This window comes from Oncorhynchus mykiss, chromosome 5 (assembly GCF_013265735.2).
Source record: "Oncorhynchus mykiss isolate Arlee chromosome 5, USDA_OmykA_1.1, whole genome shotgun sequence".
Lineage (NCBI taxonomy): Eukaryota > Metazoa > Chordata > Actinopteri > Salmoniformes > Salmonidae > Oncorhynchus > Oncorhynchus mykiss.
Window position 1 is genome coordinate 1,708,199 of NC_048569.1, and position 144,179 is coordinate 1,852,377.

General features: G+C 42.6%; 1 protein-coding gene across 8 annotated transcripts; it reads left to right on the plus strand.

The window, feature by feature from the left end:
• The first annotated feature begins 1,344 nt into the window (after window positions 1–1,344).
• Window positions 1,345–120,745, plus strand: LOC110523072 (low-density lipoprotein receptor-related protein 2-like). Of its 8 annotated transcripts, none has more exons than XM_036976594.1 (47): window positions 1,346–1,449; window positions 1,628–1,747; window positions 1,926–2,156; window positions 2,927–3,040; window positions 3,956–4,075; window positions 4,273–4,398; window positions 4,477–4,680; window positions 10,763–10,931; window positions 11,020–11,188; window positions 11,289–11,511; window positions 15,910–16,029; window positions 16,135–16,353; window positions 22,211–22,519; window positions 22,933–23,148; window positions 25,487–25,636; window positions 25,743–25,994; window positions 33,664–33,870; window positions 33,977–34,228; window positions 41,911–42,117; window positions 42,224–42,475; window positions 50,158–50,364; window positions 50,471–50,722; window positions 58,405–58,611; window positions 58,718–58,984; window positions 59,142–59,357; window positions 59,446–59,622; window positions 59,729–59,995; window positions 60,153–60,368; window positions 60,457–60,633; window positions 60,740–61,006; window positions 61,164–61,379; window positions 61,555–61,784; window positions 62,018–62,147; window positions 62,256–62,449; window positions 75,340–75,526; window positions 83,112–83,321; window positions 83,414–83,597; window positions 85,597–85,798; window positions 85,935–86,099; window positions 100,625–100,858; window positions 100,999–101,548; window positions 101,750–101,872; window positions 106,516–106,620; window positions 107,026–107,268; window positions 116,177–116,510; window positions 120,380–120,497; window positions 120,657–120,745. In XM_036976594.1, exons 1-47 carry the CDS (start codon window positions 1,392–1,394, stop codon window positions 120,696–120,698), a joined length of 9,438 nt encoding a protein of 3,145 aa, XP_036832489.1. In that variant the 5' UTR covers window positions 1,346–1,391; the 3' UTR covers window positions 120,699–120,745. The 8 variants fall into 8 exon arrangements, with proteins under 8 accessions (XP_036832495.1, XP_036832496.1, XP_036832489.1 ...); XM_036976599.1 differs by having other exon boundaries at window positions 58,459–58,611; XM_036976597.1 differs by having other exon boundaries at window positions 50,212–50,364.
• The last annotated feature ends 23,434 nt before the right edge of the window (window positions 120,746–144,179 follow it).

Here is a 144,179-nt window from a genome sequence, read left to right on the forward strand (position 1 = left end):
TTGCCTGGAGGGTTGTTAACACAGTGTCCAAAGAAGGGCCGGAAGTATACAGAATGGTGTCGTCTGCGTAGAGGTGGATCAGAGACTCACCAGCAGCAAGAGCGACCTCATTGATGTATACAGAGAAGAGAGTCGGTCCAAGAATTGAACCCTGTGGCACCCCCATAGAGACTGCCAGAGGTCCGGACAACAGACCCTCCGATTTGACACACTGAACTCTGTCAGAGAAGTAGTTGGTGAACCAGGCGAGGGAATCATTTGAGAAACCAAGGCTGTTGAGTCTGCCGATGAGGATGTGGTGATTGACAGAGTCGAAAGCCTTGGCCAGATCAATGAATACGGCTGCACAGTAATGTTTCTTATCGATGGCGGTTAAGATATCGTTTAGGACCTTGAGCGTGGCTGAGGTGCACCCATGACCAGCTCTGAAACCAGATTGCGTAGCAGAGAAGGTATGGTGAGATTCAAAATGGTCGGTAATCTGTTTGTTGACTTGGCTTTCGAAGACCTTAGAAAGGCATGGTAGGATAGATATAGGTCTGTAGCAGTTTGGGTCAAGAGTGTCCCCCCCTTTGAAGAGGGGGATGACCGCAGCTGCTTTCCAATCTATGGGAATCTCAGACGACACGAAAGAGAGGTTGAACAGGCTAGTAATAGGGGTGGCAACAATTTCGGCAGATCATTTTAGAAAGAAAGGGTCCAGATTGTCTAGCCCGGCTGATTTGTAGGGGTCCAGATTTTGCAGCTCTTTCAGAACATCAGCTGAATGGATTTGGGAGAAGGAGAAATGGGGAAGGCTTGGGCGAGTTGCTGTTGGGGGTGCAGTGCTGTTGACAGGGGTAGGAGTAGCCAGGTGGAAAGCATGGCCAGCAGTAGAAAAATGCTTATTGAAATGTTCAATTATGGTGGATTTATCAGTGGTGACAGTGTTTCCTATCTTCAGTGCATTGGGCAGCTGGGAGGAGGTGTTCTTATTCTCCATGGACTTTACAGTGTCCCAGAACTTTTTTGAGTTAGTGTTGCAAGAAGCAAATTTCTGCTTGAAAAAGCTAGCCTTGGCTTTTCTAACTGCCTGTGTATAATGGTTTCTAGCTTCCCTGAACAGCTGCATATCACGGGGGGGGGTCAGCGATGTTAGGATTTTGAAAGTTGTGTAGTGTACGCCAGGCATAAAGATGCTTTAAAGAAACCAGCCCCATGTCTTTATCCTATGGCTCTATCTTCCCTTCCCCCTACAATCAACATGCAGCTGGTGATCCCAGTGACCCTCCAATGAGAACAGAGTGTAGTTAATTAGACCAATCAGAACCATGTGTAGTTGATTGTTACTCAATAAAGACTATCCCTGTAAGGCTTGTACTGTTTGGTCCTAACAAGCTTCATGGTCGGTCATGGAACTGCTGCAGTTCACATGCCTGCTTTTACTTATCAGCTTGAAATGTTTGACAGGTAAAATGGTTCTGAATGAGCTGCAGTATTAAGTTTATTCATTTTTGTCTTGTAAACATTGATTGATATCATGTAGCCTTACAGTAGTAAACACCTGCCAGTTATTTGTGTGGAATGTTTTGTGCCTTGTAGGTTTGGGCACTAACCTGTGTGGGCCCTAACCTGTGTTGTCTTGCAGGTTTTGGCCAGCAGTGTGGGGGTAACCAGTGGCAGTGTGATGATGGAGCTTGTCTGCGTCTTTCCTGGCACTGCGATGGAAATGGCGACTGTATGGACGGCTCTGATGAAATGGCCTGCCGTAAGTTATGCTATGTTTCACTGTTTCTGCCCTCTTCCAGGAGAACATATTTGTTGATGTGGTAATGTTCTAAATGTAACATTAACCCTGTATTTACTGTTGACCTATATCACTTAGGTCTGTTAAATGTATTTACTGTAGTCTGTTCACAATAGGTCTGTTTGTCCTTGTTCCCCAGCCTGTCCTAGGGGCCAGGTTGCCTGCATGGCCGGGGCTCCTGGTTGTGTAAGTACCTCTGCAGTATGTGATGGGCAGCGCCAGTGTTCTGATGGGTCTGATGAGTTTAACTGCCCAGAGAACCAGGGCTGTCTGCAGGGGGACTGGAGGTGTAGGAATAAGATCTGCATCCCCAAGGACCTATACTGTAACGGTGCTAACGACTGTGTGGACAACTCTGATGAGGCCTGTGGTGAGATATTATGGAAACAACGAGGGCATGTATGTGATACTATGGAATTTAGGAACTATTCAGTTACCATGTAATGGGAGCTATTATGGAAACGAGAAGAGCAAGTCTTTTGGCCTGTGTACAGTAGTATGTAGTCACAAAACATGATAAGACCTTCAATTGTGTAGGCAATGCCATGCACATTTAAACAGTAAGAAAAAAAACTATGTTCCAAATTACATTTGAACTAACTTTACCAATTGTCTGTGGTGTTGGGACCTTCAGCCGGTCAACATTTTACAAAATATCCACAGGAAAGTATAACTAAACAGACATGGTAATAAAAAATATGTTTGCTCATGACTGAAAGCATGGGCACAGGAAGTACAGTGCATGCACGCGAACCATGCATACTAACTGAAGTCTTGCAGGTGTTGACATGGTCTTGCCTATGTGCCAGGTGATAGAAATTCAATCTTCATAACCGGTGTTCTAAAACCTTGGTTTAACAATGCATTCCTACGGTTATTTTGTCAAAAATGTTGAGCAGCTGAAGGGCCAACAGGACAGACCACTGAGTATGTTTACATGTTATTTCATTCAACATTCTGGCTTCCATGTTTTTGCAGTGCTTTGTTTCAGACAATATATCAATAAATTAGACTGACAAAAAATAATCAGGCGAAGTAGTATGTAACCTACAGGTCTGGGTATGTGTGTTTGTTCCTCTTGCAGGAAGGCATGTAGTGTGGTGTAGTTTTGATGCGTTTTTAAAGCTTTTACTCTTCCAGGCCGGTGTGGGCCAATGGCTGTGCGTTGTCCTGGAGGGGAGTGTCTGACTGAAGATGAGAGATGTGATGGAAAATTGCACTGCTCTGATGGCAGTGATGAACCCTCTACCTGTGGTAGGAAATTATAACCTTTGACCGCTAACACTAACCTTCAGTCTAACCCTTTACCGGTGGTAGGAACCTCTAACCCAGAGGTTTCAAACATACGGCTCACTGGCCAGAACCGGCCCCTTGGCCAATTCAATCATGTGGATTTAAGGAAAAGCTTTTCAGGGGAAAACGATCTGTACACAGATCACTAAAACCAAATTGTGGACCTACATTTATTGACTTTTCAATCTGTCCCGCTTGCTAATAATCATCCAAACAAAAGCAAGAACACAATTCTTTGCAAATTTTGACCGCAATGAAATAAAAAACATTTAGTCTTGTCTCATCGCTGCAACTTCCTTACGGACTCGGGATAGGCGAAGGTCGAGAGCCGTGCGTCCTCCGAAACCCAACAGAGCCACACCATTTCTTGACACAATGCCCACTTAACCTGGAAGCCAGCCGCACTAATGTATCGGAGGAAAAACCGTACACCTCGCGTCCGTGTCAGCGTGCACTGTCCAGCCCTCCACAGGAGTCGCTAGAGCAAGATGGGAAAAGGACATCCCTGCCGGCCAAGCCCTCCCCTAAGCCAGACGATGCCGGGCAAATTGTGCGACGCCCCATGGGTCTCTCGGTCGCGGCCGGCTGCGACAGAGCCTGGACTCGAACCCAGAGTGTCTAGTGGCATAGCTAGCACTGATGCAGTGCCTTAGACTATTGTGCCACTTGGGAGGCCCCTATATAATACATTTTAAGTGGGTCCCACCAGACCTCGGTGAAGACCACATGCTGACCACGGGTCAATTAGCTTGACACCCCTGCTCTAACATCTAACCCCTCACCACTACCTATATGAACCTCTTATTCATAACTGACTGTTATGGCATCTGAAACATGTCGAAGGACAGGCTGATCTGACTCATCTCTACCTTCCAGGGAGGACCTGTTCAGAAGAGAACGGTGGCTGCAGTCACTCCTGTGTGGATCAGCCCTGGGGAGCCCTCTGCTCCTGTCCTAAAGGCCATAGGCTGTCTGCTAACGGAGCCTCCTGTCTGGGTGAGGATGTCTGTGATCCTGTTGAGTTATTGTCATGACTGGTTTCATGATCTATTCCTTTAATGTAAGCCTAAATACTATAAACCCCTCTGTAGATGTGAATGAAAGCGCTCTGCCTTAGTTGGGTTCGGGTCCTCTGTAGCTCAGTTGGTGAGGGTTAACTCAAATACTGAACCTGTTTGCTCTCCCCTCTTTAGATGTGGATGAATGCGCTCTGGCTTATGGTCCATGCATGCACTTCTGTGTCAACACACCCGGGTCCTTCTACTGCCACTGCCGAGATGGCTTCCAGCTTCAAGGAACCACCTACTGCTATGCTAAAGGTGACTTTTCATAGTAACATTAGTTTGATTAACTTCTGACTGGTTATCTAAACCTGATCAACATCCAATGCTTTTCAGAAAATTATACAAAGTTTCTGACTGCAAAGAACGGAACTATCGGATTTCTGAATCTGAAGACTCTGAGATTCGAGTCCATTCAGAGTACTGGCTATGACCCTCTGGCCCTGGCCTTTGACCTCTCCAGGAGCTCATTCTACTGGGCTGATAACCAGGGGAACATCTACAAGGCTAAGGAAAAGCAGCGCAGGATCCTTTATCATGGTGGGTGTCTTCTGATTCTCTATCATGATTGGTTTCTGCTGATGTAGCAGGATCTAGAGGTCTTTATGGCTCCACATGTACCTGAATACCTGATTAGGGACCTGAGCAGGTCCGGATCCAGAACTCTAACTCTCACAGGTCTGGTTCAGATCTGATATGATTATCATGGTTCTCACACCGAACCCAAACCGGCTGCGCGCGTGCTCCTTCGAGCATGAATTTATTTTGTCCCCCTACACCAAACACGATCACGACACGCAGGTTGAAATATCAAAACAAACTCTGAACCAATGACATTAATTTGGGGACAGGTCGAAAAGCATTAAACATTCATGGCAATATAGCTAGTTAGTAGCATGCACTTGCTAGCTAATTTGTCCTTTTTAGCTAGCTTGCTGTTGCTAGCTAATTTATCCTGGGATATTAAAATTAGGTTATTTTACCTGAAATGCACAAGGGCCTCTACTCCGACAATTAATCCACACATAAAAATGGTCAACTGAATCGTTTCTAGTAATCTCTCCTCCTTCAAGGCTTTTCATTGTTTAGCTTATATGATTGGCATCTAAAATATTACCACGACAACCAGCAACAGTTTGTCTTTCAATCCACCCATATGGGTATAACCAATGAGATGGCACGTGGGTACCTGCTTCTATAAACCGAGGAGATGGGAGAGGCAACACTTGCAGCCTGATCTGCGTCAGGAATAGAAAGGACTTCTATTTTAGCCCTTGGCAACGCAGACGCTCATTGACGTGCGCAAGCAGTGTGGGTGCAATAATTGAATAACATAGATGTATTTATTTTGCGACGTGAGCGGTGTGTAGCCTATCAGGGTGTGTCATTTTAATTGACTTGTCCGGAAGGACCCATACAGATCTGATGGCGACTGCTGCAGTAGAGAGAAATTGTAATTTATGCTGCTGCTCTTGGTTGTCACGAGTGGTGCATGTAACTAGTTGGTCAATCAGTCAAAGCAGCAAAAGACTACAGTCAAAGCCTCTGGCAAAAGTTACGAGATCATCTATGAAATTTTCAATATTAGAGAAGGATAGGGAAGGGATAAAACATTAGAAGGATAGGCTACAATGACCAAAAGCCAACAGGTAGGCTGCTACTTAACATTCTGATTGGAGTTATTTTTAACTGTGTGGTACGAGAGTACATGCAGCCTCAATTAGCCAAGCTAGCTTAACTAGTTTCTCCTGGTTTGATAGTCAACAGGTACTACGTAATCATATTGGATGACAACCAATCTGGATCCTGACGGTTGGTTCGTTCTGATAGGATCCTGTGATGGTTGGTTTGTTTGATGTAGCAGAATCCTCTGATGGTTGGTTTGTTCTGATGTAGCAGATTTTTATTTTTTATTAATTTAACCTTTAACTAGGCAAGTCAGTTAAGAACATTGTTATTACAATGACGGCCTACCAAAAGGGGGCTGGGATTAAATATGTAATATTTTTAACAAATATATGGCAGCAGGGCAGCGGCAGGGCAGCAGGGCAGGGCAGCAGCGCAGCAGGGCAGCAGCGCAGCAGGGCAGGGCAGCAGCGCAGCAGGGCAGGGCAGCAGCGCGGCAGGGCAGGGCAGCAGCGCAGCAGGGCAGGGCAGCAGCGCGGCAGGGCAGGGCAGCAGCGCGGCAGGGCAGCAGCGCGGCAGGGCAGCAGCGCGGCAGCGCGGCAGAGGCGGGGCAGAGGCGGGGCAGAGGCGGGGCAGAGGCGGGGCAGAGGCGGGGCAGAGGCGGGGCAGAGGCGGGGCAGAGGCGGCGGCGCAGCAGGGCAGCAGCACAAAACAGGGTATAAATATTATTGGGAATAGACAACAGCACAAAGGCCAAGACAATAGACAGCAATACATCACGCAAAGCAGCCACAACTGTCAGTGTCCATGAGTGAGTCTTTGAATGAAGATATTGAGATAAAACTGTCTAGTTTTAGTGTTTGTTGCAGCTCGTTTCAGTCGCTAGCTGCAGAGAACTGAAGACTTGTGACTCAGGGATGTGTGCTTTGGGGACCTTACAAAATGTGACTGGCAGAATGGGTGTTATATGTGGAGGATCAGGGCTGCAGTAGATATCTCTGATAGGTGGAAGTGATGCCTAAGAGGGTTTTATAAATAAGCGCACCAGCCAGTGAGTCTCGTGACGGGTATACAGAGATGACCAGTTTACAGAAGAGTATAGAGTAGTGGTGTGTCCTATAAGGAGTATTGGTGGCAAATCTGATGGCGAATGGTAAAGAATTTATAGCCGCTCGAGAGTACCCTTACCTGCCGATCTATAAATTATGTCTCCATAATCTAGCATGGGTAGGATGGTCATCTGTATAAGAGTTAGTTTGGCAGCTGGGGTGAAAGGAGTGATTAAGATAGAGGAAACCAAGTCTAGACTTAACTTTAGCCTGCAGCTTTGATATTTGCTGAGAAGGACAGTGTACCCTCTAGCCATACTCCCAAGTACTTGTATGAGGTGACTACCTAAAGCTCTAAAACCACAGAGGTAGTAATCACACCTGTGGAGAGAGGGACATTCTTCTTAACAAACCACATGACCTTTGTTTTGGAGATATTCCGAACAAGGTTAAGGACAGAGAAAGCTTGTTGGACACTAAGAAAGCTTTGTAGAGTATTTAACACAAAATCCAGGGAGGAGCCAGCTGAGTAGAAGACTGTATCGGCATATACATGGATGAGAGCTTAGACAGTATGAAGCTATGTTGATGTAAATTGAGAAGAGTGTGGGGCCTAGGATCGAGCCTTGAGCTACACCCTTGGTGACAGGCAGTGGCTGAGAGAGCAGATTTTCTGACTTTATACACTGCACTCTTTGAGGGGTACTTAGCAAACCAGGCCAAAGACCCCTCAGACAACTCCTTAGCCGGCCCACAAATGGTCTACTGTGTCAAAAGAATCGGCCAAGTCAATAAAAATAGCAGCACAACATTGCTTAGAATCAAGGGCAATGGTGATATCATTGAGGACCTGTGAGGTTGCAGTGACACATCCATAACTTGAGCGGGAACCAGATTGCATACCAGAGAGAATACTATAGACATCAGAAAGCCAGTCAGTTGATTATTGACAAGTTTTTCCAACGCTTTTGATACAGGGTGAAATAGGCCTATAACAGTTAGGATCAGCTTGATCTCCCCCTATAAGTAAAGGACTAATGATGGCCCTTGAGTGTTTTGGTACCTACTGGAAAGCTTTGTTCACACCTTTCTAAGCTTTAGCCCCACTCATCTCTTTAAGAATTCACATGTGAGACTATGTACTAAACATCCAAAGCTTTTCAATACTAAAGGTTGGCTTATACTTACTGGACTGTTCATACATTTAATCGCGTGCCAGAGTGTGCTTTGGGCGTTCGTAAACTCAGAGCTTTGTCAGATTGTCCGTTCATAAAATCAAAGCGTTTCGCTCTTTGAGCATTCTGAGCACACACTGGATGCTCTGGCCGAAAAGTAGTGTTTATCCGAGCGTTGATCTGACCTTAAAACAGTCAAGCACCCAGGCTAACCATTGGCTAGCTTGCTAAATACTTCGAAACAAATGAGAGAATGAGAGTACTTTTAAGGGCCTACAGGGCTGCTGTGTTCTGAGCCAACTGCAATTTGTCTAAGTCCCTCTTTGTGGCACCTAACCACACTACTGAACAGTAGTCTGGGTGACAAAACTAGGGCCTGTAGAACTTGCCTTGTTGAGTGTTACGAAGGCAGATCAGTTCTTTTATTATGGACAGACTTCTCCCATCTTAGCTAATGTTGTATCAATATGTTTTGACCATGACAGTTTACAATCCAGGGTTACTGCAAGCAGTTTAGTCACATCAGCGAGCTCAAATTTCACATTATTCATTACGAGATGTAGTTTAGCTTTGGGGATTAGTGAATGATTTGTCCCCAATACAATGCTTTAAGTTTTGGAAATATTTGACTAAATCATTGCTACCATTCCGAAACTAACTGCAGCTTTAAAGTGTTGCAGTCATTTCAGTTGCTGTAGTAGCTGACATGTATCCTGTTGAGCTTTACACAAAGCCGGTGGCATGTCATTAGTAAAGACTGAAAAAAGGTGGCCTAAACAGCTACCCTGGGGAATTTCTGATTCTACTGGGATTATGTTGGAGAGGCTTCCATTAAAGAACACCCTTTGTGTTCTGTTAGACAAGTAACTCCTCATCCACATTATAGCAGGGGGTGTAATGCCATAACACAAGTTTTTCCAGCAGCAGACTATGATCGATAACATTAAAAGCTGCATTGAAGTCTAACAAGACAGCCCCACAATCAATTTATCATCAATTTCTGTCAGCCAATCATCAGTCATTTATGTAAGTGCTGTGCATGAGTGTCCTTCCCTATAAGTGTGCTGAAAGTCTGTTGTCAATTTGTTTACCGTGAAATAGCATTGGATCTGGTCAAACACCATTTTTTTTACACAAGTTTACTAAGGGTTGGTAACGGGCTGATTGGTAAGCTATTTGAGCCAGTCGAGGGGTTTTTAGTAGCGGAATGACTTCAGCTTCCCTCCAGGCCTGAGAGCACACACTTTCTAGTAAGCTTAAATTGAAGGTGTGGCAATATTGTCCATTATCCTGAGTAATTTTCCATCCAGATTGTCAGACCCAGGTGGCTTATCATTGTTAATAGACAACAATTATTTCCTCTTCCACACTGACTTTACGGAATTCAAAAGTAAATTCTTGTCTTTCATAATTTGGTCAGATATACTTGGATGTGTAGTGTTAGCATGGGCTTAAGGTGAGGCAAATGAACCTGTAGCCTTATTACTTCAACAGTATTCAACATGAGATCGTCTAAGCTTTACAGGAATGTGGTTCTGAATATAGACGAACATCGCCCACTTTGGCGTTTGTCTATTCGGTCGATGTTATAGCCGTGTATTGCTACTACTGTATCATCAAAGGTATTATCTAAGGGAGCTTCAGAGTCAGAATATGAATGTAATCTCTGACACGCAAGTTATTGACTTCATGGAACCTTGTTTCTCAGGATGCATATGTTAATATGGGACATTTAACACTTCTGGGTTGCTTGATGGTTAATGCTTTACTGGGAAGCTTACATGGTCCAAGCACACAAAGACAGTCGTGAAGATGGCACAACAAAACATATTCCCCCTCAGGAGACTGAAAATATTTGGCATGGGTCCTCAGATCCTCAAAAGGTTCTACAGCTGCATCATTGAGAGCATGTTGCATCACTGGTTGCATCACCGCCTGGTGCAGACGGTAGTGCGTACGGCCCAGAACATCACTGGGGCCAAGCTTCCTGCCATCCAGAACCTATATACTATGCACGGTCAGAGGAAGGCTCTAAAAATTGCACGGCAACTGCACGGCTACCGCACTGCAAGCAGTTATTTTGCTTATAGCCCTATACAGCTCGATTGCAGACTTAGTGCCAACATCGGTTTGTGGTGGTAAGTAGACTGCGAGAAAAAGTTGAATAAACTATCTTGGTAAATAGTATGGTTTACAGCATGTGTCAAACTCATTCCATGGAGTGTTTGTTCCTTCCCTGTACTTGATTGATGAGTTAAGGTCACTAATTTGTAAGGAATGCGCCTCACCTGGTTGTCTTGGTCTTATTTGAAAGGGGAAAACCAGCTGACACTAGGCCCTCCATGGAAAGTTTGAACCCCCCCGAGCTTACCCAACGCAGTATAGAGTAGAAAAAACAGCTGGATGTGTATTTTCCATTCCATTCATATTTTCCGTTCTTGTTCAGCCACTAGTTGGAGAAAAATATTACATTGATAGTGTAGAGTGCAGCTCATCCAGTTTATTCTCCAGTGATTGAATGTTATAATGGAGGTTCGAGGTGGTTTATCCACTCGTCAGGTCTCGTCAGGTATCCTGCACACCGGCCCCTAAATTTGCCTCTTCCCCCAAATGTCGGATTTGGGCCTGGTCCGTTTCTGAATGGCACCTTGTGTATTCTACTATTCAAACTTTCAACATTAAGTTGAGACCCTGACTGAGTTTGATTATGCCTGGAGCCTGCCCTGGACACTAGGTATGTAGAGTTGTGATGTGGTTCCCCTCTGCTCTCAGGACAATATGGGGTTAGAAGTCTAGTCTGTGATTGGCTGACAGGCCAGCTGTACTGGACCAACCAGAAGACCCGGTCTATTCATGTTGGGGCAGCTGATGGGAGTGGATTTGCAACGGTCTTGGCCAAGAACATAGACCCGTTGGAGCTGGTCCTTCTTCCCATTGAAAGGTTGGATCATGTTAATATTTGTGGTACTTTTGATCAGTGGTTGGGGCATTTATCGCAACAATTTGTCATTTCCTCCTTTACTTTGCAGCTTGTTGTTTTGGATCAACAAAGGTCCAGGTGATAAAATTACTCTGGAGAGATCTGGGATGGATGGGATAAAGCAGGAATCTCTGGTGGTCCTCACTGCACAGGCTCCACGGAGTCTGACCCTGGACGTTACAGCTAGGAGGCTGTACTGGATGAGTCATTTTAAAAAGGTTCATGATATAGTCCAGCTATAAGCAATAGTACTGCTTGTCTGTCCACAGCAATTAACATATTGCCAAGGTAAAACCAATTGTTTTTATTCTTTCTCAGTCCATAGAGACTGTGCGAGTGGATGGGAGTGGTCGCTACAGCTTTCTGGAGTTCTTCAAGAGGAGACCAGCTCAGAGCCTGGCGGTGATTGAGAGGTGGTTCTACTGGACAGATCAGAAGGGTCTGTGGCGCTCCCCTCAGGACCGACCTAATCAGAAGACCTTTATTCAGAGGACAACACTCCCTGTCCTAGAGGCATACCATGAACAACAGCAGCCGAAAGGTATGGGGTATATCATGCTAACTCTAAAGGCAAATAACATTTTTGAGTGGCAGGTAGGCTAGTGGTTAGTATTGGGCCAGTAACCGAAAGGTTGCTAGATTGAATCCCCGAGCTGACAAGGTAAAAATGTTATTCTGCCCCTGAACAAGGCAGTTAACCCACTCTTCCTAGGCCGCCATTGTAACTAAGAATTTGTTCTTAACTGACTTGCCTAGTTAAATAAAATGTAAAAATATAAAAAATTACAAGCCCGCAGTCCAGCCTACAAGCCCTCAGTCCAGCCTCGACCTATTGCGGACAGTCTGAGCACTGATGGAAGGATCAAATTGTATTTGTCACATACACATGGTTAGCAGATGTTAATGCGTGTGTAGCGAAATGCTTGTGCTTCAGGTTCTGACCATGCAGTAATATCTAACCTAACAGTTTCACAACAACTACCTTAAAAACACAAGTGTAAAGGAATGAGTAAGAATACGTGCGTTCCTGGTATAACTCTGGCAGTTATTGTTGCCATCCTGTACCCGTCCCGTAGGTGTGATGTTCGGATGTACCGATCCTGTGCAGGTGTTGCACGTGGTCTGCCACTGCGAGGACGATCTGTCCATCCTATCTCCCTGTAACGCTTTCTTAGGTGTCTCTCAGTAAAAACATGACAATGTATTGCCCTGGCCACATCTGCAGTCCTCATGCCTCCTTGCAGCATGCCTAAGGCACATTCACACAGATGAGTAGGGACCCTGGGCATCTTTCTTTTGGTGTTTTTCAGAGTCAATAGAAAGGCTTCTTTAGTGTCCTAAGAACACAGGAGTGATCATTGCGGATAATGGGCCTCTGTACGCCTATGTAGATACTCCATTAAAAATCAGCCGTTTCCAGCTACAATAGTAATTTACAACATTAACAATGTCTACACTGTATTTCTGATAAATTTGATGTTATTTTAATTGACAATGTGCTTTTCTATCAAACAAGGACATTTCAAAGTGACCCCAAACTTTTGTATTTGGATGTGTAGTGTCAGTGCTTGTTGCTGGTATGTCATGTCCAAGTTCGCAAATCTTGTCAATGAAAAAATCATTGAAGATTTGGCATATCAGTCGGTTTTGATGATTGAACTATCTGATTCAATGTATGATGGAGCTGAGTTTGCCTTTAATTTGTCACAATGCGCCAAATACAACAGACCTTACCGTGAAATGCTTACTTACAAGACCTTAACCAACAATACAGTTAAAGAAATATAATTAAATGTAAATAGTCCGGGTGGCCATTTGATTATTTCTTCAGTAGTCTTATGGCTTGGGGGTAGAAGCTGTTAAGGAGCCTTTTGGACCTAGACTTGGTGGCGGCGCTCCGGTACTGCTGTAGTAGAGAGAACAATCTGACTTGGGTGACTGGAGTAAATTACATTTAATTTTTTTTGCCTTCCTCTGACACCGGCTTGTATATAGGTCCTGGATGGCAGGAAGTTTGGCCCCAGTGATTTACTGGGCTGTAAGCATTACCCTCTGTAGCTCCTTATAAGGCAGTTGCCATACCAGGTGGTGATGCAACTGGTCAGGAGGCTCTCAATGGTGCAGGTGGATTGCTTTTTGAGGATCTTGGGGGGGAAATGGCATTGTTGTGACTTCACAACTGTCTTGGTGTTTTTGGACCATGATAGTTTAATGATGGACACCAAGGAATTGGAACTCTCGACCCGCTCCACTACAACCCTGTCTGTGAATGGTGTCATGTTCGGCCTTCCTTTCATTGTAGTCCACGATCCGCTCCTTTGTCTTGCTCACGTTGAGGGAGAGGTTGTATTCCTGGCATCACACTGCTCGGTCTGACGACCTCCCTATCAGCCTTCTCATTGTCGCTGATCAGGCCTACCACTTGTGAAGTCGGCATACTTATTGCTGGTGTTGGAGTCGTGCGTTGTCATGCGGTTGTGGTTGAACAGTGAGTACAGGAGGGGACTGAGCATGAACCCCTGAGGGGCACCAGTGTTGAGGATCAGCATGGCAGATGTGGTGTTGCCTACACTTACCACCTGGGGGCGGCCCGTCAGGAAGTCCAGGATCCAGTTGCAGGGGGAGGTGTTTAGTACCAGGGTCCTTAGCTTAGTGAGGAGTTTTGAGGGCACAAAGGTGAACGCTGAGCTGTAGTCAACGAATAACATTCAAACATAGGTGTTCCTTTTGTCCAGGTGACGAAGGGCAGTGTGGAGTGCGATTGAGATTGCGTCATCTGTGGCGGTTTGGAGTGGGTCTAAGGTTTCCGGGATAATCGTGTTGTGAGTCATGACCAGCCTGTCAAAGCACTTCATGGGTACCGATGTGAGTGTTACGGGTCGAAAGTCATTTAGGCAGGCTACCTTCACTTTCTTGGACACACTGACTTGTGACTGACTTGTGGTCTGCATGAAACGTAAGTATTAGACTTGGTCAGGGAGTGGTTGTTACAGATTGTGTGATCATGCTCTCTGTAGCAGATGTGAGAAAGACCTTTACTTCTTGACGCTACCTATCCCTTTAGCGTGATAATTGTCATCAACTGCTGAATAGCATAGCGCCACATTCATATAATATTTAAAAAAAAAATTATATTCATGAAATCACAAGTGAAAAATTGCAAAACACAATTTAGCCTTTTGTCAATCCACCTGTCTCAGATTTTGAAATGATGCTTTACAGCGAAAGCGATCCCAAGCGTTTGTAAGTTTATCGATCGCATGACAAAACATTAAGTACACTTAGCATCAGGTAGCTTGGTCACAAATCAGAAAAGCAATCAAATTAATTGTTTACCTTTTATCTCCCGGTGTTTTCACTCACAAGACTCCCAGTTACACAACAAATGTTCCTTTTGTTCCATAAAGATCATTTTTATATCCAAAATACCTCCGTTTGTCGTTATGTTCAGAAATCCACAGGAAAGAGCGGTCACGACAACGCAGACGGAAAATCCAAATAGTCTCCATAATGTCCACAGAAACATGTCAAACGTTTCTTATAATCATTCCTCAGGTAGTTTTTAAAATATATATTCGATAATATATCAACCGAGTGTAGGTTTTTCAATAACAGCGGGAGGAACAATGGCGGCTTTACTCAGTTGCGCAAAAACTCTGAGAGCCCCCACCTATCCACTTACGCAATGTGATCTTTCACTCATTTTTCAAAATAAAAGCCTGAAACTGTCTAAAGACTTGACACCTTATGGAAGCCATAGAAAAGGGAATCTGGTTGATCTCCCTTTAAATGGAGGATAGGCATGCATAGGAAGAGAAGGGTTTCAAAATAAGAGGCACTTCCTGATTGGATTTTCCTCAGGGTTTCGCCTGCAATATCAGTTCTGTTATACTCAAAATATTTTCACAGTTTTGGAAACTTTAGCGTTTTCTATCCTAATCTGTCAATTATATGCATATTCTAGACCTAAGAAATAGGCTGTTTACTCTGGGAACTTTTTTTTTCCAAAGATAAAAATAGTGCCCCCTAGCTTCAAGAGGTTAACCTTTTGCGACGAGCAAACCCGTATCCGGGAGCGTAATCATAGCCTCAAATGCATTAGCATAACGCAACGGACATAAATACCCCTATAAACTTTTCCTATTCATGAAAATCGCAAATGAAATGAAAAAAATATATTCAAACACAAGCTTAGCCTTTTGTTAACAACACTCATCTCAGATTTTCAAAATATGCGTTACAGCCAATGCTAGACAAGCATTTGGGTAAGTTTATCATGGCATAATGCTATGCTAAGCTCTGCTGGCAGCAGGCAACATTTTCACGAAAATAAGAAAAGCAACCAAATTAAATCATTTACCTTTGAACTTCAGATGCTTTCACTCAGGAGACTCCCAGTTAGATAGCAAATGTTCCTTTTTCCAAAAATAATATTTTTGTAGGCGAAATAGCTCCCGTTCATCATGCTTGGCTGAGAAATCGACCCTAAAATGCTACAACTATAACTTGCTCCATAATATCGACAAACACGGCAAACGTTGTTTAGGATCCATCCTCAAGGTGTTTTTAACAAATATATTCGATAATATATCCGTCGAGGCAGTTGGTTTCTCATAAGAAGCGATTGGAAAAATGGCTACCTCAGTATTTTACGCAAGGTTTTCTGCAGGAGACACCATGTGACCACATGCCATATGGTCCCTTACAGCCATTCTTCAAGGGAAATGCCTAAAAAGACATCACAACGCTGTAGACACCTTGGGGAAAACGTAAGCTCATTCGTAGCTCATTCACAGCCATTAAGGAGTCATTGGCATGAGGCGGTTTCAAGAAATGCGGCACTTACTGGTTGGATTTTTATCTGGGTTTATCATGCGAAGGCTAACATCTCCTTTGTTGTAGGAGAACTCCATGTTTTTATTTTTATTTTTTTTTGAAGCTCCATCAGCCTGTGTAAAGTCTGGCTGCCAGCTCTGCATGCTGACTCTGGACCTGCCTGCTGGGTTCACCTGTACCTGTCCTGATGACAAACTGCTCATGGCAGATGGCTCATGTGAATGTATGATTACCATGTATTACACAATTCTAACCCTGTTACTTTCTCTGCTAGTTCTGGCACTTTGGAGCATCTGTTGAGCAATGTACTTGTTATTCTATCACACAGATCCCAGGTTTGCTTATGCAACATCCACAACACTGAACCTGTTTGAGTTGAAAGGGAAGGAGCTGATCAAGACCAAACTGCTGACTACGGATGACGTCATGGAGTCTTTTGACATCGACTGGAGGGGGGACTGGGTCTACTGGGCGAACAGCACTGGTCATGTGATGCGCTGGAGCCTCAATACCGGCCAAACAGAGACTGTCCCTACGCTGAAACCAGGTACATATAATGGAGCCATATTGTGCAGGTTTAGTGTTTGTGTGCATATATGCATGTACACTGAACAAATATATAAACGCAACATGTAAAGTCTGTCCTATATGTCGTGGCTATGCCGGATTAAGTGATATGACATGCTATTCTATAAAATAATTTATCTGTAATTAATATCTGATTAAAGTAACAAAGCTATCCTATCGTAAATACTTTCATTATGCATTCTAAAAAACTGCCCATTTCAAAAAGGAGATTGCAATAAATATTTACTCTGATCTGCGCTTCGGTAGATTGGTTGTAGATGGAAGGCCGGTTTCTCCTTTATGATCTCTGGTCCTCTGAATGTCTAGTGGAGAACTGGAGCGTGGTAGAATGGATACTGTATTCTGGTTGGTAGTCGAAATTCATCCTTCCGGTGTGTAGGTCATCACCTTCACATTGAAATTCAATGCTATATTCGTTAGGTTCTTGCTGAGGTTGGCTTAGTTCTGTAGGTGGTTTTTGTCCTTTCAATGTGGGGACCTCAAGTCCACACGTCCTTGGAACAGCTTATTATCTGAGCCTTTTTAACAGGACGGTCGCCCTAACGTCCTCGGAACAGAAAGTTATATTTTCATCAAGGGCTTTATATAGGAGGGGAGAGAAGGGTGTGTTTCAGTTTTTAACCAATGTTTGGTGGGTGGAGTGTGTGTGGGGTTGTGGAGTGTGTGTGGGGTTGTGGAGTGTGTGTGGGGGTTGTGGAGTGGGGGGTGTGGAGTGTGTGTGGGGGGTGTGGAGTGTGGAGTGTGGGGGTTGTGGAGTGTGGAGTGTGGGGGGTGTGGAGTGTGTGTGTGTGGGGGTTGTGGAGTGTGTGTGTGGGGGTTGTGGAGTGTGTGTGTGGGGGTTGTGGAGTGTGTGTGTGGGGGTTGTGGAGTGTGTGTGTGTGTGGGGGTTGTGGAGTGTGTGTGTGTGGGGGTTGTGGAGTGTGTGTGTGTGGGGGTTGTGGAGTGTGTGTGTGTGGGGGTTGTGGAGTGTGTGTGTGTGGGGGTTGTGGAGTGTGTGTGTGTGGGGGTTGTGGAGTGTGTGTGTGTGGGGGTTGTGGAGTGTGTGTGTGTGGGGGTTGTGGAGTGTGTGTGTGGGGGTTGTGGAGTGTGTGTGTGTGGGGGTTGTGGAGTGTGTGTGTGGGGGTTGTGGAGTGTGTGTGTGGGGGTTGTGGAGTGTGTGTGTGGGGGTTGTGGAGTGTGGAGTGTGTAGTGTGGAGTGTGTGGAGTGTGTAGTGTGGGGGTTGTGGAGTGTGTAGTGTGGGGGTTGTGGAGTGTGTGTGTGGGGGTTGTGGAGTGTGTGTGTGGGGCGGTGGGTCGAGTGTGGGGTGGAGTGTGTGTGTGTGGGGTGGAGTGTGTGTGTGGGGGGCGGTGGGTGGAGTGTGTGTGTGGGGGGCGGTGGGTGTGTGGGGCGGTGGGTGGTGTGTGTGGGGCGGTGGGCGGTGGGTGAAGTGGGTGGGTGGAGTGGCAGTACTACTCACTAAAAGTGGCAGCAATAAAGCCTTTTTTGAAAAAGCCTTTCTTGAAAAAGCCAAACCTTGACCCGGAAAATATAAAAAACTATCGGCCTATATCGAATCTTCCATTCCTCTCATAAATTTTAGAAAAGGCTGTTGCGCAGCAACTCACTGCCTTCCTGAAGACAAACAATGTATACGAAATGCTTCAGTCTGGTTTTAGACCCCATCATAGCACTGAGACGGCACTTGTGAAGGTGGTAAATTACATTTTAATGGCATCGGACCGAGGCTCTGCATCTGTCCTCGTGCTCCTAGACCTTAGTGCTGCTTTTGATACCATCGATCACCACATTCTTTTGGAGAGATTGGAAACACAAATTGGTCTACACGGACAAGTTCTGGGCTGGTTTAGATCTTATCTGTCGGAAAGATATCAGTTTGTCTATGTGAATGGATTGTCCTCACAAATCAACTGTAAATTTCGGTGTTCCTCAAGGTTCTGTTTTAGGACCACTATTGTTTTCACTCTATTTTACCTCTTGGGGATGTTATTCGAAAACATAATGTTAACTTTCACTGCTATGCGGATGACACACAGCTGTACATTTCAATGAAACATGGTGAAGCCCCAAAATTGCCCTTGCTAGAAGCATGTGTTTCAGATATAAGGAAGTGGATGGCTGCAAACTTTCTACTTTTAAACTCAGACAAAACAGAGATGCTTGTTCTAGGTCCCAAGAAACAGATCTTCTGTTGAATCTGACAATTCATCTTAATGGTTGTACAGTCGTCTCAAATAAAACTGAAGGACCTCGGCGTTACTCTGGACCCTGATCTCTCTTTTGAAGAACATATCAAGACCATTTCAAGGACAGCTTTTTTCCATCTACGTAACATTGCAAAAATCAGAAACTTTCTGTCCAAAAATGATGCAGAAAAATTGGTCCATGCTTTTCTCACTTCTAGGTTGGACTACTGCAATGCTCTACTTTCCGGCTACCCGGATAAAGCACTAAATAAACTTCAGTTAGTGCTAAATACGGCTGCTAGAATCCTGACTAGAACCAAAAAATTTGATCATATTACTCCAGTGCTAGCCTCTCTACACTGGCTTCCTGTCAAAGCAAGGGCTGATTTCAAGGTTTTATTGCTAACCTACAAAGCATTACATGGGCTTGCTCCTACCCATCTCTCTAATTTGGTCCTGCTGTACATACCTACACGTACGCTACGGTCACAAGACGCAGGCCTCCTAATTGTCCCTAGAATTTCTAAGCAAACAGCTGGAGGCAGGGCTTTCTCCTATAGAGCTCCATTTTTATGGAACGGTCTGCCTACCCATGTCAGAGACGCCAACTCGGTCTCAACCTTTAAGTCTTTACTGAAGACTCATCTCTTTAGTGGGTCATATGATTGAGTGTAGTCTGGCCCAGGAGTGGGAGGGTGAACGGAAAGGCTCTGGAGCAACAAACCGCCCTTGCTGTCTCTGCCTGGCCGGTTCCCCTCTTTCCACTGGGATTCTCTGCCTCTAACCCTATTACAGGGGCTGAGTCACTGGCTTACTGGGGCTCTCTCGTCGTCCCTGGAGTGGGTGCGTCACCTGAGTGGGTTGATTCACTGATGTGGTCATCCTGTCTGGGTTGGCGCCCCCCCCCTTCGGTTGTGCCGTGGCGGAGGTCTTTGTGGGCTATACTCAGCCTTGTCTCAGGATGGACCTGAGCCCCAGGACTACCTGACATGATGACTCCTTGCTGTCCCCAGTCCACCTGGCCGTGCTGCTGCTCCAGTTTCAACTGTTCTGCCTTATTATTATTTACAATTATAGTCAATGAACTAATCACTGATCATAATCTTGATGTGATTGGCCTGACTGAAACATGGCTTAAGTCTGACAAATTTACTGTGTTAAATGAGGCCTCACCACCTGGCTACACTAGTGACCATATCCCCCGTGCATCCCGCAAAGGCGGAGGTGTTGCTAACATTTACGATAGCAAATTTCAATTTACAAAAAAAAAAAAATACGTTTTCGTCTTTTGAGCTTCTAGTCATGAAATCTATGCAGCCTACTCAATCACTTTTTATAGCTACTGTTTACAGGCCTCCTGGGCCATATACAGCGTTCCTCACTGAGTTCCCCGAATTCCTATTGGACCTTGTAGTCATAGCGGATAATATTCTAATCTTTGGTGACTTTAATATTCACATGGAAAAGTCCACAGACCCACTCCAAAAGGCTTTCGGAGCCATCATCGGCTCAGTGGGTTTTGTCCAACATGTCTCTGGACCCACTCACTGTCACAGTCATACGCTGGACCTAGTTTTGTCCCATGGAATAAATGTTGTGGATCTTAATGTTTTTCCTCATAATCCTGGACTATCGGACCACCATTTTATTACGTTTGCAATTGCAACAAATAATCTGCTCAGACCCCAACCAAGGATCATCAAAAGTCGTGCTATAAATTCACAGACAACACAAAGATTCCTTGATGTCCTTCCAGATTCCCTGTGTCTACCCAAGGACGCCAGAGGACAAAAATCAGTTCACCACCTGAGGAACTCAATGTAACCTTGCGCAATACCCTAGATGCAGTTGCACCCCTAAAAACTAAAAACATTTCTCATAAGAAACTAGCTCCCTGGTACACAGAAAATACCTGAGCTCTGAAGCAAGCTTCCAGAAAATTGGAACGGAAATGGCGCCACACCAAACTGGAAGTCTTCCGACTAGCTTGGAAAGACAGTACTGTGCAGTACCGAAGAGCCCTTACTGCTGCTCGATCATCCTATTTTTCTAACTTAATTGAGGAAAATAAGAACAATCCGAAATTCCTTTTTGATACTGTCGCAAAGCTAACTAAAAAGCAGCATTCCCCAAGAGAGGATGACTTTCACTTCAGCAGTGATAAATTCATGAACTTCTTTGAGGAAAAGATTATGATTATTAGAAAGCAAATTACGGACTCTTCCTTAAATCTGCGTATTCCTTCAAAGCTCAGTTGTCCTGAGTCTGCACAACTCTGCCAGGATCTAGGATCAAGAGAGACGATCAAGTGTTTTAGTACTATATCTCTTGACACGATGAAAATAATCATGGCCTCTAAACCTTCAAGCTGCATACTGGACCCTATTCCAACTAAACTACTGAAAGAGCTGCTTCCTGTGCTTGGCCCTCCTATGTTGAACATAATAAACGGCTCTCTATCCACCGGATGTGTACCAAACTCACTAAAAGTGGCAGTAATAAAGCCTCTCTTGAAAAAGCCAAACCTTGACCCGGAAAATATAAAAAACTATCGGCCTATATCGAATCTTCCATTCCTGTCAAAATTTTTAGAAAAGGCTGTTGCGCAACAACTCACTGCCTTCCTGAAGACAAACAATGTATACGAAATGCTTCAGTCTGGTTTTAGACCCCATCATAGCACTGAGACGGCACTTGTGAAGGTGGTAAATTACATTTTAATGGCATCGGACCGAGGCTCTGCATCTGTCCTCGTGCTCCTAGACCTTAGTGCTGCTTTTGATACCATCGATCACCACATTCTTTTGGAGAGATTGGAAACCCAAATTGGTCTACACGGACAAGTTCTGGCCTGGTTTAGATCTTATCTGTCGGAAAGATATCAGTTTGTCTCTGAATAGTTTGTCCCAGGACTACCTGACATGATGACTCCTTGCTGTCCCCAGTCCACCTGGCTGTGCTGCTGCTCCAGTTTCAACTGTTCCGCCTTAATATTATTCGACCATGCTGGTCATTTATGAACATTTGAACATCTTGGCCATGTTCTGTTATAATCTCCACCCGGCACAGCCAGAAGAGGACTGGCCACCCCACATAGCCTGGTTCCTCTCTAGGTTTCTTCCTAGGTTTTGGCCTTTCTAGGGAGTTTTTCCTAGCCACCGTGCTTCTACACCTGCATTGCTTGCTGTTTGGGGTTTTAGGCTGGGTTTCTGTACAGCACTTTGAGATATCAGCTGATGTACGAAGGGCTATATAGATACATTTGATTTGGTGGGGGGGGGGGTGTGTGTGTGGAGTGTGTTGGGTACTGAGGAGCTGAATGTGTTTTGGGATAAACTCATTGATTGGCTGGGCCTATTCCCTCCCAGGCCCACCAATGGCTGCATCCCTGCACAGCCATATGAAATCCATAGATTAGGCAATAATACATTTTTCAATTGACTGATTTCCTTATGAACTGTAACACGGTAAAATCTTACATTTTTGCTTGTTGTATTTTTTGTTTCTCTGCCAATCATATATCTATATCAAACATTAGGAACACCGTCCGAATATTGAGATATGTTGGTCCATTCCCTCTCCTAGCCTGTTCTGGTCCAGTATATTCATGTTGTGCTGTCCTTGCCTCCTAGCCTGCGTGGTGTCAGTAGACCAGAAGATGAGAAATCTGTACTGGCTGTCATGTGATGAAGCCTGTGTTGGCGTCACTAACATGGATCAGGGTTACCCACGGAGACTGTACCAGTCAGGCAGTGAGGTAAGAGATGTTTATCTGGACTGGCAGCGGGGGAGGCTGTACTTGCTGGAGGCTGGTTGGATCCTATCCATGAGACTGCCAGGAGGAAACCCTAGGAAAGTCCTGAGAGTGGAGGGACACGTCGCTGGGCGCATTGTTTTGGACCTACAATCTAACACACTGCTCTGGAAAACAGAGGGGGACGGTCAGTATCAATTACTGCAATATTATCTTTAACAGTGATTCTGTCTCCTATAATGTTTTTTCTTGTGCTCCTCGGTGTTGAGCTGGTCATCTGGTTAGGAATGATCATGTCGTGTGGGGCTGGTGCAAACGCAACCATGTTCAAATTATTGTAACATTTGAGCATCTCGCCAATTTATTTGAGAACCTATGTATTTTCAGTTTGTGTGCGATATGGGTGTTGGAGAAGTGTTTATTTTGACATAAATAAACTTTTCTAAACATTAAGAACCAGGTTGATCTGAACTTTGCTATTGGAAGGCTACATCGGTGTTCGGCTGTCGCCACGGACTTTGCACATGGACTTTAATTAACAGTCGGTTGCTTTCGCCTTACCACTCAAACAAGTTCTTTGTGCTCCTTGACCCTGTGTAGATCTGAAGATCATGAGTCTGTTGAAGTCCCAGACTCACCTGGTAGGCAGAGAGTGGAATGTCCCTGGTTCCATCATGGCCGCTCACTCTCCGCTCCTGGTGTCGCTGTTTAATGATGTCATCACTGTGTGGGACCGGCGGGACAGGAGGCGTGTCCACGATGTCCCTGTCGGACCAGGCATTGTCAGGGTGATCGTGGCTCTGGATGTAAAGGAAGGTTAGTACAATAGTGTAATGTATAGTGAACAAAAATATAAATGCAACATTGAACAATTTCAAAGATTTTACAGAGTTGCTTCATTGAAGAAAATCAGTCAATTGAAATAAATTAATTAGGCGCTAATCTTCAGATTTAAAATGACTGAGTGAAGGCACAGACCCACCCACTTGGCAGCCAGGCCCACACACTGGGGAGGTCATAGGCTCAGCCAATCAATAGGTTTTCCCCAGCAGGGTTTTATTAGACTGAAATAAAAGCATCTCAACCTTGCTTTGACGGAACTAAAGGACTTCCCACATTTAGTCCTAATTTCACATTTCCTTGTGAAAGATGAATGTGAAGATCATCCAAGCATCACATGGAACACAGCCAAATTCATTCCATAAACCAGTCACATGTTGCGCTGACTAAAAACAAATAAATTGCCCACCTAACAGCTAGACTTGTTTACAATGCATCACATATCTGGTGAGCATGAGACTAAATTAATGTTAATAAAAAATGCTTTTGACCTAAATTCTTTGATGGCAGACATGTTTGTTTGCATTTGGGAAGCAAACTCCCTAATGCCATTCACTATAAGACAAAAATAAACCAAGTAAAAGATGGATTTACATTTGTTTTACTTAACGAGGCAAGTCCGTTAAGAACAAATTCTTATTTACAATGACGACCTACCGGGGAATAGTGGTTTAACTTCCTTGTTCAGAATGACAGATTTTTAGTTTGTCAGCTCAGGGATTTGGTCCAGCAACCTTTTGGTTACTGGCCCGACGCTCGAACAACTAGACTACCTGCCGCCCGTGCGCCCATTGGCTGAAATATCAACTTAGTTTGGCCACTTTTCAGCATTTTACAAATCTTCAATGTACTACTTAGTGTATGTAGGATAAAAGTAATTTGGTATGACAAATCACAAAGCAAATCACCTCACATTTCACCCTAAATACAAACCTAACTGTAGCGTGAAAGCTAAACAGGGTTGCCAGATATTGGTAAACAATTATTTAGGGTGTTTGTAGTGGGGATAATTTAATTTGGAGGGGAGTAGTTTCAAGGTCATTGTGGGTTAAAATGGGGTAAAGTATCATGGTGCAGGAAATATTATGAGGGGGATTTATCGACTAAAACCCCTGGAAAAGGGGGTCTGAGCTGGCAATTAAAAATTAGCCTGGGGAATTGTGTTTTGAACTGTAATCCAATTCGGGAACATGGGCTTCTTTCTAGAGCGCTGACTTTCTGACCTGAATATCACGGACGTCATGATTTGACCTCGTATATTTCCGGAGTTCCCAGTTGTCTTGAAAGCACCATAAGTCAGTGGCGTGAACCATCCCTAAAATTCGTTTAGTATACCTGTCTGGGAACGGTTTCCGCTAGAGGAACCCCTTGCCAACAGCCAATGAAATTGGAGTGCGCCAAATACAAATCAACAAATCTCATAAATCAAAATTCTCAAACATACATGTATTAGGGACTATTTTAAAGATAAAGTGATCGTTAATCCAGCCACAGTGATTGCAAAGATGCTTTACAGCGAACGCTCCACAAACGATTTAGGTCATCACCAAGTCACAGAAAAACCCAGCCATTTTTCCAGCCAAAGAGTCACAAATCACAAATGGAGATAAAATGTATCACTAACCTTTGATCTTCATCAGATGACACTCATAGGACTTCATGTTATACAATACATGTATGTTTTGTTCGATAAAGTGCATATTTATATCCAAAAATGTAATTTTACATTGGCGTGAAACATGCAGTGATTTTGCAGAGGCACACCGATTTACAGAAAAAATCATTATAATTGCTGATGAAAATACAAGTGTTATGCATGGAACTTTAGATACACTTCTCCTTAATGCAACTGCTGTGTCAGATTTTTTTTAAACGTTAAGAAGAAAGCATACCATGCAAAAATCTGAGTACGGAGTTCAGAGCCCAAACCAGCCCCCAAATAATTCTGCCATGTTGCGCAGTCAACATTAGTCAGAAATAGCATTATACATATTCACTTACCTTTGATCTTCATCAGAATGTACTCCCAGGAATCCCAGTTCCACAATAAATGTTCGATTTGTTCGATAAAGTTAATTTAAGTCTATATACCTCCTTTTGTAATGAGCAAATGTCTGATCTGTGGAGACACTGGAGAAGTGCTTGGGCTCTTGTCAAAGAAAAGTTTGACTGGCTCAGTGATGCCTCAAACATACACTCCAACAGTGAAATGGGCTACTTTTTACATGTAAGAATTCAAACTGTTTTTAATAACATATGAAAAAGCAATTCATCCGAAAATGAATTTAAATGGATGCACATGTTTCCAACTCAGTGCCTCCTGCTCAGCCAGTCTGTATCAGTCCATCAGTGAGGTGTCGGGGCTCAACTTTGTGCATCTCCCAAACTCAGCTGTGTGACACATTGAGAGACTGCCCTGATGGTTTTGATGAGGAGTCCTGCATTACTAAATGTCCAAACCGAGGTAGATATATTAATGTGTTCTGATATTTGATACTGCTTTGCCACCCAGAAAACCCCTTTAACCCTCTTAACCTTTCTTCATGGTCCCTCTTATGTGTGTCTCCCAGGTGAGTTCCGGTGTAAGGACAGGAGGAAATGTATTGAGAGGAGTCTGGTTTGTGATGGACGCGCTCATTGCCATGATGGCTCAGATGAGATTGGCTGTCCAACGATCGCTGCTCCAACATCCCAAACTGCGCCCCTGAAGTGCCGTATGGGTTCTAGACTGTGCAAGGATGGGAGAGAGTGTGTCCTGCACAGCCATGTTTGTGATGGAGAGGTGGACTGTACGGATGGATCAGATGAACAGGACTGTGGAGGTGAGTCTGATTTCTGACTGGTCAGTCGGGACGTTTTCTAAATCGACTAAGTGTCTGACGGTGTTTATAAAATGGCATGACGTCCCAAAAATGGGGAACCGGACAGAACTGCCACTTGCAGTACACGGTCAACAATGTGACAAAGGTTATCTAATGTTTTTGTAGGGCTGTCAGAGTTAATCAGTTAACGTAAGTTCATCTTTTTGAAATTTTAGTGCGCATTTTCTTTATCGCGAATAAGCGCATTGTCTGAAAGCGTGTAACATTAGGTCAAAAGACATCTCAAATCTACAATGCCATGTAATGCATATTAACATTGCAGTTAAAGAAAGTGTGCGTTGTCAATTTACCTAATTTTGTTAACCGTTACCTTAGACAAAGTCAAGACATCAATATTCTTGTAATGTTTTTTGTATGAATCTTAAATGATGGCTCACTGAATAGGCAGGGGGGTTTCTCAAAATAATTAAGGCACGGCACGCTTTTGGACTCATTCAGCAGTTTTTACTGATTAAGTACAATACCATTCCAAATGAATGTTGAAAGTTTAAATTATATTCCTAAAACGTTAGTAAAAAATGATGCCATGGCTGCCGCCTGTTGACTACACATATAGATAAATATCCTAACTAATATGCAGAAAAGGTTATTAATAGTACATTAAACTGTACATCTGCAACAATCATATATATTTTTAAACGAGTACCTTATAAACTGCACACACACCAAAAACCCTCATTCAAGGGTTTTTCTTTTTACCATTTTCTACATTGTAGAATAATTGTGAAGACATCAAAACTATGAATTAGCACATATGGAATCATGTAGTAACCAAAGTGTTAAAATCAAAATATATTTTATACATTTGAAATTCTTCAAAAAAGCCACCCTTTGCCTTGACAGCTTTGCACACTCTTGGCATTCTCTCAACCAGCTTCATGAGGTAGTCACTTGGAATGCGTTTTCAAATAGCAGGTGTGCCGCCTTAAAGTATTTGTGAAATGTGTTTGAGCCAATCCGTTGTGACAATGTAAGGAAGGGTATACAGAAGAGAGCCCTATTTGGTAATTGACCAAGTCCATATGTCAAGAACAGCTCAAATAGCAATGAGAAATGACTGTCCGTTTAAGACATGAAGTTCAAGTGCAGTCGCAAAAACCAAGCACCATAATGTAACTGGCTCTAATGAGGACCGCCACAGGAATGGACGACCCAGAGTTACCCCTGATGCAAAGGATAAGTTCATTAGATTTACCAGCCTCAGAAATTGCAGCCCAAATAAATGCTTCACATAGTTCAAGTAAGACGCATCTCAACATCAACTGGTCAGAGGAGACTGCGAATCCAGCCACCATGATCGAATTGCTGCAAAGAAACCACTACTAAAGGACACCAATAAGAAAGACTTGCTTGAGCCAAGAAACACAAGCAATGGACATTAGACCGGTGGAAATTTGTCCTTTTGGTCCGAGTCCAAATTGGATATTTTTGGTTCCAACCGCTATGTCTTTGCGAGAACGGATCTCCGCATGTGTTTTTTCCCACCATAAAGCATGAAGGAGGTGGTGTTACGGTGTGGGGCTGCTTTGCTGGTGACACGGTCACAGCATTCTGCAGCCATACGCCATACCATCTGGTTTGGGCTTAGTGGGACTGTCATTTTGTTTTAACAGGACAATGACCCAACACAACTCCAGGCTGTTTAAGGGCTATTTTAACAATACGGAGAGTGATTGAGTACTGCATCAGATGACCTGGCTTCCACAATCCTCAACCAAATTGAGATGGTTTGGGATGAGTTGGACCGCAGAGTGAAGGGAAAGCAGCCAACAAGTGCTCACCATATGTGGGAACTCAAGACTTGGAAAAGCCTTCCAGGTGAAGCTGGTTGAGCGAATGCCAAGTGTGCAAAGCTGTCAAAGCAAAGGATGGCTATTTGAAATATATATTTAGATTTTAACACTTTGGTTGCTACATGATTCCATATGTTGCATAGTTTTGTCTTCGCTATTCTGCAACATAGGAAAAATAAGGAACCGTTTGCTTGAGTAGGTGTTCTAACACTTTTGACCGGTAGGGTTTATCCGCTCTAGGTTTATCCTCTCAGAAATGCTTGTTGTAAAAATTCAGAAAACAAAACATATTTTACATAGGTTTAAAGATGAACTTCTTGTTAATCCAACCACGGTGTCAGATTTATAAAATACTTTTCGGCGAAAGCATACCTAGCCCAGAACATAGCCTAGTTGAAAAATTATTACAAATAGTAACCAGCCAAGCAGAAGCGTTAAAGAACTCAGAATTGGAGAGAAAATGAATCCCTTACCTTTGATCTTCATATGGTGGCACTCAGAAGACATTCATTTACTCAAATGTTCCTTTTGTTCGATAGTCTCTTTATATCCAAAAACCTCTTTTTGTTCAGATTTTCTTCAGTAATCCACAGGCTCAAACGCAGTCAAAACAGGCAGACAATCAAAATTGTATCCGTAAAGTTCATAGAAACATGTCAAATGATGTTTATATTCAATCCTCAGGTTGTTTTTAGCCCAAATGATCTATAATATTTCAACCGGACAATGACGTCGTCAATAAAAGGTACACAAGAAATGCACTCTCTCGGGATTGCGCATGAAAAAGCTCTGACACGTAAGGTTCCACTCATTCAGACTGGTCTTACTCCCTCATTTATAAGAATACAAGCCTGAAACAATTTCTAAACACTGTTGACATCTAGTGGAAGGCATAGGAACTGCAAATTGCGTCCTAAGTCGATGGATACAGTAATGGCATTGAATAGAAAACTACAAAACCAAAACACACAATACTTCCTGAATGGATTTTTCTCAGGTTTTCGCCTGCCAAATCAGTTCTGTTATACTCTGAGACAATATTTTAACAGTTTTGGAAACTAGAGTTTTCTATCCAAATCTACCAGTTACATGCATATCATATCTTCTGGGCCCGAGTAGCAGGCTTCTTAATTTGGGCATGCTTTTCATCCGAATGCTGCCCCCTACCCTAGAGAGGATTTATATATGTCACTTATTAGAGGATAACCTTTGGAAATGTCCACTATTTTGTGATGTTTTGATAGGGGATCACAAAAACAGGAAGAGGAACAATTTAGAAAAATATTTATTTAGATTTTTTTAAAGCCACATGGAAACTTGGATTAACCTATACATGGTTGGTTAGATGAGAATTTATAGAAGGCTTCCATTTATATTTTGGAATGGCAGATTTTGATTTTGGTGGTCTGCATCAAGGAAAAAGGAATAAACCACCAAGGTCAATGAATCACGACCTGCCATAGAATATCTGCAGTGAGTGATAAATAAATTAAATTATTACAATTTAGCAGATTAACACTGGAGTGATATATGAGCAGATGGTGTGTGAGAGTAGTGATACTGGTGTGCAAAAGTGCAGCAAAGTAAATAAAAACAATATGGGATGAGGTAGGTAGATCGGGTGGGCTATTTACAGATGGACTATGTACAGCTGCAGCGATCGGTTAGCTGCTCAGATAGCTGATGTTTAAAGTTAGTGAGGGAAATGTAAGACTCAGCTTCAGAGATTTTTGCAATTAGTTCCAGTCACTGGCAGCAGAGAACTGGAAGGAAAGGCGGCCAAAGAAGCTGTTGGCTTTAAGGATGACCAGTAAGATATATCTGCTGGAACGCGTGCTATGGGTGGGTGTTATCGTGAGCTGTGAAGGCAGAGCTTTACCTAGCATAGAGTGATAGATGACCTGGAGCCAGTGGGTCTGGCGACTAATATGTTACCGGGGCCATACAGGTCACAGTGGTGGGTGGTATAACGCGCTTTGGTAACAAAACGGATGGCTCTGTGATAGACTACATCCAATTTGCTGAGTAGAGTATTGGAGGCTATTTTGTAGATGACATCGCCGAAGTCGAGGATCGGTAGGACAGTCAGTTTTACTAGGCTAAGTTTGGCGGCGTGAGTGGAGGCTATTTTTGACTTTCAAATCCTTGTATTGATGTGTAGCCAGTGACTTGGAGACCGCCCAGAATTATCTGCACCATTTGAGGAAAATTCAAACTGCATTCTAAGTTCTGTGACCTCCTCCCCACCCCCACACACTCCTATGACAAAATCAAATATATTGCTGTTTTAAGCAATTGGTCTTGTCGTCATGTTGACTAAACTTTTATACTAACATCACCAAACTGAGGTCAAACGGAAGTGTAATTTGTGTGTAATGTGGTTTAAAATGTTGCCTTGTGTAATGTAGTAACACATACTATCCACATATTGGAAAGTAGCGTAATATACATTTTTTAGAAATGGATAAATCATTATAATTTGGGATGATAGTAAATGATACAAACTCACATTTGTTTCAATCACATATTTCTAGACCACATTTAACCATTCCAGCCCAGGACCTCAACATCCAGTTTCACCTGCAGGATCATCTGAGACCAGCCTTTCAGACAGCTGATAAAACTGTGGGTTTACAAAACTGAAGAAAGTCTGCTCAAACTGTCTCAGGGAAGCGCTTCTGCGTGCTTGTCATCCTCACCATGGTCTTGACCTGACTGTAGTCGTAACTGACTTCAGGGGGCAAATGCTCACCTTCAATGGCCACTGGCACTCTGGCGAAGTGTGCTTCATGGATTAAATCCTGGTTTCAACTGTACCAAGCAGATGTTGGATAGCATAAGGCATCGTGTGGGTGAGAGGTTTCATGTCAACGTTGTGAAGAATGCCCCATGGTGGGTTTATGGTATGGGCAAACATAAGCTATGAACACAATTGCATTTTATCGATGGCAATTTGAATGCACGGAGATGCCATGAGATCCTGAGGCCCATTCTCTGCCGCCATCACCTCATGTTTCAGCATGATAATGCATGACGCCATGTCTCAAGGATCTGTACACAATTCCTGGAAGCAGAAGTATGGCCTGCATACTCACCAGACATGTCACCCGTTGAGCATGTTTGGAAGACTGTGTACGACAGCATTTTCCAGTTCCTGCCAATATCTAGTAACTTCTCACAGCCATTGAAGAGGAGTGGGACAATATTCCACAGGCTGCCATCAACAGCCTGATCAACTCTACATGAAAATGGCAAATGGCGGTCACACCAGATACTGACTGGTTTTCTGATCCACGCCTCTACCTTTTAAGGTACCTGTGACCAGCTGATGCAAATCTGTATTCCCAGTTGTGAAATCCAGAGATTAAGGCCTAGTGATTGTATTTCAATTGACTGATTTCCTTATCAGATCGATTTATAAAGACGGTACACCAGCAGAGTGCTATAAAGTGCTATACAGAAAACGAGCCTAAAACCCGAACAGCAAGCAATGCAGACGTAGAAGCAAGGTGGCATTGAACTACCTAGAATGGCAGGAACCTAGGAAGAAACTTATAGGAACCAGGCACTGAGGGGTGGCCAGTCCTATTCTGGCTGTGCTGTGTGGAGGGTATATATGGCCATTTAAGGCCAGATTGTTCAAAAGTTGATAATGACCAGCAGGGTCAAAACAATAATCATTGGTTGTAGAGGGTGCAACATGTACTCCTCAGGAGTAAATGTCAATGGCTCTTCATAGCTGAGCAGTGAGGTTGTTGTGGGGGGGGGGGTTCGAGGGAGCTCAGTAAAATCTTTGTTGCGTTTTATATTTTTAAGTGTACATTGACATATTGACTGCGCGGGCTGGCAAAACCCTGGATAATTTTTATTCTAACTTCTGCGACGCATACAAAGCCCTCCCCTGCCCTCCTTTCGGAAAATCTGACCGACTCCATTTTGTTGCTCCCAGCCTATAGACCGAAACTTAAACAGGAAGCCTGTGCTCAGTTCTGTTCAACGCTGGTCCGACCAATCGGATTCCACGCTTGAAGATTGCTTCGATCACTTGGACTGGGATATGTTCGGCATAGCGTCGGACATTAACATGGATGAATATGCTGATTCGGTGAGCGAGTTTATTAGCAAGTGCATCGGTGATGTTGTACCCACAGCGTCTAAAACATTTTCCAACCAGAAACTGTGGATTGATGGCAGCATTTGCAAAACTGAAAGCACGAACCACTGCTTTTAATCAGGGCAAGGTGACCGGAAACATGACCGAATACACAGTGTAGCTATTCCCTCCAAGGCAATCAAACAAGCTAAGCACCAGTATAGAGACAAAGTAGTCGCAATTCAATGCCAGACTGCATCCCCAGCCGCGTCCTCAGAGCATGCGCAGACCAGCTGGCTGGTGTGTTTACGGGCATATTCAATCAATCCTTATCCCAGTCTGCTGTTCCCATATGCTTCAAGAGGGCCACCATTGTTCCTGTTCCCAAGAAAGCTAAGGCAACTGAGCTAAATGACTATCCGCTTCGTAACTCACTTCCGTGCTTTGAGAGACTAATCAAGGACCATATCACCTCCACCCTACCTGACACCCTAGACCTACTCCAATTTGCTTACCGCCCCAATAGGTCCACAGACAACGCAATCACACTGCCCTTACCCATCTGGACAAGAGGAATACCTATGTAAGAATGCTGTTCATCGACTACAGCTCAGCATTTAACATCATAGTACCCCCAACTCGTCATTAAGCTCTAGACCCTGGGTCTCGACCCCGCCCTGTGAAACTGGGTCCTGGAATTCCTGACGGGCCGCCCCCAGGTGGTGAGGGTAGGTAACATCTCCACCCCCCTGATCCTCCACACTGGGGCCCCACAAGGGTGCGTTCTCAGCCCTCTCCTGTTCACCCATGACTGCGTGGCCATGCCCGCCTCCAACCCAATCATCAAGTTTGCAGACGACACTACAGTGGTAGGCTTGATTGCCAACAATGACGAGACGGCCTACAGGGAGGAGGCGAAGGCCCTCTGAGTGTGGTCAGGAAAAAAACCTCACACTCGACGTCAACAAAACAAAGGAGATGATCGTGGACTTCAGGAAACAGCAGACGGAGGAGCCCCCTATCCACATCGACGGGACAGTCGTGGAGAAGGTGGGAAGTTAAGTTCCTTGGCGTACACATCACGGACAACTGAAATGGTCCACCCACACAGACAGCATGGTGAAGGCGCAGCAGCCCTAACCTCAGGCGGCTGAAGAAATTTGGCTCGTCACCAAACACACTCACAAACTTTTACAGATGCACAAGCGAGAACATCCTGTCGGGCTGTTGCCTGGTACGGCAACTGCTCCGCCCACAACCGTAAGGCTCTCCAGAGGGTAGTGAGCTCTGCACAACGCATCATCCGATGGACAACTACACCACCTGATGTCACAGGAAGGCCAAAAAGATCATCAAGGAGGACAACCACCCGAGCCACTTCCTGTTCAACCAACCTTCTTATTCATTCCTTTACACTTGTGTGTATAAGGTAGTTGTTGTGAAATTGTTAGATTACTTGTATATTACTGCAGGGTCGGAACTAGAAGCACAAGCATTTCGCTACAATCGCAAAAACATCTGCTAACCATGTGCATCTGACAAATACAAATTGATTTGAGTTTGAAAATGTTTACTAGCTAGTATATTAGCAGTTGAGACATGTTACCTACAGTCTAACCCTTTGTGCTGAATTGTTTTGGGGGAAACTAACGCTTCATTAGACTTGTTCTGGGTAGAGTGTAAAAGGCCTGTCTGTTATCTTGGTAATACTCTCTCCCTACAGAATCTCCAGTTCCACTTACTACAGCTTATTTGGCTCCAACTACAACCGTTCCAGATATTCTTCCTGCTCAGCCAGTCTGTACCAGTCCATCAGTGAGGTGTCGGGGCTCAACTTTGTGCATCTCCCAAACTCAGCTGTGTGACACATTGAGAGACTGCCCTGATGGTTTTGATGAGGAGTCCTGCATTACTAAATGTCCAAACCGAGGTAGATATATTAATGCGTTCTGATATTTGATACTGCTTTGCCACCCAGAAAACCCCTTTAACCCTCTTAACCTTTCTTCATGGTCCCTCTTATGTGTGTCTCCCAGGTGAGTTCCGGTGTAAGGACAGGAGGAAATGTATTGAGAGGAGTCTGGTTTGTGATGGACGCGCTCATTGCCATGATGGCTCAGATGAGATTGGCTGTCCAACGATCGCTGCTCCAACATCCCAAACTGCGCCCCTGAAGTGCCGTATGGGTTCTAGACTGTGCAAGGATGGGAGAGAGTGTGTCCTGCACAGCCATGTTTGTGATGGAGAGGTGGACTGTACGGATGGATCAGATGAACAGGACTGTGGAGGTGAGTCTGATTTCTGACTGGTCAGTCGGGACGTTTTCTAAATCGACTAAGTGTCTGACGGTGTTTATAAAATGGCATGACGTCCCAAAAATGGGGAACCGGACAGAACTGCCACTTGCAGTACACGGTCAACAATGTGACAAAGGTTATCTAATGTTTTTGTAGGGCTGTCAGAGTTAATCAGTTAACGTAAGTTCATCTTTTTGAAATTTTAGTGCGCATTTTCTTTATCGCGAATAAGCGCATTGTCTGAAAGCGTGTAACATTAGGTCAAAAGACATCTGAAATCTACAATGCCATGTAATGCATATTAACATTGCAGTTAAAGAAAGTGTGCGTTGTCAATTTACCTAATTTTGTTAACCGTTACCTTAGACAAAGTCAAGACAACAATATTCTTGTAATGTTTTTTGTATGAATCTTAAATGATGGCTCACTGAATAGGCAGGGGGGTTTATCAAAATAATTAAGGCACGGCACGCTTTTGGACTCATTCAGCAGTTTTTACTGATTAAGTACAATACCATTCCAAATGAATGTTGAAAGTTTAAATTATATTCCTAAAACGTTAGTAAAAAATGATGCCATGGCTGCCGCCTGTTGACTACACATATAGATAAATATCCTAACTAATATGCAGAAAAGGTTATTAATAGTACATGTTACAATTTACACAAACTGTACATCTGCAACAATCATATATATTTTTAAACGAGTACCTTATAAACTGCACACACACCAAAAACCCTCATTCAAGGGTTTTTCTTTTTACCATTTTCTACATTGTAGAATAATTGTGAAGACATCAAAACTATGAATTAGCACATATGGAATCATGTAGTAACCAAAGTGTTAAAATCAAAATATATTTTATACATTTGAAATTCTTCAAAAAAGCCACCCTTTGCCTTGACAGCTTTGCACACTCTTGGCATTCTCTCAACCAGCTTCATGAGGTAGTCACTTGGAATGCGTTTTCAAATAGCAGGTGTGCCGCCTTAAAGTATTTGTGAAATGTGTTTGAGCCAATCCGTTGTGACAATGTAAGGAAGGGTATACAGAAGAGAGCCCTATTTGGTAATTGACCAAGTCCATATGTCAAGAACAGCTCAAATAGCAATGAGAAATGACTGTCCGTTTAAGACATGAAGTTCAAGTGCAGTCGCAAAAACCAAGCACCATAATGTAACTGGCTCTAATGAGGACCGCCACAGGAATGGACGACCCAGAGTTACCCCTGATGCAAAGGATAAGTTCATTAGATTTACCAGCCTCAGAAATTGCAGCCCAAATAAATGCTTCACATAGTTCAAGTAAGACGCATCTCAACATCAACTGGTCAGAGGAGACTGCGAATCCAGCCACCATGATCGAATTGCTGCAAAGAAACCACTACTAAAGGACACCAATAAGAAAGACTTGCTTGAGCCAAGAAACACAAGCAATGGACATTAGACCGGTGGAAATTTGTCCTTTTGGTCCGAGTCCAAATTGGATATTTTTGGTTCCAACCGCTATGTCTTTGCGAGAACGGATCTCCGCATGTGTTTTTTCCCACCATAAAGCATGAAGGAGGTGGTGTTACGGTGTGGGGCTGCTTTGCTGGTGACACGGTCACAGCATTCTGCAGCCATACGCCATACCATCTGGTTTGGGCTTAGTGGGACTGTCATTTTGTTTTAACAGGACAATGACCCAACACAACTCCAGGCTGTTTAAGGGCTATTTTAACAATACGGAGAGTGATTGAGTACTGCATCAGATGACCTGGCTTCCACAATCCTCAACCAAATTGAGATGGTTTGGGATGAGTTGGACCGCAGAGTGAAGGGAAAGCAGCCAACAAGTGCTCACCATATGTGGGAACTCAAGACTTGGAAAAGCCTTCCAGGTGAAGCTGGTTGAGCGAATGCCAAGTGTGCAAAGCTGTCAAAGCAAAGGATGGCTATTTGAAATATATATTTAGATTTTAACACTTTGGTTGCTACATGATTCCATATGTTGCATAGTTTTGTCTTCGCTATTCTGCAACATAGGAAAAATAAGGAACCGTTTGCTTGAGTAGGTGTTCTAACACTTTTGACCGGTAGGGTTTATCCGCTCTAGGTTTATCCTCTCAGAAATGCTTGTTGTAAAAATTCAGAAAACAAAACATATTTTACATAGGTTTAAAGATGAACTTCTTGTTAATCCAACCACGGTGTCAGATTTATAAAATACTTTTCGGCGAAAGCATACCTAGCCCAGAACATAGCCTAGTTGAAAAATTATTACAAATAGTAACCAGCCAAGCAGAAGCGTTACAGAACTCAGAATTGGAGAGAAAATGAATCCCTTACCTTTGATCTTCATATGGTGGCACTCAGAAGACATTCATTTACTCAAATGTTCCTTTTGTTCGATAGTCTCTTTATATCCAAAAACCTCTTTTTGTTCAGATTTTCTTCAGTAATCCACAGGCTCAAACGCAGTCAAAACAGGCAGACAATCAAAATTGTATCCGTAAAGTTCATAGAAACATGTCAAATGATGTTTATATTCAATCCTCAGGTTGTTTTTAGCCCAAATGATCTATAATATTTCAACCGGACAATGACGTCGTCAATAAAAGGTACACAAGAAATGCACTCTCTCGGGATTGCGCATGAAAAAGCTCTGACACGTAAGGTTCCACTCATTCAGACTGGTCTTACTCCCTCATTTATAAGAATACAAGCCTGAAACAATTTCTAAACACTGTTGACATCTAGTGGAAGGCATAGGAACTGCAAATTGCGTCCTAAGTCGATGGATACAGTAATGGCATTGAATAGAAAACTACAAAACCAAAACACACAATACTTCCTGAATGGATTTTTCTCAGGTTTTCGCCTGCCAAATCAGTTCTGTTATACTCTGAGACAATATTTTAACAGTTTTGGAAACTAGAGTTTTCTATCCAAATCTACCAGTTACATGCATATCATATCTTCTGGGCCCGAGTAGCAGGCTTCTTAATTTGGGCATGCTTTTCATCCGAATGCTGCCCCCTACCCTAGAGAGGATTTATATATGTCACTTATTAGAGGATAACCTTTGGAAATGTCCACTATTTTGTGATGTTTTGATAGGGGATCACAAAAACAGGAAGAGGAACAATTTAGAAAAATATTTATTTAGATTTTTTTAAAGCCACATGGAAACTTGGATTAACCTATACATGGTTGGTTAGATGAGAATTTATAGAAGGCTTCCATTTATATTTTGGAATGGCAGATTTTGATTTTGGTGGTCTGCATCAAGGAAAAAGGAATAAACCACCAAGGTCAATGAATCACGACCTGCCATAGAATATCTGCAGTGAGTGATAAATAAATTAAATTATTACAATTTAGCAGATTAACACTGGAGTGATATATGAGCAGATGGTGTGTGAGAGTAGTGATACTGGTGTGCAAAAGTGCAGCAAAGTAAATAAAAACAATATGGGATGAGGTAGGTAGATCGGGTGGGCTATTTACAGATGGACTATGTACAGCTGCAGCGATCGGTTAGCTGCTCAGATAGCTGATGTTTAAAGTTAGTGAGGGAAATGTAAGACTCAGCTTCAGAGATTTTTGCAATTAGTTCCAGTCACTGGCAGCAGAGAACTGGAAGGAAAGGCGGCCAAAGAAGCTGTTGGCTTTAAGGATGACCAGTAAGATATATCTGCTGGAACGCGTGCTATGGGTGGGTGTTATCGTGAGCTGTGAAGGCAGAGCTTTACCTAGCATAGAGTGATAGATGACCTGGAGCCAGTGGGTCTGGCGACTAATATGTTACCGGGGCCATACAGGTCACAGTGGTGGGTGGTATAACGCGCTTTGGTAACAAAACGGATGGCTCTGTGATAGACTACATCCAATTTGCTGAGTAGAGTATTGGAGGCTATTTTGTAGATGACATCGCCGAAGTCGAGGATCGGTAGGACAGTCAGTTTTACTAGGCTAAGTTTGGCGGCGTGAGTGGAGGCTATTTTTGACTTTCAAATCCTTGTATTGATGTGTAGCCAGTGACTTGGAGACCGCCCAGAATTATCTGCACCATTTGAGGAAAATTCAAACTGCATTCTAAGTTCTGTGACCTCCTCCCCACCCCCACACACTCCTATGACAAAATCAAATATATTGCTGTTTTAAGCAATTGGTCTTGTCGTCATGTTGACTAAACTTTTATACTAACATCACCAAACTGAGGTCAAACGGAAGTGTAATTTGTGTGTAATGTGGTTTAAAATGTTGCCTTGTGTAATGTAGTAACACATACTATCCACATATTGGAAAGTAGCGTAATATACATTTTTTAGAAATGGATAAATCATTATAATTTGGGATGATAGTAAATGATACAAACTCACATTTGTTTCAATCACATATTTCTAGACCACATTTAACCATTCCAGCCCAGGACCTCAACATCCAGTTTCACCTGCAGGATCATCTGAGACCAGCCTTTCAGACAGCTGATAAAACTGTGGGTTTACAAAACTGAAGAAAGTCTGCTCAAACTGTCTCAGGGAAGCGCTTCTGCGTGCTTGTCATCCTCACCATGGTCTTGACCTGACTGTAGTCGTAACTGACTTCAGGGGGCAAATGCTCACCTTCAATGGCCACTGGCACTCTGGCGAAGTGTGCTTCATGGATTAAATCCTGGTTTCAACTGTACCAAGCAGATGTTGGATAGCATAAGGCATCGTGTGGGTGAGAGGTTTCATGTCAACGTTGTGAAGAATGCCCCATGGTGGGTTTATGGTATGGGCAAACATAAGCTATGAACACAATTGCATTTTATCGATGGCAATTTGAATGCACGGAGATGCCATGAGATCCTGAGGCCCATTCTCTGCCGCCATCACCTCATGTTTCAGCATGATAATGCATGACGCCATGTCTCAAGGATCTGTACACAATTCCTGGAAGCAGAAGTATGGCCTGCATACTCACCAGACATGTCACCCGTTGAGCATGTTTGGAAGACTGTGTACGACAGCATTTTCCAGTTCCTGCCAATATCTAGTAACTTCTCACAGCCATTGAAGAGGAGTGGGACAATATTCCACAGGCTGCCATCAACAGCCTGATCAACTCTACATGAAAATGGCAAATGGCGGTCACACCAGATACTGACTGGTTTTCTGATCCACGCCTCTACCTTTTAAGGTACCTGTGACCAGCTGATGCAAATCTGTATTCCCAGTTGTGAAATCCAGAGATTAAGGCCTAGTGATTGTATTTCAATTGACTGATTTCCTTATCAGATCGATTTATAAAGACGGTACACCAGCAGAGTGCTATAAAGTGCTATACAGAAAACGAGCCTAAAACCCGAACAGCAAGCAATGCAGACGTAGAAGCAAGGTGGCATTGAACTACCTAGAATGGCAGGAACCTAGGAAGAAACTTATAGGAACCAGGCACTGAGGGGTGGCCAGTCCTATTCTGGCTGTGCTGTGTGGAGGGTATATATGGCCATTTAAGGCCAGATTGTTCAAAAGTTGATAATGACCAGCAGGGTCAAAACAATAATCATTGGTTGTAGAGGGTGCAACATGTACTCCTCAGGAGTAAATGTCAATGGCTCTTCATAGCTGAGCAGTGAGGTTGTTGTGGGGGGGGGGGTTCGAGGGAGCTCAGTAAAATCTTTGTTGCGTTTTATATTTTTAAGTGTACATTGACATATTGACTGCGCGGGCTGGCAAAACCCTGGATAATTTTTATTCTAACTTCTGCGACGCATACAAAGCCCTCCCCTGCCCTCCTTTCGGAAAATCTGACCGACTCCATTTTGTTGCTCCCAGCCTATAGACCGAAACTTAAACAGGAAGCCTGTGCTCAGTTCTGTTCAACGCTGGTCCGACCAATCGGATTCCACGCTTGAAGATTGCTTCGATCACTTGGACTGGGATATGTTCGGCATAGCGTCGGACATTAACATGGATGAATATGCTGATTCGGTGAGCGAGTTTATTAGCAAGTGCATCGGTGATGTTGTACCCACAGCGTCTAAAACATTTTCCAACCAGAAACTGTGGATTGATGGCAGCATTTGCAAAACTGAAAGCACGAACCACTGCTTTTAATCAGGGCAAGGTGACCGGAAACATGACCGAATACACAGTGTAGCTATTCCCTCCAAGGCAATCAAACAAGCTAAGCACCAGTATAGAGACAAAGTAGTCGCAATTCAATGCCAGACTGCATCCCCAGCCGCGTCCTCAGAGCATGCGCAGACCAGCTGGCTGGTGTGTTTACGGGCATATTCAATCAATCCTTATCCCAGTCTGCTGTTCCCATATGCTTCAAGAGGGCCACCATTGTTCCTGTTCCCAAGAAAGCTAAGGCAACTGAGCTAAATGACTATCCGCTTCGTAACTCACTTCCGTGCTTTGAGAGACTAATCAAGGACCATATCACCTCCACCCTACCTGACACCCTAGACCTACTCCAATTTGCTTACCGCCCCAATAGGTCCACAGACAACGCAATCACACTGCCCTTACCCATCTGGACAAGAGGAATACCTATGTAAGAATGCTGTTCATCGACTACAGCTCAGCATTTAACATCATAGTACCCCCAACTCGTCATTAAGCTCTAGACCCTGGGTCTCGACCCCGCCCTGTGAAACTGGGTCCTGGAATTCCTGACGGGCCGCCCCCAGGTGGTGAGGGTAGGTAACATCTCCACCCCCCTGATCCTCCACACTGGGGCCCCACAAGGGTGCGTTCTCAGCCCTCTCCTGTTCACCCATGACTGCGTGGCCATGCCCGCCTCCAACCCAATCATCAAGTTTGCAGACGACACTACAGTGGTAGGCTTGATTGCCAACAATGACGAGACGGCCTACAGGGAGGAGGCGAAGGCCCTCTGAGTGTGGTCAGGAAAAAAACCTCACACTCGACGTCAACAAAACAAAGGAGATGATCGTGGACTTCAGGAAACAGCAGACGGAGGAGCCCCCTATCCACATCGACGGGACAGTCGTGGAGAAGGTGGGAAGTTAAGTTCCTTGGCGTACACATCACGGACAACTGAAATGGTCCACCCACACAGACAGCATGGTGAAGGCGCAGCAGCCCTAACCTCAGGCGGCTGAAGAAATTTGGCTCGTCACCAAACACACTCACAAACTTTTACAGATGCACAAGCGAGAACATCCTGTCGGGCTGTTGCCTGGTACGGCAACTGCTCCGCCCACAACCGTAAGGCTCTCCAGAGGGTAGTGAGCTCTGCACAACGCATCATCCGATGGACAACTACACCACCTGATGTCACAGGAAGGCCAAAAAGATCATCAAGGAGGACAACCACCCGAGCCACTTCCTGTTCAACCAACCTTCTTATTCATTCCTTTACACTTGTGTGTATAAGGTAGTTGTTGTGAAATTGTTAGATTACTTGTATATTACTGCAGGGTCGGAACTAGAAGCACAAGCATTTCGCTACAATCGCAAAAACATCTGCTAACCATGTGCATCTGACAAATACAAATTGATTTGAGTTTGAAAATGTTTACTAGCTAGTATATTAGCAGTTGAGACATGTTACCTACAGTCTAACCCTTTGTGCTGAATTGTTTTGGGGGAAACTAACGCTTCATTAGACTTGTTCTGGGTAGAGTGTAAAAGGCCTGTCTGTTATCTTGGTAATACTCTCTCCCTACAGAATCTCCAGTTCCACTTACTACAGCTTATTTGGCTCCAACTACAACCGTTCCAGATATTCTTCCTGCTCAGCCAGTCTGTACCAGTCCATCAGTGAGGTGTCGGGGCTCAACTTTGTGCATCTCCCAAACTCAGCTGTGTGACACATTGAGAGACTGCCCTGATGGTTTTGATGAGGAGTCCTGCATTACTAAATGTCCAAACCGAGGTAGATATATTAATGCGTTCTGATATTTGATACTGCTTTGCCACCCAGAAAACCCCTTTAACCCTCTTAACCTTTCTTCATGGTCCCTCTTATGTGTGTCTCCCAGGTGAGTTCCGGTGTAAGGACAGGAGGAAATGTATTGAGAGGAGTCTGGTTTGTGATGGACGCGCTCATTGCCATGATGGCTCAGATGAGATTGGCTGTCCAACGATCGCTGCTCCAACATCCCAAACTGCGCCCCTGAAGTGCCGTATGGGTTCTAGACTGTGCAAGGATGGGAGAGAGTGTGTCCTGCACAGCCATGTTTGTGATGGAGAGGTGGACTGTACGGATGGATCAGATGAACAGGACTGTGGAGGTGAGTCTGATTTCTGACTGGTCAGTCGGGACGTTTTCTAAATCGACTAAGTGTCTGACGGTGTTTATAAAATGGCATGACGTCCCAAAAATGGGGAACCGGACAGAACTGCCACTTGCAGTACACGGTCAACAATGTGACAAAGGTTATCTAATGTTTTTGTAGGGCTGTCAGAGTTAATCAGTTAACGTAAGTTCATCTTTTTGAAATTTTAGTGCGCATTTTCTTTATCGCGAATAAGCGCATTGTCTGAAAGCGTGTAACATTAGGTCAAAAGACATCTGAAATCTACAATGCCATGTAATGCATATTAACATTGCAGTTAAAGAAAGTGTGCGTTGTCAATTTACCTAATTTTGTTAACCGTTACCTTAGACAAAGTCAAGACAACAATATTCTTGTAATGTTTTTTGTATGAATCTTAAATGATGGCTCACTGAATAGGCAGGGGGGTTTATCAAAATAATTAAGGCACGGCACGCTTTTGGACTCATTCAGCAGTTTTTACTGATTAAGTACAATACCATTCCAAATGAATGTTGAAAGTTTAAATTATATTCCTAAAACGTTAGTAAAAAATGATGCCATGGCTGCCGCCTGTTGACTACACATATAGATAAATATCCTAACTAATATGCAGAAAAGGTTATTAATAGTACATGTTACAATTTACACAAACTGTACATCTGCAACAATCATATATATTTTTAAACGAGTACCTTATAAACTGCACACACACCAAAAACCCTCATTCAAGGGTTTTTCTTTTTACCATTTTCTACATTGTAGAATAATTGTGAAGACATCAAAACTATGAATTAGCACATATGGAATCATGTAGTAACCAAAGTGTTAAAATCAAAATATATTTTATACATTTGAAATTCTTCAAAAAAGCCACCCTTTGCCTTGACAGCTTTGCACACTCTTGGCATTCTCTCAACCAGCTTCATGAGGTAGTCACTTGGAATGCGTTTTCAAATAGCAGGTGTGCCGCCTTAAAGTATTTGTGAAATGTGTTTGAGCCAATCCGTTGTGACAATGTAAGGAAGGGTATACAGAAGAGAGCCCTATTTGGTAATTGACCAAGTCCATATGTCAAGAACAGCTCAAATAGCAATGAGAAATGACTGTCCGTTTAAGACATGAAGTTCAAGTGCAGTCGCAAAAACCAAGCACCATAATGTAACTGGCTCTAATGAGGACCGCCACAGGAATGGACGACCCAGAGTTACCCCTGATGCAAAGGATAAGTTCATTAGATTTACCAGCCTCAGAAATTGCAGCCCAAATAAATGCTTCACATAGTTCAAGTAAGACGCATCTCAACATCAACTGGTCAGAGGAGACTGCGAATCCAGCCACCATGATCGAATTGCTGCAAAGAAACCACTACTAAAGGACACCAATAAGAAAGACTTGCTTGAGCCAAGAAACACAAGCAATGGACATTAGACCGGTGGAAATTTGTCCTTTTGGTCCGAGTCCAAATTGGATATTTTTGGTTCCAACCGCTATGTCTTTGCGAGAACGGATCTCCGCATGTGTTTTTTCCCACCATAAAGCATGAAGGAGGTGGTGTTACGGTGTGGGGCTGCTTTGCTGGTGACACGGTCACAGCATTCTGCAGCCATACGCCATACCATCTGGTTTGGGCTTAGTGGGACTGTCATTTTGTTTTAACAGGACAATGACCCAACACAACTCCAGGCTGTTTAAGGGCTATTTTAACAATACGGAGAGTGATTGAGTACTGCATCAGATGACCTGGCTTCCACAATCCTCAACCAAATTGAGATGGTTTGGGATGAGTTGGACCGCAGAGTGAAGGGAAAGCAGCCAACAAGTGCTCACCATATGTGGGAACTCAAGACTTGGAAAAGCCTTCCAGGTGAAGCTGGTTGAGCGAATGCCAAGTGTGCAAAGCTGTCAAAGCAAAGGATGGCTATTTGAAATATATATTTAGATTTTAACACTTTGGTTGCTACATGATTCCATATGTTGCATAGTTTTGTCTTCGCTATTCTGCAACATAGGAAAAATAAGGAACCGTTTGCTTGAGTAGGTGTTCTAACACTTTTGACCGGTAGGGTTTATCCGCTCTAGGTTTATCCTCTCAGAAATGCTTGTTGTAAAAATTCAGAAAACAAAACATATTTTACATAGGTTTAAAGATGAACTTCTTGTTAATCCAACCACGGTGTCAGATTTATAAAATACTTTTCGGCGAAAGCATACCTAGCCCAGAACATAGCCTAGTTGAAAAATTATTACAAATAGTAACCAGCCAAGCAGAAGCGTTACAGAACTCAGAATTGGAGAGAAAATGAATCCCTTACCTTTGATCTTCATATGGTGGCACTCAGAAGACATTCATTTACTCAAATGTTCCTTTTGTTCGATAGTCTCTTTATATCCAAAAACCTCTTTTTGTTCAGATTTTCTTCAGTAATCCACAGGCTCAAACGCAGTCAAAACAGGCAGACAATCAAAATTGTATCCGTAAAGTTCATAGAAACATGTCAAATGATGTTTATATTCAATCCTCAGGTTGTTTTTAGCCCAAATGATCTATAATATTTCAACCGGACAATGACGTCGTCAATAAAAGGTACACAAGAAATGCACTCTCTCGGGATTGCGCATGAAAAAGCTCTGACACGTAAGGTTCCACTCATTCAGACTGGTCTTACTCCCTCATTTATAAGAATACAAGCCTGAAACAATTTCTAAACACTGTTGACATCTAGTGGAAGGCATAGGAACTGCAAATTGCGTCCTAAGTCGATGGATACAGTAATGGCATTGAATAGAAAACTACAAAACCAAAACACACAATACTTCCTGAATGGATTTTTCTCAGGTTTTCGCCTGCCAAATCAGTTCTGTTATACTCTGAGACAATATTTTAACAGTTTTGGAAACTAGAGTTTTCTATCCAAATCTACCAGTTACATGCATATCATATCTTCTGGGCCCGAGTAGCAGGCTTCTTAATTTGGGCATGCTTTTCATCCGAATGCTGCCCCCTACCCTAGAGAGGATTTATATATGTCACTTATTAGAGGATAACCTTTGGAAATGTCCACTATTTTGTGATGTTTTGATAGGGGATCACAAAAACAGGAAGAGGAACAATTTAGAAAAATATTTATTTAGATTTTTTTAAAGCCACATGGAAACTTGGATTAACCTATACATGGTTGGTTAGATGAGAATTTATAGAAGGCTTCCATTTATATTTTGGAATGGCAGATTTTGATTTTGGTGGTCTGCATCAAGGAAAAAGGAATAAACCACCAAGGTCAATGAATCACGACCTGCCATAGAATATCTGCAGTGAGTGATAAATAAATTAAATTATTACAATTTAGCAGATTAACACTGGAGTGATATATGAGCAGATGGTGTGTGAGAGTAGTGATACTGGTGTGCAAAAGTGCAGCAAAGTAAATAAAAACAATATGGGATGAGGTAGGTAGATCGGGTGGGCTATTTACAGATGGACTATGTACAGCTGCAGCGATCGGTTAGCTGCTCAGATAGCTGATGTTTAAAGTTAGTGAGGGAAATGTAAGACTCAGCTTCAGAGATTTTTGCAATTAGTTCCAGTCACTGGCAGCAGAGAACTGGAAGGAAAGGCGGCCAAAGAAGCTGTTGGCTTTAAGGATGACCAGTAAGATATATCTGCTGGAACGCGTGCTATGGGTGGGTGTTATCGTGAGCTGTGAAGGCAGAGCTTTACCTAGCATAGAGTGATAGATGACCTGGAGCCAGTGGGTCTGGCGACTAATATGTTACCGGGGCCATACAGGTCACAGTGGTGGGTGGTATAACGCGCTTTGGTAACAAAACGGATGGCTCTGTGATAGACTACATCCAATTTGCTGAGTAGAGTATTGGAGGCTATTTTGTAGATGACATCGCCGAAGTCGAGGATCGGTAGGACAGTCAGTTTTACTAGGCTAAGTTTGGCGGCGTGAGTGGAGGCTATTTTTGACTTTCAAATCCTTGTATTGATGTGTAGCCAGTGACTTGGAGACCGCCCAGAATTATCTGCACCATTTGAGGAAAATTCAAACTGCATTCTAAGTTCTGTGACCTCCTCCCCACCCCCACACACTCCTATGACAAAATCAAATATATTGCTGTTTTAAGCAATTGGTCTTGTCGTCATGTTGACTAAACTTTTATACTAACATCACCAAACTGAGGTCAAACGGAAGTGTAATTTGTGTGTAATGTGGTTTAAAATGTTGCCTTGTGTAATGTAGTAACACATACTATCCACATATTGGAAAGTAGCGTAATATACATTTTTTAGAAATGGATAAATCATTATAATTTGGGATGATAGTAAATGATACAAACTCACATTTGTTTCAATCACATATTTCTAGACCACATTTAACCATTCCAGCCCAGGACCTCAACATCCAGTTTCACCTGCAGGATCATCTGAGACCAGCCTTTCAGACAGCTGATAAAACTGTGGGTTTACAAAACTGAAGAAAGTCTGCTCAAACTGTCTCAGGGAAGCGCTTCTGCGTGCTTGTCATCCTCACCATGGTCTTGACCTGACTGTAGTCGTAACTGACTTCAGGGGGCAAATGCTCACCTTCAATGGCCACTGGCACTCTGGCGAAGTGTGCTTCATGGATTAAATCCTGGTTTCAACTGTACCAAGCAGATGTTGGATAGCATAAGGCATCGTGTGGGTGAGAGGTTTCATGTCAACGTTGTGAAGAATGCCCCATGGTGGGTTTATGGTATGGGCAAACATAAGCTATGAACACAATTGCATTTTATCGATGGCAATTTGAATGCACGGAGATGCCATGAGATCCTGAGGCCCATTCTCTGCCGCCATCACCTCATGTTTCAGCATGATAATGCATGACGCCATGTCTCAAGGATCTGTACACAATTCCTGGAAGCAGAAGTATGGCCTGCATACTCACCAGACATGTCACCCGTTGAGCATGTTTGGAAGACTGTGTACGACAGCATTTTCCAGTTCCTGCCAATATCTAGTAACTTCTCACAGCCATTGAAGAGGAGTGGGACAATATTCCACAGGCTGCCATCAACAGCCTGATCAACTCTACATGAAAATGGCAAATGGCGGTCACACCAGATACTGACTGGTTTTCTGATCCACGCCTCTACCTTTTAAGGTACCTGTGACCAGCTGATGCAAATCTGTATTCCCAGTTGTGAAATCCAGAGATTAAGGCCTAGTGATTGTATTTCAATTGACTGATTTCCTTATCAGATCGATTTATAAAGACGGTACACCAGCAGAGTGCTATAAAGTGCTATACAGAAAACGAGCCTAAAACCCGAACAGCAAGCAATGCAGACGTAGAAGCAAGGTGGCATTGAACTACCTAGAATGGCAGGAACCTAGGAAGAAACTTATAGGAACCAGGCACTGAGGGGTGGCCAGTCCTATTCTGGCTGTGCTGTGTGGAGGGTATATATGGCCATTTAAGGCCAGATTGTTCAAAAGTTGATAATGACCAGCAGGGTCAAAACAATAATCATTGGTTGTAGAGGGTGCAACATGTACTCCTCAGGAGTAAATGTCAATGGCTCTTCATAGCTGAGCAGTGAGGTTGTTGTGGGGGGGGGGGTTCGAGGGAGCTCAGTAAAATCTTTGTTGCGTTTTATATTTTTAAGTGTACATTGACATATTGACTGCGCGGGCTGGCAAAACCCTGGATAATTTTTATTCTAACTTCTGCGACGCATACAAAGCCCTCCCCTGCCCTCCTTTCGGAAAATCTGACCGACTCCATTTTGTTGCTCCCAGCCTATAGACCGAAACTTAAACAGGAAGCCTGTGCTCAGTTCTGTTCAACGCTGGTCCGACCAATCGGATTCCACGCTTGAAGATTGCTTCGATCACTTGGACTGGGATATGTTCGGCATAGCGTCGGACATTAACATGGATGAATATGCTGATTCGGTGAGCGAGTTTATTAGCAAGTGCATCGGTGATGTTGTACCCACAGCGTCTAAAACATTTTCCAACCAGAAACTGTGGATTGATGGCAGCATTTGCAAAACTGAAAGCACGAACCACTGCTTTTAATCAGGGCAAGGTGACCGGAAACATGACCGAATACACAGTGTAGCTATTCCCTCCAAGGCAATCAAACAAGCTAAGCACCAGTATAGAGACAAAGTAGTCGCAATTCAATGCCAGACTGCATCCCCAGCCGCGTCCTCAGAGCATGCGCAGACCAGCTGGCTGGTGTGTTTACGGGCATATTCAATCAATCCTTATCCCAGTCTGCTGTTCCCATATGCTTCAAGAGGGCCACCATTGTTCCTGTTCCCAAGAAAGCTAAGGCAACTGAGCTAAATGACTATCCGCTTCGTAACTCACTTCCGTGCTTTGAGAGACTAATCAAGGACCATATCACCTCCACCCTACCTGACACCCTAGACCTACTCCAATTTGCTTACCGCCCCAATAGGTCCACAGACAACGCAATCACACTGCCCTTACCCATCTGGACAAGAGGAATACCTATGTAAGAATGCTGTTCATCGACTACAGCTCAGCATTTAACATCATAGTACCCCCAACTCGTCATTAAGCTCTAGACCCTGGGTCTCGACCCCGCCCTGTGAAACTGGGTCCTGGAATTCCTGACGGGCCGCCCCCAGGTGGTGAGGGTAGGTAACATCTCCACCCCCCTGATCCTCCACACTGGGGCCCCACAAGGGTGCGTTCTCAGCCCTCTCCTGTTCACCCATGACTGCGTGGCCATGCCCGCCTCCAACCCAATCATCAAGTTTGCAGACGACACTACAGTGGTAGGCTTGATTGCCAACAATGACGAGACGGCCTACAGGGAGGAGGCGAAGGCCCTCTGAGTGTGGTCAGGAAAAAAACCTCACACTCGACGTCAACAAAACAAAGGAGATGATCGTGGACTTCAGGAAACAGCAGACGGAGGAGCCCCCTATCCACATCGACGGGACAGTCGTGGAGAAGGTGGGAAGTTAAGTTCCTTGGCGTACACATCACGGACAACTGAAATGGTCCACCCACACAGACAGCATGGTGAAGGCGCAGCAGCCCTAACCTCAGGCGGCTGAAGAAATTTGGCTCGTCACCAAACACACTCACAAACTTTTACAGATGCACAAGCGAGAACATCCTGTCGGGCTGTTGCCTGGTACGGCAACTGCTCCGCCCACAACCGTAAGGCTCTCCAGAGGGTAGTGAGCTCTGCACAACGCATCATCCGATGGACAACTACACCACCTGATGTCACAGGAAGGCCAAAAAGATCATCAAGGAGGACAACCACCCGAGCCACTTCCTGTTCAACCAACCTTCTTATTCATTCCTTTACACTTGTGTGTATAAGGTAGTTGTTGTGAAATTGTTAGATTACTTGTATATTACTGCAGGGTCGGAACTAGAAGCACAAGCATTTCGCTACAATCGCAAAAACATCTGCTAACCATGTGCATCTGACAAATACAAATTGATTTGAGTTTGAAAATGTTTACTAGCTAGTATATTAGCAGTTGAGACATGTTACCTACAGTCTAACCCTTTGTGCTGAATTGTTTTGGGGGAAACTAACGCTTCATTAGACTTGTTCTGGGTAGAGTGTAAAAGGCCTGTCTGTTATCTTGGTAATACTCTCTCCCTACAGAATCTCCAGTTCCACTTACTACAGCTTATTTGGCTCCAACTACAACCGTTCCAGATATTCTTCCTGCTCAGCCAGTCTGTACCAGTCCATCAGTGAGGTGTCGGGGCTCAACTTTGTGCATCTCCCAAACTCAGCTGTGTGACACATTGAGAGACTGCCCTGATGGTTTTGATGAGGAGTCCTGCATTACTAAATGTCCAAACCGAGGTAGATATATTAATGCGTTCTGATATTTGATACTGCTTTGCCACCCAGAAAACCCCTTTAACCCTCTTAACCTTTCTTCATGGTCCCTCTTATGTGTGTCTCCCAGGTGAGTTCCGGTGTAAGGACAGGAGGAAATGTATTGAGAGGAGTCTGGTTTGTGATGGACGCGCTCATTGCCATGATGGCTCAGATGAGATTGGCTGTCCAACGATCGCTGCTCCAACATCCCAAACTGCGCCCCTGAAGTGCCGTATGGGTTCTAGACTGTGCAAGGATGGGAGAGAGTGTGTCCTGCACAGCCATGTTTGTGATGGAGAGGTGGACTGTACGGATGGATCAGATGAACAGGACTGTGGAGGTGAGTCTGATTTCTGACTGGTCAGTCGGGACGTTTTCTAAATCGACTAAGTGTCTGACGGTGTTTATAAAATGGCATGACGTCCCAAAAATGGGGAACCGGACAGAACTGCCACTTGCAGTACACGGTCAACAATGTGACAAAGGTTATCTAATGTTTTTGTAGGGCTGTCAGAGTTAATCAGTTAACGTAAGTTCATCTTTTTGAAATTTTAGTGCGCATTTTCTTTATCGCGAATAAGCGCATTGTCTGAAAGCGTGTAACATTAGGTCAAAAGACATCTGAAATCTACAATGCCATGTAATGCATATTAACATTGCAGTTAAAGAAAGTGTGCGTTGTCAATTTACCTAATTTTGTTAACCGTTACCTTAGACAAAGTCAAGACAACAATATTCTTGTAATGTTTTTTGTATGAATCTTAAATGATGGCTCACTGAATAGGCAGGGGGGTTTATCAAAATAATTAAGGCACGGCACGCTTTTGGACTCATTCAGCAGTTTTTACTGATTAAGTACAATACCATTCCAAATGAATGTTGAAAGTTTAAATTATATTCCTAAAACGTTAGTAAAAAATGATGCCATGGCTGCCGCCTGTTGACTACACATATAGATAAATATCCTAACTAATATGCAGAAAAGGTTATTAATAGTACATGTTACAATTTACACAAACTGTACATCTGCAACAATCATATATATTTTTAAACGAGTACCTTATAAACTGCACACACACCAAAAACCCTCATTCAAGGGTTTTTCTTTTTACCATTTTCTACATTGTAGAATAATTGTGAAGACATCAAAACTATGAATTAGCACATATGGAATCATGTAGTAACCAAAGTGTTAAAATCAAAATATATTTTATACATTTGAAATTCTTCAAAAAAGCCACCCTTTGCCTTGACAGCTTTGCACACTCTTGGCATTCTCTCAACCAGCTTCATGAGGTAGTCACTTGGAATGCGTTTTCAAATAGCAGGTGTGCCGCCTTAAAGTATTTGTGAAATGTGTTTGAGCCAATCCGTTGTGACAATGTAAGGAAGGGTATACAGAAGAGAGCCCTATTTGGTAATTGACCAAGTCCATATGTCAAGAACAGCTCAAATAGCAATGAGAAATGACTGTCCGTTTAAGACATGAAGTTCAAGTGCAGTCGCAAAAACCAAGCACCATAATGTAACTGGCTCTAATGAGGACCGCCACAGGAATGGACGACCCAGAGTTACCCCTGATGCAAAGGATAAGTTCATTAGATTTACCAGCCTCAGAAATTGCAGCCCAAATAAATGCTTCACATAGTTCAAGTAAGACGCATCTCAACATCAACTGGTCAGAGGAGACTGCGAATCCAGCCACCATGATCGAATTGCTGCAAAGAAACCACTACTAAAGGACACCAATAAGAAAGACTTGCTTGAGCCAAGAAACACAAGCAATGGACATTAGACCGGTGGAAATTTGTCCTTTTGGTCCGAGTCCAAATTGGATATTTTTGGTTCCAACCGCTATGTCTTTGCGAGAACGGATCTCCGCATGTGTTTTTTCCCACCATAAAGCATGAAGGAGGTGGTGTTACGGTGTGGGGCTGCTTTGCTGGTGACACGGTCACAGCATTCTGCAGCCATACGCCATACCATCTGGTTTGGGCTTAGTGGGACTGTCATTTTGTTTTAACAGGACAATGACCCAACACAACTCCAGGCTGTTTAAGGGCTATTTTAACAATACGGAGAGTGATTGAGTACTGCATCAGATGACCTGGCTTCCACAATCCTCAACCAAATTGAGATGGTTTGGGATGAGTTGGACCGCAGAGTGAAGGGAAAGCAGCCAACAAGTGCTCACCATATGTGGGAACTCAAGACTTGGAAAAGCCTTCCAGGTGAAGCTGGTTGAGCGAATGCCAAGTGTGCAAAGCTGTCAAAGCAAAGGATGGCTATTTGAAATATATATTTAGATTTTAACACTTTGGTTGCTACATGATTCCATATGTTGCATAGTTTTGTCTTCGCTATTCTGCAACATAGGAAAAATAAGGAACCGTTTGCTTGAGTAGGTGTTCTAACACTTTTGACCGGTAGGGTTTATCCGCTCTAGGTTTATCCTCTCAGAAATGCTTGTTGTAAAAATTCAGAAAACAAAACATATTTTACATAGGTTTAAAGATGAACTTCTTGTTAATCCAACCACGGTGTCAGATTTATAAAATACTTTTCGGCGAAAGCATACCTAGCCCAGAACATAGCCTAGTTGAAAAATTATTACAAATAGTAACCAGCCAAGCAGAAGCGTTACAGAACTCAGAATTGGAGAGAAAATGAATCCCTTACCTTTGATCTTCATATGGTGGCACTCAGAAGACATTCATTTACTCAAATGTTCCTTTTGTTCGATAGTCTCTTTATATCCAAAAACCTCTTTTTGTTCAGATTTTCTTCAGTAATCCACAGGCTCAAACGCAGTCAAAACAGGCAGACAATCAAAATTGTATCCGTAAAGTTCATAGAAACATGTCAAATGATGTTTATATTCAATCCTCAGGTTGTTTTTAGCCCAAATGATCTATAATATTTCAACCGGACAATGACGTCGTCAATAAAAGGTACACAAGAAATGCACTCTCTCGGGATTGCGCATGAAAAAGCTCTGACACGTAAGGTTCCACTCATTCAGACTGGTCTTACTCCCTCATTTATAAGAATACAAGCCTGAAACAATTTCTAAACACTGTTGACATCTAGTGGAAGGCATAGGAACTGCAAATTGCGTCCTAAGTCGATGGATACAGTAATGGCATTGAATAGAAAACTACAAAACCAAAACACACAATACTTCCTGAATGGATTTTTCTCAGGTTTTCGCCTGCCAAATCAGTTCTGTTATACTCTGAGACAATATTTTAACAGTTTTGGAAACTAGAGTTTTCTATCCAAATCTACCAGTTACATGCATATCATATCTTCTGGGCCCGAGTAGCAGGCTTCTTAATTTGGGCATGCTTTTCATCCGAATGCTGCCCCCTACCCTAGAGAGGATTTATATATGTCACTTATTAGAGGATAACCTTTGGAAATGTCCACTATTTTGTGATGTTTTGATAGGGGATCACAAAAACAGGAAGAGGAACAATTTAGAAAAATATTTATTTAGATTTTTTTAAAGCCACATGGAAACTTGGATTAACCTATACATGGTTGGTTAGATGAGAATTTATAGAAGGCTTCCATTTATATTTTGGAATGGCAGATTTTGATTTTGGTGGTCTGCATCAAGGAAAAAGGAATAAACCACCAAGGTCAATGAATCACGACCTGCCATAGAATATCTGCAGTGAGTGATAAATAAATTAAATTATTACAATTTAGCAGATTAACACTGGAGTGATATATGAGCAGATGGTGTGTGAGAGTAGTGATACTGGTGTGCAAAAGTGCAGCAAAGTAAATAAAAACAATATGGGATGAGGTAGGTAGATCGGGTGGGCTATTTACAGATGGACTATGTACAGCTGCAGCGATCGGTTAGCTGCTCAGATAGCTGATGTTTAAAGTTAGTGAGGGAAATGTAAGACTCAGCTTCAGAGATTTTTGCAATTAGTTCCAGTCACTGGCAGCAGAGAACTGGAAGGAAAGGCGGCCAAAGAAGCTGTTGGCTTTAAGGATGACCAGTAAGATATATCTGCTGGAACGCGTGCTATGGGTGGGTGTTATCGTGAGCTGTGAAGGCAGAGCTTTACCTAGCATAGAGTGATAGATGACCTGGAGCCAGTGGGTCTGGCGACTAATATGTTACCGGGGCCATACAGGTCACAGTGGTGGGTGGTATAACGCGCTTTGGTAACAAAACGGATGGCTCTGTGATAGACTACATCCAATTTGCTGAGTAGAGTATTGGAGGCTATTTTGTAGATGACATCGCCGAAGTCGAGGATCGGTAGGACAGTCAGTTTTACTAGGCTAAGTTTGGCGGCGTGAGTGGAGGCTATTTTTGACTTTCAAATCCTTGTATTGATGTGTAGCCAGTGACTTGGAGACCGCCCAGAATTATCTGCACCATTTGAGGAAAATTCAAACTGCATTCTAAGTTCTGTGACCTCCTCCCCACCCCCACACACTCCTATGACAAAATCAAATATATTGCTGTTTTAAGCAATTGGTCTTGTCGTCATGTTGACTAAACTTTTATACTAACATCACCAAACTGAGGTCAAACGGAAGTGTAATTTGTGTGTAATGTGGTTTAAAATGTTGCCTTGTGTAATGTAGTAACACATACTATCCACATATTGGAAAGTAGCGTAATATACATTTTTTAGAAATGGATAAATCATTATAATTTGGGATGATAGTAAATGATACAAACTCACATTTGTTTCAATCACATATTTCTAGACCACATTTAACCATTCCAGCCCAGGACCTCAACATCCAGTTTCACCTGCAGGATCATCTGAGACCAGCCTTTCAGACAGCTGATAAAACTGTGGGTTTACAAAACTGAAGAAAGTCTGCTCAAACTGTCTCAGGGAAGCGCTTCTGCGTGCTTGTCATCCTCACCATGGTCTTGACCTGACTGTAGTCGTAACTGACTTCAGGGGGCAAATGCTCACCTTCAATGGCCACTGGCACTCTGGCGAAGTGTGCTTCATGGATTAAATCCTGGTTTCAACTGTACCAAGCAGATGTTGGATAGCATAAGGCATCGTGTGGGTGAGAGGTTTCATGTCAACGTTGTGAAGAATGCCCCATGGTGGGTTTATGGTATGGGCAAACATAAGCTATGAACACAATTGCATTTTATCGATGGCAATTTGAATGCACGGAGATGCCATGAGATCCTGAGGCCCATTCTCTGCCGCCATCACCTCATGTTTCAGCATGATAATGCATGACGCCATGTCTCAAGGATCTGTACACAATTCCTGGAAGCAGAAGTATGGCCTGCATACTCACCAGACATGTCACCCGTTGAGCATGTTTGGAAGACTGTGTACGACAGCATTTTCCAGTTCCTGCCAATATCTAGTAACTTCTCACAGCCATTGAAGAGGAGTGGGACAATATTCCACAGGCTGCCATCAACAGCCTGATCAACTCTACATGAAAATGGCAAATGGCGGTCACACCAGATACTGACTGGTTTTCTGATCCACGCCTCTACCTTTTAAGGTACCTGTGACCAGCTGATGCAAATCTGTATTCCCAGTTGTGAAATCCAGAGATTAAGGCCTAGTGATTGTATTTCAATTGACTGATTTCCTTATCAGATCGATTTATAAAGACGGTACACCAGCAGAGTGCTATAAAGTGCTATACAGAAAACGAGCCTAAAACCCGAACAGCAAGCAATGCAGACGTAGAAGCAAGGTGGCATTGAACTACCTAGAATGGCAGGAACCTAGGAAGAAACTTATAGGAACCAGGCACTGAGGGGTGGCCAGTCCTATTCTGGCTGTGCTGTGTGGAGGGTATATATGGCCATTTAAGGCCAGATTGTTCAAAAGTTGATAATGACCAGCAGGGTCAAAACAATAATCATTGGTTGTAGAGGGTGCAACATGTACTCCTCAGGAGTAAATGTCAATGGCTCTTCATAGCTGAGCAGTGAGGTTGTTGTGGGGGGGGGGGTTCGAGGGAGCTCAGTAAAATCTTTGTTGCGTTTTATATTTTTAAGTGTACATTGACATATTGACTGCGCGGGCTGGCAAAACCCTGGATAATTTTTATTCTAACTTCTGCGACGCATACAAAGCCCTCCCCTGCCCTCCTTTCGGAAAATCTGACCGACTCCATTTTGTTGCTCCCAGCCTATAGACCGAAACTTAAACAGGAAGCCTGTGCTCAGTTCTGTTCAACGCTGGTCCGACCAATCGGATTCCACGCTTGAAGATTGCTTCGATCACTTGGACTGGGATATGTTCGGCATAGCGTCGGACATTAACATGGATGAATATGCTGATTCGGTGAGCGAGTTTATTAGCAAGTGCATCGGTGATGTTGTACCCACAGCGTCTAAAACATTTTCCAACCAGAAACTGTGGATTGATGGCAGCATTTGCAAAACTGAAAGCACGAACCACTGCTTTTAATCAGGGCAAGGTGACCGGAAACATGACCGAATACACAGTGTAGCTATTCCCTCCAAGGCAATCAAACAAGCTAAGCACCAGTATAGAGACAAAGTAGTCGCAATTCAATGCCAGACTGCATCCCCAGCCGCGTCCTCAGAGCATGCGCAGACCAGCTGGCTGGTGTGTTTACGGGCATATTCAATCAATCCTTATCCCAGTCTGCTGTTCCCATATGCTTCAAGAGGGCCACCATTGTTCCTGTTCCCAAGAAAGCTAAGGCAACTGAGCTAAATGAATATCCGCTTCGTAACTCACTTCCGTGCTTTGAGAGACTAATCAAGGACCATATCACCTCCACCCTACCTGACACCCTAGACCTACTCCAATTTGCTTACCGCCCCAATAGGTCCACAGACAACGCAATCACACTGCCCTTACCCATCTGGACAAGAGGAATACCTATGTAAGAATGCTGTTCATCGACTACAGCTCAGCATTTAACATCATAGTACCCCCAACTCGTCATTAAGCTCTAGACCCTGGGTCTCGACCCCGCCCTGTGAAACTGGGTCCTGGAATTCCTGACGGGCCGCCCCCAGGTGGTGAGGGTAGGTAACATCTCCACCCCCCTGATCCTCCACACTGGGGCCCCACAAGGGTGCGTTCTCAGCCCTCTCCTGTTCACCCATGACTGCGTGGCCATGCCCGCCTCCAACCCAATCATCAAGTTTGCAGACGACACTACAGTGGTAGGCTTGATTGCCAACAATGACGAGACGGCCTACAGGGAGGAGGCGAAGGCCCTCGGAGTGTGGTCAGGAAAAAAACCTCACACTCGACGTCAACAAAACAAAGGAGATGATCGTGGACTTCAGGAAACAGCAGACGGAGGAGCCCCCTATCCACATCGACGGGACAGTCGTGGAGAAGGTGGGAAGTTAAGTTCCTTGGCGTACACATCACGGACAACTGAAATGGTCCACCCACACAGACAGCATGGTGAAGGCGCAGCAGCCCTAACCTCAGGCGGCTGAAGAAATTTGGCTCGTCACCAAACACACTCACAAACTTTTACAGATGCACAAGCGAGAACATCCTGTCGGGCTGTTGCCTGGTACGGCAACTGCTCCGCCCACAACCGTAAGGCTCTCCAGAGGGTAGTGAGCTCTGCACAACGCATCCTCCGATGGACAACTACACCACCTGATGTCACAGGAAGGCCAAAAAGATAATCAAGGAGGACAACCACCCGAGCCACTTCCTGTTCAACCAACCTTCTTATTCATTCCTTTACACTTGTGTGTATAAGGTAGTTGTTGTGAAATTGTTAGATTACTTGTATATTACTGCAGGGTCGGAACTAGAAGCACAAGCATTTCGCTACAATCGCAAAAACATCTGCTAACCATGTGCATCTGACAAATACAAATTGATTTGAGTTTGAAAATGTTTACTAGCTAGTATATTAGCAGTTGAGACATGTTACCTACAGTCTAACCCTTTGTGCTGAATTGTTTTGGGGGAAACTAACGCTTCAATAGACTTGTTCTGGGTAGAGTGTAAAAGGCCTGTCTGTTATCTTGGTAATACTCTCTCCCTACAGAATCTCCAGTTCCACTTACTACAGCTTATTTGGCTCCAACTACAACCGTTCCAGATATTCTTCCTGCTCAGCCAGTCTGTACCAGTCCATCAGTGAGGTGTCGGGGCTCAACTTTGTGCATCTCCCAAACTCAGCTGTGTGACACATTGAGAGACTGCCCTGATGGTTTTGATGAGGAGTCCTGCATTACTAAATGTCCAAACCGAGGTAGATATATTAATGCGTTCTGATATTTGATACTGCTTTGCCACCCAGAAAACCCCTTTAACCCTCTTAACCTTTCTTCATGGTCCCTCTTATGTGTGTCTCCCAGGTGAGTTCCGGTGTAAGGACAGGAGGAAATGTATTGAGAGGAGTCTGGTTTGTGATGGACGCGCTCATTGCCATGATGGCTCAGATGAGATTGGCTGTCCAACGATCGCTGCTCCAACATCCCAAACTGCGCCCCTGAAGTGCCGTATGGGTTCTAGACTGTGCAAGGATGGGAGAGAGTGTGTCCTGCACAGCCATGTTTGTGATGGAGAGGTGGACTGTACGGATGGATCAGATGAACAGGACTGTGAGCTCCTCTGCAAAGCAGGTCAGAAGCTCACCTCTTGATCTGGTGTAATGTATTTAAACACAAGTGGCCAGTTTCAGCACAAATCCATCCATTCATATCAATGTCCTTAGGTCAGTTCCAGTGTACTCATTGGTTGTTAGCTCAGGTCCAGTGTGCTCCATGGTTCCTACCTCAGGTCAGTTCCAGTGTGCTCATGGGAAGAAGTGTATCGACCAGCAGCAGATGTGTGATGGAAAGGCACAGTGCCAGGACCGTTCTGATGAAATGGACTGCTTCAAGGCCACCAAGAGCTGCAGTCATCGCTGTGACAACAATAGCCGCTGTATCCCAGAAACCTTCCTCTGTGATGGAGAGAGGGACTGTGCGGACGACTCTGATGAGGAAGGCTGTGGTGAGACACTGCTGACTCACTTGGACAGTTGGTACAGAAGGATGAGGAGAGTCTCTTTAAATGAATCTAATGTAACCTCTCTCCCTAGATTCTAACAAGGTCCTTCCTCCTGTCCTGCCAACTCTGGCTCAGACCTGTACCAGTCCATCAGTGAGGTGTCGGGGCTCAACTTTGTGCATCTCCCAAACTCAGCTGTGTGACACATTGAGAGACTGCCCTGATGGTTTTGATGAGGAGTCCTGCATTACTAAATGTCCAAACCGAGGTAGATATATTAATGCGTTCTGATATTTGATACTGCTTTGCCACCCAGAAAACCCCTTTAACCCTCTTAACCTTTCTTCATGGTCCCTCTTATGTGTGTCTCCCAGGTGAGTTCCGGTGTAAGGACAGGAGGAAATGTATTGAGAGGAGTCTGGTTTGTGATGGACGCGCTCATTGCCATGATGGCTCAGATGAGATTGGCTGTCCAACGATCGCTGCTCCAACATCCCAAACTGCGCCCCTGAAGTGCCGTATGGGTTCTAGACTGTGCAAGGATGGGAGAGAGTGTGTCCTGCACAGCCATGTTTGTGATGGAGAGGTGGACTGTACGGATGGATCAGATGAACAGGACTGTGAGCTCCTCTGCAAAGCAGGTCAGAAGCTCACCTCTTGATCTGGTGTAATGTATTTAAACACAAGTGGCCAGTTTCAGCACAAATCCATCCATTCATATCAATGTCCTTAGGTCAGTTCCAGTGTACTCATTGGTTGTTAGCTCAGGTCCAGTGTGCTCCATGGTTCCTACCTCAGGTCAGTTCCAGTGTGCTCATGGGAAGAAGTGTATCGACCAGCAGCAGATGTGTGATGGAAAGGCACAGTGCCAGGACCGTTCTGATGAAATGGACTGCTTCAAGGCCACCAAGAGCTGCAGTCATCGCTGTGACAACAATAGCCGCTGTATCCCAGAAATCTTCCTCTGTGATGGAGAGAGGGACTGTGCGGACGACTCTGATGAGGAAGGCTGTGGTGAGACACTGCTGACTCACTTGGACAGTTGGTACAGAAGGATGAGGAGAGTCTCTTTAAATGAATCTAATGTAACCTCTCTCCCTAGATTCTAACAAGGTCCTTCCTCCTGTCCTGCCAACTCTGGCTCAGACCTGTACCAGTCCATCAGTGAGGTGTCGGGGCTCAACTTTGTGCATCTCCCAAACTCAGCTGTGTGACACATTGAGAGACTGCCCTGATGGTTTTGATGAGGAGTCCTGCATTACTAAATGTCCAAACCGAGGTAGATATATTAATGCGTTCTGATATTTGATACTGCTTTGCCACCCAGAAAACCCCTTTAACCCTCTTAACCTTTCTTCATGGTCCCTCTTATGTGTGTCTCCCAGGTGAGTTCCGGTGTAAGGACAGGAGGAAATGTATTGAGAGGAGTCTGGTTTGTGATGGACGCGCTCATTGCCATGATGGCTCAGATGAGATTGGCTGTCCAACGATCGCTGCTCCAACATCCCAAACTGCGCCCCTGAAGTGCCGTATGGGTTCTAGACTGTGCAAGGATGGTAGAGAGTGTGTCCTGCACAGCCATGTTTGTGATGGAGAGGTGGACTGTAAGGATGGATCAGATGAACAGGACTGTGAGCTCCTCTGCAAACCAGGTCTGAAGCTCACCTCTTGATCTGGTGTAATGTGTTTAATCACACGTAACCAGTTTCTGCACAAATCCATCCATTCATATCAATGTCCTTAGGTCAGTTCCAGTGTACTCATTTGTTGTTAGCTCAGGTCCAGTGTGCTCATTGGTTCCTACCTCAGGTCAGTTCCAGTGTGCTCATGGGAAGAAGTGTATCGACCAGCAGCAGATGTGTGATGGAAAGGCACAGTGCCAGGACCGTTCTGATGAAATGGACTGCTTCAAGGCCACCAAGAGCTGCAGTCATCGCTGTGACAACAATAGCCGCTGTATCCCAGAAACCTTCCTCTGTGATGGAGAGAGAGACTGTTCGGACGGCTCTGATGAGGAAGACTGTGGTATGAGCCTGATCTCTAAAAACCGTTTCCATTGTAATGGGTGTTTATAACCCATTTCCACTGATGTGGTTCCATGTTGTTTAGAACCCATTTCCACCTTGTTCTGAACCCGTTTCTACTTAGTTTTTTGCAATCATTGCTCTCCTCTGCTTCTGCCATCTCGCTCTCCTCCCAGTGGCAAAGCTTTGTGGCCAGCAGCAGTATCATTGCAGTAATGGTCAGTGTGTGTCTGAGGCTCTCCGTTGTGACGGCCATGCTGACTGCGGAGACCATTCTGACGAGGTGGGCTGTGCCAAACCCCCCCACTGTCCCCCGGAGCGCCGCTGCCCAAACAGCCATGAATGTCTTGTGGAGGAATGGCTGTGTGATGGGGAACAGGACTGCCAGGACGGTTCAGACGAGATGGTGAGGAACCCGCCTAATATTAACCTTCACTTTAAAATGATTGTGCAAAACATTTATATACTTGCTCACAGCCAGATGAACTCATGGATACCACTTTTATGGCTCCATGATCAGTATTAAGGAAGTCCAAGGTAGTTTTGGAAAACAATACAAACTAGCATGCTAGGTTAATTTCCATAATCTCGCACAATCAATTTACCTTAACCCATCTCTAAATTCTGGGTAAACTTCAGAATTGTAAGGTGTCTCCAGTGACGTGTGGGGAGTTCCAGTGGAGCTGTGTCTCTAAGACCCAGTGTATCCCTGCAACCTGGAGGTGTGATGGACAGCAGGACTGTGAGGACTACAGTGACGAGGCCGGATGTGAGCTTAAACAAAGGGTTATGGTTACATTTGTATTTGGCCAGGTGAAGTGCTCCAACCAGCTGTGGTAGTGGAGAGTGTGTGGACCAGTCTGTTGTTTTACTGTAGGTGACCAGTTGAAGTGCTCCAACCAACTTTACCAGTGTGGTAGTGGAGAGTGTGTGGACCATTCCCTGCTGTGTGACCACATCATCAACTGTCCTGATGGATCTGACGAGGGGCACGGTTGTTCCACCAATAACTGCTCCAGCCCTGGGACCCCCCAATGTGACCAGCACTGTGTCAGCACCCCTTACGGACCGGTTAGTACCCCAACCCAGGGTTTTCAAAACCCGGTCCTGCGTAATATTACATTTAACACTTTTCACATTGTGTACCCTCAGGACACTACTCTACTACCACATCTACAAAACAAAATCCATGTTACGTGTGGGTAGAGTATGTGTATGCTTGTGACCCTTAAAGTCCCCGCTGTTCCATAAGTTTCATTTTTATCTGTTTAAAATCTGATTCTACTGCTTGCATCAGTTAACTGATGTGGAATAGAGTTCCATGTAGTCATGGCTTTATGTAGTACTGTGCGCCTCCCATAGTTTGTTCTGGACTTGGGGACTGTGAAGAGACCTCTGGTGACATGCCTTGTGGATTATGCATGGCTGTCTGAGTTGTCTGCTAGTATTTTAAATAGACACCTTGGTGCCGATTGTAATTTGACAGCCAAACACACGACTGGGCAGTAGTCCAGGTGAGACTAAACTAGGGCCTGTAGTACCTGCCTTGTTGATAGTTAAGGCCGAGCAGTGCTTTTTTATGGACATACTTCTCCCCATTTTAGCTACTGTTGTATCAATATGTTTGAAAATGACAGTTTACAATAGTTTGACTCAAAGCAGTTTAGTCACCTTAACTTGCTTTTAGTTTGACATATTTAGGACTAACTTATTTATTGCCACCCATTCTGAAACTAACTGCAGCTCTTTAGGGTTGCAGAGATTTCACTCGCTGTAGTAGCTGACGTGTATGGTGTGGAGTCCTTCGCATACACACTGGCTTTACGCAGAGGCTGAAGAAATGTGGCATGCCACCTAAAACACTTTCACAGATGCACAATTGAGAGTATCCTGTTGGGCTGTATCACCACCTGATATGGCAACTGCATTGCCCACAACCACAAGGATCTCCAGAGGGTGGTGCGGTCTGCACAGCATATCACCGGGGGCAAACTACCTGCCCTCCAGGACAACTACAGTACACTATGTCACTGGAAGGCCAAAAATATCAAGGACAAGAACCACCTGAGCCGCTGCTTATTCACCCCGCTAACATCCAGAAGGCAAGATGGCATCGCAGTGCAGACGTGTTTTGTTTTCCTCTCGTTTACTTTTTGTATTTTTCGTCTTTTTTGTATATATTCCAATTTGTTTTTCAATCATTTTCCTTTTTTAAATTAAATATACCTTCCGCCTCACTCAATGTGACACCGATCCGCAATTTCTTTAGACCTTATATCCAGAACTTTCATCAGAAGGTTGCCAGCTAATTAGTTAAGTTACTAGCCATTTAGTCATTGTTAGCCGCTGCTAGCGGCCTTTACCCTCTGCTCAGGCACCAGCTGTTTTTTTAGCCTGGATAATACCTGCAAGCCTCGGACTGTTTTTCTCCACTACAACGCCAGATTTCTGCCATAAACCTTGGACCATTGATCATCACAGCTAGCTGCCACTGAGTGACCCAGCCCCGAAGTTAGCCCTGAGCCAGACTCATCTCCGGGCTAGCAAACAAAATTACCACAACTACAATACCTCTTTCGCCATCTGGCCAGGTCCCTTCGTACCACCACGACTGGTCCGCAGATGTAATTTCATCAGCTGTGCCTTCAACCGGCCTTTGCTGGACGACGGAGCAGATGCTTCTATTTACCCCGGACCGCTAACTTTAAACGCCGTTGCTCCCGCGTACTAGCGTAGTAACGACCTAGCGTTTCCCTATTTCATCCATTGCACTACACTGGACCCTATGATTACTTTGCTACATAGCTGATGCCTGCTGGACTTAATTTATCACGGTACTCCACATTGTTTACCTTTGTTTCTGTCGGCCCTAGCCCCGCACTCAGGCCCTGTGTGTAGTTAACCGACCCTCTCTGCCCATTCATCGCCATTGAACCTGTTGTTGACTTAGCTGATTAGCTGTTGTCTTACCCGTTGTTGACTTAGTTAGCTCTCCCAATCAACACCTGTGATTGCTTTATGCCTCGCTTTGTCTCTCTCAAATGTCAATATGCCTTGTATACTGTTTAGGATAATTATCATTGTTTTAGTTTACTGCAGAGCCCCTAGTCCCACTGCATATGCCTTAGATACCTCCTTTGTCCCACCTCCCACACATGCGGTGACCTCACCCAGTATAACCAGCATGTCCAGAGATGCAACCACTCTTATCACTCATTGCCTGGGTTTACCTCCACTGTACCCGCACCCCACCATACCCCTGTCTGCACATTTTGGCCTGAATCTATTCTACCACGCCCAGAAATCTGCTCCTTTTATTCTGTCCCCAACGCACTAGACAACCAGTTTTGCTTTAGCCGTACCCTCATCCTACTCCCCTGTTCCTCGGGTGATGTGGAGGCTAATCCAGAGCCCTGCGTGTGGAATATACATTGGTTTCATGCATGTTACATCAGAAGCCTCCTCTCTAACTTTGTTTTACTTACTGCTTTTGCACACTCCGCCAACCCTGATGTCCTTGCTGTGTCTGAATCCTGGTTCAGGAAGGCCACCAAAAATTCAGAATTCCATACCCAACTACAACATTTTCTGTCAAGATTGCAACTCCTCCCCCTTTGGCAGTTCTATCACTGCAGAGATGGCTTGCAAAGTTCTGTCATACTTTCCAGGTCTATGCTCAGACAGTTCGCCCCTCTAATTGAAAAAATGAATCTCTCCAGAAATAAGTCTATCTTGCCGCCTGTTATAGATCCCCCTCAGCTCCCAGCTGTGCCCTGGACACCTGGACAATCAATATGTGAATTGATTGCCCCCCATCTGTCTTCAGAGTTGATTCGTTCTGACCTTAACTGGGATATGCTTAACACCCCAGTAGTCCTACAATCTAAGCTATGCCCTCAATCTCACACACATTATCAAGGAAACCACCAGGTAGAACCCTAAATCAGAAAACATGGGCACCCTCATAGATATTATCCTGACCAACTTGCCCTCCAAATACACCTATGCAGTTTTCAATGAGGATGTCAGCTGTCATTGCCAGCAAAACTAAAATGTTTTGACACTAAAGTCCATGGAGAACAAGAGCACCTCCTCCCAGCTGCCCACTGCACTGAGGCTAGGCGGCACGGTCACCACCGATAAATCCATGATAATCAATTTCAATAAGCATTTCTCTACGGCTGGCCATGCTTTCCTCCTGGCTACCCCAACCGCTCCGCAACCCCTATTACCAGTCTGTTCAACCTCTCTTTTTCTCAGAGATCCCTAAAGATTGGAAAGCTGCTGCGGTCATCCCCCTCTTCAAAGGGTGAGACACTTTAGACCCAAACTGTTACACCCATCATCCTGCCCTGCCTTTCTAAAGTCTTTAAAAGCCAAGTTAATAAACAGATCACTGACCATTTGGAATCCCTCTATCTCCTCCGCTGTGCAATCCGGTTTCTGAGCTGGACGCGGGTGCACCTCAGCCATGCTCAAGGTCCTAAACGAAATCATAACCGCCATTGATAAAAGACCAAACTGTGCAGCTGTATTCATCGACCTGGCCAAGGCATTCAACTGTCAAAGTATTCTTATCGGCTTTCTCAAATGACTGCGGCGCCTGGTTCCCCAACTACTTCGCAGATAGTTCAGACCTCTGGCAGTCTATGGGGGTACCATAGGGTTCAATTCTCGTGCCGACTCTTCTGTATATATCAATGATGTTGCTCTTGCTGTGGGTGATTCCCTGTTCCACCTCTACGCAGACTACAGCATTCTGTATACATCTGGCCCTTTTTTGGACACTGTAAACTAACCTCCAAACGAGCTTCAATGCCATACAACACTCTTTCTGTGGCCTCCAACTGCTCTAACATGCTAGCAACACCAAATGCATGCTTTTAAACCGTTTGATGCCTGCACCCGCCCGCCTGACTAGCATCACTACTCTGGACGGTTCAGACTTACACTGGATACTTACATTTCCCTCACTAAACATCAGCTAACTGATTGCTGCAGCTGTACATAGTCCATCTGTAAATAGCCCATCCAATCTACCTACCTCATCCCCATATTGTTTTTATTTACTTTGCTGCTCTTTTGCACACCAGTATCACTACTTGCACACCTTCTGCTCATCTATCACTCCAGTATTAATCTGCTAAATTGTAATTACTTTGCTACTATGGCCTATTTATTGCCTTACCACCTCATGCCATTTGCACACACTGTATGTAGACAATTTCTTGTAGACAATTTCTTGTAGACAATTTCTTGTTTATTACATTTCATTCCACCCTGTTTCTGTCGCTTTGCTTTATCTTTGACAGGTCGCAGTTGTAAATGAGAACTTGTTCTCAACTAGCTTACCTGGTTAAATAAATGTGAAATGAATCAAAAAAAGGTCAGTATAGGTCCATTAAAGCTGGGACCGAGACTGAAAAACAGCTTCCATCTCAAGACTGTTAAACAGCAATTAGTAGCACAGAAAGGCTACTGCCTACATACATACTCAAAATAATTGGCCATTTTATTAAATGGATCACTAGTCACTTTAATAATGTTTTAATAATACATTTAATACTTTTAATAATACATATCTTGCATTACTCTTCTCATATGTATATATTGTATTTTATAACATCTACTGCATCTTGCCGCTCTGCATCGCTCATCCATATTTTTATATCTACCTATTCTTATTCCACACATTCACTTTGTGTGTTAGGTATTACTGCTGTTACTACTGTCGGAACTAGAAGCACAAGCATTTTGCTACAGTTGCGTTAACATCTTCCTTTAAAGAACACCCTCTAATAGACAGCTAACTTTTTATCCACAATATAGCAGGGGTTGTAAAGCATAAAACAAGTTTATCCAGCAGCGGACTGTGATCGATAATGTCAAAAGCTGCACAGAACTCTAACAAAATAGCAGCCACAATCTTTTATCATACATTTCTCTCAGCCAATCAGTCATTTTTGTAAGTGGCATGTATGTTGTATGCCTTTCCCTACAAGCATGCTGAAAGTATGTACATTTCTTTACTGTAAAATAGTATAGTAAACTTTTGATTGACTAGATAGCCTGTTAACAAACCTTTGTATCTGAGCCAGTAAAGGGGGCTTTACTATTTTGGGGTAGCGGAATTACTTTAGCTTCCCTCTAGGAATGAGGGCACACTATCTTGTAGGCTTAGATTGAAGATATGGCAAATAGGAGTGGCAATATCATCCAGTTATCCTCAGTTTCCATCCAAATTGTATTGGTCACATACACATTCACATATTTAGCAGGTGTTGCGGGTGTAGAGAAATGCTTGTTCCTAGCTCCAGCACTGCAGTAATATCTAACAATTCACAACTATACACACAGATCTGAAAGAAAAATAATGGAATTAAGAACTATATGAATACTAGAATGAGCAACGTTGGAGTCCGGAGTGTAAATATGGGTGGTTAGAAGGGGCTGTATGAGACAGTACGTGGATATACAAAATATTTTATCTGTAGAACAGTGTGTGTGTGTGTATACAGCAATAGTTGAACAGGATGGCATTGATTTAAAATACAGTATATACATATGAAATGAGTACAACAGTATGTGAACATTAAAGTGATCAGTGTTCCATTAACAGGGATTCCATGTCTATGTACAAGAAGCCTCTGTAGGGTTGAGTAAGTGGGTGGTGACAATGACTAAGTTCAGGGCAGGGTACTGGTTGGAGGCCGGCTAGTGATGGCTATTTAAGCGTAATGGCTTTGAGATGTTTTTCAGTCTCTTGGGTCCAGCTTTGATGAACCTGTACTGACCTCGCCTTCTGGATGATTGCGGGGTGAACAGGCCGTGGCTCGGGTGGATGTCCTTGATGTTCTTTTCTGGCCTTCCTGTGATGTCGGGTGCTGTAGGTGTCCTGGAGGGCAGGTAGTTAGCCCACAGTGATGCGTTGGGCAGACCGCACCACCCTCTGGAGAACCCTGCTGTTGTGGGTGGCATAGTTGCAGTACCAGGCGGTGATACAGCCCGACAGGATGCTCTCAATTGCGTAGCTGTAAAAGTTTGTTTTAGGTGACAAGCCAAATTTCTTCAGCCTCCTGAGGTTGAAGGGAGCTGTTGCGCCTTCACCACACTGTGGACCATTTCAGTTTGTCAGTGATGTGTACACTGAGGAACTTTAAGCCTTTCACCTTCTCCACTGCCGCCCGTTGATCTGGATGGGGGAGTGCTATATCTGAAGTCCACCATCGTCTCCTTGACGTTGAGAGGTTATTTTCCTGGCACCACTTCACCAGGACCTTCACCTCCTCCCTGTAGGCTGTTGTCTTTGTTGGTAATCAGGCCTACTACTGTTGTCTGCAAACTTTCTGATTGCGTTGAAGGTGTGAGTGGCCATGCAGTCATGGCTGAGCAGAGTACAGGAGAGGGCTGAGCAGAGTACAGGAGGGGTCCCCTGTGTTGAGGATCAGCGTTGTCCTACCTTCACCCCCTGGGGGTGGTCCGTCAGCAAGTCCAGGACCCAGTTGCACAGGGCGGGGTTCAGACTCAGGGCCCCGAGCTTAATGAGCTTAGAGGACAAGCTGAACCCCACCCTGGACTTGCTGACGGACCAATATCCTATGATGTTGAAGGCTGAGCTGTCGTCAATGAACAGCATTTTGACATACAATACCAGCTTAAAAGTCAATTGTGTTGTGACAAGGTAGGGTTGGTATACAGAAGATAGCCCTATTTGGTAAAAGATCAAGTCCATATTATGGCAAGAACAGCTCAAATAAGCAAAGAGAAACAACAGTCCATTACTTTAAGACATGAAGGTCAGTCAATCTGGGAAATGTCAAGTATTTAGCACAATGATGAACTGGCTCTCATGAGGACCACCACAGGAAAGGAAGACTGAGTTACCTATGCTGCAGAGGATAAGTTCATTAGTTACCAGCCTCGGATATTGCAGCCCATACAAATGCTTCAGAGTTCAATTTAACAGACCTAGCTCAACATCAACTGTTCAGAGGACACTGCATGAATCAGGCATTCATGTACAAATTGCTGCAAAGAAACCACTAAACGACACCAATAAGAATGAGATTTGATTGTGCCAAGCAACACGAGCAATGGACATTAGTGGTGGAATTTTGTCCTTTGGTCGGAGTCCAAATTTGAGATTTTTGGTTCCAACCGCTGTGTCAGACAGTAGGTGAACAGATTTTCTCCACGTGTAGAGAATTTTGCTACACTCGCATTAACATCTGCGTATGACAAAAAAATTAGATTTGTTTTTTCCCCACCCTGAAGCATGGAGGTGTGATGTGGGGGTGCTTTGCAGCTGACAATTATTTAGAAAGGGCTATTTTACCAAGGAGAGTGATGGTCTGCTGCATCAGATGACCCGGCCTCCACACTCACCCAATCTCAACCCAATTGAGATTGGGATGAGATGGACCTCAGAGTGAAGGAAAAGCCGCAAACACGTGCTCAGCATGTGTGGGAACTCCAAGACTGTTGGAAAATCATTCTTCCTGAAGCTGGTTGAGAGAATGCGAAGAGTGCAACGCTGTCAAGGCAAAGGGTGACTACTTTGAAGAATCTAATGTAAAATGCTTGGGGGGGGTTACAACCGTTTTGATGGATTCACTATTCTACAATGTAGAAAAAAGTAAAGAAGAAATAACCTTGAATGAGTAGGTGTCCAGTGCTACGGGATGATAGTCATTTAGTTACCTTTGTTCCTGTACCCAAGAAAACAATGGTGGACATCTTGAATTAAATGGGGACAGCAGACTAGGCTAAGGAGAGATTTAATGTCTGTAAACACTCCAGCCAGTTGGTCTCTGAGAATGCGGCTAGGGATGTCTGGGCTGCCAGCCATGCGAGGGTTAACACGGTTTAATGTCTTACTCACGTCGGCCACGGAGAATGAGAGCCAACAGTCCTCGAGAGGCCTGCGTCAGTGGTGCCATGTTATCCTCAGAGGGTGAAGAAGGCGTTTAACTTGTCCCGGAGCAAGACGTCGGTGTCCGACGTGGCTGGTTTTCCCTTTGTAATCCGTGATTGTCTGGGGTCCCTGCTACATATGTCTGAGCTGTTCAATAGGGACGCCACTGTCTCTGTACTGATGTTTTGCCTGTGGTTGCCTTACGTAGGGCATAACTAAACTGTTTGTATTCTGCCATATTCCCAGTGTCATAACTTTACTTTTTATCTGATCAACTAACTGTTTAATTGTTACTGAATTGAATTAATCATGTAACAATTAACTCATTAGGATTTGGGGCACCACGAGCTGTTTAAAGTTACCATCTCCCGATATACACTCTACATGTCTTTACTATCACATCCATAAGTGGTCAACCTTTAAAATCATAACCTCGTATCATCATTCTGAAAAGTCGTAACCTCCTGCATCTGCAAAAGCCTTATGATTCACTGCTGCACATTGGTTTATTTAATTGCTAACTAAATGGTTACACCGGATATACATACACACTTAATACATTAGAAACAGGTCCCTAGTGGACTGACAACGATATGGCGGCTTCTAAAATCAAATCAAATCAAATGTATTTGTCACATACACATGGTTAGCAGATGTTAATGCGAGCGTAGCGAAATGCTTGTGCTTCAAGTTCCGACAATGTAGTAATAACCAACTAATCTAGCTAACAATTCCAAAACTACTACCTTATAGACACGTGTAAGGGGATAAAGAATATGTACATAAAGATATATGAATGAGTGATGGTACAGAGCGACATAGGCAAGATACAGTAGATGGTATCGAGTACAGTATATACATATGAGATGAGTATGTAAACAAAGTGGCATAGTTAAAGTGGCTAGTGATACATGTATTACATAAATATGCAGTAGATGATATAGAGTACAGTATATACGTATACATATGAGATGAATGATGTAGGGTATGTAAATATTATATTAGCATTGTTTAAAGTGGCTAGTGATTATATTTTACATCATTAGAAAAGACATGGAGGGCAAGAGGCAGAGACATAATACTTTGGTACATTTAGAAACTACTCTCACAGTAATAATGTACTTTGCACATGAACCACCTTCTGTTTGGAGTAAAATCATGAATGTATTTGGTACTTAGTGTATTTCTCCTACAGGGCCTTGGAAAGGGGTTGGTTGGGCCATTCCACGGCACACTTGTAACGCTCTGATTGTCCAACAGGGGTCCCCATCCGTCTGTTCTTCCATTCGCTCTGGAAAATGAGTCGTTGAAGATGACACGGCTGGCTAGCTCAATGGTTCCTAGTGGGGTGTTGAGTAGTAGAATGGTCCCACTTAAATTAACTTTTCTGGATACTTAGGGCAGCTAATCAGCTGTACCAGTGATTTGTCCGGGAGGTGAGCTTCTCGCCTCTACCTCGTTGAGATTTCAGAGTTCAAACCGCTTTAGACGTGAGCTGCAGCTCGACGCCTTTCTGGTCTAGGTTAATTAACACATTTTATACAGTTCTTCAAAAGGGGCAGTTCATGAGGCTGACATGCCATCTGACCTTTTTAAGGGGGCGGTGACTACTTGTACAAAGTTATAGAAAAGTTTCTAAGAGGAAATTGATTACATTATCAACAAAAACACATATTTTACACAACATCGAGGATGGACACTTCACACAGTGTGTGTATGCGTTTCAAGTCACAGTATTTCCTCTATTTTTAATGGCATTACAAAATAAGCAAATGTTACTCACCACCTGGATTCGGTCTTATGTAGCAATGTGAAATTGTTTTTGGAAAGCAATTCTGCTTTGAAAGTTGTAAACTCAACTTGTAAACCCAATTGCGAAAATGGCCTTTGAATGTTTTGGTATCTAGTGAAAGGCTCTGTCTACACCATTCAGCATCGTTCACATCCTCTTAAGCTTTATCCCCACCATCCTGTTTTGCTCTTGGAGCGCACATTTGACGCTCTGGCCGATGATTGGTTTACCTCTGGATAACATAAACAGCCTAAACCGCTCTGCTGGCAACAATTTCATTACGTTTTTTTGCAGACCTTTACTGACCGCGGCCATATTCAATGGGTGCTGTAGACACGTCACATAATGTAAGCTAACGAAGCAGCCAGCTAACATTAGCTAGTTAAACAACAATGAATGAAGTGGCAACAATGCCACAGTGCTGGGAGCTAACCAACCAGGTCCAATGTTAGCTAGCTAACATTAGGCGATAACTAGAAAAGCAAACGGCTCTGGGAAACAAGTAATGCCAGCCAACATTAGCTTACAGTCCACTTTATCTTGAAATGAAACCACTGTCGGAATTAGAAAACGTGTATCCGAATGTAGCTAGCTATCTTACCTGTATACATCAACATGCATCATGGACGCGTCACCCTGTCAGGAATGCAATACCACGGTTGCCCTTAGTTTGAAGATATAATCTGAAGACTGTTGTTTTCTATGTCTCCTTAGCTATCATACTCTAATTCCACTGATTTCAAAACGTGATCCTCCAAAAATTGGAGAGCAACACTTATGCAGCTCCACTACTTAAAAAAAAGCTGCATTAGACAGGATTATCAAGTCTGACGAGCTCAAATAAAGTCTTCAATATGGCAGACAAATCTGAATGCCTCTCTTGGCATGTCCAGCCCACTCATCTCAGCCAATCATGGCTAATGGGAAGGTTGCTAGCGTTTTGTGGCTTAACCAACAAGGCTCCTAATTTATCAATTTTAATCGTAAGAAAGTTCATGTTCGAATGCACTTACTTCCCAAAGAGATTTGTTCAAATATCTCTTCTGTGAAGTCGTGACTTGCGACATACGCCTAGTTTCCTGAATCGGGTCACAAATGACATTCTTTAGATCGCCTCTGACCATTCCCCACATTCTATGTTAAAAATATTGTGACAGTATTCGCTTTAGAAAGTGTTAGTTTCGGCGGGCGAATGTCTGTAACAAAAGCTTATTCCTGTGTGAATTTGGAAAGGAAGATGGCTGAAAGTTCTTGTAATTGATTTACATCAGGGTGATCGCTGTCACACATCCCCTCCCCCCCCCCACCAGTTCCCCTCTCCCCCCTCTGCGACTGAAAGGGGGTCTGGCTGAAGTTATTTATTGCCAAGCTGATCTGACCTATTTGGATCCTTCCAGGACAATCATGACTCCAGTCACCTTGCCGTGGTTAAATGCGGTGGTTCGCACATTCAGTTTTGTGCAACTGCTGCCATCTATCCACAGTTTATGGACTAGGTAGGTTTTAATAGTGAGTGGGAACATACCCTATACACTTCCTGATGAACTCAGTCAGTATAAATATCAAGGTTATACTGAGGCAACCCTGAACATATCCCAGTCCGCTATATCAAAACAATCTTGAAGATTGGATTCCGATTGGTCAGACCATGGTTGAATTGACCTGCAAGACCACTTGTACTTCCTTTTTGAGTTTCTGCCTATAGGAAGGGAAAATCGGAATGGAGTTTTGATTTGACTTTCCCGAAAGGAAAGGCGGGGGAGGGCCTTGCAGGCATTCCAGAAGGGAGAGTAATAGTGGCTGAGAGTTTTTGAAGAGCGAGTACTACAGGCAATGTGTTAGAACTTTGGTAGCATTTTCCTCAGACCTGCTTTTTTAGACTAGCTAGCTACTATAAATACGGCCTCAGGATATGTTTCCAATTTGCACGAAGTCCAGTGTAGTTAATTGAGGGCCGTCGTATCTGCTCGAAGGGGAATATATACACTGTGACTATAACCGAAGAGAATTCTCTTGATGGTATACGGTCGGCATTTGATTCTAGGTCGGGTGAATTAATGTACCTGGACTCACACCATAAGTTGTTAATCATGAAACACACCAGTCATCTTCCCGGAGAATTCGTTATTCCTGTCTGTGCGATGTATTGAGAACGTTTTTTGTGTCAAATGCAGTATCTGGTTGCTCCTAATTACACGCCACAGACCAGCAAATATTCTTCACGTCATAGGAATCAATACAAATGTTTTTGTATGCCCTCTTATACACACACTATTAGGCCCAGCCTTTGGAACTTAAGCTTTCCTAGATATCGCTACCATATTGTGATCACTACATCCAATGGATTTGGATACTGCTTTAATGCATTAAAGCAGATATCTAAAGCATAATTGAAGATGTGATCAAGACATGTTTTCATTCCTGTGCTGTATATCTCCCCTGGTAGGTTTACTGAACCTGAACCTGAACCAGTTTTCAGACACTAGTGTGAAGCTTTTTCTTGAGTGGGCAGCTTAATGAAAGCCAGTCAATATTTAGGTCACCCAGAAAATACACCTGTGATAACATATCAAGCATTTTACATGTTATCCAGATACTGGCTGATAACATGGTCTATAGCAGCTTCCCACCAGAATGGTCTGTAGGTGATGGAGGTAAACCAGTAGCCTTATTACTTCAACAGAATTTAACATGAGATCCTCTCAACTTTATAGGAATGTGGTTCTGAATATAGACCGCAACACTGCCCCGTTGGCATTTGTCTTTTCGGTAGATGTTACAGCAGCAATCCATGGTTATATCATCAACGGTATTATCTTAGTGAGTTTCAGATGGTCAGAATATGAATGTCATCTGTTACTAGCAAGTTATCAGTTTCATGAACCTTGTTTCTTAGGCTACATATGTAAATGTGGGCTATTTATGAGCTGGGCTTAAGTCAATGTAGAGCATCTTCCGTTTCCAAAAGATGTCAGTGATCTATTAAAGTTATTCCAACAGAGCTACAGGAATATTTTAACTAGGTGTAATGCCTGTGGACTGCTGAATCTTTCACACCCGCAGCCCAGCGATGACCCCCGCCACGCCCTAGCTACACACCCTAGACCATGCCACACAACACGCCTTAACCCTAGTCACATGCCCTAGACAATGCCACAAGCCCTAAGCCCCCATGGACCGGTGAATTAAAACAAAACCCAACCTGTTGGCCTACAGAAGTTTGGCTGTGACATGTGGTCCTTCTGTCTCCTACAGAGGTGCATCTGTGCTGCAGGCTTCCGGCTCCAGGCTAATGGTTTGTCCTGTGTGGATGTTGACGAGTGTAATGAGGTCCTACCGCCTGTCTGCAGCCACACCTGCCTTAACACCCGCAGCTCCTTCCTGTGTCGCTGTCACCATGGATATCTGCTGGAACCAAATGGTCACAGCTGCAAGACCCAAGGTATTTCAATTGTGTCTTTGCTTGAACGTAATTAAGACATTGTTTTAGTGAAATATTTACTTTTGTCTGAAGCCAAAAAAGACAGGAAATGCAAAAGCTAATTTGACCAATGCAGAAACTAGGCTTTTCAGAATAAATGGCTTAACTACTGCTAGAGTACTGAAGCTTAATTCATCTACTATACAGTGCCATGCGAAAGTATTCGGCCCCCTTGAACTTTGCGACCTTTTTCCACATTTCAGGCTTCAAACATAAAGATATAAAACTGTATTTTTTTGTGAAGAATCAACAAGTGGGACACAATCATGAAGTGGAACGACATTTATTGGATATTAACTTTTTTAACAAATCAAAAACTGAAAAATTGGGCGTGCAAAATTATTCAGCCCCTTTACTTACAGTGCAGCAAACTCTCTCCAGAAGTTCAGTGAGGATCTCTGAATGATCCAATGTTGACCTAAATGACTAATGATGATAAATACAATCCACCTGTGTGTAATCAAGTCTCCGTATAAATGCACCTGCACTGTGATAGTCTCAGAGGTCCGTTAAAAGCGCAGAGAGCATCATGAAGAACAAGGAACACACCAGGCAGGTCCGAGATACTGTTGTGAAGAAGTTTAAAGCCGGATTTGGATACAAAAAGATTTCCCAAGCTTTAAACATCCCAAGGAGCACTGTGCAAGCGATAATATTGAAATGGAAGGAGTATCAGACCACTGCAAATCTACCAAGACCTGGCCGTCCCTCTAAACTTTCAGCTCATACAAGAAGACTGATCAGAGATGCAGCCAAGAGGCCCATGATCACTCTGGATGAACTGCAGAGATCTACAGCTGAGGTGGGAGACTCTGTCCATAGGACAACAATCAGTCGTATATTGCACAAATCTGGCCTTTATGGAAGAGTGGCAAGAAAGCCATTAAAGATATCCATAAAAAGTGTCGTTTAAAGTTTGCCACAAGCCACCTGGGAGACACACCAAACATGTGGAAGAAGGTGCTCTGGTCAGATGAAACTAAAATTGAACTTTTTGGCAACAATGCAAAACGTTATGTTTGGCGTAAAAGCAACGCAGCTGAACACACCATCCCCACTGTCAAACATGGTGGTGGCAGCATCATGGTTTGGGCCTGCTTTTCTTCAGCAGGGACAGGGAAGATGGTTAAAATTGATGGGAAGATGGATGGAGCCAAATACAGGACCATTCTGGAAGAAAACCGGATGGAGTCTGCAAAAGACCTGAGACTGGGACGGAGATTTGTCTTCCAACAAGACAATGATCCAAAACATAAAGCAAAATCTACAATGGAATGGTTCAAAAATAAACATATCCAGGTGTTAGAATGGCCAAGTCAAAGTCCAGACCTGAATCCAATCGAGAATCTGTGGAAAGAACTGAAAACTGCTGTTCACAAATGCTCTCCATTCAACCTCACTGAGCTCGAGCTGTTTTGCAAGGAGGAATGGGAAAAAATGTCAGTCTCTCGATGTGCAAAACTGATAGACATACCCCAAGCGACTTACAGCTGTAATCGCAGCAAAAGGTGGCGCTACAAAGTATTAACTTAAGGGGGCTGAATAATTTTGCACGCCCTGTTTTTCAGTTTTTGATTTGTTAAAAAAGTTAATATCCAATAAATGTCGTTCCACTTCATGATTGTGTCCCACTTGTTGTTGATTCTTCACAAACAAATACAGTTTTATATCTTTATGTTTGAAGCCTGAAATGTGGCAAAAGGTCGCAAAGTTCAAGGGGCCCGAATACTTTCGCAAGGCACTGTACATATGAGATGAGTATGTAAACAAAGTGGCATAGTTAAAGTGGCTAGTGATACATGTATTACATAAAGATGCAGTAGATAGAGTACAGTATATACGTATACATATGAGATGAATAATGTAGGGTATGTAAAGATTATATTAGGTAGCATTGTTTAAAGTGGCTAGTGAAATATTTTACATTTCCCATCAATTCCCATTATTAAAGTGGCTGGAGTTGAGTCAGTGTGTTGGCAGCAGCCACTCAATGTTAGTGGTGGCTGTTTAACAGTCTGATGGCCTTGAGATAGAAGCTGTTTTTCAGTCTCTCGGTCCCAGCTTTGATGCACCTGTACTTACCTTGCCTTCTGGATGATAGCGGGGTGAACAGGCAGTGGCTCGGGTGGTTGTTGTCCTTGATCTTTATGGCCTTCCTGTGACATCAGGTGGTGTAGGTGTCCTGGAGGGCAGGTAGTTTGCTCCCGGTGATGCGTTGTGCAGACCTCACTACCCTCTGGAGAGCCTTACGGTTGTGGGCGGAGCAGTTGCTGTACCAGGCGGTGATACAGCCCGACAGGATGCTCTCGATTGTGCATCTGTAGAAGTTTGTGTGCTTTTGGTGACAAGCCAAATTTCTTCAGCCTCCTGAGGTTGAAGAGGCGCTGCTGCGCCTTTTTCACGATGCTGTCTGTGTGGGTGGACCAATTCAGTTTGTCTGTGATGTGTACGCCGAGGAACTTAAAACTTACTACCCTCTCCACTACTGTAATAGTATCCGTAACGTCCACAAACATGTCAAATGTTTTTTATAATCAAACCTCAGGTTCTTTTTACAATATAATCGATAATGTCAACCGGAATGTAGCTTCTTCCATAGGCGAGAGAGAGAATATGGCTGTGCATGAGAAACTCTGCTGGCACCCAGCCATCCACTGACGAGATGGGTTCTTTATCGCTAATTTTTCAAAATAAAAGCCTGAAACTGTCTAGACTGTTCACAGATTGAGGAAGCCATAGGAAAAGGAATCTGGTTCATATCCCTTTACATGGAGGCAAGGCATCCAATGGAACAAAGCGCTTTCAGGAAAAAACGCACTTGTTGGATTTTCCTCAGGTTTTTGCCTGCAAAATCAGTTCTGTTAAACTCGCAGACAATATTTTGACAGTTTTGGAAAGTTTTGGATTTTCTATCCTAATCTGACAATTATATGCATATTCTAGTTTATGGGCCCGAGCAGCAGACAGTGTAATTTGGGAAGGCTTTTCATCCAAAATTCCAAATACTGCCCCCTACCCTAGTGTAGTTAATTTTACCAGGGATGCCAGTTGAGAACAAGTTCTCATTTACAAATGCGACCTGGCCAAGATAAAGCAAAGTAGTGCAACAAAATCAGTTACTCCTGAGGTTGAAGAGGCGCTGTTGCTCCCTCTGCTGTTTCCTGAAGTCCACGATCATCTCCTTTTTGTCAACCTCACACTCAACATCAACAAAACGTTATTTTCCTGACGCCACACTCCGAGGGCCCTCACCTCCTCCCTGTAGGCCATCTCATCATTGTTGGTAATCGAGCCTACCACTGGAGTGTTGTCTGCAAACTTGATGACTGAGTTGGTGGCGTGCATTGCCACGCAGTCATGGGTGAACAGGGAGTACAGGAGAGGGCTGAGAACGCACACTTGTGGGGCCCTGGTGTTGAGGATCAGCGGGGTGGAGATGTTACCTACCCTCACCACCTAGGGGTGGCCCTTCAGGAAGTCAAGGACCCAGTTGCACAGGGTGGGATCCAGACCCAGGGTCTCTAGCTTAATGACGAGTTTGGAGGGTGCTATGGTGTTAAATGCTGAGCTTTATTCGATGAACAGCATTCTTACATAGGTATTCCTCTTGTCCAGATGGGTTAGGTCAGTGTGATTGCGATTGCTTCGTTTGTGGACCTATTGGGGCGGTAAGCAAATTGGAGTGGGTCTACGGTGTCAGGTAGGGTGGACGTGAAATGGTCCTTGACCGGTCTCTCAAAGCACTTCATGATTTTTATTTTTATTTATTTCACCTTTATTTAACCAGGTAGGCTAGTTGAGAACAAGTTCTCATTTGCAACTGCGACCTGGCCAAGATAAAGCATAGCAGTGTGAACAGACAACACAAAGTTACACATGGAGTAAGTAAACAATTAACAAGTCAATAACACAGTACAGAAAAAAAAGGGGAGTCTATATACATTGTGTGCAAAAGGCATGAGGAGGTAGGCGAATAATTCAAATTTTGCAGATGAATAACACTGGAGTGATAAATGATCAGATGGTCATGTACAGGTAGATAGATATTGGTGTGCAAAAGAGCAGAAAAGTAAATAAATAAAAACAGTATGGGGATGAGGTAGGTAGAAATGGGTGGGCTATTTACCGATAGACTATGTACAGCTTGCAGCGATCGGTTAACTGCTCAGATAGCAGATGTTTGATGGAAGTGAGTGTGATAGTCGTTCAGCTCCGGTACCTTAGCTTTTTTGGGAACAGGAACAATGGTGGCCCTCATGAAGCATGTGGGAACAACCGACTCGGATAGGGATTTATTGAATACGTCTGTAAACACACCAGCCAGCTGGTCTGTGCATTCTCTGAGGACGCGGCTAGGGAAACCGTCTGGGCCGGCAGACTTGCGAGGGTTAACACGTTTAAATGTTTTACTCACGTTGGCTGCGGTGAAGGAGAGTCTGCAGGTTTTGGTAGTGGGCCATGTCATTGGCACTGTATTGTCCTCAAAGCGAGCAAAGGATTTGGTCTGGGAGCAAGACATTGGTGTCTGCGACTGGGCTGGTTTTCTTTTTGTTGTCTGTGATTGACTGTAGACCTTGCCGTTGAATTACGACTCGACTGTCTCTACACTGACGCTTAGCTTGTTTGATTGCCTTGCGGAGGGAATAGCTACACTGTTTGTATTTGGTTATTTTTCCGGTCGCCTTGCCATAATTAACTTTATTACAGACTTTGTATGTTATGTCAATACAAATCACTGCTCAAAAAAATTAAGGGAACACTTAAACAACACAATGTAACTCCAAGTCAATTACGCTTCTGTGAAATCAAACTGTCCACTTAGGAAGCAACACTGATTGACAATAAATTTCACATGCTGTTGTGCAAATGGAATAGACAACAGGTGGAAATTATAGGCAATTAGCAAGACACCCCCAATAAAGGAGTGGTTCTGCAGGTGGTGACCAGACCACTTCTGTTACTATGCTTCCTGGCTGATGTTTCAGTCACTTTTGAATGCTGGCGGTGCTTTCACTCTAGTGGTGGCATGAGACGGAGTCTACAACCCACACAAGTGGCTCAGGTAGTGCAGATCATCCAGGATGGCACATCAATGCGAGATGTGGCAAGAAGGTTTGCTGTGTCTGTCAGCGTAGTGTCCAGAGCATTGAGGTGCTACCAGGAGACAGGCCAGTACATCAGGAGACAGGCCAGTACATCAGGAGACGTGGAGGAGGCCGTAGGAGGGCAACAACCCAGCAGCAGGACCGCTACCTCCGCCTTTGTGCAAGGAGGAGCAGGAGGAGCACTGCCAGAGCCCTTCAAAATGACCTCCAGCAGGCCACAAATGTGCATGTGTCTGCTCAAACGGTCAGAAACAGACTCCATGAGGGTCCGACGTCCACAGGTGGGGGTTGTTCTTACAGCCCAACACCGTGCAGGATGTTTGGCATTTGCCAGAGGACACCAAGATTGGCAAATTCGCCACTGACGCCCTGTGCTCTTCACAGAAGAAAGCAGGTTCACACTGAGCACATGTGACAGACGTGACAGTCTGGAGACGCCGTGGAGAACATTCTGCGGCCTGCAACATCCTCCAGCATGACCGGTTTGGCGGTGGGTCAGTCATGGTGTGGGGTGGTATTTCTTTGGGGGGCCGCACTCGCCAGAGGTAGCCTGACTGCCATTAGGTACTGAGATGAGATCCTCAGACCCCTTGTGAGACCATATGCTGGTGCGGTTGGCCCAGGGTTCCTCCTAACGCAAGACAATGCTAGACCTCATGTGGCTGGAGTGTGTCAGCAGTTCCTGCAAGAGGAAGGCATTGATGCTATGGACTGGCCCACCCGTTCCCCAGACCTGAATCCAATTGAGCACATCTGGGACATGTCTCGCTCCATCCACCAATGCCACGTTGCACCACAGACTGTCCAGGAGTTGGTGGATGCTTTAGTCCAGGTCTGGGAGGAGATCCCTCAGGAGACCATCCGCCACCTCATCAGGAGCATGCCTGGGCGTTGTAGGGAGGTCATACAGGCACGTGGAGGCCACACACTACGAGCCTAATTTTGACTTGTTTTAAGGACATTACATCAGTTGGATCAGCCTGTAGTGTGGTTTTACACTTTAATTTTGAGTGACTCCAAATCCAGACCTCCATGGGTTGATAAATTTGATTTCCATAATTGTGTGATTTTGTTGTCAGCACATTCAACTATGTAAAGAAAAAAGTACTTAAGAATATTTACTTCATTCAGATCTAGGATGTGTTATTTTAGTGTTCCCTTAATTTTTTTGAGCAGTGTACAATTGTTAAATTAAGAGCCTATTTGGTTTAGTTGGAAAAAGCAGCAACCTTTCCACTAGCCATGATGGGCTTTCTCTTTTGAGTGGGCTGGACATGTCGATTTCAGACCACTCGTCTGTGATAGAGCGCATAACTGATGAATTTACCAACACTCAACACCCATTGAACATGGCCGGTGTCAGTAAACGTAGGCAATGAAACATAATATTTTTGCCAGCCGAACCAGATCTGCTAGGGTGAGTGAACTGGTCAGTGCGCTGTTCTCTCATTTGTGTCTGGAAGTAGCTCATCAACGTTGGCCAGTTGGCTTGGGTGTTTGACTGCTGTTAGGTCAGAACGCTCGGCTCAACCCTACTCATCGGCCAGAGCGTCCAATGTGTGCTCTGAACGCTCCGAGACCGAAATGCTCTGAATTTACAAAAGGACAATCTGATACCGCTCTGAGGTTACCAACGCCCATATTACATTTACAAGCACACTCATAGTACAAACCAGCTTTTATTCTTCATATTTGGTTGTTTAGTATATTGCCTCACATGTGAATCCTTAGATGGGTGGGGCTTAAGCTTAAAAGGGTGTGAACGATGCTGAATGTGTGTTGACGAGCTCTCAGTAGGTATCAAATATTCAAGGGCCATTTTCTCAAGTGTGAGGTTACAAGTTTTTTAACTTTCAAAGCAGAATTACTTTTGCGTTCAACTATTGTATGATATACCATATACTAGCTCTGTCTACTCTCATCCAATGTAAAAAAAAATAAAATAAACCTTTTCAAATGTTGCTACATAAGACCGAATCAAGCCAGTTGGTCTCAAATGTTCGAATGCTTTTTATTCCTAAATGGGATTCTAAGTATATCAACTTTTTAAAGCAGCATTACTTCCTGTATCCTCCAACTATGGTGTATTATATGCCATTTTGAAGCTCTGAGTGTACTTTTATCAAATGTAAAAACAGCAATTCAAATTTTGGTACATAAGACTATGGGAGAATGCTTGTTTTCTATACATCCTTCCAGCAAGAAAATGAGCCAGCGGATTGCAGTGCCATCTGAGTATTTAGGAAATTGAGTTCCCAACCAGTGTGCCAAATTTAATTATGTAACATGGAGAAATTAAGGGGAGAAAAGACTCTAACATTCATTGCTGGCTCAACCTAATAGACGCAACTAATGTAGATTTGTCTAATTATAGTTTTGTCATTGTATTCAGAATGGTGTGTTTTGTCATGGTATATTGATGGTGTATTTTGTCTGTGTAGATGAGGCTCACCTGCTGGCATCTGTTCAGAATGAGCTGCTGGTGTTGGGGTTGCATAGCTCCAGCCTTTCATTGCTCTCCACTAGTCAGACACCTGTGTTCTGTGTGGATTATGACTGGAGAGACCAGAGGGTATACTGGGTCAGTCTGGAGGAGGAGAGCATCAAGTGGACTTCCATCAATACCAAGGACACAGGCACTCTGGTCAAAGGTTAGTACCCTAACCAAGGACAGGGTTAGTACCAAGTACAGTCTCAGCCCTACTGTCTAGATGTTTGCTAATAGAATGCTCTCTTTCTGTAGGTGTGAAGTCTGAGTCTATAGCTGTGGACTGGGTTGGCAGGAACCTGTACTGGCTGGATGGGCTGGCCAGTCAGATTCTGGCTGTGAGGCTGGGCACATCTACAGTAAAGTCTCAGAACTACATAGTGGTTCTGGATGAGGATCTGGAGCAGCCTCGCTCACTACTGCTCCTGCCACACAAAGGGTGGGTTCGGGTGTGAGGGCTGCTGCCACACAAAGGGTGGGTTCGGGTGTGAGGGCTCCTGCCGCCCAAAGGGTATACAAATGAATATACCTATCACTCTGTTTTTATAACACGACCCTGAAAAGTCCATTATCCCTCTGAAGAGTATGAATTAGGTTTTGAGACTTAAAGCAACCTGTGTACAAATTGTTTGAAGCACAATAGACCGTCATAGCTGTGTGGAGGAAAACCTTGATAGAGCATGGGTGGAATAGGCATTGTGGTGCTCATGTGAATTTCAATTTTTGGGGGGTGACTTCAGGTCCATGCCTTCTCTCACATAGTTTTTTGTTTTCAATTTCCATGATGATTACTTACACCTGAAGGTGATTATTCAACATATTATACAACAATACAAGTTAGGTAAAAGTAATCAATAATGAAAAATGGTAACAGAAATGATGTAGTTAGAATTGATTGAATATTAACAGTGGATTTTCTAGAGGGAGGTGAAAAAACAAACATTTAAGCCGATATGGAACTGAACAATTTGTTTTCCTTGTGGTTCTCGCTCATGAGTCAGTGTTGATTTGCACATTTTCCTCTAATGGGGTCATTGGCTTAGATATGAAGGTAGGGTGATTTGAATATAACTGAGCTTCAAACAATGCTTATAGACAACTATAATTCAATCCAATTAAAACTAAAATAGGCATATGGAATTTTCATCACACAATTTCCTTAAAATCCACAAATCGAATAAAAATAATCATACAATGATTTAGCCCATAAATCATGACAAGTACAATCGGTCCGAATTGTGAAAATGAAACCACATCCCTATATATATATATATATATATATAAGTCTGTATAGTTCATATATTTTTTTACATTTCTCCCCAATTTCATGGTATCCAATTGGTGGTTAGTCTTGTCTTAACTCATAGCTGCAACTCCCGTACGGACTCGGAGCGGCGAAGGTCGAGAGCCATGCATCCTCCGAAACCCAACCAAGCCACACTGCTTCTTGACACAATGCCCGCTTAACCTGGAAGCCAGCGCCACCAATGCGTCGGCGGACACGCTATACTCTTGCTGACCATGTCAGCGTGCATGCGCCCGGCCTGCCACAGGAGTCGCTAGAACGCAATGGGACAAGACATCCCTGCCGGCCAAACCCTCCCCTAACTCAGACTACGCTGGGCCAATTGTGTGCCGCTGCGTGCATCTCCCGGTCGCAGCCGTGCTGCGACAGAGCCTGGACTTGAATCAGGATCTCTAGCGGCACAGCTATCACTGCGATGCAATGCCTTAGACCCATGCGCCACTCGGGAGGCCCTATGGTCTGTATAGTTTGACACTGACTCCAACTTAGGTTCCCAATGTGGTTGGTTTGTAAATGGTGTGGGGAAAATGTTTCATAATCAAAATGGCCTAATTCAGTCTGATAGATGTGCAGGTCCCTCTGGCGCGTCCACCTGTTTAGAAGTTTGTATGAGTCTGTCCTGTTTTTTAGAACCTCACTCTGCTTGGTTGAGCCTGAAGGAAGATGTTTTTTAAATTTTATGTTGGTTGTAAAAACACTCCTCCCCCTTACATGTTTAATTGCTCTAGCCAGTATTCAGAACTTCAATGTCCTCACAGGCAATTAATTTTGCAGCAGTCATAAAACATATCACATGTGAAAGGGCAGCTGCCACACAAAGGTGGGTGAGGGGACAGGGTGTTAAAATAAAGCTTCAGTAGAATATAATAAATCATAAACTCGTCTGAAGTTGTGGACTGTAGAACCGATTTTGGTAGACTGATAGCTGTAGGCAACCCTGTTCCTGGAGTGCTGCAGCTACTGCATGATTTTGTCCCAACTGAGCTAATTGATCAGTTTAGTAATGATTGCCTAAATTCAACACACTTGGTCTTCCAGGTTGGTTAAATTAAAAACTTGAAGTTCCTTGGGCACTCCAGAACCAGGGTTGCCTACCCCTGATGTAGACTAATCGTTGTTCTTTCTCTCCCAGGTTGATGTATTGGTCAGAGGTTGGTAGCGATCCCCAGATTGAGCGTTCAGGGATGGATGGCTCTGAGAGGAAGGTGGTGTTGACTCGTGGTCTAAGCTGGCCAGTCAGTCTCTCTGTGGACACTCTCACTGACCGAATCTACTGGGCAGATGAAAAACTGCAGTGCATCGGCTCTGTATCCCTGGAAGGACACAATGTCAGGGTAACACTGCAGCTAACATGAATTATGGTTATACTCTTTACAGTAAACATGGAATGTCTAGATATGAACTTTACTGTAAGCATGGAATGTGACTGGTTAAGACGGTTATTTTTGCTCTTGTCTGTCTTCACAAAAGCTTCTGCAGCTGACTGAAATGCCCAGTCCATTCTCTGTAATGGTTTTCAATGACATGGTCTACTGGTCTGACACCAGGAGGAGAACTATTCAAGTATCCCACAAGAACACGGGCAAGAACCGCAAAGTTTTACTCAAAAGACCTGGACAGCCTTTTGGCATCAGGGTAAGGCTTTAGACGAGGATTGGGGTTAAGGGAATGGGTTCAACCTTATAATCAGTGGTAGTGGTCATGTTGCCCTTCTCTCCCTCCGTCTTGAAGTGTCTCGCGGTCTCTCTCGCAATTCAATTTAAGGGCTTTATTGGCATGGCAAACATATGTAGATAATAAACAATATTGAAACAATACTAATTTACAGGGAACATGAATCACAAAAGCTCCAAGAAAAGTGACCTTTCAAGTGTCATATGTGCAAATAGTGTACAAAGGGGAAAATAAACCAACAGAAATATACATTGTATTTACAATGGTCTTTGTTCTTCACTGGTTGCCCTTTTTCTTGTGGCTTGCACACCGGTATTTCACTATATATATGTAGAGAGAGATAGATGGGAGAGATAGTTGATCAAAATTGGATTTGCTTTCGAATTCTTTGTGGATCTGTGTAGTCTGTGGGAAATATGTGACACTAACCTGGTCATACATTTGGCATCAGGTTAGGAAGTGCAACTCAGTTTACACCTCATTTTGGGTTAGGGTGTGCACATAGCCTGTCTTCTTTTGAGAGCAAGGTCTGCCTTCGGCGGCCTTTCTCAATCGTAAAGCTGAGTCTGTACAAGATTTCCTTAATTTTGGGTCAGTTTCAGTGGTCAGGTATTCTGCCACTGTGTACTCTCTGTTTTAAGGCCAAATAGCATTCTAGTTTGCTGTTTTTTTGTGATTTCTTTCCAGTGTGTCAAGAATCATTTTTGTTTCCTCATGATTTGGTTGGGTCTAATTGTGTTGCTGTCCTAGGGCTCTGTGTGGTCTGTTTGAACTAAGGCCCAGGACCAGCTTGCTTAGGCGACTCTTCTCCAGGTTCATCTCTCTGTAGGTGATGACTTTGTGGAAGGTTTGGGAATTGCTTCCTTATTGGTGGTTGTAGTTTATTTTCTGGATTTTGATAATTAGCGTTAACGACCTAATTCTACTCTGCATGCATTATTTGGTGTTTTCTGCTCTACATAGGGGATATTTTTGCAGAAATCTGCATGCAGTTTCTCAATTTAGTTTTTGTCCCATTTTTTTTATTTTTTGCGGTTGGTGAGTGGACCCCCAGATCTCAACTATAAAGGGCAATGGGTTCTACAACTGATTCAAGTATTTTTTGCTAGATCCTAATTTGTTGAATTTAATGTTCCTTTTGATGGCAAAGAAGGCCCTTGTTGCCTTGTCTCTCAGATCGTTCACAGCTTTGTGTAAGTTACCTATAACGCTGATATTTAGGCCGGAGGTATGTATAGTTTTGTGTGTTTTAGGGCAACGGTGTTTTGATGTAATTTCTACTCGTGATCTGGGAATTGGACCTCCTTTGAACACCATTATTTTTGTCTTACTAAGATTTACTGTTAGGGCCCAGATCTGACAGAATCTGTGCAGAAGATCTAGGTGCTGCTGTAGGCCCTCCTTGGTTGGGGACAGAAGCACCAGATCATCAGAAGACAGTAAACATTTGACTTCAGATTCTAGTAGGGTGAGGCCGAGTGTTGCAGACTGTTCTAGAATACCTGACATGATGACTCCTTGCTGTCCCCAGTCCACCTGACTGTGCTGCTGCTCCAGTTTCAACTGTTCTGCCTTATTATTATTCGACCATGCTGGTCATTTATGAACATTTGAACCTCTTGGCCATGTTCTGTTATAATCTCCACCCGGCACAGCCAGAAGAGGACTGGCCACCCCACATAGCCTGGTTCCTCTCTAGGTTTCTTCCTAGGTTTTGGCCTTTCTAGGGAGTTTTTCCTAGCCACCGTGCTTCTACACCTGCATTGCTTGCTGTTTGGGGTTTTAGGCTGGGTTTCTGTACAGCACTTTGAGATATCAGCTGATGTACGAAGGGCTATATAAATAAATTTGATTTGATTTAGTGCCATCACCAATTTCTTAACATTATATAGAGTAGACATTATATAGAGTAGACATATAGAGTGCTGTGAAAATATTTGCCCCCTTCCTGATTTTAATTTTTTGCACATTTCTCACACTTAAATGTTTCAGATCATCAAACAAATTTAAATATTACGCAAAGGTAATCCAAGTTAACAAACAATGCAGTTTTTAACTTATGGCTGCAGGGGCAGTATTTGAGTAGCTTTGATGAAATGTGCAGAGGTGCCCATATTCATCGGCCTGCTCCTCAGTCATAGTTGCTAATATTTGCATATTAGTATTGGATAGAAAACACTGAAGTTTCTAAAACTGTTTAAATTATGTCTGTGTATAACAGAACTCATATAGCAGGCAAAAACCTGAAATTCCACTTCCTGTTTTTTTTTTCTGGGGGTGGCAGATTTTTGACCAAGCTCTTGTTGCGATACGAAACCTTCAACCCTGCCCCTTGGCCGGCAGCGGGGTGCTAAAGGTGGTTAGCGTCCCGTTCCCTGGATTGGACAGGGCACTATAGATAGTTCAGGTTATCTCGGTATAACCAGGACCGCTCGCGTAGCCCTGCCTCTCTTTATCGATACGTTGTCCGTGTAGAGAGGTCTTTTGCCTTGTCACTCTCAACGGTCTAGCTCTAGCTGGGATGTGTGAACCCCACGTTTATCCTCGACTCCTTTTACACCACTAATGGATCCTTGAGTTGTTATTAAGCCTTCTTCCTACCAGTCTCTATATGATTTCCCTCAGGTTGAGTATTTCCCTTCTGTGACGTATCTAGTTTAAATTGTGAAGACCTTTAGTCAACTTAGTCTCACTACTCTGCCCGTCGGCTATGTATCACTTGGATAATAAAACTTAGATAGATCGATAAGACAATTAATGAATCACTACTGGACACCTTCCTCTTTGTCTTTTAATGGTAACTCACTTTGTCATGGAGTATTGGTCTCCGTTTCCAGTGTCCCGGTAGGGGGGAGTGTCAGTTATCTCCCATGCCGTTAACTGTATTGGGAGGGCGTTTTACTCGAGACAAAATAAGACTACCGTTTATTTTTGGAAACACTGTTTTTTGTCTTTTACAATCAAACACACTTCAAAATACACAATTTGTTACTTGGTTACACACAGCGTTAATCAAAAACATGCAAATGCCTTAATGCTCTATAATGCCTGGTACAATGATAACACTTATCTCTAATAAAATATAATACTTCAACTTAATTACCTTTAAAAGATGACAGGGAGACCCACGGGATCAGGAGCGGTGTTTCAATCGGTCAGAGTTCTGAGAATTTAGTTTATGTATCGACCTCTCCTATGAGGAATCGTTGGTTCAACTAAATTTCGAGATTCAAGTTAGACTGAGTACTCTAACCTGCCCTCAGGTTGGATAGTATTGTCAAATAACCTGAAATCGCGATTCCAGGGCAAGGTACTGTGTTCAATCAGTTAAGATATTCTTACAGCAGTACACATGTCACTGGGTCGGTCGGTCGGAGACAGAGTCGATTCGAACAATTTACCAACCGTTCTCAGCAAGTGGTAATTCTGCCGTTGATCTACCGCAGTGTCTGGGGCAAGCAACCCGGCCGGTGATAGTGTTCCTGTCAATTTAAGACTTTGTCATAACGGTACACTCGGTCCAAATGTATACTGCACACAGGGTCAACTGTTCGATAGGTAAACGGACTCTTACCCTGGTATCCAGCAAGTTAGAATCTTTAAGTAATTTGAGTCAGGTGGCAATTACCCGAAGTCAAATGGTTGTCTAAATGAATTCAGAAATCAAGAAGTCGGCGCCAAAGTGATGGCGTTTTCTCTTTATATACCTTTTGATCACCGCTCAAGTCCCACTTGTGGTTCCGGCACCTTGTTAAAGAGCACTGCATCCTCTAACCGCAGCAAGACAGTACATATATGGTCTTCCCCTTAAGGCGGTGCCTTTTACTCTATTAGCAGTGCTTCAAGCAGTTTCTCCCATTCTGCAGCTTCGTCACATGGCGGAGGCCGTTCTTCCTGGTACCATGTTGTTGAGGTGGATGGTTGACTGGCGCCCTCTCCTGGTGACTGTGCCCACTCTGGTAGCTCATCAGACCTGCTCATGTCTAACTGTACTGGTGGTACGTAGGGCAGTGGGAGGGGGGCAGGAGGGAGATCCATGTTGCGTTTCACTACACTCTCATTGAAATTACAGCGAGATATGGATGAGTTTTCACTTCCTACTCCTTCCACTAGATGTCAATAGTCAATGTCTGAATAATGTGAAGGGGGGGTCAAATGAGAAAGGAAATGTTGACCATGCATTCACTATGTGCGTTCACCGGGGAAGGACCTGCCTTCCACCGGTCATCTGAAGTCATTCTAATTCTCCGGCTGGAACGTTATTCAAGATATATGTAAACAACAAAGATTGATTCAGTACATCGTTTGACATGTTTCTACTGACTGTTACGGAACTTTTGGACATTTCGTCACGTTATAGTGGACGCGCTTTGTGACTTTGGAATTGTTTACCAAACTCGCTAACCAAAGTAGCTAATTGGACATAAATAACATTTTCGAACAAATCAAGCATTTATTGTGGACCTGGGATTCCTAGGACTGCATTATGGTGTTCATCAAAGGTAAGGGAACATTTATCATGTATTTTCTGGTTTCTGTTGACTACAACATGGCGGCTAATTTGTCTACTGTTCTGAGGTCCGTCTCAGATTATTGCACGGGTTGCTTTTCCATAAAAATGTTTTAAGAATCTGACACAGCAGTTGCATTAAGGAGAGGTACATCTATAATTCCATGTGTATAACTTGTATTATCATCTACATTTATGATGAGTATTTCTGTTGAAACGAAGTGGCTATGCAAAATCACTTGATGTTTTTGGAACTAGTGAATATAAGCCAATGTAAACTCAGATTTTTTTTATATAAATATAAACTTTATCAAACAACATGAAGTTCTATGAGTCATCTGAAGATAATTCAAGGTTAGTGATTCATTTTATCTTTGTTTCTGCTTTTTGTGAAAGCTTTATTTCGCTGGAAATTGGCTGTGCTTATTGTGGTTGGGTGGAGACCTAACATAATCGTTTGTAGTGCTTTTGCTGAAAAGCATATTTGAAATCGGACACTGGTGGGATTAACAACGAGAATAGCTTTAAAATGGTATGAGACGTATGTGTTAGGAATTGTATTTCTGAGATTTCTGTGGGTTGAATTTGGCGCCCTCTATTTTCATTGGTAGTTGTCATATCGATCCCGTTAGCGGGATTGCAGCCATAACAAGTTTTAAGTGATACTTTTATTTCTTAAGGGAAAAAGCTATCCGAACCTTCACGGCCCTATGTGAAAAAGTAATTGCTCCCTAAACCTAATAACTGGTTGCGCCACCCTCAGCAGCAACAACTGCAATCAAGCGTTTGCGATAACTGCCAATGAATCTTTCACATCACTGTGGAGGAATTTTGGCCCACTCTCCTTTGCATAATTGTTTTAATTCAGCCACATTGGAGGGTTTTAGAGCAAGAACTTCCTTTTTAAGGTCACGCCACAGCATCTCAAGTGGATTCATGTCTGGACTTTGACTACGCCACTCCAAAAACATATTTTTTTAAGGCATTGTGGTGGACTTGGTGGTGTGTTTTGGATCACTTTCCTGCTGCAGAAAGAAAGTGCGCTTCAGCTTGAGGTCACGAACTGATGGCAGGACATTCTCCCTCACGATTTTTTGGGATAGAGCAGAATTCATGGTTCCATCAATCACAGAAAGTCGTCCAGGTCCTAAAACAGCCCAGACCATCACACTACCACCACCATATTTGACTGTTGGTATTATATTCATTTTCTGAAATGCTGTGTTACTTTTACGCCAGATGTAATGGGACGCACACCTTCCAAAAAAGTTCAACTTTGTCCCGTCAGATCACAGAATATTTTCCCAAAAGTCTTGGATCATCAAGATGTTTTTTGCCAAAAGTGAGACGAGCCTTTGTTCTTTTTGGTCAGCAGTGGTTTTCGCCTTGGAACTCTGCCAAGGATGTCATTTTTGCCCAGTCTCTTTCTTATGGTCATGAACACTGACCTTAACTGAGGCAAGTGAGTCCTGCAGTTCTTTAGATGTTGTGGTTTCTTTTGTGACCTCTGAGTTGTCGCTGCGCTCTTGATTTAATTTTGGTAGGCCGGCCACTCCAGGGAAGATTCACCGCTGTTCCAAATGATCCGCATTTGTGGATTTTTGCTCTCACTGGTTTGCTGGAGTCCCAAAGCTTCAGAAATGGCTTTAACCCTTTCCAGACTGATAATGTCAATTACTTTGTTTCTCATCTGTTCCAGAATTTATTTGTATTGTGGCATACCTTGCTTTTTGAGGTCTGTTGGCCTACTTCATTTTGTCAGACAGGTTCTATTGAAGTTATTTCTTGATTAAACATGTCTTGCGGTTATCAGGCCTGGGTGTGGCTAGTGAAATTGAACTCAGCTTTCCAAAAAATGTGATTAACCACATTAATTCATGATTTAACAAGGGGGGCATTACTTTTTCACAGGGCCATGAAGGTTCGGATACTTTTATTTATTAAAAAAGTTAAAGTATCACTTAACCCAAGTAAACAGAAAATGCAGGTTATCTTTGTAATATTAACATTTGTTTGATCTGAAATGTTTGTGTGACATATATAATATAAATCAGGAACGGGGCACTGCTGTGAAAGTATTTGTGTGTATGTATACATATATAAACTTACACTGCGCATATATTAATATATATGTTTGTGTGTGTGTGGTTGAAGTTTACATGCACCTTAGCCGAATGCATGTAAAATCAGTTTTTCACTATTCCAAAAATTCCCTGTCTTAGGTCAGTTAGGATCACCACTTTATTTAAAGAATGTGAAATGTCAGAATGAGAGTGATTTATTTCAGCTTTTATTTCTTTCATCACATTCCCAGTGGGTTAGAAGTTTACATACTCAATTAGTATTTGGTAGCATTGCCTTTAAATTGTTTAACTTCAGTCAAACATTTTGGGTAGCCTTCCACAAGCTTCTCACAATTTGGATGAATTTTGGCCCATTGCTCCTGACAGAGCTGGTGTAACGAAGTCAGGTTTGTAAGGCCTCCTTGCTCGCACACGCTTTTTCAGTTCTTCAGTTCTTGAATTGCACCAGTCCCTCCTGAACATGATGCTGCCACCCCTGTGCTTCACGGTTGGGATGGTGTCTTTGGCTTGCAAACCTCCCCCATTTTCCTCCAAACATAACGATGGTCATTATGGCCAAACAGTTCTATTTTTGTTTCATCAGACGAGGACATTTCTCCAAAAAGTACGCTCTTTGTCTCCATGTGCAGCTGCAAACCGTAATCTGGCTTTTTTATGGAGGTTTTGGAGCAGTGGCTTCTTTGCTGAGCGGCCTTAGTTTTTGTCGATATATATATATATATATATATATAGGTACTTCTGTACCCGTTTCCTCCAGCATCTTCAAGGTCCTTTGCTGTTCTGGGATTGGTTTGCACTTTTCGCACCAAAGTACGTTCATCTCTAGGATTGAACACGTCTCCTTCCTGAGCGGTATGACGGCTGCGTGGTCCTATGGTCTTTATACTTGCGTACTATTGTTTGTACAGATGACCGTGGTAGCTTCAGGCATTTTGAAATTGCTCCCAAGGTTGAACTAGACTTGTGGAGGTCTATACATTTTTTTCTGAGATCTTAGGATGTCTGCTTGACATTTTTTAGATTTCATAGGGAAGCTAAATATACTGTTTAGGTTTTCTGTTAGTTTACACTTTCACTACTAGTGAAACTTTTTGTCCAGGAAATTGTCTAGAAGAGATTGAATTTGTTGCCTAATTTTGTAGTCTCCTTCGATCTATAGCATTTAATATTATTCAGCTCCTTTGGCTTTGATGCCTCACGATTGAGCAAAGTAGTGTGATTTTGCTGTGATCTGATATGGGTGTCAGTGGACTGACTGAATGCTCTGGGTCGAGGTCAGTGTTAAAGTAGACTACAGTACTACTGCCAAGAGATGAGCTATAGGTGTACCTTACGTAGGAGTCCACACGAAGCCTACCATTGACTTTGTACATATAGAGCTGCAGGAGTTGTGACCCATTTATGTTCTCGCAGTTGTGCCTAGGGGGGCATTGCTGTCACCTCCAGGTAGGTGTTTGTCTTCTGTGTGCTGAGGCTGTCAGATTCTTGTCCAGTTCTGGCATTTAGGTGGCGACAAACTAGTATATGTCCCTGGGCCTGTAAATTATTGATTTTCTCCTCCAGGAAGGAGAAGCTGTCTTAATTAAATTATGGTGATTCTAGTGGGGGGATGGATATACACTGCTCAAAAAACAAAGGGAACACTTAAACAACACAATGTAACTCCAAGTCAATCACACTTCTGTGAAATCAAGCTGTCCACTTAGGAAGCAACACTGATTGACAAATGTCACATGCTGTTGTGCAAATGGAATAGACAACAGGTGGAAATTATAGGCATTTAGCAAGACACCCCCAATACAGGCGTGGTTCTGCAGGTGGGGACCACAGACCACTTCTCAGTTCCTATGCTTCCTGGCTGATGTTTTGGTCACTTTTGAATGCTGGCGGTGCTTTCACGAGACGGAGTCTACGACCCACACAAGTGGCTCAGGTAGTGCAGCTCATCCAGGATGGCACATCAATGCGAGATGTGGCAAGAAGGTTTGCTGTGTCTGTCAGCGTAGTGTCCAGAGCATGGAGGCGCTACCAGGCGACAGGCCAGTACATCAGGAGATGTGGAGGAGGCCGTAGGAGGGCAACAACCCAGCAGCAGGACTGCTACCTCCGCCTTTGTGCAAGGAGGAGCAGGAGGAGCACTGCCAGAGCCCTTCAAAATGACCTCCAGCAGGCCACAAATGTGCATGTTTCTGACCGTTTGAGCAGACAGACTCCATGAGGGTCCGACGTCCACAGGTGGGGGTTGTGCTTACAGCCCAACACCGTGCAGGATGTTTGGCATTTGCCAGAGGACACCAAGATTGGCAAATTCGCCACTGACACCCTGTGCTCTTCACAGAAGAAAGCAGGTTCACACTGAGCACATGTGACAGACGTGACAGTCTGGAGACGCCGTGGAGAACATTCTGCTGCCTGCAACATCCTCCAGCATGACCGGTTTGGCGGTGGGTCAGTCATGGTGTGGGGTGGTATTTCTTTGGGGGGCCGCACAGCCCTCCATGTGCTCTCCAGAGGTAGCCTGACTGCTATTAGGTACTGAGATGAGATCCTCAGACCCCTTGTGAGACCATATGCTGGTGCGGTTGGCCCTGGGTTCCTCCTAACGCAAGACAATGCTAGACCTCATGTGGCTGGAGTGTGTCAGCAGTTCCTGCAAGAGGAAGGCATTGATGCTATGGACTGGCCCACCCGTTCCCCAGACCTGAATCCAATTGAGCACATCTGGGACATGTCTCGCTCCATCCACCAATGCCACGTTGCACCACAGACTGTCCAGGAGTTGGTGGATGCTTTAGTCCAGGTCTGGGAGGAGATCCCTCAGGAGACCATCCGCCACCTCATCAGGAGCATGCCTGGGCGTTGTAGGGAGGTCATACAGGCACGTGGAGGCCACACACTACTGAGCCTCATTTTGACTTGTTTTAAGGACATATCATCAAAGTTGGATCAGCCTGTAGTGTGGTTTTACACTTTAATTTTGAGTGACTCCAAATCCAGACCTCCATGGGTTGATAAATTTGATTTCCATTGAATATTTGTGATTTTGTTGTCAGCACATTCAACTATATGTAGTATTTAATAAGAATATTTCATTCATTCAGATCCAGGATGTGTTTTAGTGTTCCCTTAATTTTTTTGAGCAGTGTAGGTAGCACACAGGAGGACATTTTTGACGGCTGAGATCATTTCCTTTTACTTCTAGCCAAATGGCATATGTTCCTGTTTTGATTAATTTAATAGATTGAGTTAGGTCTGCTCTCTACCAAAATAGCATACCCCCTGAGTCCCTTCCCTGATTCACAGCTGGAAGTTTGGTGGATGGGACTACCAGCTTTCTACCCTAGAGGGCAACCAGTGGGTCCATCTCCTCTATACATGTTTCTTTGGTGGATAACAATGTCTAATTCTGGTAAGTTTGATAAAGTCCAGGTTCCTTCTCTAAAGGTAGATGACCTCAGGCCTTGGATATTATAGGATGATAGTTGAAGCTTTGTGTCCCATAAAGATCCAATATGGTGTAGCAGTGCAGACGTGGTTTGTCATTATCTCCTGTGTATTTGTCTTTTTTTGTATATATTTCAATTTCTTTTCAATCTTAACCATTTTTTAAATTAAATACACCTTCCGGCAACCCGCCTAAACCAATTTGATACGGATGTGCTATTTTTAGACATTTTTAGCCAGAACCTCCATCAGTAGCTAGCCATCAAAGTTAACCAGCTAATTAGCTACTAGCTATTTAGTCATTGTCAGCCACTGCTAGCAGCCTTTAACTTCGGCACAGACTCCAGCTGCTTTTAGCCTGGATAATACTTGCCAGCATCGGACTGTTTTCTCCACTGCAATGCCGGATACCTGCCGTAAGCCCTGGACCATTACTCCTCATCACAGCTAGCTAGATGCCACCGAGTGACCCAGCCCCGACGCTAGCTATAATCCAGGCCCACCTCCTGGCCAGTGATCACATCGGCTACACAGCTGATGCCTCCCGGACTCTTCCCCTTCACGGCTAGCTAACGCCCCTGTCCCGACGCTAGCACCAGTTAGCCGCGTGCCAGGCGCATCTCCTGGCTAGCAAACAAAATTACTACAACCACAATGTCTCTTTCGCCAACTGGCCCTTGACCCTTTTGTTGATACGAAGCTCTGCCATTCCACCACGACTGGTCTGCCGACTGGTCTAACTCAATCCGCTGTGCTACCAACCGGCCTTTGCATGACATTCGAGCAGTTAATTCTACAAGCCCCGGGCCTGTTAACTTCAAACGCATGACTCCCAACTTGCTAGGTAGTAACAACTACCCAGCAGCTTCCTTGTTTCATCTATTGCTTTTCACTGGACCCCATGATCACTTGGCTACATAGCTGATGCCTGCTGAACTGTTCACTAATCCATCCATTTTTTTTTCTGTTGGCCCCAGCCTCGGATCAGGCCCTGTGTGTAGTTAACTGACCCTCCCCGCCTTATCACCATTTTAGCTGTTGTCTTGGCTGATTAGCTGTTGTCTTAGCTAGCTCTCCCAATCAACACATGTGATTGCTTTATGCCTTGCTTTGTCTCTCTCAAATCTCTATGCCTTGTATGTTTAGGAAAGTTATCATTTTTAGTCCCTAGTCCCACTGTACATGCCTTAGATACTGCCGTTGTCCCACCTCCCACACGTAACTAGTATGTCCAGAGATGCAAGCTCTTATCACAAAATGCCTGGGTTTACCTCCACTGTACCCGCACCTCACCATACCCCTGTCTGTACATTATGCCCTGAATCTATTCTACCACACCCAGAAATTCTCAGTTTATTCTCTGTCCCCAACACACTTGACGACCAGTTTTGCTAGACTTTAGCTGTACCCTCAACCTACTCATCCTCCAAGGCCCTGCGTGTCCCCAGGAACACATTTGTTGACTTCTGTAACTGAAAAAGCCTTGGTTTCATGCATATTAATATAAGAAGCCTCCTCTCTAAGTTTGTTTTACTCACTGCTTTAGCACACTCCACCAACCCTGAATTCCTTGCCATGTCTGAATCCTGGTGTAGGAAGGCCACCAAAAATGGACGTTTCCATCCCCAACTACATTTATCTTCAAGATAGAACTGCCAAAGGGGGAGGAGTTGCAGTCTACTGCAGAGAGCTTGCAAAGTTCTGTCATACTTTCCAGGTCTATGTCCAAACAGTTTGAGTTTCTAATTTTAAAAATGAATCTCTCCAGAAATAAGTCTCTCACTGTTGCCACCTGTTATAGACCACCCTCATTTCCCAGCTGTGCCCTGGACACCAAATGTGAATTGATTGCCCCTCGTCTATCTTCAGTTATGTTAGGTGACCTAAACTGGGATATGCTTAACACCCCGGCAGTCCTACAATTTAAACTAGATGCCCTTAATCTCACACAATTTATCAAGGAACCCACCTGTTACAACTCTAAATCGGTAAATTTGGGCACCCTCATAGATATTATCCTGACCAACTTGCCCTGAATAGTCCCCGCAATATGCAAATGTTCAGGGAAGTCAGGAACCAATACACAGTCAGTCAGGAAAGCAAAGAAAAGCAAAGAAATTTGCATCCTGTAGCTCTTGCATCCTGTAGCTCTAACTCTAAAAAATTCTGGGACACTAAAGTCCATGGAGAAAAAGAGCGCTTCCTCCCAGGTGCCCACTGCACTGAGGCTAGGTAACACTGTCACCACCAATAAATCCACAATCGAGAATTTCAATAAGCATTTCTCTATGGCTGGCCATGCTTTCCTCCCGGCTACCTCAGTCCCGGCCAACAGCTCCGCACCCCCCGCAGCTACTTGCCCAAGCCTCCCAGCTTCTCCTTTACCAAAATAGCAGATGTTCTGAAAGAGCTGCTGGACCTGTACAAATCAGCTGGGCTAAACAATCTGGACCCTCTCTTTCTAAAATTATCAGCCAAACATGTTGCAACCCCTATTACTAGCCTGTTCAATCTCTTCCGTCTCGTCTGAGATACCCAAAGATTGGAAAGCTGCTGCGTTCATCCCCCTCTTCAAAGGGGGAGACACTCTAGACCCAAACAGTTATAGACCTGTTTCAATCCTGCCCTGACTTTCTAAAATCTTAGTCATGTTAACAAACAGATGACCAACCATTTCGTATCCCACCATTCCTTCTCTGCTATGCAATCTGGTTCCCGAGCTGGTCATGGGTGCACCTCCGCCACGCTCAAGGTCCTAAACAATGTCCTAACCGCCATTGATAAAATAGAGTACTTTGCAGTCTTCATTGACCTGGCCAAGGCATTTGACTCTGTCAATCACCACACTTATCGGCAGACTCAACAGTCTTGGCTTCTCAAATGGCTGCCTCGCCTGGTTCAACAACTACTTCTCATAGTTCAGTGTGTCAAATCGGAGGGCCTGTTGTCTGGACCTCTGGCAGTCTATGGGGGTGCCACAGGGTTCAATTCTTGGGCCGACTTCTTGCTCTGTAAATATCAATGTCGCTCTTGCTGCTGATGATTCGCTAATCCACCTCTACGCAGACGACACCATTCTGTATAGATCTGGCCTTTTGGACACTGCTAAAACCCCTCCAAACGAGATTATATTCCATACAACAGTCCTTTCGAGGCCTCCAAGTGCTTGTAAATGCAAGTAAAACTAAGTGCATGCTCTTCAAATGATTTCTGCTCGCACTCTCCCGCCCGATCACTACTCTGGACGGTTCTGACTTAAAATATTTACTTATTTTTTTATTTGACCTTTATTTAACTAGGCAAGTCAGTTAAGAACAAATTCTTATTTTCAATGACGGCCTAGGAACAGTGGGTTAACTGCCTGTTCAGGGGCAGAACGACCTTGTCAGCTCGGGGGGTTGGACTTGCAACCTTCCAGTTTACTAGTCCAACAGTCTAACCACTAGGCTACCCTGCCGCCCCAATATGTGGGCAACTACATAAACCTAGGTGTCTGGTCAGACTAAACTCTCCTTAGACTCACATTAAGCATCTCTCATCCCAAATTAAATCTATATTCGGCTTTCTATTTCACAACAAATCCTCCTTTACTCATGCTGCCAAACATACCCTCGTAAAACTGACTATCCTACCGATTCTTGACTTCGGGGATGTCATCTATAAAATAGCCTCCAACACTCTACTCAGCAAACTGGATGCAGTCTTATCAGTGCCATCCGTTTTGTCACCAAAGCCCCATATACTACCCACCACTGCGACCTGTACGCTCTCGTTGGCTAGCCCTCACTACATATTCATCACCAAACCCACTGGCTCCAAGTCATCGAAGTCTGCTTGGTGAAGTCCTGCCTTATCTCAGCTCACTGGTCACCATAGCATCAACCACACGTAGCACACGCTCCAGCAGGTATATTTCACTGGTCATCCCCAAAGCCAACACTTCCTTTTATTTTCCTTCCAGTTCTCTGCTGCCAATGATGGGAATGAATTGCAAAAATCACTGAAGCTGGAGTCATATCTTCCTTTATAACTTTAAGCATCAGCTGTCAGAGCAGTTTACTAATCACTGTACCTGTCATAGCCAATCTGTAAATGGCACACCCAACTACCTTACCCTCTTGTGTGTTTGCACCCCAGTATTTCTACTTGCACATGATCTGCACATCCATCACTCCAGTGTTAATGCTAAATTGTAATTATTTCGCCTCGATGGCTTATTTATGGCCTTACCTCATCTTCTACACTCTTCTAAATTTGCACTGAACATTTTTCTATTGTGCTATTGACTGCATGTTTGTGTAACTGTTTGATTTTTTTCACACTTCTGTGGTCTCAAATGGCTTACATGGTTAAATAAAGGTGTACAAAAAAGAATGAAGTCGCTTATTTTCCCGTGTTTATAAAGGTCAGTAAAAAGTATCTCTCTCTCTCTCGTGCTGTCTGTGTAGATTATGCACCCCCTCCGGCAGACCAATGTGTCCAGCCCCTGTGAGAAGCTCCAGTGTTCCCACATCTGTCTCTTGGCTCCAGGACTGTCTACAGGCCCCAGAGCTGGGTCTACGGGACCCAAAGCTGTGTGTAGATGTGCTGCTGGACTTCTCCTGGCTGGGGACGGCCTCACCTGCTCCACCCTTGTAGACACCACTTTCCTCTTGCTCCTCTCTCCTACTGCAGTTACACAGGTATGTGACTCTCCAACTGCAGTCAGTCATGTAGGACAGTATAGTGATCTGTGATTTTACCTAAACCTGACTGTTGGTCAGATAGCCTCCACCTATAGATGACTCTAGATTAATGTTTCTGCTCGTGTCTTTCTGTTCAGATATATCTTAGCACCATCCATAATGGTGTGGGGTTGAAGCGGTTGCCTGAGCACCATATATGGTCTCTGCCGTGGACGCACCAGGCCTCTGGGCTGGATTTGGCTGTACAGGAGAGGAATTTATACCTGGCTGATGCTGCGCAGGGCTCAGTCGATCTCCTGAAACTGAGTAGCTCAGGCCTGACACCAGACAGCAGAGTCCTGAATCTCCAGGATGATACAGTGATGGCTCTGGCTGTGGACTGGGTCACACTAAACTTGTACTGGAGCAGCAGGAAGCAGCCTGACCTACATGTCACCACCACCAGGGGGCAGCACACTGCACCTCTACTCCAACTAGGCCTTCAGGGAACCACCTCCATCGCCCTGCACCCCCCCTCAGGACGCCTGTGCTTCACGGCCTTGGGCCAGGTGAATGTGAGGAGCCTGCCGCAGGTGGACTGTGCCTTCATGGATGGACGTAGTCAGAAGCTGCTCTGGAGGAAGGCTGTGATGCCAACCTCCCTTCTGTTCTCCAACAAGGGCACTCGGCTGTATTGGGCTGACATAGGTGAGACTGTAACCTGTACTAGGCTGATTTGGGTGAGATTATAATCTGTACTGGGCCGATATGGGTGAAAGATTGTAACCTGTAATAACTGGGCGGACCTAGATTATTATGGCACTTTACAAGCAATGTGGAATACCTCATTGGGATGAATTGATTTACCCAGGCCTGCTGTCCTCAGTGAAAACATGTCCCTTGTTGCAGGTGCTGGAGTAATCGACTCCATTCTTCTGGATGGTTCTGGATATAAACAGTTTAAAGCAGATCCCGGCCTCATGTCCTTCACACTGGCTGAGAACGTCCTCCTGTGGAGCAGCCTGGATAAAGGTATGGTACACCTCACACCCCTGAACCCTTGATCAAACATAGTTCTACAACTCACTAATCCACACCGTATACAGCTCTACACCTCACTAATCCACACCCATAAACCCTAGATCAAACACAGCTCTATCGCCGCACCGTAAAAAAAATACCTCACTTATTCTTTGGAAGAGGGGGATAGAGTGTCTGAAACCATTAGTTGCGTCTGGTTGGATAGCCTTTGCCGCTCTGTCAATGCGGTGCTGATGAAGCACTCATGCAGTGTGCCAGAGCACTTTTTCCACTGTCGGGAGGAATGGTAATTTATATTAATACATGTTAATTGATGCAAATAAAGGTTGCTTCTCTACCAACCACAACGGAAGCGCAATCATGGTCTCATATTCGCAGATGTAGGAAAGATCGCTGTTATGCTTGAATTCCACCCAAAACCAACGAGGAAGTCTGAGCGGTTGTATGAATCCAATCGGTACATCAAGCAAAGTGCTTAAACTTGCCAGGTCGCTCTTAATTTCGATTCAATACGACTCGCCATAAGTGTGGCGTCTGAACTGTGCGTAACCTCCCCGGCACCACTAATTCTAACCTTGGCAATGGTACAATCCAACACCCCTAACGATAACCTTGACAACAGTACAGCCTCTCACACCTCACCCTCTTAACCCCTGAACAGTACAGCCCCACCCCTAGCCCAAACCGCTGAAAGACACAGCCCCACCCTTCATTTGGAATTCCGTAAAGTGAGTTTGGAAGAGGTGAAAAATGTCTATCAACAATGACAAGCCACCTGGGTCTGACAACTTGGATGGAAAATAACTGAGGATAATGGCAGACTATATTGCCACTCATATTTGCCATATCTTCAATTTAAGCCTACGAGAGTGTGCCCGGAGGGAAGCTAAAGTCATTCCGCTACCTAAGAGTAGTAAAAGCCCCTTTTACTGGCCCAAATCAGCCTCTACCCAACCCTTAGTAAACTTTGGGAAATAATGTTTGACCAGTAAACAAATTGACAAGACTTTCAGCATGCTTATAGGGAAGGATGTTCAACAAGCACAGCACTTACACAAATTACTGATTGACTGATAGAAATTGATTAAAAGATTGGGGGGGCTGTTTTGTTAGACTTAAGTGCGGCTTTTGACATGATCGATCGGTCTGTTGCTGGAAAAATGTAGAGTGACAAGGAATAGTGTGAAGCCTGTGAAATTCCCAAGATTTCTGCATAAATTGACCTGATATTCATCTAAATCACAACAATAGACAAATATAGTGTGCTTAAAACCAGTTGCGGCGAGCAGATCCGAGATCCTATTTATAGACCTAAGCTCATTACCATAACGCAACGTTAACTATTCATGAAAATCGCAAATGAAATAAATATGCTAGCTCTCAAGCTTAGCCTTTTGTTAACAACACTCATCTCAGATTTTCAAAATATGCTTTTCAACAATAGCAAAACAAGCATTTGTGTAAGAGTATTGATACCTAGCGTAGCATTTAGCGTAGCATTTAGCGTAGCATTTAGCGTAGCATTTAGCGTAGCATTTAGCGTAGCATTTAGCGTAGCATTTAGCGTAGCATTTAGCGTAGCATTCAGCGTAGCATTCAGCATGCAACATTTTCACAAAAACAAGAAAAGCCTTCAAATAAAATAATTTACCTTTGAAGAACTTCAGATGTTTTCAATGAGGACACTCTCAGTTAGATGGCAAATGTTCAGTTTTTCCAAAAAGATTCTTTGTGTATTAGAAATCGCTTGTCACGTTTGGCTACCAAAAAAACCTGTATCCAGGAGTGTATTTATCCCTGCAAGCTCATTAGCATAACGCAACGTTAACTATTCATGAAAATCGCAAATGAAATGAAATAAATATGCTAGCTCTCAAGCTTAGCCTTTTGTTAACACTGTCATCTCAGATTTTCAAAATATGCTTCTCAACCATAGGAAAACAATAATTTGTAACAGTAGCTAGCTAGCGTAGCATTTAGCGTTAGCATTTAGCAGGCAACATTTTCACAAAAACCAGAAAAACATTCAAATAAAATAATTTACCTTTGAAGAACTTCAGATGTTTTCAATGAAGAGACTGTTAGATTTAAACAAAGGACACCGGGCCGACCCCTGGAAAATGTAGTCTCTTATGGCCAATCTTCCAATGATATGCCTACAAATACGTCACAATGGTGCAGACATCTTGAAGAAACGACAAAGCGCAGGCTCGTTCCTGCTGCAGTCACAGCCATATAAGGAGACATTGGAAAACAGAGCTTCAGAAATTCTGCTCATTTCCTGTTTGAAGTTTCATCTTGGTTTCGCCTGTAGCATGAGTTCTGTGGCACTCACAGATAATATCTTTGCAGTTTTGGAAACGTTAGACTGTTTTCTTTCTTTTTTTATGCATAGTCGAGCATCTTTTCGTGACAAAATATTACGCTTAAAACAGGCACATTTTTTTATCCAATAATGAAATAGCGCCCCAATAGATTCAACAGGTTAAACTAACACAAATGATTGTATTTTTCTTGTCTATTGGAATACGTCATTTAAACATTCAGTGTAGGTCGGAAAAAGTATGTCAGCTAACCTGGAGTCATATCAATGAGACAATATTGGAGATGTTGGTTAGAGCTGCCTTGCCCAATAAAAAAACGGTCGCAAAATTTGAATTTGCTATTCACAGGAGGCATTACCTGATGTGAACCATGCCTCGAACAAAATACATCTCAAGATCTAAGATTACAAATTGTAGACTTGCATAAAGCTGGAAAGGGTTACAAAAGTACATCTAAAAGGCTTGACGTTCATCAGTCCACGGTAAGACAAATTGTCTATAAATGGAGAAAGTTTAACACTGTTGCTACTCTCCGTAGCAGTGGCCGTCCTACAAGGATGATTGCAAGAGCACAGCACAGAATGCTCAATGAGGTTAAGAAGAATCCTAGTGTCAGCTGAAGACTTACAGAAATCTCTGGAACATGTTAACATCTCTGACGAGACTACGATATGTAAAAAAAACTAAACAAGATGTTCATGGGAGGACACCACGGAAGAAGCAACTGCTGTCCCAAAAAAATAAGTTTGAAAAAGTGCACCTGGATGTTCCACAGCGCTACTGAAAAAATATTCTGTGGACACATTAAACTGAATTTGAGTTGTATGGAAGGAACACACAGTGTGGCAAAAAAAGGCACAGCACACCAACATCAACCTGATCCCAACTGTAAAGTTTGGTGGAGGGAACATCATGATTTGGGGCTGCTTAGCTGCCTCAGAGCCTGGGCAACTTGCTATCATCGATGGAAAAATTAATTTCCAAGTTTATCAAGACTTTTTGCAGGAGAATTTAAGGCGATCTGTCCGCCAATTGAAGCATAACAAGTTGGGTGATGCAACAGGACAACAAACCAAAACACATTAGTAAATCAGGCCCAGTCAGTCCTGACCTCAACCTGATTGAGATGCTGTGGCATGACCTCATTAGAGCAGTTCACTCCAGACATCCCAAGAATATTGCTGAACTGAAACAGTTTTGTAAAGAGGAATGGTCCAAAATACCTCCTGACCATTGTGCAGGTCTGATCTGCAACAGCAGAAAATTTGAGGTTATTGCTGCCAAAGGAGGGTCAACCAGTTATTATATCCAAGGGGTCACATTCTTTTTCCACGCTGCAATGTGAATGTTTTCATTGTTCAATAAAAACAAACTTTTATATATATATATATATATAATTGTTTGTTTTTAGCATATTGTGTTGACCTAGATGAAGTTCAGATAAAATTTTATGACCAATTTATGCAGAAATCCAGGTATTTCAAGAGTTTACATTTTCTTGTCACTGTTATGCCCTGCTATATTGTGAATAAAGAGTTACCTTTCTAACAGAACAGAGGGTGTTCTTTAATGGAAGCCTCCAAGATAATACAGGTAGAATCAAGAATTCCCCAGGGCAGCTGTCTAGGCAGCTTACTTTTTCAATCTATACTAACGACATGCCACTGGCTTTGTGTAAATAAATCTGCCCATAATAAAGTGTTGCTCTGCTGCCTTAACAGCACTGTCAACAAGGCAGGTCCTACAGGCCCGTGTTTTGTCACACCTGGACTACTGTTCAGTCATGTGGTCAGGTCCCACAAATGGGGCCGTAAGAGAATTACATTTGGCTCAGAACAGTATGGCTGGCCCTTGGATGTACACAGAGCTAACATTAATAATCTGCATGTAAATCTAACCTGGCTCGGAGGAGAGATTGACTTCATCACTAATTGTTTCTGTGAGCGGTATTGACATACTGAATGCACCGAGCTGTCTGTTTGAACTACTGGCACACAGCTCAAACACCCATGCATTCCTCACAAGACATGCCACAAGTGGTCTCTTCACAATCTCCAAGTCCAGAACAGACTACGGGAGGCATACAGCACTACATGGAACTCTATTCCACATCAGGTAACTGATGCAAGCAGTAGAATCAGATAAAAATAACAGATAATTCACCTTATGGAACAGCGGTGACTGAAGCGAACTGCATACATGGTACACTGGCTGCATGTCATTAGTAAAGATTGAAACAAGTAAAGGACAGCTACACTGGGGAATGCCTGATTTCTAATAACACCTTCTGGCTCTGCCTCTCTGTTGTAGATGTGACTAGAATCTGGTTCAGTGATGGATTTCAGCCCAAGCAGCTGTTTGAGGTCAATACCAATGTGGTGGCACTGAGGGTTTACAGCAAAACCAGTCAGAAAGGTGAGTGTCCACCACGGCCCAGTGAATGTGTTCACTGTTAGGTGACGTTATAATGCTGTCACTCTGCAGTACGGTGACGGTATAACGGTGTCACTGTGCAGTTAGGTAGCGGTATAATGCTGTCACTCTGCAGTACGGTGACGGTATAACGGTGTCACTGTGCAGTTAGGCGGCGGTATAATGGTGTCACTGTGCAGTTAGGCGGCGGTATAATGGTGTCACTGTGCAGTTAGGAGACGGTGTAACGGTGTCACTGTGCAGTTAGGGAGACGGTATAACGGTGTCACTGTGCAGAGACACTGAACAAGCGCACTTCCTCTGCGTGTAGTGTTTTCGGAGGTAAGTAGTGTCACATCTAGCTCTGCCAATGGTCTAACCAACTCTACACTGTCCTCTCTGTCCCAGGAACTAACAGCTGCTCAGAGCGAAACGGAGGCTGCAGTCAGCTGTGCCTGGCCTACCCAGGGGGGCGTAGCTGCCGATGTGGACGTGGTTACCAACCTGTCGACACCAACACGTGTAGCCCCTTTCCCTCCCTCCAGTGTCCAGAGGGCAGCAGGGCCTGTAGCGACGGCAGCAGGTGCCTCCCCCTCACAAAGTTCTGTAACCACCAAACCGACTGCCTTGACCATTCAGACGAGATCAAATGTGAGTAACCCCAACCCCGTCTGCCCTGCCTCGCATAAAGAATGAGTGAATAGACTATACCCCTGACTCACCCATAGAAATAAAGTGAACAGATTATACCCCCTGACTCACGTAGAAATAGACTGTACAGGTTGGCTGACAACTTCACAAAAATGATGCTCGAATCGATGTGGCCGAAAGGTGTGGGTTATGGGTTCAGATAGCTAGTAACAATGACAAGAAGCTGCTCATTGCATCTTATTTTCTGTTTTCACTGATGTCCGATCTATGCTAATATGGAGAGAAAAAATTATAGATAGCTAACCAACAATAGTAACAATGTATTGAAGATCTCATTATGCCTTCATAACAATGGAGCTGTTCTATTAATCACCCATATCGTGTGTGAGCTCCGTTGTGTTCAGTATCAGCAGGAATGAGACACTACACCACTACATGACAACTTGTTTGGTTAGAATTACAGCTCTGGTTTGCTGCTTTGTAATTACATGCACAATACAACACTTTTTCTTACTTTCAACATCAATTTGAAGCTTTTTTTTCTGCATGTTCAGTGCCTTCAGAAAGTATTCATACCCCTTGACTTATTCCACATTTTGTTACAGCCTGAATTCAAAATTGAATAAATGTCTTTTCTCACGTCTTTCACAATACCCCATAATAATAAAGTGAAAACATGTTATTAGAAATGTTTGCAAATTTAATTGGAAATGAAATACAGATTTCATTTGCATAACTATTTACACCCCTGAGTCAACTTTGTAGATGCACCTTTGGCAGTGATTAAAACAGTCTTTCTGGCTAAGTCTCAAAGAGCATTGGATTGTATAATATTTGCATATTTTATTTTCACATTTCTTCAAGCTCTGTAAAATTGGTTTTTAGTCATTGCCAGACACAACTATTTTTCAGGTATTGTCATAGCTTTTCAAGTAGAGTGAAGTCAAAACTAACTCTTTCTTGGTAAGCAACTCGTGTTGTGTTTTAGGTTATTGTCCTACTAATGCTGAATTCATCTCTGTTTGGTGGAAAACAGACAACCAGGTTTTCCTCTAAGATTTTACCTGTGCTTAGCACCATTAAATGTGTTTTATTCTGAATACATTTACTGCACACAGTGAATCAATGCAAGTTATGTGAATTGTTTAGGATTTTTTTTACTCATTAACTTATTTAGCCTTGCCCATAACAAATGGGTTGAATACTTTTATTCAGGCTGAAAACAGAACAAGCTGGAAAATGTCAAGGGGTGTGAACTTTCTGAAGTAAATGGGTCTAATGTGACGTAACAAAAATATAGATGTATGCAGTTCCACATGTGTACTTGGAGGAATAAAAGTGACATTTATGCAAATTATCCCATATCTGAACTTCATACAGACATTGGCATGTCAAATTCAAGGACTTTCAGGCACTCAATTGCAGTTCAAGGATCTCAATGTTATAAAATAGTATTTATGTACAGTAGTTGTACATATCCTAATATAAAAAAAACATCCACCCACAGTGTATGAAAAAGTAGGCTATTACCACTAAGAATAATGTGTTTTTTTTACCTTGATTTTCTAATTATTGCATTCTAAAATGTGAGAATAACGTGGACATTGATGTTTCTGTAGCCCATGTGGCCAACACAGGCACACATAATAAACCATGAATCTCACCATCAGTTTTTATTACAGTGACCTAAAACTAGCTAACTTTGTTTAACTTATTGATAGTTAGTCTTGTCTCATCGCTGCAACTCCCGTACGAACTCGAGCGCCATGCGTTCTCCGACACAACCCAGCCAAGCCGCACTGCTTCTTGAAACAACACTTGCTTAACCCAAAAGCCAGCAGCAACAATGTGTCAGAGGAAACACCGTACATCTGGTGACCGTGTCAGTGTGCATTGCGCCAGGTCAGTGTGCATTGCTCCTGGCACTAGAGCGCAATGAGACAGGAAAATCCCACAAGGATCTCTAGTGGCACAGCTAGCTCTGGGATGTAGTGCCTTAAACCACAGCCATTCGGGAGGCCAGGTTTATTTTTTGAATGGAAGGATGTGTATGCAAGCCAAGTTGAAGCCAACATTGTCATCCTCAAACTAACCACGTGGTTTTACTGTAACAGAGTAGCGCAACGCCATTCAATTGAAGCGGCGGGAACCAAACAGATCAAAATGAAATCACTGAGAATTATAAGGGAGCAGGAGAACTACCAACACGCTCTTCTTTGCCGATGTAAGACCTTTAAACAGGTCAGAATTCACAAGGCTGCAGGGCCGGATGGTTTACCAGGACGTGTACTCCAAGCATGAACTGACCAATTGGCAGATCCTCAAAAGGTTCTACAGCTGCACCATCGAGCGCATCCTGACTGATGGCATCACTGCCTGGCATTGCAACTGCTTGGCCTCCGACCGCAAGGCAGTACAGAGGGTAGTGCATACGGCCCAGTACATCACTGGGGCCAAGCTTCCTGCCATCCAGGACCTCTATACCAGGCGGTGTCAGGAAGGCCCTACAAATTGTCAGACTCCAGCCACCCTAGTCAAACTGTTCTCTCTGCTACCACACGGCAAGCGGTACCAGAGCACCAAGTCTAGATCCAAAAGGCTTCACTTCTCTACCTCCAAGCCGAAAGACTCCTGAACAGCAAATCAAAGGGCTACCCAGACCCCTCTTTTACGCTGCTGCTACTCTGTTTATTATCTATGCATAGTCACTAACTCTACCTACATGTACATATTACCTCGACTAACCGGTGCCCTCTGTACCAGTAGACCCTGTATATAGCCTCCACATTTATTCTGTACCGGTAGCCCCTGTATATAGCCTCCACATTTATTCTGTACCGGTAGCCCCTGTATATAGCCTCCACATTTATTCTGTACCGGTAGCCCCTGTATATAGCCTCCACATTTATTCTGTACCGGTAGCCCCTGTATATAGCCTCCACATTGACTCTGTACCCCCTGTATATTGACTCTGCACCTCCTGTATATTGACTCTGTACCCCCTGCATATAGCCTCCACATTGACTCTGTACCCCTTGTGTATAGCCTCGCTATTGTTATTATTTGTTGAAGTTTTTACTTAACCAACAAGAAGTTAAGAAAAACAAGTGTTAAGGGCTTATAAGTAAGCACTTGACCTGTTGTATTTGGCGCGTGACAAATAAAATGTTGTTTGGCTATAGCACACCGGTCTGTATAGACTCCGGCGCAGGACAAGACAGATTAAAATTCCTTTTGATTTACTCTAGTGTATTAATTGATCAAATGCACGGCTACTTTCCCACTATATTGCTTTAGAATTTATACGTAATTCTCAAACTTTTTATTAGATCACTTGTCAGAAAATGTTTTAAAGTATAATTCTTCCTGGGGGTGTTAATAAATAAGATTTCATGTTGCCAAAAATGCTGTCATTTCCACTTTAAATTTAACAATGTTCACAAACAAGTTATTTTCAAAGATGTCAAACTACAAGTAAAAAACAGGTCAACTCACCAGAAGTTATTTTTGAAAAACAAGACGCTACCAAATTAGCAACAACATCCTCTTTGATAACACCTGTTGCAGCCGCTGCAATTTAGCCTACAACAGATGGCTAGCTAGACCGTGGAAAAACTATTATTTGCTGTTGCACAGTGACCTGTTGGCCTTCAAAAAGGCCACCCATTTAATAAGTCAATGTGATTGGTTGATTTCACTTTCACACCCAAATTTTGCCCTAATACAGTTGAACTGCCTTTATCAAGCTTCTGATGACCTGGCCAATGGCGATCTAGATTTTCCTCCCCAGAGACCAGCAAAGAGATTCTGATTTGGATATTTTTCTTGTTAACCCTTTCATTTGCAACAAAAACTGAAGAGATTAAATCAGAACATAAATGAAAAATATATATTTTCCCACCCCCCACTGTTTGGGTTAGTATTTAATTTGTAGTGGCTCTGTTTACCCTCAGCATGCGTTCTCACCATTCTGAATGACTAAAACCATATGTTCTGATATGACCTTTTGAACTCTGGTGGTGATTTTGACAAAATTACAACCATCTTGAATTGAAATTGCATTGTTCTTGACTTGGTTTGGACCCCTTGTCCCCCTCCCGGTCTTGACTCTGACTCACTCCGGTGATTGTTTTCAATTGCTCTCTTTAGGTTGTCTCTAACACAACACTGGTATGTCATTTCATTTCCAGAACATGTTGAGAAGAAGCCAACTAGGCTGTCATTTGTTGTCATTATATCCAGAATAGTAAGAGCATTGCACAATACTCTATCCTACTCAATTATGCCCAGTAGATATTGTGTCCTTTTGCAATACTGCAAAACACAGCTTAGCCTTTTGTTAATCCACTTGTCGTTTCAGATTTTGAAATTATGCTTTACAGCGAAAGCAATACATGCGTTTGTAAGTTTATCGATCGCTCAACAAAAAATAAGTACACTTAGCATCAGGTAACTTGGTCACGAAAATCAGAAAAGCAATCAAATTAATCGTTTACCATTGATCTTCGGATGTTTTCACTCACGGGACTACCAGTTAGACAAATGTTTATTTTGTTCCATAAAGATATTTTTATATCCAAATACTTCCGTTAGTTTGGTGCGCTATGCCCAGGAATCCACCGGAAAGAACGGTCACGACAACGTAGACAAAAATTCCAAATTATATCCATAATGTCCACAAACATGTCAAACGTTTTTTATAATCAATCCTCAGGGTGTTTTTCAAATCTATTCGATAATATATAAATCGGGACAGTTGGCTTTTCACTAGGACCGGGAGTAACAATGGCCGCCTTTCTCTTTTGCGCACAAATCAAATTTATTTATATAGCCCTTCGTACATCAGCTGATATCTCAAAGTGCTGTACCGAAACCCAGCCTAAAACCCCAAACAGCAAGCAATGCAGGTGTAGAAGCGCGGTGGCTAGGAAAAACTCCCTAGAAAGGCCAAAACCTAGGAAGAAACCTAGAGAGGAACCAGGCTATGTGGGGTGGCCAGTCCTCTTCTGGCTGTGCCGGGTGGAGATTATAACAGAACATGGCCAAGATGATCAAATGTTCATAAATGACCAGCATGGTCCAATAATAATAAGGCAGAACAGTTGAAACTGGAGCAGCAGCACGGCCAGATTAGGATGCAACTCACTCTGAGAGCCCCCGTGTGTTCGTTCACGCTCATTCTTCAAAATAAAAGCTTGAAACTGTCTAAAGGCTGACACCTTAGGGAATCCATAGAAAAAGGAATCTGGTTGATATCCCTTTAAATGGGCAATAGGGATGTATAAGAACAGAGGTTTCAAAAACAGGGGCACTTCCTGATTGGATTTTCTCAGGTTTTAGCCTGCAATATCAGTTCTGTTTAACTCAGACAACATTTTTACAGTTTTGGAAACGTTAGTGTTTTCTATCCTAATCTGTCAATTATATGCATATTTCAGCATCTGGTCCTGAGAAATAGTCTGAGTATAACAGAACTGATGTTGCAGGCGAAAGCCTGAGAAAAATCCAATCCGGAAGTGCCTCGTGTTTTGAAAGCACTGCGTCTCTATTGAGCAGTGAATGGGCTATCAACCAGATTACTCTTTCTCCGTATTCCCAAAGGTGTCTACAGCATTGTGACGTTGTTTTACGCATTTATGTTGAAGAATACCCGTAGGCGGCTACATTGCGCAAGTGGTCGCCTGGTGCTCCCAGAGAGATTCTCGCGTAAAATACAGAGGTAGCCATTACTCCAATCGGTCCTACTGAAAAACTAATTGTCCCGATGGATATATTATCGAATAGATATTTGAAAAACACCTTGAGGATTGATTATAAACAACGTTTGCCATGTTTCTGTCGATATTATGGAGCTAATTTGGAATATTTTTTGCTGTTTTTGTGACTGCAATTTCCGGGCGATTTCTCAGCCGAACGTGAAGAACAAACTGAGCTTTTTCGCCTACAAAAATTATCTTTTTGGAAAAAAGGAACATTTGCTATCTAACTGGGAGTCTCGTGAGTGAAAACATCCGAAGGTAAACGATTTAATTTGATTGCTTTTCTGATTTCTGTGACCAAGTTACCTGCTGCTAGCTGGACAAAATGCTATGCTAGGCTATCGATAAACTTACACAAATGCTTGTCTAGCTTTGGCTGTAAAGCATATTTTGAAAATATGAGATTACAGGGTGATTAACAAAAGGCTACGCTGTGTCTCATTTCATTTGTGATTTTCATGAATGCTAATTAGTGTCAGATGACAACGGTCCTGTTCACGGGATGGGGTGTCATTAGAGGTTAACTTGGCTTTCGAAGACTTTAGAAAGGCAGGGCAGGATGGATGTAGGTCTAACAGTTTGAGTCTAGGGTGTCGCCCCCTTTGAAGAGGTGGATGACCGCACCAGCTTTTCAATCTTTAGTGATCTCGGAAGAAACAAGAGGTTGAACAGACTGGTAATAGGGGTTGCAACAATGGCGGTGGATAATTTTAGGAAGGGAGGGTCCAGATTTTCTAGCCCAGCTGATTTGTCCAGGTCCTGGTTTAGCAGCTATTTCAGAACATCTGCGATCTGGATTTGGGTGACGGCGAAGCTGCAGAGGCTCGGGTAAGTTGCTGCTAGGGGTGAGGAGCTGTTGGTTGGGGTAGCCAGGAGGAAAGCATGGCCAGCCGTAAAAAAAAATCTTAATGAAATATTCAATTATCTTGGATTTATCGGTGGTGACCGTGTCGCATAGCCTCAGTGCAGTGGGCAGCAGGGAGGAGGTGCTCTTGTTCTCCATGGACATTAGTGCCATGCAAATTTCTGTTTGAAAAAGCAAGCCTATGCTTGCTGTGTTTATTGGTTCCTGACTTCCCTGAACAGTTGCATATCGTGGGTGACTATTCGATTAATAGAGGTGTGGATGCAAGGACTGACCATCCATGATATCAAAATAATTTTAACCATGGTATGAGGCTAAACAGTGTTTACAAGAATGTTTACAAACATTAGAAAAACAAGCTTATTTTTTGTGTTCTCATAGTGACAGTTGAACTAAGCTCATGAGGCATGTATAAGTTATATTGTTCAAGAATAATTGGAGATGTGTGGGGCAACTACAGATAGACTTAAAGGTGCAATCAAAACTGAGTTTTAGCATTTGTCCATTAGGCTTATGCGGCAGGTAGCCTTGTGGTTAGAGTATTGGACCAGTAACTGAAAGGTTGCTAGATCGACTCCTCATACTGACTAGGTAAAAATGTCCTCCTGCTCTTGAACAACGCAGTTAACCCACTGTTCCTAGGCTGTCATTGTAAATAAGAAATTGTTCTTAACTGACTTACCTAGTTAAACAAAGAATAAATAAAATGTTATATTTATTTATTTTATCAGCATGAATTAGGTTGAGCAATAAAATCCCTACTTTTATTCCATAATAGGCTGGGATCTGCACTATGCAGCTGTTGCAAGAGTGGCTGGCCACTGGTTTCAAAAACAACGATTGATGGGCATCTTAAACTTCTTGAATTCAAGCATTAAATGGTACAAATACACTTTTTAAAATTTGAACAGCCATCCACAACAACCTCGAGCCGTAAGGCGCAATTAGCTAAATGAGAGAACCACAGTATGATTCACATCTATGCGCTGTGTAGTTATCAAAAATATGTGAAATCCGTATTGCCATAGACTACACCACTGCTGTTATCCTTACTTCCAATCATTTATTCAAGTTGGATAATCATTGGATGCCGACAGCAGTCGCACCATTGGAAGAACAACCTTGGATTGTAGCCAACAAAAGCCTATTCCTGCACTTTTCCCGTGATCCATCAAACACATTTGGTGTGTCATCATAGTGGTCTCTGACTTGTGGTCCGTCTCGCTCAGGTGGGACTTTTTCAATGCTGATTTGAATGTCATTGGGAACAAGTGTCAAAGATTCTAATTCCAGTGTTTCAAAAGTATCTAATCTGATAACAATATTTTGGATGGTAATGGCTTAGTTACTGTTTTTTTGTAATCCATTACTCACCAACCCTGACTATATGATATGACTACTTACACTGCCATAAATGCAAAGACAAAGTAAAGGTAAGTCATAAGATTTTGGACAAATCTGTCAAGACAAACCATGATAAAGGGTTAAACAGTTTTTAAATCAACTGGTGATTTTTATAGAAAATTGCTATGAAACCCCCTTTAAATCTTAATGGTAATGACATGGGGGGGAAGGTGTTTTATTATCAGTGACAGTGTAGCAAATGTCCAGTGTAGGAATGTTCACTGGTAACCTAGTATATAGAATGAAACTGCTGGTTGATTAGTGCACGTTTGCTGTACTTTTTAGACAGATTTTAATTGAGGTTGTGATTATTTAGCCCTACTGACATCCCTTTCATACAAAGATGTTTTTCTGACAACTTTTTTCCTTGTCTTTATCTGAATGGTATTGCCGTTATGAAAACCAAAACTTTTATTTCCACCTTAAGACCTTATTTCTGTAAAGTTCTGCCTACGGCTCAAGGCTGGTTTACAGTTGGTCTATTGACATTGTTGCAGTGACATGCACAGCCATGACTGCATTGACCTGTAAAATAGGGCTAATTAAACTCAATATGCTATTCCTTTCTTTTGAAAATATATTTGATTAATTGTTCCTTAGGACCTGGGTAAATTCAGGAATAATATATTTATTTTTGATGGTGTGTATTATCAATGGATTTTAAAATGGCCGCCCACCGACATCTGCAGACCGCTACTACCATTCATTCCCAGCGTGCTAGAAAATGCATGCAAAAATGGGCCTGTTAGAGTTGCATAATCATTTGCCAATATTTTCTATTAGGAAATTACTGTAAATCCAATGTGAAAACAGTAAGTGTAACACTGGTTCGCTAACACCCTGTTCTCTTATTATAATCAAGGATTTCTCTAACCTCCAGGTTGGTCTGGAGTGAAGCCCCAAGATGTCAGCCATAGTAAACCTTCCCCGGGGCATGCTGGGAACACCGTCCCCCCTAGCCAGGACTGGTCTGGGAGGACCACCCCCGGGGGGGTAGAGGTGCAGAAGCTGGAGTCATGTGATGCCCAGCAGTGTAATGGACATGGGAAATGTGTGGCAAGGGGTGGAGAAACCACCTGCCAGTGTGTTTTGGGATACCATGGTGTGTTCTGTGAGGAGGGTGAGGGTCCAGGGGTCAGTAATGCCCCCCTCACTTTAGGCATCCTCAGCCTCATTGGTGGAGTCCTCATCGCTGCTGTCATCATCTGGAAGAGGTAGTCTCAAATAAAATCAGTGTTCAGTATTTTCCAACCCCTAAGAAAGACACACACACACACACACACACACACACACACACTAGTGGTATGAAGTGTCTTTCTCAAGGCCCCAATGTCAGTAATGTATTCGCAGTCTTCTGGTTTACCTCTGTCATACCTAGGACTTTGAATGAGCAAACCTAAAGTTTTCTACAGTCCACCTCTTTAACTTGTAGGCCAACTGCATACCATTCATATAACCTGTAGACCAGGGTTCCCCAACTGGCGACCCACGGCCAGATTTGGCCTGCGGGTGGTTTTATTTGGCCCCCCAAGTCTTCTAGAAAAAATAATATATAATTAGATGTGCTTTTTGTATTTCTTTATACTGTAAAAACACAAATCAGCTCCAAGTGATTCTAATTCAAGAAATCTGTTCCCAACTATTCCTGTGATCAAGATAGCCCTATTTGGTAAAATACCAAGTCTGTTATGGCAAGAATGGTTCTGTTAGGGTCGTATTTCTCAGAGTAAATAACTCACGGACACTAGAGAAGCTTAACCAAGTTTAATTCTTCCCAAATGGTCGTTACTGCTGTAATTCTGACAAATAAACATTTCACACATGCGCTGATATAACCCTTTCTCCTAGGCTAAGTCTCCTTCACAACCGAATAGCCAATGCATCCCTGTTGCTAGGAAGAACCTTAGTGATATCTGTTCTTCCTCACTTCATCTGACATGAACTCTACCCCAAAGTGCTCACTCCTCCCCAACTGAAGGCTGTCATGGTTATTGATACCAGACTGTCTCTTCTCTCAGAGGATCCCTGATGTCTAACAGTAACATATCCTGACATAATGTAAATGTTATACATTACCCTCTCTCCCTCAGTGGCATTCTTAGTTTCTAAGATCTCCACCCGTCTACCTCTTATCAATGCCTGCCACATGTAATCGCTTCCCTGCACTCAACACATTCCAAGCTTAGTTGTCCCCACTATATACCTTCCTCCTATAACCCTTAACTTCTGTTGTAGACCCTCAACCTTAGCACTCCTTCGGTGACATCATCAGTCCATTTACTTTAAGACATCAAGGTCAGTCAATATGGAAACTGTCGAACTTTGAAAGTTTCTTCAAGTGCAGTTGCAAAAACCAAGTGCTATGATGAAACTGGCTCTCATGAGGACCACCACAAGAGTGGAAGGCCCAGAGTTACCTCTGCTGCAGAGGATAAGTGCATTAGTTTCCAGCCTCAGAAATTGCAGCCCAAATAAATGCTTCAGAGTTAAAGTAACAGACACATCTCAACATCAACTGTTCAGAGGAGACTGAATCAGGCCTTCATGGCCAAATTGCTGCAAAGAAACCACTACTAAAATATGCCAATAAAACACTTGCTTATAAGAAACACGAGCAATGGATATTAGACCGGTGGGAATTTGTCCTTTGGTATGGAGTCAAAATTTGAGATTTTTGGTTCCAACGCTGTGTGGGTGAACGGATCTCCGCATATGTATTTCCCACTGTAAAGCATGGAGGTATGGTGAAGGGGTGCTATTGAACTCTGTTCAGCATTTATTTGGGCTGCAATTTCCGAGGCTGGTAACTCTAATGCACTTATCCTCTGCAGCAGAGGTGACTCTGGGTCTTCCACTCCTGTGGCGGTCCTCATGAGAGCTCCTACCTTGTCACAATTGATTGGTTCAAACACAAGAAGATGAAATTCCACTTATATTTTTAAGAAGGAACACCTGTTAATTGAAATGCATTCCAGGTGACTTCCTCATGAAGCTGGTTGAGAGAATGCCAGGAGTGTGCAAAGCTGTCAAGGCAAAGGCTGGCTACTTTGAAGAATCTCAAATATAAAATATATTTTGATTGAACACTTTTGGTAGAAAATAGGAAAATATAGAAACCTAGAATGAGTAATGTCCCAAACTTTTGACTGGTACTGTATCAATATACCCTACTACTCTATACCGTACTGCTGTATACCCTACTGCTGTCCCTAACCCAATGACTATCCCTTACCTAACTACTGTTTACCCAACTACTATATATCATACTGCTGTATTCCCTACTGCTGTATTCCCTACTGCTATATACCATATTACTGGATCTATATACCTGTATACCCTACTGCTGTATACTATATACCCTACTGTATTCCTTATATACCCTACTGCCGTATACCCCTACTACTGTAATCCCTCTATACCCTGCTAGTGTATACTATATACCCTACTGCTCTAAACCCTACTACTGTAAGACCTCTACTATTGTATTACCACTCATGTCTTTGGCTATCCCGGATTAAGTGATATAACATGCTATTCTATAAAATCATTTCTCTGTAATTAATATTACCTGATTGAGGAAATCATTTGAATGTAATTAACTAGAAAGTCTGGGAACCACAAAATAATATTTATAGAGCTGTTATCTTCCGAATAAACTCTTAAAGACCTAGTAATATTTTACATCAATGGCAGTCAATATTAATCTTCACTTTATTTCAGTCTCATCTGAAAGTTGTAAATTCTTGGTTATCTTCACGAACCCTGGCTAACAAGTTGAATCAGCAATACAAAATTGAGTTTATTTATTTACTAAATACCTAATCACCTAATTCTGTATGTAATCACACAGAATTACATACACACAGAATGAATCATACCTTGATTACAAATTGTCATAAAGGAAAATGTCCCTAGCGGACGGAACAGATATGACAGCTGGTTACTCAAAGAAAAGGGGGTTGGGTTTGAGTGAAATAGTGGGAAGACCGAAGAACAAAAGGAGAAGTTATGTCTATCGGGCCGTAGGCAGCTACTCTATCGTAAATACAGAATCTTATGCATTCTAAATTACCGCCCATTTGGAAAAGGAAAATGCAATAAATATTTAATCTGAGCTGCGCTTCAATAGGTTGGTGGTAGATGGAAGGCCGTGTTGCCCAACAGGTCTTTGTCCTTTGAAGAGTGTCTCTGGTGGTGAACAGGAAATGTTGTAGTGTCCTCGTTGTGTGGTAGACGGGATACTCTCTGTCCTCTCCTAGCCCACGTTTTACAGCGGCTGGTGCTAACTCGACGGCTAGGAGGTATCACTTCTGTAGTGAATAAGAGTTCAAAGTTCATACCATTCACAACCAACGCTCATGCTGAGGTTGGCTTCGTTCTGTAGTTATTATCTGAATCCTGACATCGGACCGTCGTCCTAATGTACCCGAAACAGGTTACATTTTCATCAAGGGCTTATATAGTGGCGGGGGAGAAGGGTGTGTTTCATTAGTTTATAACCCATGTCTCTTCACAGGGGCGTGCCACTGATTGAGCAGAGCTCTAATCTTATGAAAACCCAATACTCTCATTAGGAAGCTAAAATTGCATTTACTCTTTTCACAAGTAGTTTCATTTAAATTGCATTTAAATTGCACAACAATTCCACGTGAATCTGATAACTATAATGTGTAGACTTTCCCAGATAGTGTCGTCCTGTCATCAGTCATAATGTCTCAGATGACAACCCAACTGACATAATATTCATTAAGTACCCATGCATATTTTCAACTGGTTCTATTACAGAAATATGGTTCCTTTCCCTCCCCTTGTGTGATGTTCCCAGACTTTCATGTTTAACAAAGACTAATCAGAGTCCCTCTGTAGAGTCAGAGAGGGAAGGGAGAAAGGTATTTCTGGGGGGGTCATAAACCTTACCCACAGGCCAACTTCATGATGCCCTGCTCCTAACCCTACTACTACATACTTTACGGCTATTTACCCTACTACTGTTTACCCTGCTGCTCTATACCTACATTGTATACCCTATTATATACCTGTATATCATACTACCATAAACATATATACCCTACTCTGTGTTTAGCAGAGCAAGAGCTGCAGCTCGGGGCCAGTCCACAGACAAGGAGACTCTGATGACCAATAAGGATGAACAGACAGTCTACGCTGTGTCTTTCAACAACGATCTGTATGATCCTGACCAGGTACCTTAGAGTTAGTGTAAAGGTCTTTTATAGGTTAGGGTTTAGCTAAGAGCTTTAAAACCAGAGTGTTTTGGTCTGCCACAGCATTGCCATGCTTTGTTCCCCACCCCCACCATGAATATGATAGTATTTTCAATTACATATTTTTTTTTTTTTCAGGAATTGATCTCGTCTGCTGATGGGACATCTCAACATCTGTAAATGTTGCATTTTCTCTTCTGCTCTGAAATAAAGTCTAGGATGTTAAACCTCATGGTGTTTTATTTTCTCAGACATCACGTGTAGCTGAACATCACAGCCATGTAGATCCGTTTCCTGGCCGCATTATGAAAAGTTGTGGTCATAAACCTGTTATAGGGGTTAGCTTAGTGTGAGGCACATAGATGGACACTGAAACACCACTGGTGGTTCTGAAAGATGGGTGTTTAAATATAGGGACAACTCTCCGGTTAGTGGATGTAGAATGACCAGCAGGAGACGGATGCACCATTCAAGTTCATTACCACAGACATGGCATTGAAACAGGAAGTAATGTCATTAATATTCCCATTTCTGTTCTCAGTAATGGCTAATGGCAATACAGCATGTAGCCAGGCTTAGCACGCAGTCATTGATGTAATACTTCATTCACTACATGACTATGTCCAGAGGAAGATCATGGACTGTTCAGGGAACACTCCTAACCACTGCCAAGATGTGGTGAGTTTGAGTTTTTTAGCAGCATGACAAAGGAGGACAAGTACCGGTACTTCCTATGACATCGGGTGGTGTAGGTGTCCTGGAGGGCAGGTAGTTTGCCCTCGGTGATGCTTTGTGCAGAGCTCACTACCCTCTGGAGAGCCTTAAGGTTGTGGGCGGAGCAGTTGCCGTACCAGGCAACAGCCCGACAGGATGCTCTCGATTGTGCATCTGTAAAAGTTTGTTTGGTGACAAGCCAAATTTACTCCCTTCCAGGATCGTAATGTTTCCAGAGGTATATCCTCCCTAGACAGTGAATATGTTCATAGTACGGGTTAGGGTTAGGGTTAGGGGTAGTTTCTGTTTCTAGTTTTGAGTCGGTTGATCCACTTCCATCTCTGACACGTGGAAGCTGAAGGGGGGGGGGGGGGAGGGGTGTGCACTCCACATCATATACGCGCGGGCCGGGGGGGTCCGGGCGCGGCCGGCCAAAGTAGTAGGCCCCATGGTTGCCCACTTGTAGATAAACCCGTTGGTTGGGTTTAAAGACTGTCTGTCTGTAGGGTTAGGTATGGTTTTTAGAATGGTTAAGGTTAGGGTTAAGGTTAGGGTAAGGTATGGTTTTTAGAATGGTTAAGGTTAGGGTAAGGTATATTTTTTTTAGACTGGTTAAGCTTAGGTTTAGGTAAGGTATAGTTTTTTAGAATGGTTAAGGTTTAGGGTTAGGTAAGGGTTTTTAGAGTGGTTAAGGTTAGTGTAAGGTATATTTTTTTAGAATGTTTAGGTAGGTCTGTCAACTCGACGTAGGATCAGGCAAAACCCTTGAGTTGCGTACCTTATTATGCAGGTCCGGTCCTCGGTTGGTTGCCATGTGTCCATGTCGAGTGGTATGGTCATGATGTCTAGGTCCGCTTGTCAACAGATGTGGAAAGCATAGTGCAACCTAGCAGTTTACTCTGTCGGATCCTTCTTTTTTAGCTCCACGTTGTCTATGTATTTACTTCCGTGTTCGTCAGTCTTTTGGTCCTGGATGTTTTCAATCATGTGTAAATAGGAGTTATTCCCTTCCAGGATCCTAACTCTGAATTAACCCATGTCTAGTCGAATCCAGCTGGTCTGTATGGGCATACTCGGCGTAGGATCAGGCAAAACCATCGAGTTGCGTACCTTGTGCAGGTTTGGACCTCAGTTGGTTGCCATGTGTCCCTGTCAAGTGGTTAGTCTGTAAACTACCAGTGGTTTGAGCAGACAAAAACCCAGAAGGCGAGCCCTCTCTACGGTTGTCATGCATCCGCCCTTGGAGTTCCGTCCTGTGTTTCAGTAGGTGTATGGAGGGTTTAGGATCAGGCAAATCTTCTCTGGCTTACGTATCGTATGTCTGGCAGTAGTAGAAGTTGATTACCATGTGTCCATCCCCACCATCTGTCGTAGGTAATTCAGTGGTTTTGGGTGATAGTGACCAGTGGAGTTACTCCCTTCCAGGATCGTAACGTTTCCAGAGGTATATCCTCCCTGGACAGTGAATTTGTTCGTAGTACAGGTAAAAAAGTGGTTTGGTTGTCCAGGCTTAGTGCGGCGGGGTAAGGGATCCCCCAGTGAGAAATTATTCTATGGGATCCAATTCTCCGCCAGACATTATCTGGGTACCCCAGGGATTGCGCGGCCGACGCGAGTCCTCCAGCCGCAGCGCCCGACCCAAAAGCCCCACTTTTCGAGGACTTAACTACCCCAACCCGCTAGGATGAAACACGCGCTACTGAACATACTGCCAATCCAATTCTAAACTGGGGTAGATAGTCGTCCAGCGCGGTATGCGAGTCTCCTGTTTTTGTGGGGATGGGAGGGTTGAGCCAATTGGTCTGCCAACAGAACCCCGAGAGGTCCCGAAGGAGTCCGGTCTATCCATATCCTCCTGTCTTCTTGCTTGGTGTATGGAAGGGCCTAATTGCTTAGGGTCCAATCGCTGCGGGGGAGTCGCCAAGGTCGGGGTCCCCAGAGTAGTTGGAGAAAAAAGGTTCTCGTCCGTTGGGGGTGCTGGTGGGTATCATCAAAAAAGTGTTTTTGGTGGGATGGTGAAGGTTTTTTTTTGTTAAATTTGGTCTATTTTGTTCTATTTTATTGTTTCTTTTCGTCAAGGGTCCATGGTCATGGTAACCCTTACTTCCATCCTCTGGTATGGTGAGGGTTTGGCCGCTTTTTTAGAAGGGTTTCTTTGTTCTCGGTTCCGGTTGGTCTTGGGTTTGTGAGACCGGGTTGTCCTGTGTGGTCGGGGCTGTAGTGGTGGGAGCCTGTTGTGCCATTTGTTGAAGCCTGAAAAAGAGATGTTATGTTAGGCGAAGTCGACGTTCCTGCAATGAGACTCGGTTGCCAGTCGAAACTTTTTTCGGCTGGCCCCTCTGTGCGTCTCTTCTTAAAAGGTGTAGAGGGTATCTTTGCCCGTCGACATTTTTGGGCACGTTTAGTGGTGGAGTAGGGGGTCTGAGTTGCCATCAGAGTGCCCGGGGTCCTCGTTGTCTCGTAGATCTTCCATTGTAGTGTGTCCCTGTGTAAAACTCAAAATAAGGGTAAGAAAAAAGTACAAATGAAAATAGGTAGCCAAAAGGAGGTACCCCCGAAGTCCGTGTGGAACCTGCCTTCCTAACAGATGCACAACGGGTCTAGGGGTAGCCCAGCCATGACGCGTTTCTGCCTTACTCGGCTTCATCAGGTGGCAAAAATGTGCAAAAATAGGGTTAGGGTTAGGGTTTAGGGTTAGGGTTAGGGGGTTAGGGTTAGGGTTAGGGGGTTAGGGTTAGGGTTAGGGGGTTAGGGTTAGGGGGTTAGGGTTAGGGGGTTAGGGGTTAGGGGGTTAGGGGTTAGGGGGTTAGGGGTTAGGGGGTTAGAGGTTAGGGTTTAGGGTTAGGGGGTTAGGGTTAGGGGTTAGGGTTAGCGGTTAGGGTTAGCGGTTAGGGTTAGCGGTTAGGGTTAGGGGTTAGGGTTAGGGGTTAGGGTTCGGGTTAGGTTGTTTGGTGTAGCAAACAAAGAGACACAGAGGAAGGCAGGAGAGAGAAGCTATGAGCAGCAGACCAAGACGTGACTGTGGGCTTTGTTGTAAACAGAATATCGTGCGGCTAGACTGACATTTCAAGTCGGTACATGCACTTAAGTCCGGTACTATGGAATGGACGAATGCTATGCAATTTAGCCGGTTTTCGAGTGAGAGACAGCAGCCCGAATCAGGGCAGTATATGCAGCCTGACAACGGTGTTGTCAGCCAATCAGTCAGGTCGGTAGTGAACTGCGCTCGGATCCGAGGGAGCAAGGCTGTGTCGTGGCGACTTCCACGGAGAGCGAGAGTGATGAAGACGGCGGCGTGCCGTCCAGAATTGAGGTTTGGAGTAATGCAATTTTGACTCAATATGAACAATATATTACGGGTATACACCCTTCAGTTAAACAAATTGACAATAGTCGCACCAGTATATCCCGAGTACGGGAATTCCTCCGCATTATGTCAGAGGGCAAGGCCGATGAAGGACTGTGTTTTCTGTGTCTGAGTGGTATGGTCAATGTGATGACCGTGGTTTGGCACCATCCACGTTAAAAATGTACCGAGCCGATGTTCGAGGTTTCCTGAATTATCTTATTCAGTTCCGGCCAAATGGTATGCAAGCTAAGGTTGTTGGAATTCGAAAGATGTTACTCTGCTTGGCGAAGATGGACAGGGACTCGCGGCAGAGCCAGGCAACGCATAGGGCAAAAAAAATCCGCCAATGCTGCAGGGACGAGGTGCTCAGCGCTGCGGAGTTAAAAACGCTTTGTTGAGCTAAGCAATCAAGCCATTCCTTCAGTTCTCAGTAGGCTGGAGGTCCGTGCCACCTGCTCTGACAGGCGTAGGTTTGCAGCTCTCATGTCCAGCCGGTTGGACATATTTAATGGCACTCGACGATCCCCAGTCACCATGTTTAGTGAGAGTGATTTCACTGAAATAACCCCGGAAGGTGGGGGTTATCAGATGTGCGTAGCGAGCCACAAAACAAACTATAGCTCCGGGGAGTGCAGAATTGTTCTGTCAGGAGGAATACACTTGGCTTAAACGATTCTATCAAATCAGGCCTCATCTGAGTGGAATGACCTCAGACATAGAACTCTTTTTTTTTCACATCCTGCGGTCAACCATACGGTAATCTGTGTGAGTATGTGGGGCAAATCTTTGCAGAGTTTGGCATTGGAAGTAAAGTGACCTTCGGTACAATTCGAAGCAGTGTGGCCACATTGAACTTTAACCAAGGCTCGGATACAGACCGAGGAACTGTGGCTGACCATATGTGTCACTCTCTGGAAACGCAGGCACGCCACTACCGGTACCATAATTTGCCCAAAAATGCCAGCCGGGCCCGGACACTGAGGGGCAAATCACTAAATAATGAACTGATTAAATAAAGCATATATGTTTGAAATTCACCCTTGTATTTGTGTCATTTATGCATTAAAATGATTAAAAATGTGTTTCAAAATACATTTACCTGGACTCCTAATATTACTGCCCAGTATGAAGCCCCACTACTGGAGAAAATTCACTGGATGGCGCCAAAGGTACAATATATGGAGGATTCTAAAATAGATGTACCTTTGGCGCCCTCCAGTGAATTATCCCCAGTAGTGGGGCTCCATAGTGGGATTTAATATTAGAATGCCTGGTAAATTCATTTGAAACAGTATTATATTTTTGGGGTTACCAGATGCACAACAATCTGCATCCATCGTCATATTTTAAACTGTATATAAAGCACTCAAGGACGGCCCTGACCGAGAGAGGGCCGTAGTGGGGTGCTCCCATAGCGGGCTATACTAATAGAATGACCGGTAAATGCATTTTCATCAGTATTTTAATTTTTGGGTTACCAGATGCACACGGGCCTTTTTGGGTTCCCAGTTGCACAACAATCTGCATCCATCGTCATATCTTAAACTGTCCATAAAGCACCTAAGGACGGCCCTGACTGAGAGAGGGCCGTAGTGGGATGTTCACAGAGCGGGCTATACTAATAGAATGACCGGTAAATGCATTTTGAACTATATTACATTCTTTGGGTTACCAGATGCATGTTTTCAATCACCAGTTGCACTGAGGAAAATCACAATCTGCATCCATCGTCATATTTTAAACCGTCCATAAAGCACTCGGACGGCCCTGACATAATATAATAGATACATAGAGACAGTAGATCTAGCTGGTCTGTCATAATATAATAGACACCGCAGATCTAGATGTTCTGTCATTATATAATAGAGACAGTAGATCTAGCTGGTCTGTCACAATATAAAAGAGACAGAAGATCTAGCTGGTCTGTCATAATATAATAGAGACAGAAGATCTAGCTGGTCTGTCATAATATAATAGAGACAGTAGATCTAGCTGGTCTGTCATAATATAATAGAGACAGTGGATCTAGCTGGTCTGTCATAATATAATAGAGACAGTAAATCGAGCTGTTCTGTCATAATATAATAGAGACAGAAGATCTAGCTGAACTGTCATAATAGAATAGAGACCGTAGATCTAGTTGCACTGTCATAATAGAATAGAGACCGTAGATCTAGCTGGTCTGTCATAATATAATAGAGACAGTGTATATATAGCTGGTCTGTCATAATGTAATATTTTGTGGATCCAGCTGTTTTGTCATAATATAATAGAGACAGTAGATCTTGCTGGTCTGTCATAATATAATAGAGACAGTAGATCTAGCTGGTCTGTCATAATATAATAGAGACAGTAGATCTAGCTGCACTGTCAGAATATAATAGAGACATTAGATCGAGCTGGTCTGTCATAATATAATAGATACAGCAGATCTAGATGTCCTGTCATAATATAATAGAGACATTAGATCTAGCTGGTCTGTCATAAGTTAGAGACAGTAGATATTGCTGGGTTGTCATTATATAATTTAGACAGTAGAACTAGCTGGTCTGTCATAATATAATAGAAACAGTGGATCTAGCTGCTCTGTCATAATATAATAGACAGTAGATCTAGCTGGGTAGTCAAAATATAATAGAGACAGTAGATTGAGCTGGTCTGTCATCATATAATCGAGACAGTAGATCTAGCTGGTCTGTCATATCATAGAGACAGTAGATCTAGCTGGTTTGTCATAATATAATAGAGATATTAGATGATGCTGGTCTGTCAATATAATAGACAGTAGATCTAGCTGGTCTGACAAAATATAATAGCGACAGCAGATATAGCTGCACTGTCATAATATAATAGAGACATTAGAGCTAGCTGGTCTGTCATAATATAATAGACAGTAGATATAGCTGCACTGTCATAATAGAAAAGAGACAGTGTATATATAGCTGGTCTGTCATAATGTAATAGAGACAGTGGATCTAGCTGTTTTGTCATAATATAATAGAGACAGTAGATCTTCGCTGGTCTGTCATAATATAATAGAGACAGTAGATATAGCTGCACTGTCATAATATAATAGACAGTAGATCTAGCTGGTCTGTCATAATATAATAGAGACAGTAGATCTAGCTGGTCGGCCAAAAGTTAATAGAGAGTAGATCGAGCTGGTCTGTCGTAATATAATAGGGACATTATATAAAGCTGGTCTGTCATAATGTAATAGACAGTAGATCTCGCTGGTCTGACATAATATAATAGATACATAGAGACAGCTGGTCTGTCATAATATAATAGAGACAGTAGATCTACCTGGTCTGACACAATGTAATAGAGACAGTAGATCTAGCTGGTCTGTCATAATGTAATAGAGACAGTGGATCTAGCTGTTTTGTCATAATATAATAGAGACAGTAGATCTTCGCTGGTCTGTCATAATATAATAGACATTTGATCTAGCTGGTCTGTCATAATATAATAGAGACAGTAGATCTAGCTGGTCTGCCATAAGTTAATAGAGAGAGTAGATCGAGCTGGTCTGTCATAATATAATAGAGACAGTAGATATAGCTGCACTGTCATAATATAATAGACATTAGATCTAGCTGGTCTGTCATAATATAAGAGACAGTAGATCTAGCTGGTCTGTCATAACATAATAGAGACAGTAGATATAGCTGCACTGTCATAATATAATAGACATTAGATCTAGCTGGTCTGTCATAATATAATAGATACATAGAGACAGCTGGTCTGTCATAATATAATAGAGACAGATCTACCTGGTCTGACACAATATAATAGAGACAGAAGATCTAGCTGGTCTGTCATAATGTAATAGACAGTGGATCTAGCTGTTTTGTCATAATATAATAGAGACAGTAGATATCGCTGGTCTGACATAATATAATAGAAACAGTAGATCTAGCTGGTCTGTCATAATATAACAGAGACAGCAGATCTAGCTGGTCTGTCATAATATAATAGAGACAGTAGATCTAGCTGGTCTGTCATAATATAATAGATACATAGAGACAGTAGATCTAGCTGGTCTGTCATAATTTAATAGAGACAAAATATCTAGCTGGTCTGTCATAATATAACAGAGACAGTAGATATAGCTGCACTGTCATAATATAATAGACATTAGATCAAGCTGGTCTGTCATAATATAATAGAGACAGTAGATTTAGCTGGTCGGCCATAAGTTAATAGAGTAGATCGAGCTGGGTTGTCATAATATAATAGAGACAGTAAATCGAGCTGGTCTGTCATATTATAATAGAGACAGTAGATATAGCTGCACTGTCATAATATTATAGAGACATTAGAGCTAGCTGGTCTGTCATAATATAATAGAGACAGTAGATATAGCTGGGTTGTCATTATATAATTTAGACAGTAGAACTAGCTGGTCTGTCATAATATAATAGAAACAGTGGATCTAGCTGGTCTGTCATAATGAAATAGAGACAGTAGATATAGCTGCACTGTCATAATATAATAGAGACATTAGATCTAGCTGGTCTGTCATAATATAATAGAGACAGTAGATTTAGCTGGTCGGCCATAAGTTAATACAGTAGATCTAGCTGGTCTGTCATAATATAATAGCGACAGCAGATCTAGCTGGTCTGTCATAATATAATAGAGACAGTAGATATAGCTGCACTGTCATAATATTATAGAGACATTAGAGCTAGCTGGTCTGTCATAATATAATAGAGACAGTATATATAGCTGGTCTGTCATAATGTAATAGAGACAGTGGATCTAGCTGGTCTGTCATAATGTAATAGAGACAGTGGATCTAGCTGGTCTGTCATAATATAATAAAGACAGAAGATCTAGCTGAACTGTCATATTATAATAGAGACATTAGATCTAGCTGGTCTGTCATAATTTAATCGAGACAGTAGATCTAGCTGGTCTGTCATAATATAATAGACAGTAGATCTAGCTGCACTGTCATAATAGAATAGAGACAGTATATATAGCTGGTCTGTCATAATGTAATAGAGACAGTGGATCTAGCTGTTTTGTCATAATATAATAGAGACAGTAGATCTCGCTGGTCTGTCATAATATAATAGAGACAGTAGATCTAGCTGGTCTGACATAATATAATAGAAACAGTATATATAGCTGGTCTGTCATAATGTAATAGACAGTGGATCTAGCTGTTTTGTCATAATATAATAGAGACAGTAGATCTAGCTAGTCTGTCACAATATAATAGAGACATAGAGACAGTAGATCTAGCTGGTCTGTTATAATGTAATAGAGACAGTGGATCTAGCTGGCTTGTCATAATATAATAGAGACAGTAGATCTAGCTGGTCTGTCATAATATACTAGATACAGTAGCTCTAGCTGGTCTGTCATAATATAATAGATACATAGAGACAGTAGATCTAGCTGGTCTGTCATAATATAATAGACAGTAAATCGAGCTGGTCTGTCATAATATAATAGAGACAGTAGATCTAGCTGGTCTGACATAATATAATAGCGACAGCAGATCTAGCTGGTCTATCATAATAAAATAGAGACAGTAGATATAGCTGCACTGTCATAATATAATAGAGACAGTAAATCGAGCTGGTCTGTCATATTATAATAGAGACAGTAGATATAGCTGCGTTGTCATTATATAATTTAGACAGTAGAACTAGCTGGTCTGTCATAATATAATAGAAACAGTGGATCTAGCTGTTTTGTCATAATATAATAGACACAGTAGATCTCGCTGGTCTGTCATAATATAAGAGACAGTAGATCTAGCTGATCCGTCATAATAGAATAGAGACCGTAGATCTAGCTGCACTGTCATAATATAATATAGACAGTGTATATATAGCTGGTCTGTCATAATGTATTAGAGACAGTGGATCTAGCTGTTTTGTCATAATATAATAGAGACAGTAGATCTAGCTGTTCTGTCATAGTATAATAGAGACAGTAGATCGAGCTGGTCTGACATAATATAATTGAGACAGTAGATCGAGCTGGTCTGACATAATATAATTGAGACAGAAGATCTAGTTGGTCTGACATAATAGAATAGCGACCGTAGATCTAGCTGCACTGTCATAATATAATAGAGACAGTAGATCTAGCTGGTCTGTCATAATGTAATAGAGACAGTGGATCTAGCTGTTTTGTCATAATATAATAGAGACAGTAGATCTCGCTGGTCTGTCATAATATAATAGAGACCGTAGATATAGCTGGTCTGTCATAATATAAAAGAGACAGTAGATCTAGCTGGTCTGTCATAATATAAGAGACAGTAGATCTAGCTGGTCTGACAAAATATAATAGAGACATAGAGACAGTAGATCTCGCTGGTCTGTCATAATATAATAGAGACAGTAGATCTAGCTGGTCTGTCATATAATAGAGACAGTAGATCTAGCTGGTCTGTCATAATATAATAGAGACAGTAGATCTAGCTGGCCTGTCATAATATAATAGATACATAGAGACTATAGATCTAGCTGGTCTGTCATAATATAATAGATACACAGACAGTAGATCTAGCTGGTCTGTCATAATATAATAGAGACAGTAGATATAGCCGGTCTGCCATAAGTTAATAGAGAGAGTAGATCGAGCTGGTCTGTCATTATATAATAGAGACAGTAAATCGAGCTGGTCTGTCATATAATAGAGAAAGTGAATCGAGCTGGTCTGTCATAAAATAGTAGACACTATAGATCTAGCTGGTCTGTCATAATATAATAGAGACAGTAGATCTAGCTGATCCGTCATAATAGAATAGAGACCGTAGATCTAGCTGCACCTTCATAATATAATAGAGACAGTAGATCTAGCTGGTCTGTCATAATATAATAGAGACAGCAGATCTAGCTGGTCTGTCATAATATAATAGAGACAGTAGATCTAGCTGGTCTGTCATAATATAAAAGAGACAGTGTATATATAGCTGGTCTGTCATAATGTAATAGAGACAGTGGATCTAGCTGGCTTGTCATAATATAATAGAGAGTAGATCTAGCCGGTCTGTCATAATATAATAGATACAGTAGATCTAGCTGGTCTGTCATAATATAATAGAGACAGTAGATCTAGCTGGTCTGTCATAATATAATAGAGACATTAGATCTAGCTGGTCTGTCATAATATAATAGAGAGAGTAGATCGAGCTGGTCTGTCATAAAATAATAGAGACAGTAAATCGAGCTGGTCTGTCATATTATAATAGAGAAAGTAGATCTAGCTGGCTTGTCATAATATAATAGAGACAGTAGATCTCGCTGGTCTGTCATAATATAATAGAAACAGTGGATCTAGCTGCTCTGTCATAATATAATAGAGACAGTAGATCTAACTGGGTAGTCATAATATAATAGAGACAGTAGATCTAGCTAGTTTGTCATAATATAATAGACAGTAAATCGAGCTGTTCTGTCATAATATAATAGAGACAGTATATCTAGCTGGTCTGTCATAATATAATAGAGACAGTAGATTTAGCTGGTCTGACATAATATAATAGAGACATAGAGACAGTAGATCTAGCTGGTCTGTCATAATATAATAGCGACAGCAGATCTAGCTGGTCTGTCATAATAAAATAGAGACAGTAGATATAGCTGCACTGTCATAATATAATAGAGACATTAGATCTAGCTGGTCTGTCATGATATAATAGAGACAGTAGATCGAGCTGGTCTGTCATAATATAATAGAGACAGTAAATCGAGCTGGTCTGTCATATAATAGAGACAGTAGATATAGCTGGGTTGTCATTATATAATTTAGACAGTAGAACTAGCTGGTCTGTCATAATATAATAGAAACAGTGGATCTAGCTGCTCTGTCATAATATAATAGACAGTAGATCTAACTGGGTAGTCATAATATAATAGAGACAGTAGATCTAGCTAGTTTGTTATAATATAATAGACAGTAAATCGAAATGTTCTGTCATAATATAATAGAGACAGTATATCTAGCTGTTTTGTCATAATATAATAGAGACAGTAGATCTCGCTGGTCTGTCATAATATAATAGAGACAGTAGATCTAGCTGGTCTGTCATAATATAATAGAGACAGTAGATCTAGCTGGTCTGTCATAATATAAAAGAGACAGTAGATCTAGCTGGTCTGTCATAATATAATATAGACAGTAGATCTAGCTGGTCTGTCACAATATAATAGAGACAGAAGATCTAGCTGGTCTGACAAAATATAATAGAGACATAGAGACAGTAGATCTAGCTGGTCTGTCACAATATAATAGAGACAGAAGATCTAGCTGGTCTGTCATAATATAATAGAGACTATAGATCTAGCTGGTCTGTCACAATATAATAGAGACAGAAGATCTAGCTGGTCTGTCATAATGTAATAGAGACAGTGGCTCTAGCTGGTATGTCATAATATAATAGAGACAGTAGATCTCGCTGGTCTGTCATAATATAATAGAGACAGTAGATCTCGCTGGTCTGTCATAATATAATAGAGACAGTAGATCTAGCTGCACTGTCATAATATAATAGAGACAGTAGATCTAGCTGGTCTGTAATAATATAAAAGATACAGTGTGTATATATAGCTGGTCTGTCATAATGTAATAGAGACAGTGGATCTAGCTGGCTTGTCATAATATAATAGAGACAGTAGATCTCGCTGGTCTGTCATAATATAATAGAGACAGTGGATCTAGCTGGCTTGTCATAATATAATAGAGACAGTAGATCTCGCTGGTCTGTCATAATATAATAGAGACAGTAGATCTAGCTACACTGTCATAATATATTAGACACATTAGATCTAGCTGGTCTGTCATAATATAATAGAGAAAGTAGATCTAGCTGGCTTGTCATAATATAATAGAGACAGTAGATCTCGCTGGTCTGTCATAATATAATAGAGACAGTAGATCTAGCTGGTCTGTCATAATATAATAGAGACAGTAGATCTAGCTGCACTGTCATAATATAATAGAGACCGTAGATCTAGCTGAACCTTCATAATATAATAGAGACAGTAGATCTAGCTGGTCTGTCATAATATAATAGAGACAGCAGATCTAGCTGGTCTGTCATAATATAATAGCGACGGCAGATCTAGCTGGTCTGTCATAATATAATAGAGACAGTAGATCTAGCTGCACTGTCATAATATAATAGAGACATTAGATCTAGCTGGTCTGTCATAATATGATAGAGACAGATCTAGCTGGTCTGCCATAAGTTAATAGAGAGTAGATCGAGCTGGTCTGTCATAATATAATAGAGACAGTAAATCGAGCTGTTCTGTCATAATATAATAGAGACAGTAGATCTAGCTGGTCTGACATAATAAAATAGAGACAGTATATATAGCTGGTCTGTCATAATGTAATAGACAGTGGATCTAGCTGTTCTGTCATTATATAATAGAGACAGTAGATCTAGCTAGTCTGTCACAATATAACAGAGACAGTAGATCTAGCTGGTCTGACAAAATATAATAGAGACATAGAGACAGTAGATCTAGCTGGTCTGTCATAATATAATAGAGAAAGTAGATCTAGCTGGTCTGTCATAATATAAAAGAGACAGTAGATCTAGCTGGTCTGTCATAATATAATAGATACAGTAGATCTAGCTGGTCTCTCATAATATAATAGAGACAGTAAATCGAGCTGGTCTGTCATAATATAATAGAGACAGTAGATCTAGCTGGTCTGACATAATATAATAGAGACATAGACAGTAGATCTAGCTGGTCTGTCATAATATAATACCGACAGTAGATATAGCTGCACTGTCATAATATAATAGACATTAGATCTAGCTGGTCTGTCATAATATAATAGAGACAGTAGATCTAGCAGGTCGGCCATAAGTTAATAGAGAGAGTAGATCGAGCTGGTCTGTCATAATATAACAGACAGTAAATCGAGCTGGTCTGTCATATTATAAGAGACAGTAGATATAGCTGTGTTGTCATTATATAATTTAGACAGTAGAACTAGCTGGTCTGTCATAAAATAATAGAAACAGTGGATCTAGCTGCTCTGTCATAATATAATAGATACAGTAGATCTAGCTGGTCTGTCATAATGTAATAGAGACATTAGATCTAGCTGGTCTGGCATAATATAATAGAGACAGTAGATCTAGCTGGTCTGACATAATATAATAGAGACATAGAGACAGTAGATCTAGTTGGTCTGTCATAATATAATAGCGACAGCAGATCTAGCTGGTCTGTCATAATAAAATAGACAGTAGATATAGCTGCACTGTCATAATATAATAGAGACATTAGATCTAGCTGGTCTGTCATAATATAATAGAGACAGTAGATCTAGCTGGTCGGCCATAAGTTAATAGAGAGAGTAGATCGAGCTGGTCTGTCATAATGTAATAGAGACAGTAAATCGAGCTGGTCTGTCATATTATAATAGAGACAGTAGATATAGCTGGGTTGTCATTATATAATTTAGACAGTAGAACTAGCTGGTCTGTCATAATATAATAGAAACAGTGGATCTAGCTGCTCTGTCATAATATAATAGAGACAGTAGATCTAACTGGGTAGTCATAATATAATAGAGACAGTAGATCTAGCTAGTTTGTCATAATATAATAGACAGTAAATCGAGCTGGTCTGTCATATTATAATAGAGACAGTAGATATAGCTGGGTTGTCATTATATAATTTAGACAGTAGAACTAGCTGGTCTGTCATAATATAATAGAAACAGTGGATCTAGCTGATCCGTAATAATAGAATAGAGACCGTAGATCTAGCTGCACTGTCATAATATAATAGAGACAGTGGATCTAGCTGTTTTGTCATAATATAATAGAGACAGTAGATCTAGCTGGTCTGCCATAAGTTAATAGAGAGAGTAGATCGAGCTGGTCTGTCATAATATAATAGAGACAGTAGATATAGCTGCACTGTCATAATATGATAGACATTAGATCTAGCTGGTCTGTCATAATATAATAGAGACAGTAGATCTAGCTGGTCTGTCATAACATAATAGAGACAGTAGATATAGCTGCACTGTCATAATATAATAGACATTAGATCTAGCTGGTCTGTCATAATATAATAGAGACAGTAGATCTAGCTGGTCGGCCATCAGTTAATAGAGAGTAGATTGAGCTGGTCTGTCGTAATATAATAGAGACATTATATATAGCTGGTCTGTCATAATGTAATAGAGACAGTAGATCTCGCTGGTCTGTCATAATATAATAGAGACAGTAGATCTAGCTGCACTGTCATAATATAATAGAGACAGTAGATCTAGCTGATCCGTAATAATAGAATAGAAACCGTAGATCTAGCTGCACTGTCATAATATAATAGAGACAGTGGATCTAGCTGTTTTGTCATAATATAATAGAGACAGTAGATCTCGCTGGTCTGTCATAATATAATAGAGACAGTATATCTAGCTGGTCTGTAATAAAATAATAGAGACTATAGATCTAGCTGGTCTGTCACAATATAATAGAGACAGAAGATCTAGCTGGTCTGACATAATATAATTGAGACAGAAGATCTAGCTGGTCTGACAAAATATAATAGAGACATAGAGACAGTAGATCTAGCTGGTCTGTCATAATATAATAGAGACAGTAGATCTAGCTGGTCTGACATAATATAATAGAGACATAGAGACAGTAGATCTAGCTGGTCTGTCATAATATAATAGCGACAGCAGATCTAGCTGGTCTGTCATAATAAAATAGAGACATTAGATCTAGCTGGTCTGTCATAATATAATAGAGACAGTAGATCTAGCTGGTCGGCCATAAGTTAATAGAGTAGATCGAGCTGGTCTGTCATAATATAATAGAAACAGTGGATCTAGCTGCTCTGTCATAATATAATAGAGACAGTAGATCTAGCTGGGTAGTCATAATATAATAGACAGTAGATCTAGCTAGTTTGTCATAATATAATAGAGACAGTAAATTGAGCTGTTCTGTCATATAATAGAGACAGTATATCTAGCTGGTCTGTCATAATATAATATAGACAGTGTATATATAGCTGGTCTGTCATAATGTATTAGAGACAGTGGATCTAGCTGTTTTGTCATAATATAATAGACACAGTAGATCTTGCTGGTCTGTCATAATATAAGAGAGACAGTAGATCTAGCTGTTCTGTCATAGTATAATAGAGACAGTAGATCGAGCTGGTCTGACATAATATAATTGAGACAGTAGATCGAGCTGGTCTGACATAATATAATTGAGACAGAAGATCTAGTTGGTCTGACATAATAGAATAGCGACCGTAGATCTAGCTGGTCTGTCATAATATAATAGAGACAGTAGATCTAGCTGGTCTGTCATAATATAATAGAGACAGTAGATCTAGCTGGTCTGTCATAATATAAGAGACAGTAGATCTAGCTGGTCTGACATAATATAATTGAGACAGAAGATCTAGCTGGTCTGACAAAATATAATAGAGACATAGAGACAGTAGATCTTGCTGGTCTGTTATAATATAATAGAGACAGTAGATCTAGCTGGTCTGTCATAATATAATAGAGACAGTGGATCTAGCTGGCTTGTCATAATATAATAGAGACAGTAGATCTCGCTGGTCTGTCATAATATAATAGAGACAGTAGATCTAGCTGGTCTGTCATAATATAATAGAGACAGTAGATCTAGCTGGTCTGTCATAATATAATAGAGACAGTAGATCTAGCTGGCCTGTCATAATATAATAGATACATAGAGACTATAGATCTAGCTGGTCTGTCATAATATAATAGATACACAGACAGTAGATCTAGCTGGTCTGTCATAATATAATAGAGACAGTAGATATAGCTGGTCTGTCATATAATAGAGACAGTAGATCTAGCTGGTCTGTAATAATATGATAGAGACCGTATATCTAGCTGGTCTGTCATAATATAATAGAGACAAAAAGACAGATCGAGCTGGTCTGATATAATATAATAGAGAAAGTGAATCGAGCTGGTCTGTCATAAAATAATAGACACTATAGATCTAGCTGGTCTGTCATAATATAATAGAGACAGTAGATCTAGCTGCACCTTCATAATATAATAGAGACAGTAGATCTAGCTGGTCTGTCATAATATAATAGAGACAGCAGATCTAGCTGGTCTGTCATAATATAATAGAGACCGTAGATCTAGCTGCACCTTCATAATATAATAGAGACAGTAGATCTAGCTGGTCTGTCATAATATAATAGAGACAGCAGATCTAGCTGGTCTGTCATAATATAATAGAGACAGTAGATCTAGCTGGTCTGTCATAATATAAAGACAGTAGATCTAGCTAGTCTGTCACAATATAATAGAGACATAGAGACAGTAGATCTAGCTGGTCTGTAATAATATGATAGAGGCCGTATATCTAGCTGGTCTGTCATAATATAATAGAGACAGTAGATATAGCTGGTCTGTCATATAATAGAGACAGTAGATCTAGCTGGTCTGTAATAATATGATAGAGACCGTATATCTAGCTGGTCTGTCATAATATAATAGAGACAAAAAGACAGATCGAGCTGGTCTGATATAATATAATAGAGAAAGTGAATCGAGCTGGTCTGTCATAAAATAATAGACACTATAGATCTAGCTGGTCTGTCATAATATAATAGAGACAGTAGATCTAGCTGATCCGTCATAATAGAATAGAGACCGTAGATCTAGCTGCATCTTCATAATATAATAGAGACAGTAGATCTAGCTGGTCTGTCATAATATAATAGAGACAGTAGATCTAGCTGGTCTGTCATAATATAATAGAGACAGCAGATCTAGCTGGTCTGTCATAATATAATAGAGACAGTAGATCTAGCTGGTCTGTCATAATATAAAAGAGACAGTGTATATATAGCTGGTCTGTCATAATGTAATAGAGACAGTGGATCTAGCTGGCTTGTCATAATATAATAGAGAGAGTAGATCTAGCTGGTCTGTCATAATATAATAGAGACAGTAGATCTAGCTAGTCTGACATAATATAATAGAGACATAGAGACAGTAGATCTAGCTGGTCTGTCATAATATAATAGAGACATTAGATCTAGCTGGTCGGTCATAATATAATAGAGAGAGTAGATCGAGCTGGTCTGTCATAAAATAATAGAGACAGTAAATCGAGCTGGTCTGTCATATTATAATAGAGAAAGTAGATCTAGCTGGCTTGTCATAATATAATAGAGACAGTAGATCTCGCTGGTCTGTCATAATATAATAGAAACAGTGGATCTAGCTGCTCTGTCATAATATAATAGAGACAGTAGATCTAACTGGGTAGTCATAATATAATAGAGACAGTAGATCTAGCTAGTTTGTCATAATATAATAGAGACAGTAGATTTAGCTGGTCTGACATAATATAATAGAGACATAGAGACAGTAGATCTAGCTGGTCTGTCATAATATAATACCGACAGCAGATCTAGCTGGTCTGTCATAATAAAATAGAGACATTAGATCTAGCTGGTCTGTCATAATATAATAGAGACAGTAGATTTAGCTGGTCGGCCATAAGTTAATAGAGTAGATCGAGCTGGTCTGTCATAATATAATAGAGACAGTAAATCGAGCTGGTCTGTCATATAGAGACAGTAGATATAGCTGGGTTGTCATTATATAATTTAGACAGTAGAACTAGCTGGTCTGTCATAATATAATAGAGACAGTAGATCCATCTGGTCGGCCATAAGTTAATAGAGAGAGTAGATCGAGCTGGTCTGTCATAATATAATAGAGACAGTAAATCGAGCTGGTCTGTCATATTATAATAGAGACAGTAGATATAGCTGGGTTGTCATTATATAATTTAGACAGTAGAACTAGCTGGTCTGTCATAATATAATAGAAACAGTGGATCTAGCTGCTCTGTCATAATATAATAGACAGTAAATCGAGCTGTTCTGTCATAATATAATAGAGACAGTATATCTAGCTGGTCTGTCATAATAGAATAGAGACCGCAGATCTAGCTGCACTGTCATAATATAATAGAGAGAGTAGATCGAGCTGGTCTGTCATAATATAATAGAGACAGTAAATCGAGCTGTTCTGTCATAATATAATAGAGACAGTATATATAGCTGGTCTGTCATAATGTAATAGACAGTGGACCTAGCTGTTCTGTCATTATATAATAGAGACAGTAGATCTAGCTAGTCTGTCACAATATAACAGAGACAGTAGATCTAGCTGGTCTGTCATATAACAGAGAAAGTAGATCTAGCTGGTCTGTCATAATATAAAAGAGACAGTGTATATATAGCTGGTCTGTCATAATGTAATAGAGACAGTGGATCTAGCTGGCTAGTCATAATATAATAGAGACAGTAGATCTAGCTGGTCTGTCATAATATAATAGATACAGTAGATCTAGCTGGTCTGTCATAATATAATAGAGACAGTAAATCGAGCTGGTCTGTCATAATATAATAGAGACAGTAGATCTAGCTGGTCTGACATAATATAATAGAGACATAGACAGTAGATCTAGCTGGTCTGTCATAATATAATAGCGACAGTAGATATAGCTGCACTGTCATAATATAATAGACATTAGATCTAGCTGGTCTGTCATAATATAATAGAGACAGTAGATCTAGCTGGTCGGCCATAAGTTAATAGAGAGAGTAGATCGAGCTGGTCTGTCATAATATAATAGAGACAGTAGATCTAGCTGCACTGTCATAATATAATAGAGACAGTAGATCTAGCTGGTCTGTAATAATATAAAAGAGACATTGTGTGTATATATAGCTGGTCTGTCATAATGTAATAGAGACAGTGGATCTAGCTGGCTTGTCATAATATAATAGAGACAGTAGATCTCGCTGGTCTGTCATAATATAATAGAGACAGTAGATCTCGCTGGTCTGTCATAATATAATAGAGAAAGTAGATCTAGCTGGCTTGTCATAATATAATAGAGACCGTAGATCTAGCTGCACCTTCATAATATAATAGAGACAGTAGATCTAGCTGGTCTGTCATAATATAATAGAGACAGCAGATCTAGCTGGTCTGTCATAATATAATAGCGACGGCAGATCTAGCTGGTCTGTCATTATATAATAGAGACAGTAGATCTAGCTGCACTGTCATAATATAATAGAGACATTAGATCTAGCTGGTCTGTCATAATATGATAGACAGATCTAGCTGGTCTGTCATAATATAATAGATACAGTAGATCTAGCTGGTCTGTCATAATATAATAGAGACAGTAAATCGAGCTGGTCTGTCATAATATAATAGAGACAGTAGATCTAGCTGGTCTGACATAATATAATAGAGACATAGACAGTAGATCTAGCTGGTCTGTCATAATATAATAGCGACAGTAGATATAGCTGCACTGTCATAATATAATAGACATTAGATCTAGCTGGTCTGTCATAATATAATAGAGACAGTAGATCTAGCTGGTCGGCCATAAGTTAATAGAGAGAGTAGATCGAGCTGGTCTGTCATAATATAATAGAGACAGTAAATCGAGCTGGTCTGTCATATTATAAGAGACAGTAGATATAGCTGTGTTGTCATTATATAATTTAGACAGTAGAACTAGCTGGTCTGTCATAAAATAATAGAAACAGTGGATCTAGCTGCTCTGTCATAATATAATAGATACAGTAGATCTAGCTGGTCTGTCATAATATAATAGAGACAGTAGATCTAGCTGGTCTGGCATAATATAATAGAGACAGTAGATCTAGCTGGTCTGACATAATATAATAGACATAGAGACAGTAGATCTAGCTGGTCTGTCATAATATAATAGCGACAGCAGATCTAGCTGGTCTGTCATAATAAAATAGACAGTAGATATAGCTGCACTGTCATAATATAATAGAGACATTAGATCTAGCTGGTCTGTCATAATATAATAGAGACAGTAGATCTAGCTGGTCGGCCATAAGTTAATAGAGAGAGTAGATCGAGCTGGTCTGTCATAATATAATAGAGACGGTAGATATAGCTGGGTTGTCATTATATAATTTAGACAGTAGAACTAGCTGGTCTGTCATAATATAATAGAAACAGTGGATCTAGCTGCTCTGTCACAATATAATAGAGACAGTAGATCTAGCTAGTATGTCATAATATAATAGAGACAGTAGATTGAGCTGGTCTGTCATCATATAATCGAGACAGTAGATCTAGCTGGTCTGTCATAATATCATAGAGACAACAGATCTAGCTGGTTTGTCATAATATAATAGAGATAGTAGATGATGCTGGTCTGTCAAAATATAATAGAGACAGTAGATCTAGCTGGTCTGTCATAATATAATAGAGACAGTAGATCTAGCTGGACTGACATAATATAATAAAGACAGTAGATCTAGCTGGTCTGTCATTATATAATAGAGACAGAAGATCTAGATGGTCTGTCATTATATAATAGAGACAGTAGATCTAGCTGGTCTGTCATAATATAATAGAGACAGTAAATCGAGCTGTTCTGTCATAATATAATAGAGACAGTAGATCTAGCTGGTCTGACATAATATAATAGAGACATTAGATCTAGCTGGTCTGTCATAATATAATAGAGACAAAGAGACAGTAGATCTAGCTGGTCTGTCATTATATAATAGAGACAGTAGATCTAGCTGGTCTGACATAATATAATAGAGACATAGAGACAGTAGATCTAGCTGGTCTGTCATAATATAATAGCGACAGCAGATCTAGCTGGTCTGTCATAATATAATAGAGACAGTAGATCTAGCTGGTCTGTCATAATATAATAGAGACAGTATATCGAGCTGGTCTGACATAATAAAATAGAGACATAGAGACAGTAGATCTAGCTGGTCTGTAATAATATGATAGAGACAGTGGATCTAGCTGGTCTGTCATAATATACTAGAGACAGTAGATCTAGCTGGTCTGTCATAATATAATAGAGACAATATATCTAGCTGGTCTGTCATAATATAATAGAGACATTAGATATAGCTGGTCTGTCATAATATAATAGAGACAGTAGATCTAGATGGTCTGCCATAAGTTAATAGAGTAGATCGAGCTGGTCTGTCATAATATAATAGAGACAGTAAATCGAGCTGGTCTGTCATATTATAATAGAGACAGTAGATCTAGCTGGTCTGACATAATATAATAGAGACATTAGATCTAGCTGGTCTGTCATAATATAATAGAGACAAAGAGACAGTAGATCTAGCTGGTCTGTCATAATATAATAGCGACAGCAGATCTAGCTGGTCTGTCATAATATAATAGAGACAGTAGATCTAGCTGGTCTGTCATAATATAATAGAGACAGTATATCGAGCTGGTCTGACATAATAAAATAGAGACATAGAGACAGTAGATCTAGCTGGTCTGTAATAATATGATAGAGACAGTGGATCTAGCTGGTCTGTCATAATATACTAGAGACAGTAGATCTAGCTGGTCTGTCATAATATAATAGAGACAATATATCTAGCTGGTCTGTCATAATATAATAGAGACAGTAGATCTAGATGGTCTGCCATAAGTTAATAGAGTAGATCGAGCTGGTCTGTCATAATATAATAGAGACAGTAGATCTCGCTGGTCTGTCATAATATAATAGAGACAGTAGATCTCGCTGGTCTGTCATAATATAATAGAGAAAGTAGATCTAGCTGGCTTGTCATAATATAATAGAGACCGTAGATCTAGCTGCACCTTCATAATATAATAGAGACAGTAGATCTAGCTGGTCTGTCATAATATAATAGAGACAGCAGATCTAGCTGGTCTGTCATAATATAATAGCGACGGCAGATCTAGCTGGTCTGTCATTATATAATAGAGACAGTAGATCTAGCTGCACTGTCATAATATAATAGAGACATTAGATCTAGCTGGTCTGTCATAATATGATAGACAGATCTAGCTGGTCTGCCATAAGTTAATAGAGAGAGTAGATCGAGCTGGTCTGTCATAATATAATAGAGACAGTAAATCGAGCTGTTCTGTCATAATATAATAGAGACAGTATATATAGCTGGTCTGTCATAATGTAATAGACAGTGGACCTAGCTGTTCTGTCATTATATAATAGAGACAGTAGATCTAGCTAGTCTGTCACAATATAACAGAGACAGTAGATCTAGCTGGTCTGTCATAATATAACAGAGAATTAGATCTAGCTGGTCTGTCATAATATAAAAGAGACAGTGTATATATAGCTGGTCTGTCATAATGTAATAGAGACAGTGGATCTAGCTGGCTAGTCATAATATAATAGAGACAGTAGATCTAGCTGGTCTGTCATAATATAATAGATACAGTAGATCTAGCTGGTCTGTCATAATATAATAGAGACAGTAAATCGAGCTGGTCTGTCATAATATAATAGAGACAGTAGATCTAGCTGGTCTGACATAATATAATAGAGACATAGACAGTAGATCTAGCTGGTCTGTCATAATATAATAGCGACAGTAGATATAGCTGCACTGTCATAATATAATAGACATTAGATCTAGCTGGTCTGTCATAATATAATAGAGACAGTAGATCTAGCTGGTCGGCCATAAGTTAATAGAGAGAGTAGATCGAGCTGGTCTGTCATAATATAATAG

What these genes read in the sequence shown, in the direction of transcription:
- LOC110523072 (XM_036976594.1), top strand. Translation starts at nt 1,392, where the DNA reads ATGGAACTGCTGCAGTTCACATGCCTGCTTTTACTTATCAGCTTGAAA. An exon ending in CTCTGATGAAATGGCCTGCC is followed by an intron (nt 1,748 to 1,925) that starts GTAAGTTATGCT and finishes CTTGTTCCCCAG; the next exon opens with CCTGTCCTAGGGGCCAGGTT. An exon ending in GGATGAGTCATTTTAAAAAG is followed by an intron (nt 11,189 to 11,288) that starts GTTCATGATATA and finishes ATTCTTTCTCAG; the next exon opens with TCCATAGAGACTGTGCGAGT.